The sequence below is a fragment of the Eucalyptus grandis genome, chromosome 3 (genome assembly GCF_016545825.1).
Source record: "Eucalyptus grandis isolate ANBG69807.140 chromosome 3, ASM1654582v1, whole genome shotgun sequence".
Taxonomy (NCBI): Eukaryota; Viridiplantae; Streptophyta; class Magnoliopsida; order Myrtales; family Myrtaceae; genus Eucalyptus; species Eucalyptus grandis.
This window is the reverse complement of record NC_052614.1, coordinates 55,778,002-55,882,428: the sequence shown is the minus strand read 5'-3', so window position 1 is coordinate 55,882,428 and position 104,427 is coordinate 55,778,002. Positions and strand designations below refer to the sequence as shown.

General features: G+C 39.4%; 10 protein-coding genes and 2 pseudogenes across 16 annotated transcripts; 8 read left to right on the top strand and 4 right to left on the bottom strand.

Annotated features, from left to right (window-relative positions):
- Positions 1 to 1,612: 1,612 nt before the first annotated feature.
- On the top strand, positions 1,613 to 5,802 carry LOC120291977 (annotated as a pseudogene).
- A 2,740-nt stretch (positions 5,803 to 8,542) lies between these two features.
- Positions 8,543 to 12,324, top strand: LOC104431929. The gene is made up of 12 exons (XM_039310446.1): positions 8,543 to 8,761; positions 8,870 to 8,931; positions 9,210 to 9,260; positions 9,373 to 9,399; positions 9,624 to 9,728; positions 10,134 to 10,241; positions 10,385 to 10,456; positions 10,568 to 10,618; positions 10,748 to 10,810; positions 10,916 to 11,040; positions 11,127 to 11,346; positions 11,531 to 12,324. The coding sequence occupies exons 1-12, from the start codon at positions 8,662 to 8,664 to the stop codon at positions 12,242 to 12,244; spliced, it is 1,698 nt and encodes a 565-aa protein (XP_039166380.1). The 5' UTR covers positions 8,543 to 8,661; the 3' UTR covers positions 12,245 to 12,324.
- Positions 12,325 to 20,036: 7,712 nt separating this feature from the next.
- On the top strand, positions 20,037 to 29,414 carry LOC120291976. Its single transcript, XM_039309808.1, has 5 exons — positions 20,037 to 20,174; positions 21,591 to 21,641; positions 21,800 to 21,879; positions 22,204 to 22,362; positions 29,270 to 29,414. The coding sequence occupies exons 1-5, from the start codon at positions 20,037 to 20,039 to the stop codon at positions 29,409 to 29,411; spliced, it is 570 nt and encodes a 189-aa protein (XP_039165742.1). The 3' UTR covers positions 29,412 to 29,414.
- Positions 29,415 to 32,271: 2,857 nt separating this feature from the next.
- On the top strand, positions 32,272 to 33,559 carry LOC120291975 (annotated as a pseudogene).
- A 16,456-nt stretch (positions 33,560 to 50,015) lies between these two features.
- Positions 50,016 to 52,574, top strand: LOC104437857. Of its 3 annotated transcripts, none has more exons than XR_005549749.1 (3): positions 50,016 to 50,654; positions 51,100 to 51,412; positions 52,178 to 52,574. XR_005549749.1 is itself a non-coding variant. In XM_010050908.3 (2 exons), the coding sequence occupies exons 1-2, from the start codon at positions 50,305 to 50,307 to the stop codon at positions 51,119 to 51,121; spliced, it is 372 nt and encodes a 123-aa protein (XP_010049210.1). In that variant the 5' UTR covers positions 50,016 to 50,304; the 3' UTR covers positions 51,122 to 51,440. The 3 variants fall into 3 exon arrangements, 1 of the variants encoding a protein (XP_010049210.1); XR_005549750.1 differs by having other exon boundaries at positions 52,175 to 52,574; XM_010050908.3 differs by lacking the exon at positions 52,178 to 52,574 and having other exon boundaries at positions 51,100 to 51,440.
- A 2,243-nt stretch (positions 52,575 to 54,817) lies between these two features.
- On the top strand, positions 54,818 to 59,538 carry LOC104437854 (probable magnesium transporter NIPA9). Its single transcript, XM_010050904.3, has 9 exons — positions 54,818 to 55,124; positions 55,623 to 55,721; positions 55,972 to 56,101; positions 56,596 to 56,684; positions 57,334 to 57,390; positions 57,499 to 57,557; positions 57,995 to 58,115; positions 58,429 to 58,577; positions 59,030 to 59,538. Exons 1-9 carry the CDS (start codon positions 55,014 to 55,016, stop codon positions 59,247 to 59,249), a joined length of 1,035 nt encoding a protein of 344 aa, XP_010049206.2. The 5' UTR covers positions 54,818 to 55,013; the 3' UTR covers positions 59,250 to 59,538.
- Positions 59,539 to 63,267: 3,729 nt separating this feature from the next.
- LOC104437855 (protein IQ-DOMAIN 1) lies at positions 63,268 to 66,239 on the top strand. Its single transcript, XM_010050905.3, has 5 exons — positions 63,268 to 63,800; positions 63,927 to 64,178; positions 64,703 to 64,930; positions 65,048 to 65,161; positions 65,271 to 66,239. The coding sequence occupies exons 1-5, from the start codon at positions 63,735 to 63,737 to the stop codon at positions 65,973 to 65,975; spliced, it is 1,365 nt and encodes a 454-aa protein (XP_010049207.2). The 5' UTR covers positions 63,268 to 63,734; the 3' UTR covers positions 65,976 to 66,239.
- Positions 66,240 to 69,174: 2,935 nt separating this feature from the next.
- On the bottom strand, positions 69,175 to 70,823 carry LOC120291974 (heat shock factor protein HSF30-like). Its single transcript, XM_039309807.1, has 2 exons — positions 70,745 to 70,823; positions 69,175 to 70,505 (listed from the first exon to the last, which is right to left on the bottom strand). Exons 1-2 carry the CDS (start codon positions 70,821 to 70,823, stop codon positions 69,721 to 69,723), a joined length of 864 nt encoding a protein of 287 aa, XP_039165741.1. The 3' UTR covers positions 69,175 to 69,720.
- Positions 70,824 to 73,167: 2,344 nt separating this feature from the next.
- On the bottom strand, positions 73,168 to 75,643 carry LOC104437856 (heat shock factor protein HSF30). 5 transcript variants are annotated; one of them, XR_005549991.1, is made up of 4 exons: positions 74,910 to 75,643; positions 73,633 to 74,464; positions 73,430 to 73,536; positions 73,168 to 73,343 (listed from the first exon to the last, which is right to left on the bottom strand). XR_005549991.1 is itself a non-coding variant. In XM_010050907.3 (2 exons), exons 1-2 carry the CDS (start codon positions 75,237 to 75,239, stop codon positions 73,694 to 73,696), a joined length of 1,101 nt encoding a protein of 366 aa, XP_010049209.1. In that variant the 5' UTR covers positions 75,240 to 75,643; the 3' UTR covers positions 73,394 to 73,693. The 5 variants fall into 5 exon arrangements, 1 of the variants encoding a protein (XP_010049209.1); XR_724483.3 differs by lacking the exon at positions 73,430 to 73,536 and having other exon boundaries at positions 74,910 to 75,642; XR_001985984.2 differs by having other exon boundaries at positions 73,170 to 73,343; positions 73,430 to 74,464.
- An 11,844-nt stretch (positions 75,644 to 87,487) lies between these two features.
- LOC104437853 (glutaredoxin-C10) lies at positions 87,488 to 88,364 on the top strand. Its single transcript, XM_010050903.3, is given in 3 exon segments — positions 87,488 to 87,608; positions 87,610 to 87,644; positions 87,647 to 88,364. Coding segments are annotated over 3 exon segments (417 nt in total). The 5' UTR covers positions 87,488 to 87,564; the 3' UTR covers positions 87,985 to 88,364.
- Positions 88,365 to 91,898: 3,534 nt separating this feature from the next.
- Positions 91,899 to 95,185, bottom strand: LOC104437852 (beta-fructofuranosidase, insoluble isoenzyme CWINV1). Its single transcript, XM_010050901.3, has 7 exons — positions 94,792 to 95,185; positions 94,640 to 94,648; positions 93,559 to 94,409; positions 93,060 to 93,218; positions 92,724 to 92,962; positions 92,559 to 92,649; positions 91,899 to 92,316 (listed from the first exon to the last, which is right to left on the bottom strand). The coding sequence occupies exons 1-7, from the start codon at positions 94,955 to 94,957 to the stop codon at positions 92,104 to 92,106; spliced, it is 1,728 nt and encodes a 575-aa protein (XP_010049203.2). The 5' UTR covers positions 94,958 to 95,185; the 3' UTR covers positions 91,899 to 92,103.
- Positions 95,186 to 95,642: 457 nt separating this feature from the next.
- Positions 95,643 to 98,483, bottom strand: LOC104437851 (beta-fructofuranosidase, insoluble isoenzyme CWINV6). Its single transcript, XM_010050900.3, has 7 exons — positions 98,288 to 98,483; positions 98,116 to 98,124; positions 97,051 to 97,904; positions 96,723 to 96,881; positions 96,373 to 96,611; positions 96,187 to 96,277; positions 95,643 to 96,110 (listed from the first exon to the last, which is right to left on the bottom strand). Exons 1-7 carry the CDS (start codon positions 98,451 to 98,453, stop codon positions 95,838 to 95,840), a joined length of 1,791 nt encoding a protein of 596 aa, XP_010049202.2. The 5' UTR covers positions 98,454 to 98,483; the 3' UTR covers positions 95,643 to 95,837.
- Positions 98,484 to 104,427: the final 5,944 nt, after the last annotated feature.

The window sequence follows — 104,427 nt, the reverse complement described above, 5'->3', positions numbered from 1 at the left end:
GCTTTCAAATCTTCTCTTCCTGCCTACTCATGTACCTTGTTGCTCCTCCATGTTCTTCTCCCTTTTCGGCCCTTTTGACAGGTTGGAGGTTCTTTTAGGGGGGTGAAATCGTCTCTGTAATTATATGGCATATTGCTTTCATAATTTTCAGCTTCTTTTACAATACGGGGTGAGATGGATATTTTTTCTGTACGTGTGGATTACGACTGAGCAGTATGTAAAGTACTACATTTTGATGGATGTTTTTCTGATTTATTCCAATGACTGCCGTGTTGAATGGAGAAGAAGTTGCTTCTGCGACTGGCAATCGGGCACCGAGAGATGTCAAGAAATGATGGCTAGGGAAACTCACAACGTGCATGTATTCGCGTTAACTTTGGATGACAAATTTGCTAGATATCAATTACCAAAAAGAAGTTGTAATTTCTCTTGTGCGTCACGGCGCTTTATGTGAAAGTTAAGATAGAATATATTTAAACGCGACTGGTTATATGGGTCAAAGGCGATCGTTTCGAAGTGTGAGCTGGAGTCGTTTGCTGAGGGAAGCTCCTGTTACCGACGAGTGGCTTGTCCGCACTGCACGACGTAGAGTGTCCCCTTTTCAACGAGACTTGACAATAGGGGTGAGCGTGGTTCCGGTTCTAACTGGAAACCGGAGAACCGAATCGGAGGTTGCGGTTTGGTTCCCGGTTCTAAAGGAATCGGTTCGGTTTCCGTTCCCTTTTTCTGGGAACCAGAACCGGAACCGGTTAGGGTTCCAAAGCCCCGAATCAAACCTTCAGTTCCTTTCACGCTTTCATGGTTCTCTCAGTCTCCCCCGTCCTTTGCCCCGAATCAAACCTTCAGTTGACATGACCGAGGAAGCGCAAACTGATGAGCTTCAACTTGACATGCATTGACAAGAATTTGTGACAAAAATCAATGCGTTACCACCTTCACATATACATAAATTTAAATAGGAATAAGTGCACTAAAAATTTTAAAACTTATTAGCATGTGTTATTGAGTACTAAAACTTTTAAAAGTGCAATCGGTCTAAAATTTATTTTGAAAGTATAATTTAGTCTACAACTTTAAAAGAAGTATACTTGAGTCATAACATTTCTCACAATAATGAAATTAAGTTCTACAACTTTTAAAAAGTGTAATCAACTTGAGGACTTGATTGAATTATTTCAACAAGTTTTAGGATTTAATTGCGGTTTTTTTGAAAGTTTTATAACTCAATTACACTTTTGTGATAAATTTTAGAATTTAATTGTATTTTTGAATATTTTAAGAATCAGTTATACTTTTGTAACAAAATTTAGGACTTTTAATGTATTTATCCCATTTAAATACAAGTCCAAATAAATGAGCTAGACAACTTGAACAAGAATTCCAAACCCGAAAAAAAGAAAAAACCGAACAAGAATTGACAGGCCCAACTGGGCCTATGTGTTGGGCCAAAGCCCTGATTCGACAACTTAAACAAGGATCGACAGGTCTAACTGAGCCTCCATGTTGGGCCAAAGCCCAATTTTGAGCCCACGTGAGAGTCGCCAGAAGAGGCCCATGAACTGCTCACGCGGCCCATGAACGGGAGCCCATCTCGCTCCTCCCAGCCCCAACCATGGCGACCAGAACCAGCAAGGCCACGGGACATCTCAAACCGGTTCGTCGCAGAGGAAGAAAGCTTCAGATCCGTCGTCAATGGAAGCTCGAACCTGAGCTGGTTCAGTCCACCCGCCGGATCGCCGTCCTCGCGCGCTAGATCCCCGTCGACGGAACCTCCTCGATTCCGAACCGCATCGTCCGAATCCCGATCCGCCGGAGCTCCGAGGAAAACCCGGGGCACAATGGAGCCGGACAACGGGGAGGAGGCGGAGGCGGTGGCGGGCCTCCTCCTCCCGCTCGCCCCGCTGCGCAGCAGCCGTACGTCTCCGAGCTCCTCTCCTTCACCCTCGACCGCCTCCACAAGGTGCCGTCTCGAATGATGATGATGATGATGATGATGATGATGACGATCTCCGGCCCGTTCGGCGCCGGACGCGATCGTTTTTGATCCGCGGAAGCGGCTGATTCGTCGTGTGTGTGCTCGAAACTGCAGGAACCGGAGCTGCTCGGGTGGATGCGGAGCGGATTCAGAGGCAAATGCAGGAAGTCGCGGTCGGCAATTACAGGGCCTTCATCGCGGCCGCCGACGCGTTGCTCGCGATCCGGGAAGAAGTTTCGTCTATCGACAAGCATCTCGAGTCTCTCGTAATTCTCGCTTTCTTCTGTTGATTTAGCTTCGAGTGCTGTCGAGAATTGTGCTCTATGTGCTGTGGTGACGCACGCCTGCTTCTGCACTTTCTGTTGTTTCAAATTTCAATACTTGCTCGCATCCGAAGTTTTGCATTTTTGTGGAGAAATCGAATTTTGACCAGTGTGGTGAATGGTCGTTGGGGATGATGGTGTTCTATCTGTTTGCAGATAAGTGAGATACCAAAGCTCACTTCCGGTTGCACTGAATTTGTTGAATCTGGTGAACAAATTTTGGAGAAGAGGAAGATGAATCAGACTTTGCTTGGCAATCACAGTACATTGCTTGACTTACTCGAAATTCCTCAACTCATGGACACGTATGTGTTTGCCAAATTTATAAGTCAATCATTGGTTTGATCTCATTGTGTGTGTCTCATGGGACATTTGGCGAACCGCTTAATATGTTGTCATTTAGATGGCTTGTTTGTTCTCTGGCTATGTGAGCTTTGTTAGGTTGTCATAGAGTAAAGAGTTGTCTGCATGCTGTTTCAGTTTGATCCAGTTGATTGATATGTAGATCAAAGAATTTTGAACTTATTTGTGAAGGACATGCACTATACAACCTATGGTCTTTTGTCATTTTGGTATCTGGCGATAGGCATTTGAAAAATTGAACATGATCAGTCTTATTAGAATAATTAAAGCATCTAAGTTGGAGGTCTAGAAGCTTTGACTGGAGACTACTGCATAGTAGGATGCTATCCCAGACTATTGCCGAGAGAATTGCTGGATAGCTTAGACCAACAAAGAATTCCTCATTTCTTAAAAGCAAGGAGTCTGACATCTTAACCTTTTGGAATGGGAAGTATTTGTTGGGTATTCAATAAATTTGCAATCTGAAGACAATTTAGCCTTGCCTTCTGTGATAGCATTGGAGCTCTTCCTTTGCATGGCTTCCCTTTGGAGGGTAGTAATTACAAATTTTCTGAGGAAAGTATATGCTGATATGTGAACATTAATGATATGCCGGGAAGCACCATGAGAGAAGAAAATGAAAAAAGAAAATACCCTCTATTTTAAATCTTTTTCTCCTTTCCCTTCTCACAAAAGTTTTAATTTTTTTCAAAACTTTCCACTAAAATTTTCATATCCTTCATTTTCCGCCATTTCCCAAGCAGAGAATTACTGGCCCTTGAGTGGCTTGCCCTGAGAAAATATTATACCTTGCCCCTTGACTAATTAGTCTTTGATAGCCACTGACTCTAAACATGCTGCAGATGTGTGAGGAATGGAAACTATGATGAAGCTCTTGATTTAGAAGCATTTGTCTGCAAACTTTCAACGATGCACCCCAAGTGAGTTTCTCTCATCACTTTGCTGTGAGTTATGCCTTAAGTATCACTTTTGTCTAATTAGCTTGCTGTGGCTTTGTGCTTCTGTCCAAGATTACCTGTGATTCAATCATTGGCAGCTGAGGTTAAGCAAACCACTCAGTCTCTTCTTTCACAGCTCCTACTGAAACTCAAGTCAAATATTCAGGTAACCTTGCCTATTTGGTATTGAGCATATCTTGCTTCACCTGGATATCTATGCATGGATTTAGCATTCTGAATTTGATTTTACCCATTTTCCTTGACAGTTACCTGAATGCCTCCGGTTATTGGATATCTACGCCGAATAGGAGTTTTTAGTGAATATGAAATGCGGTTGCAGGTAAAACCTGTTCTGCATTTATTACGATGGGATCATTTCATGTTGCATTTAAATTTTTCATGACGTCTAAAGTTTCACAAGGGGCATGTGAAACTCAGTAGATGAAATATAGTGGTTCTATTAATTCTGTTTTGCATGTTAGACAATTTACTTATATCTCACTTCTCTCTCTCTTCTTTCTTTCTTTCTTTCTTTCTTGTATTTCAGTTCTTACGATGTAGAGGCTTGGCTTACTGGGATTCTCGAGGACTTGGACCAGAGAAGCCCTTATGAGTACTTAAAAGGCATGATAAACTGTCATAGGATGCATCTTTTTGATGTGGTTAATCAATATCGGGCAATATTCGCTGACGATACGTCAGGAAGTGAAGAAAACTACGATGGTGGCCTCCTTTTTAACTGGGCAATGCATCAGATTACCTCGCATCTCAAAACTTTGAAAGTCATGCTACCCAAAATAACTGAAGGAGGTTCTCTATCAAATATATTGGATCAATGCATGGTGAGATATATGGTAGTTTGGTTTTATATGCATGGGCTGGCAATTCTTTATTTATTTTGTTGATAATTCTCTTACATACCTTTGTTATTTGCCTAAAAAGATAAGTAACACAAAGAACTGCTCATGAATGGTGAATTCTAGTTCTCTGCTATTCTTGATGATCTCGTGCAAATAGTCAAGTTCTATTGCATCCCAAGTTGATGATAAGTTTACTTTTGCTGCAGTACTGTGCTATGGGCCTTGGCTGGGTTGGGCTCGACTTTCGAGGCTTACTTCCATCACTGTTTGAAGAGTAAAATATATCTCATCTTTGTTTCCTGCTGCTTATTGGCTTTTCACTAGCTTCATGCAAAAGTTTGACTTTGGTCTACCATGCAGGGCGGTTCTTAATCTGTTCTCGAAAAATATGAGCACTGCAGTCGAAAATTTTCAGGTGCATGGATGAGTGTGATGTTTGCAAAACACACATTTAAATGTACTTATATGTTATTACTGGAGATATAGTGAAAGTATTAAGCGCAGTGATTCTCATCTTAGTTTTGTTGACCCAGTTGGTCCTGAATTCACATCGTTGGGTTCCTCTACCATCTGTTGGTTTTTCAGCCAACAGTGTCACAGAAGATGGTCAAGAGGATGTCACTCCTCCATCTCATCTGATGGAACATCCTCCTCTTGCTGTATTTGTCAATGGTGAGTGTATTTTTAGGATGGAAATATGTTTGAAGAATGTAAACAGATATTTGTAGAGGTATTCCGGGGTTTGTTGCCTGTGCTAACTTCTCGACTATGGTGGTTGTAGGTGTATCTGCGGCAATGAACGAACTACGCCCTTGTGCCCCGATTAGCTTGAAGCATATCATTGCTCAAGAATTAATTAAGGGATTGCGAGAAGTGGCCGAGTCTCTATTAAGATATAATGCAACTCAGATACTGAGAGAAAACGAATCTAGCCTTTTTCTTTCCCTTTGCCGAGCATTTATCGAGGTATTGACACTGGTGTTCATCCACCCCACTGTTCAAAAATTACTTTTGCACCTTTGGGATCTAATCTTCTTTCTTTTCCTTTTCAGGTTGTTTATCCTCATTGTGCCACTTGCTTCGGGCGATGTTATCCAGGGGGAGTGGCTCTTGTCATGGATGCGAAAGGATTGTGTGATGGACTCAGCCGTCTGTTAACAGTTTCTCCCGCAGTAGAAGTACCCAAAACCTCGACACCTGTTGTAGAAAGAACCACATCTGTGAATGGTGAATTACCCATTCTAGAGAATGGAGCTTCTCCACATTCCGAGGAGGCCCGGTCTAGCAACGTGACGAAACAGAAAAAACAATTTTGGAGGCTGATCCAAAAGATGAATGAATAGATTGAGATCCGAGTCTCGTAAAAAAAGGTGCCTGTTGTTTTTGCAGTTCTATATTCTTTCCATTGTTTCAATATGGGTCTCACAAGTTATATGTGGTCATAGAATTAGACTTGTCCATATGTATTCAAAGCTTCTCTTTTGCCATGATAGAAGAAATGTAGCATGAGATGAGATTGCCTTATAGTGAACATACAGCAACTTACAGGCAATTCATGGATTCCGTCTAGCCATATTCTCTCCTTTGTTAACGTCTCATTCAGTTTTGGATTGTTTACTGGACGATGCTGGTGGAAACCAGTAACCATAAATGTCTGAGGTAGCTGAAACTGAAGAAGTATTTGAAGCCTCGTATCAGATAAGCTCCGTCTGAACCGGTTTTACTAATATGACGGGAGATTGTTGAGTTTGATTTACGGACTGATCAATTGTATGCGTTTGAGAATGAAAAACCGCATGAGTTATTTTGATGCGATGAAGCAAACTGAAAGAGGGATTGCAGTGAAAAATCCTTTTGCTTTTGCTTGGTGATCATCTTAGGGTGCGTTTGGTAACGTTTCCGGTCCGGAGAATAATTTTTGAACAGAAATAATTTTTTGTGTTTCTATTCTCGAGAACCATTTCTAAGTATAAGAACACGCTTGGGGCCTGCATGGTAACTTTTTTGTTCCTCCCAATTTCTGTTCCTACCAATTTGTTCTTTTATTCCTCGGAAAAAAAAAAAAAAACAAATCTATTTGGTACGCCTAACTTTTTTTTTATTCCCCGTAATAAAAAATACCGATAAATAGATTTGGAACAAGAAAAAGCACAAAAGGTAGCTTGAAAATAAGTTAGTTTTTCTTTTCTTTTCTTTTTTTTTCTTTTGTTTTCTTTACTTGCTTTGCGGCCTTGGCTGGTTGCACAACCGCCAGCCACCTTCGGTCGTGTGGCCATATTTGGCCGACCGTCGACTAGCTTCCCGTTTGATCATTGTTCTGCCGCCCACAGCCCATTGGCCACGGCCGACCATCGACTGCCGTTGTCGTCGCCGATCGCTGACGACCACCATCGATTGCCGTTGTCGTCGCCGATCGCCGACGGCCGCCGTAGGACCGCTGGCAACCGTCGACCGTTGCTGCCACTTGACCGCCGTTGCGATCGTCAATCGCCGTTGCTCGCTGTCGTCGTAGGACTGCCGTCGCACGATCGCCACCCATAGCCCATCGGCCGTCGCCTCCTGCGGCGAAAAAGAAGGTCCAAATGAAATCCGTTGTCTCACTAATATTTTTGGGTTCCGATTTTGCCCACATGAAAACACTACCCGTTGTCTCACTTAGAACTCTAGATCTGTGCTCACCTGGTCGCCGAAGTAGAGGCCGCCTGGTTGAGGTCGAGGGTCACTGTTGTTGAGAACAGAACGAAAGCTTGTTGATTGAATATAAGGGCAAAGGATTTCGACCGCAACAAAGGAGTGAAATGAAATCCCCAAGAAACCGGAAGAGCTTAAAATTTGGAGAAATGGTGTCTTTCCTCCAAGGCTTTTAGAATCTTGGAGAGAATCGTCGAGTTCCATATGATCGATTCCGCGTTCAAAAGAAACCCCAAACCTATTCCAAGCGATTCCTCTAACATATAGATATATAAATAGGGAGATAAATGATGTACTTACTTGATTAAGATAAAGTACTTTACAAAAAATATTGCCGAAAATTCTCAAGGGTTGTCAAAAATGGAAATTGCAATCCCACTCCGCAAATCCAAAATCCCGAATCAGATTATGATCCTCTAGGGTTCGGTTGGGATTCAACCGGCCACCTATCCTAACTCTCGGTGTAGATTAACTCTAGATTTTCATAAACACGTGTCTCAAATAATCGAGTTGATTGTCTCTATGATAATTTTGTGGAAGATTATTGGAAAGATTTTGGAACAAGAAGGTCCAAATATATGAGGTCTAATTTCTCAAAGCATCTTCTCACATTATTTTCAAATTCATATTTCGAGGCACGAATGTGTGATGGTTAGGTTGACCTTGCAATAAATTTTGATAATCAAATTTTCACATACATGTTCATTTTTATATTGGCATTTTGCTAGGTCTGTCTACCTCAGTCTTGAACAATGCTAAGGGCTCGTAGGTTTTTATTAATCATTCGACTGTGCTTAGATTATCTAGAAAGTTCTTTGGTAGGTAACTTGCATGAGTGGTAACTTCCAATTGTGTTTAGATAATTGGGTTTACTCCACGCAGCATATGCATCTTTCCCTCCTTCACTAATGGGGCTCATTATATGAATTGTTGATGAACATCCCAATTATTCCTGCTCATATAGTCAAAGTTTAGGGCCATGTGTTCCTTCGTCCCCGATCAGAGAAATTTATCATAAATCACTCTTCGATTGGTGATTACAAATACGAACATTACTTATGTTTTCATTTAATTGAATTTGTATGTGAATGATATTCATACCTTGTAACTCATCAATGAAATCGGAAGTAATAAATATTAGGTTTTGGAGTTACATCAATGAAATCGGAAGTAATAAATATTAGGGTTTTGGGAGAGTTTTATAGTTTGAAATTTCCAAAGGAGTAATTTGGTCTTTTCAAAATAAGAGCTTTTGTCTTGGGTAAAAGCATTTTTTTTTTTTTTGCCGGTAGATGAAATTTGAGGCATACTTTTTTGTATTTTTTTCTTTTAGATAAAGATGAAAATTCGAACAAAAGTAAAAAAAGAAAGATGAAAAAGCTGGGACTTCTTCTGACGACTGCACAGTGCACCGAAGCCAAACCCTGCCTCCAAACCCCCACGCCCATCAGAATCCGATCCTCACCTGCGAAGAAAACAGAGCTTTGCTTCAGGCAAGTGTCTCACCAGCCATGTCATCCGATGCCCAGGCGAGTCCAGAGCAGCAAGAACCCAACGCCAAGATCCAGATATACTCCACTTCGGCCACAGGAGTTTCCCCTTTCTGGAGAGGTCTCAAACGCTCTGCCCTTCTCCTCAATCTGTGGCCTCTTTTTTTCTGATTGGAAATGGTGCTAAAAAATGCGATCTTTCTCTTCTGGGTTCCTTTTGATTCTGCAGACAAGTACGAGAGAGAGGCTAAGAAGTATTGGGATATCTTCTACAAGAGACACCAGGACAAGGTTTGCTGGCTCTGGCCATAATTCTTGTGCCTGCTTTCTGATTGAGATGGACTTTTATTTTTTATTTTTTATTGTTTTTGGTCTGGTCTGAAGTTTAGATCTTTTGGGTGATTGATTGGTCTGCAAGTAAATTGATAGGAGCATTGGTGCTGCTTGTTAAGTTATGACTTTGTTTTTTTCAAGCTGCTCAGTTCATTCTTTGTGCCCTTTGCTGCTTTAGCTATTGTTGCTTGTTTTGTTAATGTCACCTCCCTCCCTCCCTCCCTCTCTCTCCACAGTTTTTCAAAGATCGGCACTACTTGGACAAGGAATGGGGCCACTATTTCTCTGTGAGTTGAGAAAGCTTTTGCTATCTGTAATTCACTTTGCAAAGTTGGAGTTTTATTGGATGGTGGAGATTTTGTTTAGTGCTTTTGATTCAACAGATTCTTGTTTTGTCAGGGAGCAGGGAAGAGGATTATTTTGGAGGTAAGCAACTGGTGCCCTGTTTATTTTCTGCACACGGCGTTACACTTATTACATACGATAAATTTTCCAATCATAAGATTACTCCATGGTTTGTATGGATAAAATCTTTCACTCTTGTGTTGGTCTGTTATGTTGAGAACTCGTCTTCATTGCAGATAAATGGTGTTTGTCGGGTCTAAATTATTGGTTGCATTAATCAAGATTGATGCTAATGGTCTGTGCAGGTTGGTTGTGGAGCTGGAAACACTATATTTCCATTGGTCGCTACATACCCAGATGTTTTTGTTCATGCCTGCGATTTCTCACCACGTGCTGTTAATTTGGTTAAGGTTTGATTTCTTCTTCTTGTCATTATCTGCCTCTTTGTTTGCTTTAAGGTCTGATCGCTGTTTTCTGAGCTCACATGCCACCTGCTGGATTGCTGGGCCGGACAATTTTTTTTATTTTTTTTTGGAGGGGGGTGTGGGGGTGTGAGGATCAGGTTCTTGGGAAAAATTGGATGTCAGTGCCAAATTACAAATATATGATCCCTAAACCTACATTTGCTAGCTTCTTATCATCGATAATTAAGCCCTGCTAGTTGTTCCATCCAAATATGAGTTCCAGAAGGTCTGATGTACAATTTGGATGTATATGTCATTGGATGTGGTTAAAACTTGCATTTGTTAGATTGACATAGTTCAGGATACATTTGGCATTTCTTTAATGACAGGACGTTTTTTTGTTCATTACAGATGCATAAAGACTTCAAGGAAAATCAAATTAGTCCATTTGTCTGTGATTTGACCATTGATGACTTGAACCAGCAAATTCCACCATCTTCCATTGACATTGTGACCATGGTAATTAAAAGGAAGTAATGATCTTACTTAAGTACATCTTGGTAGCTTAACGAGCTGCTACTGCTATCTCATATTTTGTGCTATCAATTCAGAGTTTGCTTGGTCAGTTTGTTATGCTGTTTCACTAGCTGATTGTAAAGCAGATATTTGTGCTATCTGCAGTGTCTCCGGAGAAGATGCATCTTGTATTGCAGAATATAAGAAGGGTTCTCAAGGTACGACACCTCCCTCTTTGTAAGAATAAAACTGCTAATATGCTGATTTTAATCAGACAAAGTACTATCACTGGAGGAGATGTAACTGCAATGTACTGTTTTTGCTTCCAGCCGAAGGGCCATGTGCTGTTCCGTGATTATGCCACCGGCGATCTTGCTCAGGTTGCTCTTTCAGTATAACCTTTTATTATTTAGAAATTTCTTTTCTGCTGACAATTTATTAAGTGCAGCTGCTCACCCTTTTTTTGCTCTATCTTATGCATTTTCCTGTGTCTAACTGCTTGCTGACAGGAAAGGCTTACTTGCAAGGATCAAATGATTAGCGAGAACTTTTATGTCAGGGGTGATGGCACTGTCAGTTCCTGTGATCTGTTTGTTGATGTTATCTCTTATTTTTGTCCTCTTAATTAGCCAATCTTGATGCTCTTTTCCTTCTTTTTCTTTTTCTCCTCAACACAGCGTGCATTCTATTTCTCTAATGAATTCTTAGCAAGTTTATTCAAGGACAATGGATTTGATGTGAAGGAAATTGGTCTGTGTTGCAAACAAGTTGAGAATCGATCTAGGGAGTTGGTGATGAATCGGTATGTTTTTAATTTTAATTTGGCTTCAGAAAATTTTCCTGTTGCTTTCGTTGGTATGACTGTTATCTTGTTGCATTTGACTTCAGACGATGGGTCCAAGCCGTATTTTGTCCTTCAGATTCTGAGGACCTTTCTAGCAGCAATCATGCTAGTACTGAAGTTGACTTGCCAAGTCAAGAAAATACTGAATCCAACATATCATTGAAAGCTTCAAAGGAGCCTGTTGAGAATATTGAGGTTGATATGTCTGAGGGTGTTGCAGCTGACGTGTTTGGAATTTCATCATCTGTTGACAACGAGTTAAAGGTTTCTCTTATTGCTAATTCTATCTATATTTTCATATTATGGATCAAGAAATGAGGTATTCTGCCTCTTTTCATTGCATCTGATTTCGGGTTTTTCACCTTTGAAAGGATTTATTTGCAGACGAAGGTCTCCATATCTATTGTCTTGAACAGTGACACTAGTTTTTGTTATTATTTCCTCTCAGACAATTCAGGTCAGTCTTAATGAGGAAAACTTTAGCATAAGAGTATTGTCCGGAGAGTATCAACACACATGCAAGTCGACTGGGTTGATGCTTTGGGAATCGGCCCAAATGATGGCCTCCATTCTGGCCCAAAACCCAAACATTGTTTCAGGAAAAAAGGTTTTGGAGTTGGGCTGTGGTTGTGGAGGCATCTGCTCAATGGTGGCCGTTAGATCTGCTGACCTCGTGGTAGCAACTGATGGAGATAAAAAGACCATTGACCTGTTGATGCAAAACGTTGCTTCAAATATAGCTCCACCTTTCCTTGATAAATTGATTGTTAAGAGCCTGGAATGGGGAAATAGGGGCCATATAGAAGCAGTCAAAGAAGTGAACGACAAAGGTTTCAACATCATCATTGGCACCGACGTGACATATATTCCTGAAGCAATTTTGCCTCTTTTTGCCACTGCAAGAGAACTGATCTCAACCAACAGAGGCGATGAAGAGGACCAGGCATCGGCACTTATTCTCTGCCATGTTTTTCGCCGAGTTGATGAACCATCTATACTCTCTGCTGCTTCCCGGTATGGTTTTCAACTAGTAGAGAGGTGGCCAGTGGGAATTTCTGGTAATTCATCTCAGGGAGTTGTCGGCTCTTGGTTTGCTGAAAGTGGTATTGACAAGTATACTTTTAGTAAAGCATTAAGCATCATGTATTTTCAGATTGAGTGACAATGATCTTCAGAGTTCATATTCTGTTCTTTTTGGGTCTTGAGAAGACATTTGTTAAAGCTGGTACCGGATTTGAGCCATCTCCTTCTTTTATTGAATTTTGTTTAAATACATGGTTTTGCCACACGAAACAAAACCAAGGAAATTTCTTGTAATGAATAGAATATGTTCGGCTTCGAGAGCAAAATGATTCAGTTGCATTGATTCGTGTTGCTGGATTTTGCACACGTTTATGAAACTTATGGTGATGTGGCTGTATAAGTGCCAACATTTAAAACATGTGCTTTTTTAATTCTTGAGGGAATTACTTTATAATTTGCCTTTTCTATACAATTTGATTTGTGTTGCTGGATTTTGGACACGTTTATGAAACTTATGATGATGTGGCTGTATAAGTGCCAACATTTAAAACATGTGCTTTTTTAATTCTTGAGGGAATTACTTTATAATTTGCCTTTTCTATACAATTTGATTTGAGTTGGACTGAGGCAAGCCTAAAGTTGCAAATGCCTCGTTTTGGAATAGAGCTATAAACAAATGCAAAGAAGTTTTAAGTAAACAAAAGCTTCAAGCCAGAGTAACGAGCCTCGGATCAAAAGCTCTGGACAAAGTCATGAGAAGACCAGGCATCGATACAAGTTAAACCCTCTTCTTGCCTGAGGGCTCTGACCCGACTGGACATAATGGATAGATTCCTTCCATGAAAGCAATTCGATCATATACCAATACTAGTGGGAGTAGGACTTTCCGTACGTCTGGTCTCCAATTTGAAGTAATAGGGTCACTCACAGAAACCCCTGAAGATCTTGCGATGCATGGGCAGCTTTTCCTAGAAACATTTGAGAACATATAATGTGAAGGAAGATCATTGATTACTTATTGGTGATAGGCTTCGTTTTTTTTTTGGCTGCTAAAATGGCATGGAATATAATACAATGTTGTAAGAAATTCACGTAACAAGCCCCGCTTAAAAGGAGCTTAGTGATTACTATTATATGTAAGGTTCTTTGGTTTTTTCAATATAGATCCATCTAGAATGACATTGTAGGTCAAGTTCAGTATATCATATCATGTTCACCTTCGAATTCGGTCATGCACAAATCATCCTCATTGCGACAAAAGAGACCCAGGACGAATGTATAACTCCTCGGTTATGCTGAGTTGGAATTGAACTTGCTGCTTTATGTTTCCCAAGGCAAAATTGACTCCGTCAAGTTATCAACTCGGCTAACTCCTATCATACCATGGAGAATTGAAAAAGGTCGATCCAATTATATTGTCTTGTTCTTAGGATGGTCGAACTCTGTTTTAGCAAAACAGGTATTGCATTTCTTGATATTAGGAGCACTTTAATCTGCGGGGGGTGACTTCTAACATTAAAAAGATAAATCTGGCTACAGTCAAAAGAAACTTCTTTGGTTACAGACAATGGAAGAAATCGGCAGAAGACTTTGACAGAGATCTCAGTTCATTCTTCACTGCAAATACGCCAACTTGTGCACCCACCGAAACATAAGAAACTAAAAAACTGATCCCATGTCTTTCACTTCCACAGTTCACCAGGAGAGTTTGGCCCAAACTGTTTTGTTGCATCTGATCTGGGGATATCATCAACCTGCTTCATTTTTCAATTCAAAGATGAATTAAAAAACAAGCCCTCCGTGACTGTAAAGTACAGTTAGGTCCCGATATAATAAGTATTTTGTTAAAAAAGTTGGACATGTTAAACAGGCTTAATGTAAAACTTAAAAATATTTAATGCACTGACTATTCTGGTGAGATGCATAATTGATACTTTGAAAATTGAATGTTTCCTTATTAAACATGTTCAGTAGAAGGCCCGAGACCAGATTGTTCACAACATTCTTTCCTTGTAGCATGAGAAAAAGGACAGTATCATGAACACACACCAAACTGAGCAAAAAGAACGTTGGAAATTGTGATCCATTTTCCACAAAATCTAGAAATTACTGCTTAATCATGAAGAAAAGACTTGAGATCGTGCAAACAAGCTAGACAATTGCTTGTCAAAGTTGAAGCCAACTACATGGGCAGAAAAATTTTCTAGAAGAAAAGATGAAGAGTCCAAGTTGAACTTGAAGACTTTGTGAAAAGTACCAGAGAAAATCCTAGAACAAGCTAGAGAATCTACATGCATGCATGGGAAACACGTTTTCATTGGCAAGCAGCTGAAAGAATGAAGCAAATTTTCTTTATCAAACTCCAGCAGTCAAGAACTTATTGAAGAAGAAAAAAGGAAGTCAAAGAGAGGCTTAGGCGGTGAAGAAGAGTCAAGAGTGGTGTCCAAGTTGAATAGAAATGTCTAAAAATCTAGAATTGTGTTGGTGAAAAACATGCGAAGATTGTCCTATGTCTAATATCGGCGGATTTTCCCTATAAATAGAGCTTAGAATCATTCATGTAATGTGAGTATGAAAATCCATATCAAGATGCTCCTCCACCAACACCTGCATCAAACTATATTGTGCTGAATAAACTGTGTCCCTTCAACCATCATAACTCGGACCTTGTCCCTCCTCTACAAATCATAACCTACACACACTTGCACAAATTCAAAACACAAACAATCATCCACACATACATCCAAATTTTTAACAAAGAAAAATACAAAAGAACATTAGTAAAATAGAGATTGCTGCAGCCATTCTGAACAACCTCCTACAGATGGAATGGGATGGTGATGCAGCATGCAACACTAGTTAGTAACGGCCTGTGCAGTCCCAGAAGAGGTATCAGCAGTCAAAAGACACACATGTACAGGAAGCAGAAGACTTTTTTGGATTAAATCCAAGCGACTGATCAATTTAGACCCTCTAATTGTTTCTACTAGACCAACATATTCCCCCGGGAACCAGTAAATATTTCTGGGATTTAACTACAAACGCTTTATGCCCGATCATTCCGGATGGCCCTTTCACTCCCCATCACATGTTTACAACCTGTGCAGTCCCAGAAGAGGCATCAGTAGTCAAAAGCATACATGTACAGGAAGCAGAAGAGTTTATGATGGCCCCTTCACTCATTCCCCATCACGTGTTTACAACTTCTCTCTCTGTGAAGTGAAAGTCGGACTTCCTAATCCTAAAAGACAACCATGAAGATTAAAACGACACAGACACAGACAGACACAGACAGACAGACACACCGACACCGACACCGACACCCACACCCGTACCCGAGAGAGAGAGAGAGAGAGAGAGAGAGAGGTGGGGTGACAGATAGAGAGTGAGCACACAGAGCTTCAAGCATGACCATGCAAGAAAATACCATGTGTGCTCACTCTCTTCTGTCACCTCCCTTACCCTTCAAAGGTTCAAGAGGAACAAACGCAAGAACCATTCAACCATTGATTGCTTGCTCCCTTCCTCACTTGCACAAAGATAAAACTAAAAACCCTAATTTTGACGCTGCACTCTTAAACTCGCCCTTGTTACTGTTCCATTAGTGTACAATTAGAAGCTTTGGCTTTGTTGATGAGATGAAGAAGCTGTACACATGGGGTTTTATATAGATGGAGAAAGACGGGGAGGGAATAAATGTGGGTTCCCCTTCCCATTCTCTTCTTATTTTTTTTTTTATTATCATCGTCCATGAGAGAGAGAGAGAGAGAGAGAGAGAGAGAGAGAAGGAAGTCTTCATCTTTTCTGAATCTGATCTCTTTTCCAGAAAGATCAAACCAGACTCATTTACTCAGTTACCGTTTATCAATGCATCTTGTGATTCTAAATCTTATCTCCTCTCTCTCCAAATCCTAGCTACTACGACTGTATCCCTGCCTTGTGGTCTTCCTCTTACTTCATCACATCATCAGTTCACATGTATGTCTTTGGAAGCATATTCCATAACAATACCGAGAAAGATTAATGGTGAATTAATCTGAAGATTTATTTTGGTGGGTACATACCGATAGAACAGGAATTTTAGATTCTTTATCATATTTTACAGTCTATTCAAATTAGAAACTGGGCAAATCTATTGAGATTGCATGCATGTGGCACGAATTGCAGCATAATAATGAGATAGAAAACCTTTATACATTATAATATTTCATTAAGCCCAACAAAAAATAGAGTAAGTAGTCAATCATCATTGTAATGACCGAAAAAAATATCAAACATCATTGGACTTGTAGGATCTAGAAAGGACGATGGTCATGCATCATTTGTTGTCCACGCATTACAATAAAACACTGACCTAAGGCCAAACCATATGCCACAAGGCCGGATAATCTTTTGTATACTCCTCTTTGAAATGGTTTTCGTTTTTCTTTCCGTAGCATGACCCATAAAACTTCAGTTGCTACTGCCTTTTAATAATTATAGAGTGCTTAAAAAAGAAAACATTCTCAAATGATTATTGTAATTAGATCATTCACTTATTTCCTCTTTCCATTTCTCCCTAAAAGCATCTTTTCGAGACCATGCGCATGTACCACATCAAACGGTGAATTTTTACCGCTTGAAAGTGTGACCATCTTCAAGAATGTTGTACAACTTGATACATCTCTTAGCTATAGCGGCAATAATACCATGATTAATACTCAATCTTTCTTTTGCTTCCCCTTTAGCAAATTATAACAAAGAGAAAGGGCAGCCCATGCAGAAAGAATGAAAGCTTCCAAATCCAAGTATACAAGTTGAAAAAATCTATACTATCTAGGAAAGTTAAGTTATAGATATGTATTTATGTAAGTCATTCCACTTGGGTGATCCCAAGCTTGAATTAAGGGAGAAGGCAAGGGTTGCATTGGGTAGTTGACAATTGACACTCCTTTTTCAACGATCTAAACTCTACGAATATTATAACATAAATAATTCAATTTGTAACTAATAGGTTTGCCCAACTTAGTAAAGTATTCAAATACTAAACCACACATTTTTCTAATAATTTAAGTTTTTAAAATAATTGATAGTGGTTCACAAAAATTTTACATAATTTTGAATAAGCAGATTATGAGTTTAAATCTTTTCAAGTTCTTCCATCTCCCTTATTATAGATTTCCACACTTTAGTCATAAACTTTTAAAACAACCATCCTGTAAAATCTCCCACGGTATTACAAAATTATGATTTGTAGGTACTGCAACTATGATGCTAGGGATGCTAGCAGTGGCCCTGCTCACTAATTTTTTTAAAAAAAAAAAAAAAAATCATAAATATTAGGTAATATTTTCAAGATTTGTATACAGCCAAAAGTTTTTGTATTGCCTTGTTTTCGGTGGTTGATTTTGTTTGCTTTAAGCACTTTAAAATATGACTTTTACTTTGACATCCAACATCTAGATTTTCAGAAACATATACTTATATACAAATATGTTTCTAAAAAATGTTTCTAAAACCAAAAACTGTTCTCAGGGGTAGGCTTTACTTATAGTGGGTATCAAGAAATGTGCTTGAACTATCATACAATAAATGTGCATTGAACCTCATAGCGGGTATCAAAATGGAAAGAGACCCATCTTTGGCACTCTGGGAATCACAAGATTTTCTCATCAGAATGTCCACTATATCCTTTGAATGGCTATTGCAAGAAAGATGCAACGTAAGGAATCGGATGTTCCCTTTCTGAAGGAACAACACGAGGCTATTGGGATACGTGGGGAGCAGAAAACAATAAACCAAAACATCCCTAACGTTGATCCGTCCCCACCTTCTTCTATAAAGGGAAAAGGGTCCAATCCCTTTGTTCAAGTCGACATATATTATGCGGCGCAGAATAAAGCGGCTCGTAGTATATATGCCTTCTGATAATTAAATGATTAACTCGTTTGGGAAATATAAAGCGTAAGAATCTTTGACATTGTTCCTACCGATCACAGCCAACGCGTGGCTTTTGTGGGACGTTTTGTCTTTCCTAAATTCCCCACACATCCTGAGCATCGGTTTTGTCCTCAGGATTTTATGCTTAAAGTAGTAAAGTTAAGAATTTAGGTGATCAAACACTCACTAGGCTTTATTGCATCCTTTCTTCCATCCGACTTTGGTACAATAGATTTACCAATTAAGAGATGTTGCATCATTTTTTTCTTTTGAAATTTATTTTGTCTCACTCCAATTACCTTCAATAGTTTCATGAGCAACCGTTGGGAAAATTCAACATTTATACTTTTCAAAACAAGAGATTATGGTCATCTTTTATCTTGACCGTTTTTCCATCTAACTAGATTAAGATGGTCACTTACAAACATTGATAACAAGTATGAAACAAGTCCCTATCTGTTTTAAAAATTCATTTGAACTATCATATTCTTTTGATGATAATAAGTGGCACTAGAGTATACGACTCATCAGATTTTTGTACCATATGGCAGGAACTGATTTTTCTGCTATAATGGTGACCGCAATAAATTATTATCGATCTTCAATAAATGCTTGCGTCACTTGATAAACAGCGCTCATATAAATATACTTTACACTAATAGTTGATACGAATTGCAAATCCCCATTGAGACACACTAAAGCAACTTCCCTCTAGCAAAGTGGATAAAAGGAGATTTAGATTTCCCTTTTTATAGTGGAGAAATGATATGGAAGACCTTGCATAGCCTCAATCACATTGGGAATTTTCTTATTCTAAATAGATCCTATGCTTGCTTGCTATCACTAGAATTATTTTGTTCGAGAAGGAGCAACAACACACACTCACACAGACACTTGCTTCACCAAGAAATTTAAACTATTGATAGAGATAAGCATCTGATCTTTTGCTTCGGCCATTGCAACTCCTTTAACCCTAGTCCAACATCCGGTGTGGTGATCATGGCATCATGGGCATCTTCTTCTCTGATTCTATCCTCTCTTCTTTCTTTTCTCACTTTCGGCCACTAGCCAAGGATGGGCCTCTCTTGATGATGGCATGACCTTTGCAGAGTTAGTGTCCACGTGGCATCGTGGGGATAAGTCTCTTGTTGGCTTAACCCCAACCTTCCATTGTCTGATATAAATGAAATCATGTCTTGCAAATTCAGTTGGAATGGACATATTTAAAAATTGAGAATGTTAAATTGTATTCATTGAACTTTGTCTAGTGGCTCTTTTGTCTTTTTGGTTTGAGAGCTGCATTCGCACTAGACAAAATGTTTTCTTTAGTATTTCGGGTGGTGGCGAAGGAATGGGGGCATGCACAGACAGATCAAATATTTTGCCAGAAGGACACAGAAAAAACATTGGCCAAGGGAAAATTAACCACATAAAATACAGAAGGCCTATACAAATATGCCCATATTTATAAAGAATAACTGTGTGCGTGAGATATTATAGATGTAGGTATAAGAGAAGGGCGTCCATGTATGTGTATATATAAGAAGTATCATTATTCACCCCATTTAGTTAAGTAGTTAATTAAACCGTTCCATGTATATTATCGTTACATGTTTGGCTCTTGCTGGAATTTGTTAAGAATTTATATCCCAATTCGCGTTTGTTAACTAATAGTCAAAACTTTTGCAATTTGGCTTAAATCACTCTTTGTGAGGAAAGATCTTGTTTAAAGGATTTTCTAAGTTGACATTGGAATCAAAGTTTAGACCCAAATATAAAGAAGTTAATGATTAAAACTGGGTCATGACAAATACACTGCACCCATAGGGTCCAATTGATTGATGCCTACTAGACTCATCAATCATTAAGGCCATAACATTACAATTGACTATAGGACTCATCGATGGAGTGCCTGATGAACTTATTGATCGTGATTTTCTTACCCACGATAAATTGACTGGAAATGTAATAAAAGTTAAAGGTTAAGTAAAGGAGAGTCTGTCGACCAAGAGATGACCATGGCTGAGGATTCAGGAGAATTTACAAATCATCCCAAAAATAGTGCGCAAGGAAAGACAGTTAAAGATTCCTGCAGGGAAAGATCAGGACGCAAAATGGAATGGCTCATAAAAGAAGCAGAAGCAATCAAGGCATAAACAAGCACGAAGAATACACAACAACCAATCAACAAACAGCATCAACTGAGGCATTCACGAGCAAACAAGGCATCATATTTCAAAGATGAGAATATTATTCGTAATAGATTGATCTAGATTAGATTTTGTTTGCACTTTGAATGCAAACTTGAAATCGATTAGGTTTCTCGGTTCTGGCACTGGCCTATGTTTATAAAAGCTTTCCATTTGTAAAATTTTTACTTGCTCTATTCAGTGGATCTTCATTAAGAAGTTTATGTTTGTAGTCGTCAAGGGAGCATGGCATCCAAGAATATAAGCCATCTGTTGTAATGCAATAAAGTTTCATGCAATATGTTTATCATTTGTTCCTAATCTATTATCTTCACATTGTTTTAGTAGTTCAAATACTACAAAGTCGTTGTGACATCAATTCATTTACTTTTAATTTGAAGTCAAATTTGACAATTAAATTTTAATCATCGAAACTATTGAGTTTCTGGTGATCACGGCTTGATAAAAGCACACCTAAAACTCCCATATTGAGCATCCCTTTTATGTCGCCTTTAATCATGGCCATAATCTCCTTTGTCTCCCACAATCCCGAATTAGTTAACAAATCAAAAGATACATTAAAATTTAGACTTATGGACAACTTTATCACTGCCAGAAAAGGAGTCAATAGGGATATTTTTCAAGTGGATGTGTTTTTCGTGCATATCCCTTATCAATTTAGCGGGACGCCTTCCGAATTGTCCCAAATCCTCTCCAAGCGGTGGACCTGTTCACGACATCATACGCATGTCTTGCCATAAATGAGAGGCCAAAGGAGCAAAACTAAATTCAAAATAGATCGAGGCTCGAAAAGTTTGGCTATATTTTAATTCAAACGATGAAAATTATTAGGGATTTGTTAATAGCAGCATGAACGCTTGAGAGAAATCGAATCTTGCTTTTGTTAGATGGACGTGGTCCAGGATACATTTAGCATTGCTTTACCTTTTATTATGCTCAATACAGATGCATAAAGACTTCAAAGAAACACAAATTGGCCCGTTTGCCTGTGATTTGACCGTTGATGACTTGAGCCTGCAAATTCCACCATCTTCCGTTGACGCTGTGACATGGTAATTAGAAGGAAGTAATGACCTAACTTCAGTACGTCTTGGTAGTTTAATGAACTGCTATTGCTAGCTCATACTTAAGCCATTAATCTAGAGTTTGCTCGATCAGTTACCTAAAGCAGATATTTGTGCTATCTGCAGTGTCTCCAGGGAAAAATGCATCTAGTTTTGCAGAATATAAGAAGGGTTCCCAAGGCAGGAGACCTTCCTGTTTTTCAGAATTAAATAGGTGATAAACTGATTTCTAATCGGTCAAGTTACTATCCTGAGAGGAGATATAACTACTATGTAGTGTTGCTGCTTCCAGCCAAAGGGTCACGTTCTGTTCCATGATTATGCCACTGGTGATCTTGCTCAGGTTGTTCAACCAAAAAAAAAAATCTTGCTCCGGTTGCTCATTCAGTATGGCATTTTATTGTCTAGAAAAGAAATCTGCCGACAATTTTTTTAGTGCGGCCTCACGCTTCTTTTACTAAAACTTACACAGTTTCCTGTGTCTACCTGTTTTGCTGACAGGAAAGGTTCGCTTGCAAGGATCAAATGATTAGCGAGAACTTTTATGTCAGGGGTGATGGCATTGTCACTTCCTGCGATCTGTTTGTGGATGCTATCTTTTTCTTTTTCCTCTTAATGAGTCAATCTTGACGCTCTGTTCTTTGCTTCTTTTTCTTTTTCCTTTTTCAAAGCAGCGTGCATTCTATTCTTTAATGAGTTCTTACCAAGTCTATCTGAGGCCAACAGACAAGTTGAGAATCGATCTAGAGAGTTGGTAATAAATCGGTATGTTTTTCACTTTCAAAGTTGATTTCAGAAGTGTCCTGTTGCTTTTGTTGGTATGATTGTCGTCTTGTTGCAATTCATTTCAGATGATGGATCCAAGCTGTATTTTACCCTTCAGATGCTGAAAACTTTTCTGGCAGCAATCCAGGCAGTACTGAAGTTGACTTCCCCAGTCAAGAAAATACTGAATCCAACATGTCATTGGATGCTTCAAAGGAGCCTGTTGAGCATATTGAGGTTGATATATCTGAAGGGGTTGCAGCTGAGATGTTTGTAATTTCATCTTCTGCTGAAAGGAGGTAAAGGTTTCTCTTATTAGTAATGCTGTCTATATTTGCATATTATGGATCAAGAAATGAGGTATTCTGCCTCTTCTCATTGTATATGCTTTCAAGTTATCAATGGATTTTCACCTTTTAAATAATTTATTTGCTGACTGAGGTCTCCATGTCCGTCTTAACGGGGAAAACTTTAGCATTAGAGTATTGTCCAAAGAATCTCAACACACACGCAAGGCAACTGGGTTAATGCTTTGGGAATCAGCTCAATTGATGGCCACCGTCCAAGCTAGAAAACCAAACATTGTTTCAGGAAAAAAAGTTTTGGAGTTATAGGCTGTGGTTGTAAATGCATCTCCTCGATGGTGGCTATTAGATCTGCTGACCTCGTGGTAGCAACTGATGTAGATACAAAGCCCCTCAACCTGTTGATGCAAAACGTCACTTCAAATGTCGCTCTACCTTTCCTTATTTAATCGATTGTTAAGAGCCTAGAGTGGGGAGATAGGGGCCATAAAGAAGCAATTAAAAAAAAAAAAAAAAGTGAACGATGAAGGTTTCAACATCATCATAGGCACCGATGTCTCATATATTCCTGAAGCAATTTTGCCTCTTTTTGGCACTTTTTCTCTGCCACGTTTTGTGCCGCTGCTTCCCAGAATGGTTTTAGGCTAGTAGAGAGGTGCCCTGAGGGAATTTCAGGTGAGTCATCTCGGGGAGTTGTCGGCTCTTGATTTGCTGAAGTGTCATTGACAATTATAGTTTTAGTATGGCATTGAGCACCATGTAGTTTGAGATTGAGTGATAATGATTCTCAGGGTTCGTATTCTGTTCTCTTGTGGTCTCGACCAGATGTTTGTTAAACCTCGTCCCTGGTTTGAGGTATCTGCCTTCTTTAATTGAGTTTTATGGTTGTTGGACTGATACATGGTTTTGCCACACGGAACAAGAACTGAGGAAATTTCTTGTAGTTAGGGAATCATCTTTGGCTTCAAGAGCAAAATGATTCAGTTGCATTGATTTGTGTTGCAGGATTTCCTATATCTATGTATATAGACCGTGATTAGCTTGGTAGAGTTGGGAACTTTGTTCATGACACTTTTTCATTAATTGGTGATGTGCTGTTATAAGATGCCTACATTTAGAACATATGTTGTTTAGTGCTTGAGGGAATGCATCGTAGGTTTCTCTTTAATTTGCCTTTTCCTGTGGATTTTGGATTTGATTTGAGCTCAGGCTTTGCAAATGCCTCATTTTGGAAAAGAGCCATAAATAAATACAAAGAAATTCTGATAAATACATTTCAAACCAAATACAAAGAAGTTATGATAAACAAACACTTCTAAACAAGAATAAGGAGAAGCAGATCAAAAGCTCTTGACAAAGTGAAAAGAGAAGGCATTTATACTAGTTAAACACTCGTGTTTTGTGAGGGCTCTGACCCTAGCTGACATAATTGATAGATAGATTCATTCCATGAAAGCAATTCGATCGTAAACCGATGCTAGAGCGTCTAGGACTTGCACTACGTCTGTCACCAATTTAAAGTAATGAAGACCCCAAAGAACATAACATCAAAATCCAATTAAATTAACTTGTTCTTTAGATGTTTCAGCACTGTCTAGGCGAAATGTTTAATGAATTTATTGCTGCACTAGACTTTGAACAAGGATGAATCCGTCTACAATCGAAATAAACTGTTTTTGGTTACGGACAATCAAATTAATTGGTAGAACTTGAAAGAGAACTGGGTTCATTCTTCAGTGCAAAAACACTAACTTTTGCACTTGCCAAATTGTACAAGAAGCTTCTTCAAACAATCCAAACATCTATCCGAACATCTGAAAGCCCTCAGTTTCATTTTTCTTGTCCAGCATGTCACCATAAGACTTTGGCCCCAACTGTTTGGGTTCATCTTTCTAAAGATCATCAATCTCCACCACTTGTCAATTCCCAAACGATTATGAGAATAAGCCTTCTGTACCTAAAAAGTAAAGCACAGCCCTAAATTATAAAGATTTTGTTAAAAAAAGCGTTGCACTTGTTGAACATGCTAAGTGTGAATCGATGGTTTCCTCGTTAAGCGAGTTTAATAAAAGCACCTCACGCAGTCGTTTAACAATATTCATTAAAAAAGACAATAAATGAACACAAACCCAGTAAAGCAAAAGGAAAAAAGGAAAATTAGGATGATAGAGTTTGTGGCAGCCAGTCTGAACAACCTCCTACAGATGGAACGAGATGGTGATGCGGTATGTAACACTTGTTAGTAACAGCCTGTACACTCCCAGAAGAGGTATCAGCAGTGAAAAGACACAAGTACAGGAAGCAGAAGAAGTTTATGATGGCCCTTTCACTCCCCATCACATGTTAACAACTTCTGACTCTCTCTCTCTCTCTCTCTCTCTCTCTCTCTCTCTCTCTCCCTCTCTCCCCAACTTAATTTCTTTTGTATATGATTATGCAATTAATAGGAAACAGGTAGACAAAGATTTTCATCTCAGGGAAAAAAATAACATTCTAGGAAGGGAAAATGAAAGGCACACACCGAGAAACATAGACAAACAGACATAATGTTAGGGCTTACCCTGAAGAACACCCCATCTGACCAAGACTGAGGTCCCTAGGATTTGGGTATTGTACAATATAATATTTTTATTCTCCAGTCAAGATCTTCGCTGATCAACTTGGTGCAAGAAAACTATTGCCAATCAAAGGACTATTGCAAGTAGGAGTATGAGTCATAAAGGCCTGAAAGCTTTGTTGTATCTTGTTGAATTTTGAATTATTTTGTTGAATATAGAGAGTCGGACATCTTTAAGCATCTATTTTCTCCGGGAGATCTGTGAAATAAAAGTCCGACTTCCTAATCCTAAAAGACAACCATGAAGATTAAAGAAACGCAGACACGCGAGCAAGCCAGAGAGAGAGAGAGAGAGAGAGAGAGAGAGAGAGAGAGAGAGAGAGAGAGGTGGGGTGACAGATAGAGGGTGAGCACACAGAGCTTCAAGCATGACCATGCAAGAAAACACCATGTGTGCTCACTCTCTTCTGTCACCTCCCTTACCCTTTAAAGGTTCAAGGGGAACAAACGCAAGAACCATTCAACCATTGATTGATTGCTCCCTTCCTCACTTGCACAAACATAAAACTAAAAACCCTAATTTTGACACTGCACTCTCAAACTGAAAGCCCTTTTTACTGTTCCATTAGCGTAGAACAATTAAGAGACTTTGGCTTTGCTGATGAGATGAAGAAGCTGTACCCATGGGGCTTTATATAGATGGGGAAAGGCGGGGAGGGAATAAATGTGGGTTCCTCATCCCATTCTCTTCTTATTCTTTTCTTATTATCATCATTCATTCATTCATGAGAGAGAGAGAGAGAGAGAGAGAGAGAGAGAGAGAGAGAGAGAGAGAGAGCAAAGGAAGTCTTCATCTTTTCTGAATCTGACCACTTTTCCAGATATATCAAACCAGACTCATTTACTCAGTTACCGTTTACCAATGCATCTTGTGATTCTAAATCTTATCTGCTCTCTTTTCAAACCTTGCTACTACGACACATCTCTCTCTCTCTCTCTCTCTCTCAAAATTTGGAACACTGACTCCGACAGTGTCCTTGCCTGATGGTCTGCCTCTTTCATTCTATATTACATAATCAGTTCCACATGTATATCTTTGGAATAATTATCTTACCAATCCTGATAAAAATTAAAGGTGAAGAAAACTGAAGATTCATTCTGGTGGGGAGCGATCTATAGAACATAAATTTTAGATTCTTTTATCATATTATAGTTTAGAATTTGGATGGATGCAAACTTATATTTCTCTACCATCTCAATTTGTGTTACTTTAAAAGGAAGAATGATTAGTGTGTATGATGATTTTTAGGAGACAACAAGCAAAAAATGTATCGAGATTCTATGCATTTGGCATGAATTGAAGCATAATAGAAGATAGAAAATCTACATACACGTGACCATTCATTTAGCCAAATAAATTAGTCATTAAGTAATTATCACTGCACTTGTAGGATCAAGAGAAGACTATGGTCATGCATCATTTGTGTTGAGTAGGTCACTCTCAATTGGCCAATGCAATTATGTATACTGTAATAGAATATGTATGGTAGTGAGTGTGTAAAAAAAAAAGAATAAAAAGGAAAAAAAAAATCAAAAGAGATTGGGAGATAAATCAACGTGATCTTTCACATCTAGAAAATCAAGGGAGATTGTGAAAGAAATCAAAGTGATCCTCATATCTACACAATCACAAGAAATTAGAAGATAAATTTACGTCATTTTCATATCATACAATTCCCGTGATTTTTTTTTTTTTTTTCTTCACCTTGGACGTTTTTCACGTTAAAATTCTGGTACTATTTATTATTCATCTGCTTTCATTCAATATTTTATCTTATTAAATTTTCATAGAAATAGTAGTGGGAAAAATTATCTGGGCATCTACACATATATTCTTTTCTTTTTTCCCAACAATTTGTTGTCTACCCATCACAATAAAACACAGACCTAAGGCCATAGCATATGCAGCAAGGCCGCATAATCTTTGTATACTAGTCCTTGCAAAGAGTCTTTTTTTTTTTCTTTTTTTTTCAGTAGCATGACCCATAGTTAGGCTAACACAAATGGTCTAGCATGAATTCAAACTTCAGGTGCAACTAGTTTTTTGTAATTATAGAGTGCTCAAAACAAATGATTTTTTTTAACTTAGATTATTCACATCTTTCCTTTCTTCCGTTTCCTCTTAAAAGCATTTCTTCGAGACCTTACACATGTCCCACATCAAACAGGTGAATGTCCGCCGCTCACAAGTGTGACCATCTTCAAGAATATTGTACAATTAATCTTTTGGCTATAGAGGCAGTAAGACCATGATCAATACTCGCCCTGTCTTTTGCTCTTTCTTTTGCTAACTATAACAAAGAGAAAGAGCAGCCCATGCAGAAAAAATGAAAGATTCGAAAACCAAGAATACAAGTCTAGACTATTTAGGAAACTTAACTTATATACATTAATTCATATAAGCCATTCCACCTGGGTGATCCCAGGCTCGAATCAAAGGAGAAGGCAAGGGTTGCATTAGGTAGTCAATGACCGATACTCCTTTTTCAACCATCTAAACTCTATGAACGTTATGACATAAATCACTCAATCCATAGCTAGTAGGTTCACCTAATATAGTAATTCTTCTAGAAGTTTAAGTTTTTGAATTTATCGATACTAATCTCACAAAATTTTGCAACTTATCAATCAAGAGTTCTAAATTCAAATCTTTTCAAGTCCTATCCATCTCCCATATTTTTTTTATTTCCACACTTCAGTCATAAACTTTTAAACTAGTGATCTAGTAAAATCTCTCATATAGGACATTGCAAAAACTAATATTTGTAGGTCGATCGCAACTAAGAAGTGTTTGCGATCTCGATGGACTGAGGGGGTTAGCGGTGGCCCTTGCCGCCTACTTTAAAAAAAAATCATAAATATTAGTTAATCTTTTCAAGATGTATATACTTAAATATTTAGCTAAAAGTTTTTGGTCTCACCTTGTTTTCGGTGGTTGGTTGCATTTGCTTTAGTTATTTTAAATTTGACTTGTGCTTTGATATTGAATATCTCTATTTTCACAAACATAGAGTCGTATACATTTAACAATTTGAAAATGAATCGGAATGCTATTGCAAACCTAAAAATGATTTCCGTGTTAATCGCAAAATCCTAAGACTGTTCTTAGAGGCAGGTTTTGCTTAAGCCTCCCTAACATACTGTACAAGAAATGTACATGAACTACATATGGAGTATCGAAATGGAAAGAGACCCATCTTTAGCCTCCCCCTCTAGGAATCAAGCTTTTCTCATCAGAATGTCCCCTGTATCCTTTGAATGGCTATCACAAGAAAGATGCAACATAAATAATTTGGATTTTCCCTTCCTGAAGGAACAACGCAAAGCTATTCGGGATATGTAGGGAGCAGAAAATCAATTCGTCAAATTCCCTAACATTGAACTCTCCCCACCAGCTCGAACAAAGGGAAAAAGGGTCCCATCCCTTTGTTCAAGCAAACATAATATGATGCGGCGCTGAATAAAGCAGCTTAAAGTATATATGCTTTCTGATAAAAAATAATCTTAATCTAAATTGTGAAATTCGAAGCATAAGAATCTCTGACTTATTGTTCCTACCAATCACAGCCAACGCGTGGCTTTCGTGGGACGTTTTGCCTTTCCTAAATTCCCCACACAACATTAGCATATGTCTTGTCCTCAGGTTTTGATCCTTAAAGTCGTAAAATTTAGAATTAAGGTGATCAACCACTTGCACTACTGCAATTACTTGCATCCTTGCTTTCATCATCACGCAATCATGCGAATTTAGTATCATATATTCACCGATTAGGAGAAAATGCAAATGGTGGGAGTATGCTTCTTGCATCCTTTTATCTCATGAAATTTATTTTGTCTCGCTCCGACATCCCTCCATACCTTCATAACCACCCGTTTGGAACATCCATCGTTTATACTTTTCAAATTTTTTCACCATTTTGAACAAACAAAATAAAAGGAAATTATTTTTCCAAAAAGTATCGATAAAGCACATTTCCAAATGTGAATCAATATGGAGATCGACAAAGAACTTGCAGGGTCCTTTATTGATTTTTGGACAGGAAATCTAAATTGATGAGAAAATTAAAGATACAAAATTATGGGCTATCATGACCAATCATGTAAAGCAGTACTAGAATGTGTAGATAACAAAAAGATAAAATTAAACAACCGGTGTTCATTGATTTGTTGGCGGTAATCTGCTTGAATTACAATTCTAGTACTTATAACTACTAGCAACAGTTAATAATAGTTATAAAGAAAGCTGAAATTATCTAAAAACTGGTGTTCATTGGTTTGTTGCAGGTTTCTTGCACAGCTTGCAAACCCTCTTCCTGATGGTTATAAGAGTCCATGTTTCTCGGCCATTATCATTCATGGCTTTCGATATTTACGGCTCTGCGAACTGGTGATCATGCTGGGTTCACGTATGAACGGGCCGTTATGATTGTAGCTGCAATTATTGGCTTCATGACTTGGAACACTTATCTCGATCTTGATCCATCAATCTTCACTTCCAATTCGGTTCTTTAGTCAACTGAATTAAGTTTCACCACTTCGTGATTCAACACTCCGTAATTTTCTCTTATATCGCCTTGATCAATTACCTATAGTTGTCGACCAACAAGATTAAGCAAATTCTGCCTCAACCATGTCTTGCTCGATCTTATCCAGTTTGAGTTGACAGTCAAAGAACTGAACAATTCCCAGTGTCAACAAAAATGAAAGATTCGATTAACTCTAAAGAGATTATAACTGCTAATCTCGAGCTTTTTCCACCTAATAGATTCGGATGGTCCCTTACAAAAAATTGATAATAAGTAAGAAACAAGTCTATGGTTTTGGAATTCATTTGAATTAACATATTCTTTTGATGATAGTAAGTGGCAAGAGAGTTTATCATTCATCAGATGCTTATACCAAACGACATAAATTTATTTTTCTGCCTCACAGTAATATTGATTACAACGAACCAATTGTCAATATATGCATGGGTCACTTGATAAACATCGCATACACATGTTTTGGACCAACAGTTGGCATTAATTATATATCCCCCATCATACCAAAAGCAACTTTCCTTTTAACAAAGTGGATATGATACATGCATGTAATTCACATAATTGAAGATCGAGGTTCCCCCTTTTTGTAGTGGAGCAACGACATGGAAGACCTTGCATGGTCTCAATCACAATGGGAATTTTCTTATTCTAAATAGATGGTATGCTTGTTTGCTATCACTTTGTTTTGTTCAAAAAGGAGCAACAACACGCACACCTGCGTCACCAAGAAATCGAAATGATTGAAAGAGATAAGCATCTGATTTTTTGCTTCAGGCATTGCAACACCTTTAACCTTGGTCCAACCTTTGGTGTGGTGATCATGGCATCGTTGGCATCTTCCCTCATCATGTCCTCTTCTTTCTTCTTTCACTCTCGGCCACTAGCTAGGCATGGGCCTCTTTTGATGATGGCATGACCTTTGCACAGTTAGTGTCCACGTGGCATCGTGAAGATGAGTCTCTTGTTGGCTTAACCCCAACCATACGTTATCTGATATAAAAGAAATCAAGTCTTACCAATTTAGTTGGAATGGTCATATTCTAAAGTTAAAAATACTAGAGTGTATTGATTGAATTTTGTCCTGCGGCTCTTGTCTTTTTGTTCTGAGAGCTGCACTCGCTGTAGACAAAATGTTTTCTGTAGTATCCCTGTAAACTAAAAATCACCATATTGGTGTTGCAGGTGCTTTTAGATCTTTTCTTCTGCTCCGACGGCCACAAGATGCAAGTCGAGAGTTTACATTCGAATTCTTATATATACTCGAGAAACGGTTATAGCCCTACAACTTTAACTAGTCAATTGTGCAGGCATGATTATCTAGAGCATAGATCGGCCAAAAAATAGAGCTTTGGATATTTACAATGGTGAGATGCGATTGTGATCATGATCGGCCAAAAACAAAGCAAGAAGGGAGGCAAGATCTAGACTCCAGATGAGACCGTAATGCGACTTAGGTGAGTGACGCCTAAGTTGAGCGAGACTGAGAGCGACTAAGTCAAGGTGTAAGCATGAGCGAAGAATGAGGCGTGAAGAATGAGAATGATTAGAGTTTTGTTTCGTATTTGGGAAAGAGGCATGAAAGAGAGAGGTTTGTGAAGATATTAGGGGTTTTTTGACAGTTGTAAGAAATAAAAAGAATGTAAATTAAAAAAACGATTCAGTCTAGGTGGTCTGGATGGGCGGTTCCACACCTAAAACCAAGGATGGAACTGAAATTCACCGGTTCCAATTACATAGAACTGAGAACTGAACCATTGCCTCCAAAATTTGCCAATTTGGTCCAGAACGTTTTTTCTTGCTCACCCCTAAAGGGAAGATCAAGACGCATAAAAAATGGCTCATAAACGAAACAGAAGCAATCAAGCCACAAAGCACAGAGAATACAAAACAACCAATCAACACACAGCATCAATCGAGCATTCACAAGCAAACGAGGCATCAGATTTCGAAGATGGGAAGATCATTTGTAATAAAATCTAGATTAGATTTTGATTAAACTTTGAATGCAAACTTGAAATAGAGGTTTCCCAGTTTTAGCAGTCGTCTATATATATAAAAGCTTTCCACTTGTAAAATTTTACTTTCTCTACGCACTTCGGTGATCCACAGTAAGAAGCATATGTTTCTTAGTCATCGAAGGAGCATAAATCCAATAGTACAAGCCATCCATTGTGATCCAACAAAGTTTTATTCAATCTTCTTATTTGTTCCTAATTTACTATTTGCGCATTATTTTAGTTGTTCAAACCCGACAAAGTCCTTGAGATTTCAAGGCATATTAAAATCCATTTACTTTTGATTTGAAGTCAAATTTGATACTTAAACTTCAATCATCGAATTATTGAGTTTCTATTGATCATGACTTGACAAAATTACACGTAACACTCCCTTCTTTAGCATCCATAGTCGATAGGGAGATTTTTAGGGCAGGACATGTTTTCCGCACGTCCCTTATCGACTTAGCAGAATGCTTCCGTCCCAATTCCACTCCAGGCGGTGGATCTAGAGATCCACGACCTCATGTGCACGTCTTGCCATAAATGAGAGGCCAAAGTAGCAAAACCATATTCAAAATAGATTGTGAGACTCGCCAAGTTCAACCGTATTTCATCAAATGATCGAAATTATCAGGGACTTGTTAATAGTAACATGGACCCTTGAGAGAAAATGAATCTTGCTTTTTGTTAGATTGACAAGGTTTAGGATACATTTAGTATTGCTTTTTAATGAAATGACCTTTCAATTTCCTCATTACAGATGCATAAAAACTTCATAGAAACACGAATTAGTCCATTTGTCCATGATTTGACCGTTGATGACTTGAGCCAGCAAATTCCTCCATCTTCCGTTGACATTCTTACATGGTGATTAAAAGGAAGTAACGACCTCACTTCAATGCATCTTGGTAGTTTAATGAACTGCTACTGCTAGCTCATACTTTATGTTATTAATCTGGAGTTTGCTTGGTCAGTTGCTTGTGCAGTTTGAATCGCTGATCGAAAAGAAGATATTTGTGCCATCTGCGGTGTCTCCAGAGAAGATGCATCTAGAATTGCAGAATATAAGAAAGGTTCTCAGCAGGAGACCTCCTGTTTTTCAGAATTAAATTGGTAATATACTGATTTCTAATCAATCAAGGTACTATCGCGAGAGGAGATATTACTGCGATGTAATGTTTTTGCTTCCAGCCAAAGGGTCACGTTCTGTTCCGTGATGATGCCACCGGTGATCTTGCTCAGGTTGCTCTTTCAGATGACATTTTATTATTTAGAAAATATATCTGCCGACAAATTTTTAAGTGCTGCTGCTCAATCTTTTTTTACTATATCTTACACATCTTCCTGTGTCTCCTTGTTTTGCTGACAGGAAAGGTGTACTTTTTTTTTTTTTAGGAAAGGTGTACTTGCAAGGATCAAATAATTAGCTAGAACTTTCGAGTCAGAGGTGATGGCACTGCCTGCTCCTGTTATCCGTTTGTGGATGCAATCTTCTCCTTTTTCCTCTCAATGAGCCAATCCGGACGCCCTTTACTTTTCTTCTTTTTCTTTTTGCTTTTTCAAAACAGCGTTCATCCTATCTCTCTAATGAATTCTAACCAAGTCCATTCGAGGACAATGGATTCAACGTGAAGGAGATCGGTTTGGGTTGCAAACAAGTTGAGAATCGATCTGGAGAGTTGGTAATGAATCGGTATGTTATTCAATTTTAATGTTGATTTCAGGAAGTGTTCTGTTGCTTTTGTCAGTATGATTGTCTGCCTTGATGCATTTGATTTCAGACGATGGATCCAAGCTGTATATTGCCCTTCAGATGCTGAGAACTTTTGTAGCAGACTGAAGCTGACTTCTCCCAAAATACTGAATCCAACATGTCATCGGACGCTTCAAAGGAGCCCGTTGAGAATATTGAGGTTGATATATCCGAGGGCGTTGCAGCTGACATGTTTGGAATTTCATCTTCTTCTGACAATGAGGTAAAGGTTCCTTTCATTAGTAATGCTGTCTATATTTTCATAATATGGATCAAGAAATAAGGTATGCTGCCTCAACTCATTGCATATGCTTTCAAGTTATCAATGGATTTTCACCTTTTAAAGAATTTATCTGTAGACTGAGGTCTCCATTTAGAATGCATTTGGTTTGACTTTGGAGAAATGTTTTTGAGAAAATGCAAAAGCCTTTGAGTTAAGTACGTTTTTGGAAATACAAATAGTGTTTGTTAAAATGTATTTTAAGAACACATTAGAAAGCAGCTTTGACGTAAATGCCATTTGCTAAAAATTGTACTTTGCAATAAATTTTTGTTAATTGATAGCCGCTCACTAGTTGCTCACCAATAACTGAGGCAAAATTAAGGTTTTTGTTTCCAGGACATTTGAAAAAAATTCTATTTGCATTCCAGAATTAAACTACCTGAAAGTTAAGTTTGGAAATGAGCAATGTTGGAATGAAAAAATGAATGCTGAAACAGTCACACCATTCTATTTGCATTCCAAAAATGCTACATTTCAAAATACCTTTGCATTTGCTCAAAGATGAATGCTAAAACAATCACGGACCTACCTCGGGTCAAAGGCCTTTAGAGAGTTTTGGAAATGCAATTGCATCTCCCCAAAGCTCCCATAAAATTTTGCCGGACGGCATTGCATTTGCATTTGCTTAAAGGGCTTTATGAATGTTGAAACAATCACACCATATATTGTCTTGAACATTGACACCTCACACCATATATTGTCTTGAACATTGACACCTGTTTTTGCCAATTTTTTAGATATGCCGACCTCATGGTTTAAGTCAAATAATTCAAGTTAACGGTCTTAATATTATTCATTATTTCAATTTCATAAATTTAATTTGGTTTCAACTTCATTTTAATAATCCATAAAACTTGGAAAAAATAAAGGAAAGAAAAAGGGAAAATAATAATAGTAATAAGAATAATGCGATTATCTTATTATTTATTATTTTCTATTTCTTTTCTCTCTCTCTCTCCCTTTTTCTCTCTCTTTCTCTCTCCACGAAAACTTTAGCATTAGAGTATTGTCCAAAGAGTGTCAACACATGCAAGTTGATCGGGTTGATGCTTTTGGAATTGGCTCGATTGATGGCCTCCGTCCTAGCTAGAAACCCAAACATTGTTTCAGGAAAAAGGGTCTTGGAGTTAGGCCGTGGTTGCAGGAGGCATATGCTCGATGGTGGTGCTTAGATATGCCGACCTCATGGTAGCTTAAGTAACATCGACACGTGTCACGACCCGATATGCCGATACTTTGTTTATAAAAAAATAGAGAATTTTGATGCGTTGGGACATATCATATATTAAATGTATATTTTATATATACATGATAAATTATCATTTTTATGATTATTTTAATCAAATTAATTTTATTCAAATTAATAATAATAATAATAATAATAATAATAAAATAAATAAATAAATAAATAGTATAGAATGAATTTACACTAAAAACATTAACCCACCATTTGTTAATATTATTCATTATTTCAATTTCATAAATTCAACTCCATTTTAATAATCCATAAAACTTGGAAAAAAAAAAAACAAGTAATCCACATTTTAAACTAGTGTGTCGAACATGTTAGAAGATAAGAGGAAAAAACTTAAGGGATAAATTGTGTGTCACAGAAAGTGAGAGTTGAAAGAGAAAAAAATATTAAATTTTTCTTATTTTCCCTTTTATTTATTATTATTTATTATTTTTACATATTTATATTTTGATCCCTTATTTATTGAAGATTTTTATAATTAACTCCATGCGTGTTAGAATTACATCATCGGAATTCCGAACTCGTGTGTCGGAATTCGAACTTGCATTCGAGCGTCGAAAAATGTCGAGAGAGTTGATTAGGTATCGAATTTTTCGACACGTATTGACCGAGTGTCGAAAAGTGTTCGACAAGACACACGAAAGTTTATAGAAAATGTTAATGTTTCATAAGTGATAGCTATTGATGGAGATACAAAGACCCTCGACCTGTTGATGCAAAACGTCACTTCAAATGTCGCTCCACCTTTCCTTAATATATTCAATGTTAAAAGCCTGGAACGGGGAGATGGGGCCCGAACATAAGCAATAAAAAAGTGAACGATTAAGGCTTCAACATTACCATAGGCACCGATGTCACATATATGCCTGAAGCAATTTTGCATCTTTTAGCCATTGCAAGGGAACTGATCTCATCCGACAGGGGCAAATGAAGGGGACCAGGTAGCGGCGGTTATTCTCTGCCACATTTTGCGCCAAGTTGATTAACCATCTATACTGTCCGCTGCTTCCCTGTACGGTTTTAGACTAGTAGAGAGGTGGCTGGCAAGAATTTCTGGTAACGCACCTCAGGGAGTTGTCGGCTCTTGGTTCGCTAAAGCGGTATCGACGAGTATAGGTTAGTACGGCATTATCATCATGCGTTTTCAGATCAAGCGATAATTCTTTTCAGGGTTCGTATTCTATTCTTTTATGGTCTTGACCGGACGTTTGTTAAACCTCATCCCTGGTTTGTGCATCTGCCTTCTATCATTGATTTTTATTTGTTGCTGAACTGATACAAGGCTTTGCCACATGGAACATGGAACAAGGAAATTTCTTATCGTCATTAGAATCATCTTTGGCTTCAAGAGCAAAATGATTCAGTTGCATTGATTTGTGTTCTGACCAGTTTGGTATAGTTGGAAACATTGTCCAGGAAACTTTTTTTCATTATCATGGTGATGTGGCTGTTATAAGATGCCTCCAATTAAAACATATGCTTGTTTAATTCTTGAGGTACTGTATTGTTGGTTTCTCTTTAATTTGCCTTTACTGTGGATCTTGGATCTGATTTGAGCTATGAACTGAAGCAAGCTTAAGGTTGCGAATGCCTCGATTTTGGAAAAGAGCCAATACAAAGAAGTTTTAAGTAAACATAAACTTTTAAACCAGCATAAGGAGCAGAAGATCAAAAACTCTGGACGAAGTCATGAATAGAGGAGGCATTGATACAAGTTAAGCACTCTTGTTGTCTGAGGGCTCTGACCCTATTTGGCATAATCAATAGATAGATTCTTTCCACGAAAGCAATTCCATCATGTACCAAACTAGAGGGACAAGGACTTTCAGCTGGGTCCGGTCACCAATTTATAGTAATGGGTCAGTCACAGAAGCCCCTAAAGAAAGTTACATCTTAAAGATCCAATGAAATCAACTTGTTCTTAAGATGTTTTAGCACTGTCTTGGCGAAATATTGAATGTATTTCTTGCAATTATGAGCACGCTATGCAGGGACACAATACTTTGAACACAAAGGATAAATCCAGCTACAGTCTAAAGAAACTGTGTTTGGTTACAGACAATTAAATAAATTGGCAGAACTTTGAAAGAGATCAGGGTTCATTCTTCAATGCAAATACACTAACTTGTGCAACCGCCAAAACGTACAAGAAGCTTATTCAAACAATACAAACATCTTTATGAACATTTAAAAACCCTAGTTCTACATTTCTTATGGTTCATCTTTCTTCAGCATGTCTCCACAAGAATAAACTGTTTGGGTTCATCTTTTCTGGAGATATCATCATTCTCCATTATTCGTCAATTTTCACGAATGAATATAAGAATAAGCCCTCTGCATCTAAAAAGTAAAGTTCAGTCCCTAAATTATAAGGATTTGTTAAAAAAGCCTTGCACTTGTTAAACATGCTTAATTTGGATTGATTGTTTCCTCGTTAAGCATGTTTAATAAGAGTACCTCACGCATTCATTAGCAATATTCTTTCCCGTAGCATGAGAAAAAAGACAGTATCAGGAACACAAATTCAGTACAGCAAAAAGAAAAATCTAAAAAGAAAATTAGGATAGTAGAGTTTCTGGCAGCCAGTCTGAACAACCCCTACAGATGGAATGAGATAGTGATGCAGCAAGCAACACCTGTTAGTAACAGCCTGTGCAGTCCCAGAGGAGGTCAACAGTAAAAAGACATACATGTACAGGAAGCAGAAGAGTTTATGATGGCCCTTTCACTCCCCATCACATGTTTACAACTTCTGACTCCGTCGCTATATCTAATTTAATTTCTTTTGTATATGATTATGCAATTAATAGGGAACAGGTAGACAAAGATTATAATCTTAGGTTAAAAAAAAATGCTGGGAAGGGAAAATGAAAAACACACACGAAAAAACATAGACAAACAGACATACCGTTAGGGCTTACACTGAAGAACACCCCATCTGACGAAAACCAAGGTCCCATGGATTTGGGCACTGTTTAAAATATGCTTTCTTTCTCCAGCCAAGGTTTTTGCTGAGCTTGGTGCAAGAAAACTACTGCAAAAGAAAAACACTATTGCAAGTAGAAGTGCGAGTCATAAAGGCCTGGAAGTTTTGTTATACCTTGCTGAATTTTGAATTAATTTGTTGCAAAATCCTCAAGCATCCTTTACCAAAAAAAAAAAAAAAAAACATCCTCAAGCATCGATTTTTCGCCGTAAGATCTGTGAAATTAAAGTCCGACTTCCTAATCCTAAAAGACAACCATTTAGATTAAAGAAACACAGACACACAAGCGACCAAGCCACAGAGAGAGAGAGAGAGTGGTGGGGTGACAGATAGAGAGTGGGCACACAGAGCTTCAAGCACGACCATGCAAGAAAACACCATGTGTGCTCACTCTCTTCTGTCACCTCCCTTACCCTTCAAAGGTCAAAGAGGAACAAACACAAGAACCCTTCGACTGTTGATTGCTAGCTCCCTTCCTTACTTGCACAAAAACAAAACTAAAAGCCCTAATTTTGACACTGCACTCTCAAACTCAAAGCCCTTGTTACTGTTCCATTAGTGTAGAACAATTAGAGGCTTTGGCTTTGTTGATGTGATGAGAAGCTGTACTCATGGAGCTTTATATAGATAGAGAAAGACGGGGAGGGAATAAAGGTGGGTTCCCCTTCCTATTCTCTTCTTATTTTTTTCTTATTATCATCGTCCATGAGAGAGAGAGAGAGAGCAAAGGAAGTCTTCATCTTTTCTGAATCTGATCTCTTTTCCAGAAAGATCAAGCCAGACTCATTTACTCAGTTACTGTTTACCAATGCATCTTGTGATTCTAAATCTTATCTCTCCAAACCCTAGCTTCTATGACACATCTCTCTCTATCTCTTTCTCTAAAATATAAAGATTTGAAACTGCAACTCCAACTGTGTCCCTGCCCGGTGGTCTTCCTCTTACTTTTACATCACATTATCAGTTCCACATGTATATCTTTGGAATTATATTACCAATCCTGAGAAAGATTAATGGTGAAGACATTAAAGATTCATTTTGCTGGGTACATATCTGAACAGGAATTTACGGTTCTTTATTATATTTCAGAGTAAAATTTGGATAGAAGAAAATATTTTATTTCCTTGCCATCTCATTTCGTGTTACTTAAAAATTAAGAATGATTGGCATATATGATCATTTTTAAGAGGCAAGAATAAGCGATATATGCATCAAGATTTTACACATCTAACACGAATTGTAGCATAATAAGAAATAAAAAATCTATATACATATAATCCTTCAATTAGCCAAAAAAAAAAAAAAAAAAAACTCAGCAATTAATCATAACTGCAATTGTAGGATCTAGAAAAGAATATGGCCATGCATCATTTGTTGTCTACGCATTACAATAAAACACTGGCCTAAGGCCAGACCATATGCCACTAGGCCACATAATTGGCAAATAATTTTTTCTTCCGTAGCATGACCAATAGTTAGGCCAAGACAAACGGTCTTGTATGTTCTCAAACTTCATGTGCGAAATCTAGCTTTTCCAATTATACAGTGCACGAAAAGCAAAAAGTCATAAATTACTTAATTTCTTTTTTTTTTTTTTCTCCTTGAAAAACATCTCTTTGAGACCTTTCACATGTACTGCATCAGATGGTGAATTTCCACCACTCATCGTGACCATCTTCAAGGATGTTATACAACTTGATACATCTATTAGTTGTAGAGGCAAATAAGATCATGATCAATTCTCCATCTTTCTTTTACACTCTCTCATGCTAATTATTAGGGGTAAACTTAGAACTTGAGAATTGGACCGGTGAGAACCTATTCAACATCAGGTTCCAAGGTATATAGGGTAGATTCCACGTTCTAAATATTGAGGAACTTATCTTGACCGGTAGGCTCTAGATTCTAGGTTGATGGAACGTGGAACCTGGAATCTAGAATCTGGAATAATTTTTTGTGTTTTTCTTAATTTATGTCTTCTTGCGATCCTATGGTATTCTATGGCGTTCGACAATAAGAGTATAATTTGGAATCACTAGTCCAAGCTTCCAATTTATAACTAAGATTTTTACTTTGTTCATATTTCATATTTTTTTGCATATTTAAATATAAGTTATGATTAGTGAATTGTAATAGCAAGTAATGGTTATTAAATATAATAAGTCATTACAATCATTTAATTAATAATAAAAGTGGTACCTAGGTAGACCTTGAAACCAACCTTGGAACTTTTAATGGGATAAGTTTTAGATTCCAAAAAATGCAGGGTAGGTTCCAAATTTTAGGTGAAACCTACATAACCTAGAACTGCTCACCCCTACTAATTATAATAAAGAGAAAGAGCTGCTCATGCAAAAAGAGTGAAAGTTTCCAAAACCAAGCATACAAGTTTAAAAGACAATTTAGGAAGATTAAGTAATATTTTATGTATGTATATATTAAGTCACTCTACTTGGGTTTTTAGAAGCTTGAATAAAAGGAGAACGCAAGGGTTGCATTAGGTAGTCGACAATCAGTTTAGTAACCTAAACTTCACATATGTATTCAAATCCTATTCGTTTCACCTATTATATATTTTTACACTTTTGTCTTAGACTTTTAAACATGATGGACCAAGGCATGCGAGCAGTGGCCCCTATCCCCTAGGTGAGAAGAAAATCATAAATATTAGGTAATCTTCTCAATATTTGTATAAATAAAAATTTAGAAGTTTTGGCCACACCTTATTTTCAGCAATGAGTTATATTTATTTAAGCATGTTAAATTTCAATTCTACTTTGATATGGAACATCTCTATTTTTAGAAACATATACATAAACCATTTTTTGTAAAATAAATCTGAATGCTATGAAACGCCTAAAAATAATTTATTGTTATCATGATCATCATCATTATTATTATTATTATTATTATTATTATTATTATTATTATTATTATTATTATTATTATTATTATTATTATTATTATTATTATTATTATTATTATTATTATTATTATTATTTTCGGGAAGGGGAAAACCAAAACCTCTTTTTCAGAAGCAGGTTTTACTTAAGCCCCCAAACATAGTGCGCAAGCAATGTACATGGAATCATATAATGGGGTACCAAAATGGAAAGAGACCCAACTTTAGCACTCTGGGAATCACAAGCTTTTCTCAACAGAATGTCCCTCCTTCCTTTGAATAGCTATTACAAGAAAGATGCAACATAAGAATTTGGATTTTTTCCTCTTTTCTTAAGGAACAGAACAAAGGTATTAGATATGTTGAGAGCATCAATGAATTAATCAAATCATCCCTAATGTTGACGTGTCCCCACCTTTTCTAAAGCAAAGGGAGAAGGTTCCAATGGAACATGAACACCTAGTCCAAGCAAACGTATATAATGCGGCGCTAACTAAAGCTGCTTAAAGTATAGATGCTTGCACATGTACCGCATCAAACGGTGAATTTCCACCACTCGTCGTGACCATTTTGAAGGATGTTATACAACCTGATACATCTATTAGCTATAGAGGCAAATAAGATCATGATTAATTCTACCCCTTTATTTTACTCTCTCTTTTACTAATTATAATTGTCGAAATAAAATACGCGAAAACGACAGGATCTTGCAATTTACGTCAACGCAAATATCTAAAGAAATAAATGAGAAATAATAAGAACATTAGAAATTTACGTAATTCGATCAGAGTATCAACACCTACATTCATGAAGAGGGCCAGCAATAATCCACTATAATTGGAAAATCAAAATTTACAATTACTTACATGTTCAAGTATTTCCTACACCTAAATTTAAATTTAAACCCAAAGTGATTATAGATAAACAACTTAATTTAGATGTAAAACTCACGGCACAAAATCACTACACTTCAAGTCCGAGTAAAAGCTTTACTCGAACGACCCACAAATCAAGAGCACCTCTGCACGCGCTTGCGGCTTCTTTACGTTGTGTTCTCGTGCGGAGTTTCTTCAAGAAACCCTTTGGAGTCCACACTGCGCAGCTTTTGGAAGAGCTCTCTCTTATTTGTGTTTCTTATCCGACTTTTGTATTCACAAATAAAGAGAGGCGTCCACTTCTTGGTCAACCGGTCAAACTTAGATAAAAGAAGAAATAAATCTTGTTGACTAAATCTTGAGATTTTTTTTTTGTTAAAAAAAAATAATCTATAGAGCTTTTAGCCAACATTTACATAAGATTCGGCGCCCCAAAACTTGCATTCAGCACGACAATAAGTCAAGGCGAGTGAAAGGGTGCCGGATGTAAAAGGAACCGCAAGAGTGGGCTAAAGCAAGGAGAAGCCTAAACAATAGGCTAAGGAGAAGACCATGTAGGGCCAAAAGGACTCCAAAACTCAACTAAACCAACGAACAACAAGGTAGGAAAGAAGGAAAAGAAGACCGCCAAGTCAAGCACCTCTGTCGGAGATGACGAGCGACCAACCCAGCGAGATAGCCAAACAAAAGACCACAATCCATCCTCAAGCCGTCCAAAAAGAACTCGAAGGAATACTAGGGAACGGCATGAGTAGGAGAAAAAATACAAAGATCTATCCCCAGTCATGTTGGAGCCTTCTGTTTCTAGGATTATCTTCAACATTTCTAAATGTTAAGGCCTTATCTTTCACCACTCTGATGAGGTGATTCTTAATAGCTGCAACCGCCACTTTGTGATCTCTGAAGAGTATGTCATTCATGTACTTCCAAATAAGATGGCATAGAGCACCAAACAAAATAACAAATCCTCCATTATCCATAAATCTCCGCACAAGAAATATATAAATTGGATTAATTTGTGCGATCACACTTTGGATATTTAACCAAATTTATCCAACAAATTGAGTTTTGTAAAAATTCAAACTCAAGACATAATTTAACAATAAAAAAGAGAAAGACTAGCCCATGCAGAAAGAATGAAAGCTTCCAAAACCAAGCATGCAAGTTTAAAAGACTATTTAGGAAAATTAAGTAATATATATATGTATGTATAAAGTCACTCCACTTGGGTTTTTAGAAACTCGAATAAAAGGAGAACGCAAGGGTTGCATTAGGTAGTCAACAATCGTGTTAGCAATTTAAACTCCACAAAGGTTATAACATAAATTACTCAAACCCTAGCTAATAAACTAAGTAGCACCAACATTGATATGCGACATGACACGACACGTCAACACATCGTTTCTCAAAAAATAGAGAATTCCGACACGCTGTATATTAAATGTATATTTTTATATATACATGATAAATTAAAATTCTTATGATTATTTTAATCAAATAATTTGATTCAAATTCACAAATAAATAAATAATAAAAAAGAGCCTAGAATGAATTTACCTTAAAAATATTAATACAAAATTTGTTACTATCATTCATTGTTTTAATTTCACTCCAATAGTCCATAAAACTCGGAGGGAAAAAAAATCAAGTAATCTACATTCTAGACTTGCATGTCAAAGTGTATTGAAAGAGAAAAGAAAAAAATTGGGGGTGAATTGTGTTTCATGGGAAGTAAGAGTCAAAAAAGAAGAGATTATTAGGTTTTTCTTCTTTTCCCTTTATTATTTCTATTATTTATTATTTTTCTTATTTATTTACATTTTGACCCTTCATTAATTGAAAATTTTTAAAATTGACCCCGTGCATGTCAAAATTACATGTCGGAATTACGAACTCGAATATTAGAATTCTTGACTCTATCAAAATTCTCAACTCGCATGCGGGGAGTGTCGGAAGAGTTGAACAAGTATCAATTTTTTTGATACCTATTGACTAAGTGTCAAAGAGTGTCGAAAAATGCCAAACACATATCGGAGTATCCGACACGACACGAAAGCCCTCAGAAAGTGTCAATGCTTCGTAGCTAGTAGATTTGCTCAATATAGTGTTAAAGTATTTAAAATAAATATTCATCCGGTAGCTTAAATTTTTTGAAAATTTGATAATCCCACAAAATTTTATTTTGTTCTGCATGTCAAATTCAATTTATTTCACCTATTGTATATTTCTACACTTTAGTCTTAAACTTTTAAAGCATTTGGTGGTAGTCTTGCAAAATCTCCCATGCTGATGGTCATGATGGATTGAGGGGTGCTGACAGTGGCCCCTAAGTCCTATGTAAAAAGAAAATCATAAATATAAGGTAATCTCCTCAAATTTAAATACAAATGTAGAAGTTTTGGTCTTGCCTTGTTTTCAATGGTTGGTTATATTTATTTAAGCATTTTAAATTTCACTTCTACTTTGATATGGAATATCTCTATCCTTAGAAACATATATAAACACCTTTTTGTAAAATTATTTTTTATTTTTTTTTTTTTTGAAGGGGAATATCAAAACCTGTTTTCAGAAGTAGGCTTTACTTGAGCCCCCAAACATAGGCCACAAGTAATGTAAATGGAATCAAATAATGGGGTACCAAAATGGAAAGAGACCCATCTTTAGCACTCTGGGAATCACAAGCTTTTCTCAACAGAATGTCCCCCCTTCCTTTGAATGGCTATTACAAGGAAGATGCACCATAAAAAATTTGGATTTTTCCCCCTTTTCCGAAGGAACAGAACAAAGCTATTGGATATGTTGGAAGCATCAATCGATTAATCAAATCATCTCTAATGTTGACCCGTCCCCACCTTCTGAAGCAAAGGGAGAAGGTTCCAGTGGAAGTAATGCACGTACATGAACACTTAGTTCAAGCAAACGTATATAATGTGGCGCTAACTAAAGCTGCTTAAAGTATAGATGCTTTCTGATAATTAGACAATTAACTTAATCGTGAAAGTTGAGGCATAAGAATCTTTGACTTCTTGTTCCTACCAATCACCACCAACGCGTGGCTTTCGTCGGACGTTTTGTCTTTCCTAAATTCCCCACACAACCTGAGCATCTGTTTTGTCCTCAGGATTTGATGCTTAAATCGTAAAGTTAAGAATTAAGGAGCTCAACCACTCACACTAGGGTTTATTGCAACGAATTGCATCCTTTCTTCCATCGTCATCATGCAATCAGCCATCTTTAGTACGGTAAATCTAATGATTAAGAGAAAATGGGGAAAAACAATAAAAATGTCATAAATTTCGTCATATTACTTTAGTGCCACTTTAATTATAAAAAAACAATCGTATAAGTGTCATCTCCGATTTGGAAGGCTGAAATATGATGTGCCAATATATTTTATCATTTTTTCGGATCAACTTGGCTCATCAGAGCTCTGAGTTAGCATTAGTAGCCTTAAATGATTACTCCCCCAAATTTAAACCCTAATTCAGACAAATCAAGACATTTCCACTCTTCTTCTAATCCTAATTTGGACTACATAATTTGGGGCAAAATTAAGAGCTGAATCTCGCAATGAAGAGCATGACTAGGACAAGTAGCTCAAATTCGTTTCGGTAAGATACAAAATTTTTAAATTGAGTAACAAAGATGATCGAGTGAGATTAGGGCAAAAATTTTCATGTTGTGCAAAGTTTTCACCTCTTTCTTCTCATCTTTTACTTCAATTTCGGTGAAGAGCCTCCCCACGCCATACCTATATTAAGATCAGGGGCGTTTTGCCAATGTCTTGAACTCAAGCTCAAATCTTCCGTTTTGAGTTCGGGTTGAAGTGATAGCCCATCAATGACGAAGAATCTGCTGGTCCTATTTAATTAAAAAAGGCATGCCATGTTTTTTTCTTGCTGGATTTTGTGGTTGAAAGGCACTAAAGTGGTCATTTTTCTTTGATGTAGCACTGAAGTGATCCGTCAAAAGGTTTTGATACTAAAATGAGTGTTGTGCGAAAACTGTAGCACTTCTATTATTCTTTTCCCAGAGAAAATGCAAATAATGAGAGTTGTTTTTATTACATCATTTTCTCTCTTGAAATTTACTGCAATTACCCTCCACACTTTCATAAGCGCCCGTCAGGTTCAACATTTTTATCTTTAAAGTGAAATATTATGATTATATCTAATGATAGTAATGATAATCTCAACCATTTTCCATCTAACCAGATATAGGTGGTCACTTACACATCGTTAACGAGTACGAAACAAGTCCCTATCGGTTTTTGGAATTCATTTGAACTAATATATTCTTTTGATAATGGTAAGTGACGAGAAAGTATATTATTCGTCAGCTTTTTATATCATATTGTGGTTAAAGTGATTACTGATCCTCAATATGCGTTTGTGTCATTTAATAAATATTGCTCGCATAAACATGTTTTAAATTAATAATTGGCATTAATTGCAAATCCTCATTAAGATGCACAAAAGCAACTTTCCTTTTAGGAAAGTGGATGTGATACAAGCATGTGATTCATATAAAAGAAGATTTAGGGTTTCTCTTTTCGTAGTGGAGGAACGATATGGAAGACCTTGCATGGCCTCAATCACAATGGGACTTTTCTTATTCTAAATAGATCTTATGCTTGCTTACCGTCACTAGAATTGTTTTGTTCACAAAGGAGCAGCAACACGCACACTCTTGCGTCACCAAGAAATTGAAATGATTGATAGAGATCAGCATCTGATCTTTGCTTCGGCCATTGCAACACCTTTAACCTTAGAGTAACCTCCGGTGTGCGGATCGTGGCATGACTGGCATCTTTTTCTCTCACTCTATCCTCTTCTTTCTCCTCTCACTTTCGGCAACTTGCCGAGAATGGGCCTTTCTTGATGATGGCGTGACCTTTGTACAGTTAGTGTCCACGTGGAATCGTGGGGATGAGTCTCTTGTCGGCTTAACCCTAACCATTCGTTATCTGACTGAAAAGAAACCGTGTCTTGCCAATTTGATTGGAATGGTCATTTTCATATTTTTGAGATATTCAAGGGTATTGATTGAATTTTTGTCTTGTGGCTCCTTTGTCTTTTTGGTCCGAGAGATGCATTCGCAGTAGACAAAATGCTTTCGGTAGTATTTCGGACTGTGGTGAAGGAATGGGGGCATGTATGGAGAGATCCAAAGATGTTGGCAGAAGAACACATAAAATTCAGTGGCCAAGGAAAATAAAACCCAATAAAATACAAAATACGTTCATGAATAAGCCCACATTCATAAACAAATTGAGTGCATGACATGATAGATGAAAATTTAAAAGAAGGGCATCAATGTATGTGTATAAACAAGAAGTATCATTATTCACCCCCACTTAGTCAAGTACTTAAATAAACCATTCCATGTAAATTATTGTCACACTTTTGGCTCTTGTTGGAATTTGTTAAGAATTTCTATTCCATCTAGTGTTTGTTAATTGATAGTCAAATCTCATACAAAGTTGGCTTATGGAATTCTCTATGAGGAAAAGTTTCCTTATTTAAAGGATTTTCTTCCCCGGTTGCTCGGGGCTCAAAATCTAGATTTATATATAAAGAAGTTAATGGTCCAAAACTAGACTATGAGGAATACTTTTTTGGCCCTATGGCCCAATTGATGGAATGCCACATAAGCTCATCAATCATGAAAGCTAAATCATATGATTGACCCATAAGGCCCATAGATGGAATGCATGATGAGCTCATCGATCATGAGTATTCAATAGGTAGATTTTTGGTGAAGTACATAACACGGAGTTATGATTGATTGACTTGAAGCACACATAGAAGTTGAGATTGAGTTAAGGAAAATCCATCGAGGGATAATCACAGCTAAGGAATTAAGAAAAGTTAACAAATCATCCTTAAGTAGCACACAAGTCAAGGTAGTTAGAGACTCTTGCAAGGGAAGCTTAGGGCATGTAACAAAATGGCTCGTAAAAGATATAGGGCCAGTCAAACCATAAACAAGCACATACAATACACAACTACCAATCAACACATAGCATCAATCAAGGCATTTGATAGCAAACAAGGCATTATATTCTGAAGACAGGAAGGTCATTCATAATGGATCAATTTAGATTAGATATTGCCTAAAGCTTGAATTTTGAACTTTGAATTAGATTACATTTCCTGGTTCTAACACCTGTCTTTGTTCTTTCCAGTCATCCTTCGTAAGCCTTTTACTTTCTCTGCATACTTTAATTGTATCTATGAAGAAGTTTATGTTCAATTTTAGTCATCAAATGAGTATGGCGTCCAAGAATATACGTCATCCGTTCTGATTCAATAAACTTTCATATAATTCCCCTATTTGTTCCTGATCTACTTTAGTAGTTAGAATTCTACAGAGCCCTTGAGGTTTCATGGCATATCATAATCTATTCACTTTTGATTTGAAGTCAAATTTGATACTTTAACTATCGATTATCCTCTGTTGGACCTTAATATTTAAAACCATTGAGTTTCTGACGACCCCAATTTGTCAAAAAAAATACATGTAACACTCCCATAATGAGCGCCCGTTGCATTTCGTTTCTAATCACGACCACAGTCTCTTCTAGTCTTCCATAATATCACATTAGTTACAAATCAAGAGATAAATTGAAGTTTAGAAATATGGAGAACCCGTCACTACAAGAAAAAGAGCCAATAGGGACAATTTTTCCGAGGGGCGCATTTTCTGGATTCTTTCCAATTGTCCCAATTCCCTCCGGGCAATAGATTCAGAGATCCACAACCTCAGGTTCAAGTCTTCCCATTAAAGGAAAGGCCGAAGGGCAAAGCTGAGTTCAAAATCGATCAAGGCTCGCAAAATCTGACTACATTTCATTTCAAATGATCAATATTGTGAGGGACTTGTTAATAGTAACATGAACGCTTGCTTTTCTCCTTTCAGGTTGTGTTTGGTCGTCATGATAAAGACTTGGATAAAACAGGATAAGAGGAAACGAAGAAGATTTCCGGACTTTTTCTTTCGCTTTGACCAAGACTTAGAGTGATTTTGTTATTACACCCAGCACGCAATCCACGAAGAAGGGAGAAGGAAACCTCTGGCAGTTCGGTAACGCACGTTAACATGGGCCTTGAGGCCCACAATATCTTGGGCTTGATGATATTGGGCCAATAGTGCAAGCGTCCGGGGTTTGTCCTTGGGCCCAATTATACGCAAGGAGTTCTTTGTACCCATTCTGCTCGTACCATGCTTTCTTCCATTTTTCATGAAAGCAACCTTTGAGAATGAGTCAAGAACCGTAGTCGATTTTATTTTTTAAAGCTTACGTCCGTGATCCCAACGCCTAAATTCCACGTCAGTCAAGGTTGGAGAACTATGCTTTGCCCGTGTCACAACACGGAAATTTTTTCTCGACGATAAGATTCATCAGAAGACGTAATTGACTGAAAGTGAGAATCGCCGACTCTCAATTAATTGAACTGAAATGAGATTGGCTCAATTCGTCAAGGGAAAATATAAAAGTTTGTATCGGAACTATTCCTATAAAGTCATGGGGAAGATATTATGACTTGTCTTCATCTAAATTCGAATTAATAATTACGTGGGTAGGTAGTGTACAGTACGCAGTTAAATAATTATGAAGCACTATGTGTACAAGAGATTAGTTTTGATTGAGGTGCATTTGTAGCTGTCGTCCCTTTAGCTAATGCATTATCTCTCCTTAGTTAAACATATAGACTTGTCCCCCTTTGGTGAAGCTTGTGTTCTGTCATCTAGGCTTAGCTTGATGACAGAATATAATGTGTCTTTTAAAAAACACCGCCCATTCTGTCATCTATAGCATTTTCAATAAGCAATTTATTAAATGACAATCTTTTTTGTTTAAATATTGCGAAATATACACTTACGTATCAAACCCTTCAAGATACGTAGAGGAAAGTCTGCTCATGACAGCTATTCATCCAAAGCAGATAGAAAAGATTGTGAATTTCATCATTTTTTACTAAACCGATGCTACCGACCGCTTGATTATTAGTTTGAACATGCGGAAATATTATGCACGCCGTATCAAGAAAATATCGAAACTGCAATAAAAGAAAGCATGATATACACACAGGCATATATGTATGTACGCACCTATGTGTGTATATATACATATATATTTGATATAGTTTGCTAGATAGGTTCAGATAAATGAATCTACAGAAGAACATAAGAGTTGTAACCCCAACTTTACACCCTTCCTCTCTATTATTGACCGCATAAAATATCCCCCCGTGAAAGCCATCCGAGTATCTGTCACCAATCAGAGAAGTTTCTCTTTCCACACTTCTTTCATTTGCTTAAACGACTGCAATTGAACAAGATAGTATATTCCAGATGCCTCCTATGACTTAGTCAAAAACAAGAAACAGACTGGTGATCGGCAGGAATGGTCAGCATGTACAGATAATCAATAATTCAACAAGCCATCTCCAAAGTCTCCCAGGGGACCTCCAAGAATGTCATCTTTTTTTCTGGAGGAAAAATCCAAACCTATGGCAGCCTTGCCATACTCAGAAAGTCAATATCTTGGTTGGACACCACATTTTCTTCTATCACGGAATCATCCTCATCGCCTCCCTGTGCCTCTCCCTCTCTTCCCTTTTCCTTCTCAAACTCTGAATTTTTCAAGAAACAACCAAAGACTCAAGACCCAACACCCATCACTCATCTCCCACCCCGACCAGGGCTGCAGTCTTGTAATCCATGGCTGATTACAACTACAATCACAACAGATCAAAGTCCTATGGAGGACCCAATATGATGCAGTTGCAGCCATACTATGGACCGCCGCCGCCACAATCACACAGCGACCTCAGGTGCTACAGCGCATCATATGCACAGACAGACGTGTGGGGCGCTTACAGCAACAGCAACTTCAACAGGGATTTGAAGTTGAAGAAAGGGAAGAGCACATCCGGGTCAACCTCAAAGTCATGGAGCTTCAGCGACCCTGAGTTACAGAGGAAGAAGAGGGTGGCTAGCTACAAGATGTATGCAGTTGAAGGCAAGGTGAAAGGGTCTTTCAGGAAGAGCTTCAGGTGGCTCAAGGATAGGTACACACGGGTGTTTTATGGTTGGTGGTGAGAAATTTGATGTTGGGGGGTTTTGTCGAGTCCTTTTTTGGTCTGCAAATTTGGTTCTTTGTAATATGTTTATGATGAGTCTTTGATTTTCCAAAAGGAGGTCTCTTTCACTCTGGAAGGATGTAATCATGAGTCTACGGTGTATTGATTGGAAAATTGGCATGAATTGTAAATTAGTGGCACGGGTAGTTGTTAATCAAATCGTTTACAATCTTCTCCCAGGGCCTAAAATCTATTGGCGTGTCTTGTTTCAGTTGACTCGGTATAAGCAATCTCATTCTCCCCTTTTGATTCAACCTGTAGTTTCTGCAGAATGAGTTATTACGACTAGGTGATGTCTTTGGTTTCTTGCTAGACTTGCACTGTGGAATCGTGGTTAGGAAGTCCCTCATCTGTTCTCCATTTTCCTGTTCAGGTTCTCATTCTCGTTGAAGTAGTTTAACAACTGCTGTGACATCCTTCATTGTGAATTGGTGTACTTCTTCATGATTGATCACGGATATTGCCTATTGATGTCCATGAACACAACCTTCTCTGTCAAAGGACTGTCAAAGTGATCTTTCCTGCAGCAACTCAAGGACGAATTCTTTTGTTTTTCTTGAATTATCTGATGTTCACTATCGATTAAGTTCAGGTGGATTCATCATAAGCAAGGCCTGTCTTGTCGGAGAGTTAGCTATAACTGGGTACCCTCCTGAAAACATTGTCATCAAGTCTAGTGTATACTGGTAAATTATCACATTCCGCTCTTATTCCAGTGTACTTATTCAGTCTTTTCTCCCATTGGTGAAATTGACTTGAATCTCATGTGCCTTTTGAACTGTCACGGCTTGATGTAGTAAGTTCTGAGTGCTCCATATGGCCAGGTTTAATCTTTCTTTATTGACACCATCATCGATTGACTCAGTTGCTTGACTAGATTCATCGCAAACCCAGAATTATTCTATGCCTCCTTATATCTTGCTATCTTCTATTGAAAGGAGGCCGTCAAACAATCTGATACACCAGTTTGTGCACCATTCATGCGCTTTAAATTCCTTGTCACTTTTGCCATAGAAATCTACCAGCAAAGAGTGTTATCTTGATCTATGCTTGATATTGTTGTTGAAATGTGTTTGCTCAGTGAGACTGTGAAGTGTGAAGAAGTTAACATGGGGGGTTAATGTCTACCTGTCGAAACATTGCCCAGATAACCCTGAAGGCTCAAGAATGGAACAGTCCATGCCTGAGACATTCCATTACTATCTGAAATTGGAACAGTCAATTACCAATTCTCAGAATTAACATAGGTCGACTCTCAATTGCATCATTCCACGATACTCTGCTGTTGTCCATGAACCCTTGCCTTTTTTTCTGTACCAGTACTCTTTTGGTTAACCTGGATCACTAGATATCCCCCATAACCTTCTCGCAATCTATCAGCATGTTTCAAATACAGTTGGTCAACATTCGACCGTCACTTTTCCAATGACGCAGCTGAGTTTCTTAAGCAGGAACACGGGTTCAGCCTAGCAATAGCCATTAGCAAAATCTTTGCCAAGATCAACATGTTGAATGTCGGCAACTGTTCTAATAAGCAAAGGCGGGATATGCATATCGATTTCATCTCATTCTTCGACATCTCCAACTTCTTGGACCATAACATTGTGCTTGTGGCTCTACTGATTGGTGTAGCAGCGCGGTAAGCGATTCCAGCAATGGCTTCTGCTTCAATGCTTGCCATGCCATACATGGGATTCAAATTGCAAGCAACCTTTTCAACAGGATGGCCAAATACTTTAGTTTTTCTCCTTTGAGACCTATTTAAATTAGCAGTCGTTTGATGTGATTTAGGTTAAGGAACTCTTCTGCTCAAAATAAATGGAGGTCATGTCACCAATTTTGTTTTCATAGGTCATGTAATTATTTGACCACTACCATAAAATTCGTAAATAAATCATTTAATGGTCTAGCATCTCAAAAATTAACTAATATTCGAGGCTCACACTAGAAAGAATAGATTGAAACCAATCCTTTAAGATGTGTTAGCAACTTGGCATTTGAGGAAGATGACCAAAATATCTCATTTGATTGGGGTTTCTCTACCACATATATATATACACACACTAGGAGAAATTCTAAATAAAAACTCAAAGTGTCCTCATTTTTTTTTTCAAATAATGGCTTAAAGTGAACATTGTTTCAAATAAGAACATAAAGTGACCATATATATATATTTTTTTTTTCTAATACTCAGGAACCGCCATGGCAGTCGGTGCGCGACGTAAACCCGGGAGGGCACTAGCACGGGGACCCACCACCCACAGCACCCCACTTAAGTCACACATTGTGACGAGTTGGGGATTCGAACCCCGGCCTTGCGTGTGGCCAATTAGTCTCAAAGAATGATTTAAAGTGATTATGGCTATTTGAAATAATAGCTTAGCAACACCGACTCATCGATCGACAAAAAATTCCAACTAATGAGAGATATTTTCTTCCAAACATAATTTAAATTCACATTTAAATAAATTATATTAAAAATTTTAAATGAAAAGAAAAAAAAAAAAGCGGGAGGGAGCCATCCCTACCATGTGTGCTCTTTTTAATTTTTTTTTTCAGTTTGTTTTTTTGGAAAGAAAAAACAGAAAAAAGAAGAAAAAATGAAAAAAAAAAAAGATGACATTGTTCTTACTAAACAATGATTACAAGCTATTCCTTGATATTGATATGATAACTTCAGATCTTATTTGAAATAATGAGAACACTTTGAACTTTTATTTGAAACAATATCCATTTTAGACATTTATTTAAGAAAAAGATAACACTTCATGTCCTAATTTGGAATTTTCTCCTGTAACTATTCAATTTGAGGTGAAACTTACATATGAATTAAAGCAAATTATAGGAAATTTATGGGAATTTAGTTGTCAATTGTTATCCACTTAATAAGGTGATCAGTTAGATCATTAAGGCTTTACATAGGAAGAGAGGGTTGGCATTTAGTGATGTTTGGTCGAAAGCAACATCTATTACTTCTATGCATGACTTTCCTTTCGATTTAAATATAGAAAATTTGTTTACAGTTTTCAAGGAAATATGTAAATGGGTTATATCATCTTAGGTGTATAATCTTGGGAAAATTTTAAATAAGGGTATAAAGTGCCATCATTTTCTCAAATAAAAGTTTAAAGTGGACCTTATGTCAAATTAGTATCTAAAGTGGTTATGTTAATTTCAAATAAATGCCTTAAGTAACTATAACAATGTTAAATAAGGGTCCGACCTTGTCAATCGCCGACCAATTAAATATTCCAACTGATCAAGGGCATTTTGGTCAAAAGACACTTTAAATTAATTTTTTTTTTTATCTTCTCTCTTTTCTTTTCTTTTCTTTCCGATAAGCGTCAGCAAGGATCGCCTTGCCCAAGCTCTCACCTGTTGTAGGTGAAATGCCTCACCTAGACTTGGGAGGGTTGACTCTTGCCCAACCCTTTTTGAGTATCGCTGATGATCAGCTACCAACCATCAGCAAAGAGGAAATGGATAGCCGAAAAAAGAAAAAAAAAGAAAATAAATCAAAAAAGGTAAAAGATGAAAATACTCTTGACCAATTGGAAAGTTAAATCCTTATTTGAAATTGACATAGCTACTTTTTAAATTATTATTTGAAACAAAATTCACTTCAGATTCTTATTTTAAAAAATAAGGTCACCTTGAGCTTTTATGTGTAATTGCATCTACTTCAAGCCTTTACTTGAAAAAATGAGAATACTTCACATCCTCATTTGAAATTTTCCCCGTAATTTTTAGTACATTGAAAAGTTTCAAGAAGTTCAAATTAAATTATAATCAAATGCCCATAATTACAAGATCTGATCATCATTTTTAACATAAGAAATCTTTCCTAAACGAAAACTTCGAGTGCATCATAATGATGGTTAAAATCGATTGAAATGATCAAATACTCTTGCTAATACACAAGCAGATTGCAGATGAACAAAATTCATAGTAAAAGGACCCGATCAAAAAAATTTTAAAAAGAAAATTATCTCTTTTTTCTTTCCCTTTCTTGGGTAAAACTGAAATTGGCCGTACCATTTTAAGGCGCCTTCGCTGTGCATCAGATCAGCTGACACCGTATATAAAATCGAGAGAAAAGGAGAGAGAAAGTGTGGAGGTAACGTGAAACATCAGAACCTTCGAACGGTATATTACCGAATCCAAATCACGAAAGCACAGATCTTGCAAATCCATCTCCCTTCTCCTCCTTCTCCCCGCTTCTGGGTCGCATTTCTTTTCGAGAGAGATAGAGAGACGGAGGAGAAAGACAGAGAGAGAGAGAGAGAGATGTGGGAGTCGATCTGTCTGACGTTGGTGGCCACCGCGGGCAACAACATCGGCAAGGTTCTTCAGAAGAAGGGCACCGTCATCTTGCCCCCTCTCTCCTTCAAGCTCAAGGTCGGCCCCTCGTGTCTTCGTCCCTCGCCTTTCTCCATTCGGGGGCTTCTTGGGTCGATCGTGTTGTTGGTAAAGATTGTGTTTGGGTTCGATTGCATTGCGTATCGCGCGAGGAAAACTGGGTTGGCTGTTAGGATGGCAGTTATTGGCGTATCCATATGTGAATTCTAGCAAATGGGTTGTCGAGGTTCGATGTTTGTTTGTTGTTTCTATTGGGATTTGAGGAAATCGCGGCCCTGTTGAATTGTTATGCTAAAGTATTGCTTTTTCTCATTGGGATGCTCGATGGGGTTGGTATTTCTACATTTTAATCCACTTCCATGATTTCCCTGGAAGTTAAAGAAGTTAAGAGTATTGTATTGCCATGCCGTAGTCGATCTTTTAGTTATGGAATGCATTTCCTGTGCAATTAGCAACTTTGGGTAGGCTTTTTGACGAGGAAATTGAGTTGTTGTTAGCATTGGCTGTTGGCTGACTGAATCTGTTCCCTTTTTGTAGGTTATTAGGGCATATGCTTCCAACAGAGATTGGGCTGTTGGGTTTCTGATGGACATATTTGGAGCATTGCTGATGTTGATAGCTCTATCTCAGGCTCCAGTAAGTCCATGCTTGTGTGACGATTCCATGTGAATGTCCCTATCTTACACAAGTAATGGTCTAAGTCCATACTGGAGTCGGGGCGACTTACCTATCGACGACTCTAAAGTCAAGTTTTGTCCTGTTTTTACGTCTTAAATTTGTTTGTATCTCTGCAGTGATGTGCCTGGGCTCTGGTGCCTATGTGTGCATGTAGACACGTGAGAGAATGTTGAATATGCTCATTTTGCTAACTATATTGTGATTACAGGTATCTGTTATTCAGCCTGTTTCTGGTTGTGGACTAGCTATTCTTTCAGTGTTCTCTCATTTTTATCTGAAGGAAGTCATGAATGCAGTTGACTGGATGGGGATCACATTGGCGGGAATTGGTGCCATAGGTAACATGAGTTTATTGTCTTTCTTTTTATAATACGTATCAGAAAGAATTTCATAATTTGTTTTTGTCTCTGATACTGGTAAGATTGCTGCAAAGTGGTGGGATGCTTAGCCTCTATAGATAGATTTTTTGGATGTATGTATCCTTGGTTAAAAATATTAGTAGTAGTAACTTGCCAAATAAAATAAAAGGAGTACATTGTGGCACCACCCAAGGGCTCACCTGGCTCTTTGCCTAGATATGAGCATAGTTTTCCAACCCATTCTCAGTTTTCCCTGCCAAATCAAGAAGAGAAAAAGATATGAAAGAGAAACATAACTATATTTGTGCCCTTCTCTGATTCTTTCTTGTCCACCAAAAGTGAGTTTTCACAACATCATTCTGGACTAATTTGCAGCAGCATTGAAATTCTTTTAGATAATAAAGACATGCCTGTTTTTTCTTTGCTCTGATGACTAGCAACTATGCACTTTTCACATGGATTTCTATTTGCAGGAGTTGGGGCAGGAGGTGAGGAGCAAGTGGCTTCTGCAATATCGATTTTCCATTTGCCATGGCTAGCATTCATAGTGGCAGTCTTGTTTGTAGGTATTCTATCCTAGGCACCATTTAATTGGCTTGTCTTTTCAGTATAATTACACATTTAGGCATTTTTGGCTGTGTCAAATTTGTTACATGTTACATGATGTCGAATATGTGAACTTATTTATTACTTCAGGTCCATTATTTCGGAGTTTGGTACTTATGTCTGTTATTGAGACTTTTTCGTGTTTTGCATTTTCACACACATTAAACTGTAGAGAAGTAAGTGCAATGCATGGATCCATACAAACCTATGATTGTCGCTTTATAGATGTGCCCTGTCCATTTTGAAAGCACTTCTTGGCCTTCTCAGATCAGTTGAAGCATAAGATTAAAAAAGAAGAGGTTTGGATGTTAGTATGCTAATCTAGCATGTACTTTATTTGGCTGCTGAAGTTAGTAATTGACGTGTGTAGGATATCCTGAATATTCTGTAGTGACACCTTTCCCTACTCTTTGCCTTTATAATAAAAGGATAATATGACTCAGTTGATGCTTTTGATTGGATCTACTAGTATCACTCCTGAAAAGATACAAATTACTTCATCAATTGCCTTTTATTTTGGGCTGCCTGATTAGGCACACATCTTCTGTAAACTATATTTCGATTAATTTCCAATGTTAAAAACCTAATGGAATTATTTGGAAAAGGTACTGCTTAATGGGTGGCTTCGCATTTTTAGACGACATCGCAGGGAGCAAGAGATGGTAAGATGGGTCAACGCGAATTAAAGTATCCATGAGTGTGCTGTTTCACTGAGTGCTATATAGGCATCTGACGCTCAACATCTCTCGTGACTCTGTCTTGTGGAGCAGATGGAATATGAAGTTGTTGAAGAAATTATATTTGGCTTGGAATCTGGCATTCTGTTTGGGTACTGATCTATATTGACCTCAGCACTTATGAGTTCTGTTCCTTTTGCTTCACTAACAATTTATTCATATCTGCCATCCACCTATTGCACAAGAGATTGTGCCAAGAGTGAATCTACCATAGGTTTGCAGTTTCCCTTGTCAATGTTGTTGATATACTCACCACTGATTTGGAGACTAATCGATTTGAGTTTAATTGACTTAACACCTTCTCGTCAATGAGGTCATCTTGGAAGACTATGAGACATTGGAATGCTGCACTGTTTAAGATCAATATGGAGCTTTAATGTGTTCAAAAGCAGAATTAAGTTCAGACTTTAAACCCATTCAAAAGCAAAATAAGTTCAGAAAGTAAATTGTGCCTTATTATTTAAATTTGCTTCTCTTCTTTCTTTTTTGTTTTGGAAAACAAAATCATGAAATGAACCTCTGGTTGCAGGATGGCTTCTGTAGTATCCAAGATGGGGTTTCTTTTCATGGAGCAAGGTTTCTCTAAGATGCTAGTTCCTATATGCATTGGAATCAGCATTTCTTGCAGTGGTACAGGGTTTTTCTACCAGGTATGTGTTCAGCCTGTCAATATGGCAGTCATTTCATATGGTGTTGACATTGGATCTAAATTCTGTAGCTTTTCAAGAAGTATAATTTGCCGTTAGTCTAGTCAATATCTTAATCACACTGTATTTTTTGTACTTATTTTATGACAAAGATGAATAGTTTTTCCCTTTTTTATGCTATTATTGGACATTGGGTCAATATGAATGTCATTTTTTAGAATTTTCTGTGCTTGTACATTCTCTGTGGTGAACCTGCATAGAGTGGGTGTAATTTCATTATACTTGTCTGAATGAGTGAAACGGTGTTTTTCAATAGACTCGTGGTTTAAAGCATGGGAGAGCAATTGTCGTATCTACATGTGCTGCGGTGGCATCAATTGTGAGTGGTGTGTTAGCCGGCATGTTGGCACTGGGTGAGAAGTTGCCTTCAGCACCAGTGGCACGACTTTCACTTTTGCTTGGATGGTAAGTGGAGGCACCTCTGATTTTCAGAAGAACACATTGTACATGTAGTCTGTGTTTCAACCCTTGATCGTTTAAATTGCGTAAGCTCACCACATTTCTTTCCTTTCCTCAATATGGTAAATTGAAGTATGTGAACGTTGTAGGATTTGCTTTTTCTGAAAGCCAGTTTCAATTCAGTTAAATAACTATTGGGAGAAAGAAAAGTGTGATCTTAATTTTTGTATGCAGATGCTACATGAGGTAACATATGCATGAATAGATGATACCTCATACAAATGGTTAGGAAGAGTGTAAAACTTAGGGAGTTCAGCCATGAGCCAAGTTGATAGTCTGTGGCACGTTTGCTTTCTTTCTTTAGCAATACTTATCAGTTGGGTGGTTTGAACTGCTCATTGAAGTTACCAATGCATTGCAGTCTTGATGATGTTCCTTAAGTAAATTTCCTTGTGCAGGCTGCTCATCATTGTAGGTGTGGTTTTGCTTGTGAGCTCAGCACGGCTGGTTCGACTCCTCCCATGGAGATTACGACAACTTGTCCCAAGTGGAGTTGGTCGAAATTCTGGCCTGAGACGCTCAGGATCTGTCCATGCCAAAGATACCACCCCAAGTGCTGTCATCCATGCAGCCACATTGCACCATCTGATATCTTCACCTTCTAAAGAGAAGGCTTGAAGCTAATACGGAGTTAGCACAGTTCAACTTTATGTGTGATAAAGTCTCGCTCACATTCTTGTGCATGACCTGTTTTGCGCTTATTCTTTTGAAGGGTAGGGTGTACAGTAATAGTCCGTTGCCTATCCATTTTCAGGAGGGCATGAAATATTAGAGTTCATTCCTTCTTTTGAGAGAACTCACCTCATCTTTTCCGAAGTACCACACTTTTCTGTTCCAATTACATTTGTCAGACAATATTGACTCTGGAGATTTCTTTCGTTGAATGATATGGAAGTTTATCTTGAAACTCTTGCGCTACATTAGCTAGCAATAGCCCATCGCTATCACCCTAGACTGTATATTTAACACTGGTCGCATGGTGAACCGACAAAAGAGGTTAGTTATTTTCTTTAGCAACTCGCCCAACAAATATGTTAGCTCGATGTGGCGCTTCCTCTTAACAAAGGAGTTCCTTTTGCTGAAGAAATGTGCATTGGTGAACTCATGGGTGGACACAGGTCCAAAAATATTATGCAGTGCCCAGAGTTTCAAGTATTGCCGATTTGAATGAACACTGGACCATGCATTTAACTGATACATCCATGTCATGCTCAGAAAAGGCCATAAAGTCGCCATTTTGACTCTTTCGGAGATGCATGTGTGAAGGGGCTCCAGTTTATGAGTTGGCTGGTCTCTGTCTCCCTTTTCTTCTGTGGCTTAATGCAAGTGGAGTTGGTCCCCAAAAAGGGCATCTGTGATGTGTCATTAAGTAATTGTACCATGGATTTGATCAGCAGATTTTTTTTTTTTTGGGCTGGCGATCAGCAGATTTGAGAGCAGGTAAAATCATTGATGTTGGTATCCTTTTTCATCTATTGTACCATCATCTAGGTCGAAAATTCCGTAGTTCTGCACGGAGAATTGCTGCGACGACTAGCGTGTGCCAACGAACTTCTCAAGACTGCCCAAATCGACAAACCCTGCAGATTTCGTGACGGACATTCGGGTTTAAGAATTTGAGCATGGTAGACTTCTGTGGGATTAGATACTCGGAAAGACTACTTGAGCATGTGCTGCTGATTATGAGTGGAGTCATCACACAACAGGTGGGGCATGGGAATTTGCGAAGGCCACCTAACGTAGTTGTCTTCTTCTCGTGGTTTGAAATGTTGCTCCACGCTCTCCTTACACTTTTCACTGGTGCAGTCGATGTCGAGACACCCTCCTCCTCACATGTTGTCATCAACTGAATTTTATGAAAAGCCTATATGAAGTTGCATTTTTAGGGTTCTTGAAATTAATGCCGAATTTGATGGAATTCTTCAAACATCTCAATTGAGCATGTGAGGACCATTTCCGATATTATATCACGTTCATCCAAGGGACAGCGACAAAGCAACAGGGAGAGCAGTGAGCCCAAGACGTCAACGCCTGACACAGGTAGAAAATCCAAACCGTTTTTATTTAATCGCGAGGGACGACAACATAATTTGCACCCAGTGTTCGAAAATTTTCACCTTTTTCTTGTCCCTTTCCTCGGCGCACAGTTCCCGACAGGATGATTTGAATACGAAGTTGAATAAGGTTGAATTCCTTCATCAGAATCCTATGATTCAAGAAATTTTCATCTTCTTTTGTCGCCTCCTGCCACACATGGAGATTTAGGGCCTGCATGTTTGCAATTTGTTTCTGTTCCCAGGAACAGAAATTTCTGTTTTTTTTTTTGTTTAACAAAAGTTTCATGCAAACGTTTGGTTCGTTTTTTTCGCTCTTTTCTTTGTTCCAGGAACAAAGAAAACAAACAAGAAACACAAAAACTTCGTTTTCTTGTTTCAAACACAAATCAGAAACACTTTGTTTTTTTTTCTTTTTTTTCTTTTTTTTTGTTCTTCTTTCTTTTGGCCGGTCGCCGGCCTCGGCCATGGCCGGCGACCGGCCGACGAGGGCCGGCGGCCTCGCCCAGCCACGGCGAGGCTCGCCGGCCCCCGGCGAGGCCGACGCTCGCCGTCCCCCGGCGAGGCCGAGGCTCGCCGTAGCTGGGCGAGGGTCGGCCTCGCCATGGCTGGGCGAGCTCGAGCTCGCCCAGATCCGGCGAGGCCGACCTCGCCCAGCGGCCGGCGAGCCTCGGCCCGCCGAGCCACCGCCAGGCGACGCCGACCTGGCGGTGGCTCGGCGAGGCCGAGGCTCGCCGGCCGCTGGGCGAGGTCGGCCTCGCCGGATCTGGGCGAGCTCGAGCTCGCCCAGCCATGGCGAGGCCGACCTCGCGCCGGCCTGGGCGAGCTCGATCTCGCCCAGATCCGGCGAGGCCGAGCTCGCCCAGCGGCCGGCGAGCCTCGGCCTCGCCTGGCGGTGGCCCGGCGAGGCCTCGCCTGGCGGTGGCCCGGCGAGGCCGCGCCTCGCCCGCCGCTGGGCGAGCTCGGCCTCGCCGGATCAAGGCGAGGCCGACCTCGCGCCGGCCTGGGCGAGCTCGATCTCGCCCAGATCCGGCCTCGAGCTCGCCCAGGCCGGCGAGGCCGAGCTCGCCCAGCGGCCGGCGAGCCTCGGCCTCGCCTGGCGGTGGCCCGGCGAGGCCGCGCCTCGCCCGCCGCTGGGCGAGCTCGGCCCTCGCCGGCCGGTCGCCGGCTGGCCTGGCCGGCGACCGGCCAAAAGAAGAAAAAAATGAAAAGAAAAAAGAAAAAAAGAAATAAAAGAAAAAAATAGAAAAAATAAAAGAAATAAAAAATTATCCAAATTTACCAAACATGCTTTCGTTTATTTTTTATTCCCTAACAAAAGTTTTACCAAACGCGTATTTTGTTCAAAATTGTTCTCCCTAATGTAAATATTTTTTTCTATTTCATTCCCTAACAATTTTTAAATAAACACAAACAAACGCGCTTTCTGTTAATGACATTATGAAAATAAGAATCACCACGAGTGCTAAAACATTGTAATAGTGACAAGAAGACAGTAGTCTATGGACAACTATGTCATGAAACTCCATGCACAATCAAGAGATTATTCAGTAAATGCATCCAATCGTTCAACTAAAAGCATTTGGTAATATAAATATATATGGCAACATTAGGAAGTGTTTTCACTTATATAGATTTCACATATAGACATAGCATTAAATTGTTGATATAATAGATCCACCGTATGGTTGCCTATTAATGTTATCAAGATCTTGATGGACCTTTGGAATTATGTCTTGAAAAACCACATTCTATTAATAAATAAAAAATATAGAGTCTTTCCATCAAGTACAAACCATAATTCTAAAACTTAGGACAATTGAAAACCATACAAGAGCAACAGAGATTATGAGACCAAACGCCAACCATGGAAGTACAGTCATGAATTTGGGTATGGTGAAGATAATTTTTTACGATCGTTTCTAAGGACATTTTGTTCTGAATGTCACATGTCCTAAAACCATTGTAAACCCAAGTCATCAATAAACATAGGAGGGCATATGCATTATACATTGAATGAAGAGGACACCATTTTTCATTTCTTTGCCCACAGGAATGAAAATGGGCAAATTTACTGTCTTCATCAACAATGTGGCCCCCCAAGACCCAACTCGAATCCAAGCACATACTGTTTCTGATTACCTCGCTCAAAATTCGAAGGCGCTGCCAACGTTTTGACAAGGGCAAGAAATCGTGCGCAATCAAAGTCGTGAGGCCCCTCTCCTCTTCCCTCGTTCAAGCTAGAAAGGCCCCCGGATCTTTGACAGCACTGACTTGATTGATTTCTTGTCCCCTTCTTTTTGGTTCTCTTTTCTACTGCGCCAAAGGGGACGTGCCTTTCCATGAAGAGAAAATCACCTTTTTTCTTTATATTTTATCTTTCCCTTCCGGAGGACGTGGCACGCTGCTGAGTTTTCACATGCCGAGACGAATAGAAATAATGCAGAAGCAGAAACTATTGGCAAGGCATTGGCCAGGGATTCGAGCGGGACGATGCCTTTTTGTGTCCATTTTATTGCTTTTGAATTTCAAAACCCATGGCCACCCCCCAAACGGTTCGTTGGGTTTTGGAGCATTGGACTGGCCTGGCCTGACTACTCTCTGCACGCACCGCAAAACCAACCCACGACCGCGACCCCCGAAAGCCACCACTTCTGTAACTACACACACCCTCTCTCTCTCTCTCTCTCTCTCTGATTTTAAATGTGGCACCATCTACTCTTCTCTTCTCCCAGTACAAATTTTTGCTTTTCATGAAGCTTTATAGTTACTCAACTCTCACCCTTTATTGTTACCCATTTTCTTGTTTTCCTTTCTCTTTCTTCTGTAACCCTTTTGACTGCTTCACGCCTTCTCTGTCACTTCAGTTTCTAGTCTGAAACTGGGTTCTGGAGCTCTCTTCCAAGTCATTTTCCTGCATAGCAGAACCTCCTCTTCCTCCATGTGAGCTTTCATCTGCATTGTCAGGGTTAAAGATCGCGTTGCCAAAGAAAGTTTTGATTTTTGAAGGTGTTGCGAGCTCGCTTCTGAAGCTAGAGTATCTGCGCAAATGGGTGCTTCTGGAAAATGGGTGAAAGCTCTTATAGGTCACAAGAAGCCCGAGAAAGAAGACCATGTAAGTCTCAATCATCACGCTTATGAAAAGTTCAAAACTTTGACGTCTTTGATCTTGCTTCCAGATGTTGGTTTTGCACACTGTTTTATAGGCCTAAGCTCATCCTCTCTATCTCTTTCTCTACAGCAAAAGGGAAGCTCTAAGGGCAAGAAATGGAAGCTGTGGAGGGGCCCATCAGGAGATCTGGGGTCTTCATGGAGTGCATTTAAAGGGAAGCACTATGCAGCATCCGAGGGGTCTAACCACGGTTTATCACCACTTGCTAATGCCTTTTCTGCTGCAATGGCAACAGTGGTTCGAGCTCCTCCGAAGGACTTCAGGGTTGTGAGGCAGGAATGGGCTGCCATTAGGATACAGACCACTTTCCGTGGATTCTTGGTGAGTGGGTTGCTCATGGACTCTATTGCTGAAAGTGTTTACTCTTCTTATGATGATGCTTGATCTTGAAAAGCTGAAAAAGTGTGAAAATTGTCTGTTGACTGAGTCCCTTCACTTTAGCTGATTCAGATTTGCATTCTCTGATTGAGAAAATATTGGTTTAATCATAACATTTGTAGCTTTTCCTGAATCATTAAGCAACGGTTTTCTTTTTTTTTTTTTGCACCCACTTTATGAGATTGTGAAGGGATGTGATTTTATTTTAAAGCAGCGGGTCTTGTTGCACTTGGGTTGCCGTTGCATACTTACCCCCCTGTATAGTCCACAGAGCAGCATTACCGGCTTGCAGTTGCTGTCTCTCTGAATCCTCAGTTGATTTTTGAAACTTGAATTGAAAATTTCATATGATGTTCTAGGTAGTAATTAGATGAGCTCGGATAAGATTATGCCGGACAAACAACAATGTTTATTTATCTGGCAATGGGTGCTTTTCTCTTAGTTTTATCTGTGTATTTAAAATGCAGGCTAGAAGGGCATTGAAGGCCTTGAAAGGAATCGTGAGGCTTCAAGCTTTGGTTCGTGGGAGACAAGTGAGGAAGCAGGCGGCCGTCACACTGAGGTGCATGCAGGCTCTTGTTCGAGTCCAGGCCCGAGTGAGGGCACGCCGTGTCCGAATGTCCATCGAGGGCCAGGCAGTGCAACGGATTCTTGATGAGCATCGAAGCAAGGCCGATCTCTTAAAACAAGCTGAGGTATCAAGTATCCGAAAGCATATAAATTTACATAAGATTATCACAATTTTTCTATTATTTTGCATTTAAGAAACTTCATGAACTCAGAAGTCTAAATTATGCATCTTTACCATTCAGGAAGGGTGGTGTGATAGTAAGGGAACGCTTGAAGATGTCAAAGCAAAGTTACAAATGAGGCAAGAAGGAGCTTTCAAAAGAGATAGAGCAATTGCATACGCCCTTACTCAAAAGGTAACTAGATTAACATCTGATGACATTCTAGTCTCATATTACATTGCAACCTAATCTCTGGCATAAGCATGCTGAGTAATTTCTTGGATAATGCTTGCATTTGTGGCAGTGGAAATCAAATGGTGATGCAAATTCCAGACCACTTGGGTCAGTGCCTGCTCTCAAGTCATATGAGTTTGACAAAAATAGCTGGAATTGGAGTTGGTTAGAACGGTGGATGTCGGCCAAGCCATGGGAGACCAGACTGATGGAAGAATCCCACTCTGATCTGTTGGAAACAACTGCCGCTTCGAAGACTTTCTCAGACTCTCCTCTAGTTGCACAATCGAAATCTTCTGAACCACCTTCTGTTAAAGTTCGGAGGAATAACATGACCACTAGAATTTCTGCGAAGCCTCCCCTAGCTGGACGTGCCACTCGGTCATCCTCAAGCCCGAGTTCTGACTACCTCTGTGATGAGAGCTCGCCTTCATCTTCATTCTGTACATCTATGACCCCAGCCTCAGGAAACAATGGCGTGACATCGGAGAAAATGAATGGTGGTAGCCATGGGAAGCCAAGTTATATGAACTTGACCGAATCTACTAAGGCAAAGCAGAAGACTGGAAGTCATCTGTCAAGGAGGGTACAGAGACAATCCATGGATGAGTTTCAGTTTCTCGCACTTTCAGCTGGGTTATGTGGCAATGGGGATTTGAAAAGTGGTGCCGGTTGCGAGCCCTCGATGATGAATTTCTCAAGGCCGCTTAATCAGATGACCAGGTTGGACAGGAATTTGAAGGTGATGGAGAGGGAGAATTGCTTGTATTTTTAGAGATTCACGTAGTTGTCCTTTTTGGGGCTTTTGGTTTTTATTTGTGGGTAATGTAAGTTCAACAACTTGTTGGTTTCGAAGAATTCGGTGCATTTGACCTGTAAACAGTTCTTTCTGTAGTTTTTCGCGTTCGAAGATGTAGCAGAGTCAACTGAAATTCTTAAGAGGTGGGAGGATTGGATTTGGGGCGATGCTTATGACTTAAGGGACTGTCCCACAGGTTCATATTTCAAAATCATCTAACTTGAGCATCCTAAAACCAAACACGCATTGGATTATTCACTCAGGTATTCTTAAAATGACAATGTAGCCGATTGTGCTGTACAGAGTGGATGCAATTATCTAAGGTTCTTTTTGTGAAGCTTATGTTCTTGTTAACGACGATGATGGAGCACATGTTGCTGCGTGCTAGGATGTTCAAAACTGTGTTCTATATTCTTTTACCAGAAAAAAAAAATAAAAATAGAAGGTTTAGGTTCATTCAGAAGGTGCAGGGAAGCTTTGAGGTCCTGAGTTGCTCCAGTTTCAATGGTCTTGCAGAATCGCAAATAGGCGTTTGATTTCCTTCTCAGGCCATGGCTTTCTTCGAGACCTTGCTGATAATCCAGCCAAAAATGGTGAAACTGTGCAGTCGAGTTCAGTCTCGGCTGGGCCCATGCCTTAACCAGACGGGAATCCATGCCATTGGCTACGATTCCGTTTAATGGGACATCTGATCGTGCAGATGACATTGAAAGCAATCGAATGCAGCAAAACTCTTTGTTTTTCCTACCCACAGTTCATCATGAAATGCACTCATCGGTTCCGATGCACAAGGGGTTAGAACACAAGGACAGAACCGAGTTAGATATAGACCAAATACAAAAGTGATTACAGAATCCTAGATGCGGTGCTTGCAGGGTAAGATGCTGACTTTGCCGGCTATTTCCGATATGGCTAATTCCTATTAGAATATGCCAACACAAGCATAAGACAGCAAAGTAAAGACACAAAAACCTGAAATTGATCTCCTTGAATCAGGATCTCCGCCCCAGTCAGCATTTGAGTAATGGAAAAGTCTCACAGGATGGGTGGGGGGGCATCTCCAGTCCAGAATAAGACTCGAAAAGCTGTTCTCCTCCTCCACTCATACCAAAAAGCTCTGTTCGCTCAAGCTTTTTCACAGGACGAATTCTCACCCCAGCGCTGCCTTTTCTTCGCATCCTTCATCACCTTCGCGTAGAGGAAAACTCATTCGTGACGGCCCTCACCATCACATTTCTCCTTTAGCAGACGGCACAGCCACTCTGTCGCGATGTTTTGCGCTTCGTCAAATGAAAGAACATGAAGAAGCCCACTTATCCCACATCGGAAAGTCGAATGCATAAAACACAGTTAATAAGCTCCGTGCACGTGAGATTTGTTCGCCGAGCTCAGTAACGAGGGCTTGTGACCCGAGTGGGGGCATCAAAGTGGTGGAACATGGGCTCGGATCCACTGAACCGGGTCTGATGTTGGCAATTTGCTGGCCCGCCCGTTCCAAGCCGAGAGTTGAACCATGCGGTTCGGGCGAAGGCCTGGGCAACGTGGGTCCTAAAGTGGAGGGGTCCGCGTCAGGCTGGCTTCACAGAGCAGCGAAGACCTCCCGCTCTCGACAGTGGAAGGATTACGGGCTGGTGCCACCCAGGCCCACCACGGTCTAATGGGCTGAGTCCTACTGAACCACCACTTTTTTTTTCCAAGACCTTGCCTAGGGTTGGGTGAGCGTCATCGGCCCCAAGTAAAGGCTATCATGGCCCCTTCCAGATTTGGGCAGTCAGTCCCTTTGCTAGGTTTGTCATGGCCTCATCCAGCATTGGCGACCTCACCAGCCATTGGTGAGGCCCAGGCGATCTTTATTGGTCATTTCTAACAATGGGCAGCCATAATAGCCAGTCAAGGCATCATATTATCTTCCTTTTTTAAAGTTAGTGTTTTTTTTTAATTAGCTGTTTCATTTTTTTTGCGACCTCACCAGCCATTGGTGAGGCCCAGGCGATCTTTATTGGTCATTTCTAACAATGGGCAGCCATAATAGCCGGTTAAGGCATCACATACAATAGCCAGTTAAGGCATCACATTATCTTCCTTTTTTAAAGTTTGTGTTTTTTTTTTTATTAGCTGTTTCATTTTTTTATATCTAATTTAGTCTATTATTCTTTTTAATTTTTTTGCATATTTTTTTGATGTGGCACTTAGTGGGTGCCACATCATCACCACGTGTCCTGAGAAAATTTTTTAAATGCCACGTCATTATCTTCTATTAGCCTAATTGAATAAAATTAACAGAAGGATTTGATTAAATCAACTTAACAAGTTTTCAGATTTGAATACACTTTTGAAAAGTTTTAATATTTAATTGCATTTTTATGATAAATTTTAAGATTTTCATTGCATTTACCCTTTTTAAAAAATTGGCCTCTTAATTAATCAAAGAAGATGAAAGCACCCAAGAGTATCACCTAGTTAAAGACTCTAGCGACCTGAACAAGCAGCAACGATCGGGCCCTTTCCATCTAGTTTTGCATTTAATGAAGAATCAACTAAACCATTATTACCAAAATTCAATATGTGCTTGTTCATAAATTATATTATTAGTATTTTTTTTTCCCCATAGAATATTATAACTATACTTTCCATATAAAGAAAAAAAAAAGTTGAAAACTTTCTTCATCCTTTATTTAGATGCACTTTCCTTAATTTGGTATAAACCGGATGAGAAGGTCATTTGGTTTGTTAGAAACAACTTGGTGGTCCAACGTGTCCTGTCACTTTGCCGAGAGCAACAGGATAGTTGCTTGAACTGAACCAAGGGTATTAAACAAGTCAGTCGATTCAGTGACTTATCTACCCTTACTCACCTCAGGCATTGGAGACTATTATATCTACCTACCCAGCAATAATCAGAATCGAAGTCCTGATGTGATATCTACCTTCACCACCATGAAACCCCATAATTCCCTATCTATTTTTGTCTTCCTGACAGAGAAGAAATACGAGGATGACATTGCGAAATCTCTCACCTTAGAGCAATTCTCCCACCTGTTTCATCCCCTTGTACTCTTTATCCTATCAAGAGCTCTTTTCTTTTGGATCAACAATCTCTTCTCCATCTTCCCATTTTTACCTAATTTCCACATTAATTGCAGTATGTATTCCCACAGAAAGCTACAAAGAGATAGGCCAGAAATTCAAATTAATATATATATAGAACGGCCACTTTTTTAACATGAATCTACTGGTTCAATCAACCAAAATTTACATGAACAAACAAATCTATACATCTAAGATTTGGTGGGATGAATGAAACAAATTGGAGGGACCATGATCTGGGCGTGTAAATTTGGTGGCTTCAACGAGTCTTTTAACTGAGTTCGCCTGCAAAAATGAATCGAAAGAAGAAGAAAATCAAAAGCAGCAAGAACAAATTCAGAAGTAACCCACCTAAAGCAAGTACCATTTACCATCAGAATGCTAGACAAATCAAAAAATTATCAAGGATACAGAGAAACCAGCAAAGCATTCAAGCAACATTTGATTTGGCCCCTCTGCAACTTCAACCATTCCCTCCTGCTCAACACTCTCCTATTAGATGACAAGCCAGACTAGCACGCACACACATATTTAATAACACACTTATAAAGGACATGGATTTATTTGACCTACCACAAATCTTCATTATAGTCAGGAATGGTGTTGCAGAGGAGGACTAGTTCAGTGACATCGATCATGGCTTCGATCTGAGATAACCTATTTGGTCCGCCAGCTCATTCAAGTCCTCTCCCCAATCCGGAGGGTTCTCGACCAAATCCTCCACATCCACCTCGAAATCCGATTCGTCGCCGAGTGGCCACTCTTCCTCCGGAATTGCGTCCTCATTCAATAGTTCCTCCCAGATCGTCTCGTTCACAGAATCCAGCTCATCACCGTTGGTCCCTGGCATCGAACTTCCAAGTGGGTCTTCAATGTCGATGCTTGATTCATTCTCCAAGGCACCATAGAGAAGTGTCTCCATATCGGATTCAATCGGCCCCAGCTCTTCTAGATCTTGGTCTGCTTGCAAATTCTCCAAGCTCGGGCTAGCAGTCAATCTCCGCTTCTTTCCGATGCCGAGACTTTGCAATTCCTTTCTTTGTGCCAAGTTCTGAACGAAAGATGGGTTACTGAGCCCTTTGGCGAGGAAAGTCAGCATCTGCTGCTGCTTATTCTCTGTTCTCTGCAACCTATCTTCCATTGCTGCAATCAGCTCCCTCGAGTGCTGTTGCTGCTGCTTCAGCTTCGCGATTTCAGACATCAACAAGTTGCGGTCCCGTGTCAACCTCTCGAGCTCGCCTTCCAATCCAAACTGTCCCAATTCGACGCAGGCCGTGGCTCCATGCTGCTGCTGCTGATTCTGCGGGACGTTCCTCCTCCTCTTGATGGTCTTGAGCAGATGCTTCTGCCCTCCCAAGAAACCTTCATTCGCGAATTCCCATCTGTCTGGATCCACCTTCCTAAATCCTAGATGCGGTGCTTACCGGGTAAGATGCTGACTTTGCCGGCTATTTCCAATACGGCTAATTCCTATTAGAATATGCCAACACAAGCATAAGACAGCAGAGAAGACACAAAAACCTGAAATTGATCTCCTTAATCAGGATCTCCTCCCCAGTCAGCATTTGAGTAATGGAAAAGTCTCACAGGATGGGTAGGGGGGGCATCTCCAGTCCAGAATAAGACTTGAATAGCTGCTCTCCTCCTCCACTCATTACCAAAAAGCTCTCTTTGCTCAAAGCTTCTTTCACGGGACGAATTCTCACCCCAGCACTGCCTTTTCTTCGCATCCTTCATCACGTTCGCGTAGAGGAAAACTCATTCGTGACGGCCCTCACCGTCACATTTCTCCTTTAGCCGACCGCACAGCCACTCTGTCGCGATGTTTTGCGCTTCGTGAAATGAAAGAACATGAAGAAGCCCACTTATCCCACATCGGAAATTGGAAAGCATAAAACACACTTAATAAGCTCCGCGCACGTCAACTAGGAACGCCGAGCTCTGTAACGGGAGCTTGTGACCCGAGTGGGGGCATTAATGTGGTGGAACGTGGATTCCCGTTGGGCCGGGTCTGAAGTGGCTCACTTGCTGGCCCGCCCGTTCCGAAAGAAGGTGGACCACTTTCGTCCTAAAGTGCGGTAGAGGTCCGTGTCGGGCTTCGAAAAAGCCGCGGAGACCTCCCGCTCTCAACCGCTGGAAGGTTGACGGGCCGTTGTCACCCAGGGCACGGTCTGATGGGCTGAGTCCTACTGAACCACCACTTTTTTCAAATTTTTTTTTTTTCGTTTTTCGACATATTTATTTGATCTTCTTAATTTGCATGACTCGAATTTTACATAAAATTGTCTTGTAAATCTAGTTCTTTCTTCGACATAATCTATTGTTGCAAGCTATTAGATTCTTGACATTTAATCTCGCTAAATTTTAAAATAATCTAGTGTACTAGAAGTACTAAAACTTATTATGAAAATACAATGGAGTATTATAACTTTCAAAACAAAAAGTGTAATTAAGTCATAATTTATCGAGTTAGTTTGATCAATTTTATCCGTTAATTCTGTTTAACTAGGTTAGTGAAAAATTCTAACGTGACAGGAACAACAGCTTGCTAGTAGCTATCGTCGTCCATTGTTGGGAAAGGCCAGTGGAAGTCGCTTAGGCCTTGCCTATCTCTGGCAAGGCCTCAATGCCCCCCGGAGGGCCTAGCGCTGGACAATGGTCATCGGCCTCGTAGCAAGACCTTGTCTAGGGTCGGGTGAGCGTTGTCGGCCCCAAGTGAAGGCTACATGACTGTCGCTCAAATCTAGGGTGAGGGTCAAGCCCCCTTCTAGATTTGGGCAGCCAGTCCCTCGCTAGGCTTGTCATGGCCTCATCTAGGGTTGGCAACCTCACCAGCCATTGGTGAGGCCTGGGCGACCTTTATTGGCATTTCCGACAATAGGCAGCCACAATAGCTAATTAGCTGTTTCAAGGCCTCACATTGTCTTCCTTTTTTAAAGTTTGTGTTTTTTTTTTTAATTAGTTGGTTCATTTTTTATCTAATTTAGTCTATATTTCTTTTTAATTTTGTATATTTTTTTGATGTGGCACTTACTAAGTGCCACATCATCACCACGTGTCCAGAGAAAATTTAAAATGCCACGTCATTATCTTCCATTAGCCTAATTGAATAAAATTAACGGAAGGACTTTATTAAATCAACTTGACAAGTTTTCAGATTTGAATACACTTTTTAAAAATTTTAAGATATAATTGTATCTTCATGATAAATTTTAGGACTTACCGTGCATTTACCCTTTTAAAAAAATTCACCTCTTAATTAATCAAAGAAGATGAAAGTACCCAGGAGTATCACCTAGTTAAAGACTCTAGCGACTTGAACAAGCAACAACGATCGGGTCCTTTCCATCTAGTTTTGCATTTAATGAAGAATCAGTTGAACCATTATTATCGAAATTCAATCTGTGCTTATTCATAGATTATATTATTAATTTTTTTTTTGCAAAAATATTATAACCATACTTTCTATATAAAAAAAAAAAAAAAAAAAAAGAGTTGAAAACTTTCTTCATCCCTTATTTAGATGCACTTTCCTTAATTTGGTATAAACCGGATGAGGAGGTCATCCGGTTTATTAGAAACAACTTGGTGGTCCAACGTGTCCTGTCACTTTGCCGAGAGCGACGGGACAGTTGCCTGAACTGAACCGAGGGTATCAAACAAGTCAGTCGGTTTAGTGACTATGCCGTTAGGCATGCTTGTCTGACAGTGAGCCTTTAATTTACCCTTATTCACCTCAGACGCAGGAGGTTATTATACCTACTTATCCAGCGATAATCAGAATCGAAATCCTGACGTGGTGTGTACCTTCACCAGCGTGAGGCCCCATAATTTCCTATCTATTTTTGTCTTCCCGACAGAGAATGAATACGGGGTGATATTGCGAGATCTCTCACCCCAGAGCAATTCTCCCACCTGTTCCATCCCCATGTACTCTTTATCCTATCAATAGCTCTTTCTTTTGGATCAAGAATCTCTTCTCCATCTTCCCATTTTTACCTAATTTCCACATTAATTGCAGTATGTATTCCCACAGAAAGCTACAAAAAGATAGGCCAGAAATTCAAATTTAATATATATATATATATAGAACGGCCACTTTTTTAATATGAATCTGCTGGTTCAATTAACCAAAATTTACATGAACAAACAAATCTGTACATCTAAGATTTGGTGGGATGAATGAAACAAATTGGAGGGACCATGATCTGGGCGTGTAAATTTGGTGGCTTCAACGAGTCTTTTAACTGAGTTCGCCTGCAAAAATGAATCGAAAAAAGAAGAAAATCAACGCCAGCAAGAACAAATTCAGAAGTAACCCACCTAAAGCAAGTACCATTTACCATCAGAATGCTAGACAAATCAAAAAATTATCAAGGATACAGAGAAACCAGCAAAGCATTCAAGCAACATTTGATTTGGCCCCCTCTGCAACTTCAACCATTCCCTCCTGCTCAACACTCTCCTATTAGATGACAAGCCAGACTAGCACGCACACACATATTTAATAACACACTTATAAAGGACATGGATTTATTTGACCTACCACAAATCTTCATTATAGTCAGGAATGGTGTTGCAGAGGAGGACTAGTTCAGTGACATCGATCATGGCTTCGATCTGAGATAACCTATTTGGTCCGCCAGCTCATTCAAGTCCTCTCCCCAATCCGGAGGGTTCTCGACCAAATCCTCCACATCCACCTCGAAATCCGATTCGTCGCCGAGTGGCCACTCTTCCTCCGGAATTGCGTCCTCATTCAATAGTTCCTCCCAGATCGTCTCGTTCACAGAATCCAGCTCATCACCGTTGGTCCCTGGCATCGAACTTCCAAGTGGGTCTTCAATGTCGATGCTTGATTCATTCTCCAAGGCACCATAGAGAAGTGTCTCCATATCGGATTCAATCGGCCCCAGCTCTTCTAGATCTTGGTCTGCTTGCAAATTCTCCAAGCTCGGGCTAGCAGTCAATCTCCGCTTCTTTCCGATGCCGAGACTTTGCAATTCCTTTCTTTGTGCCAAGTTCTGAACGAAAGATGGGTTACTGAGCGCTTTGGCGAGGAAAGTCAGCATCTGCTGCTGCTTATTCTCTGTTCTCTGCAACCTATCTTCCATTGCTGCAATCAGCTCCATCGAGTGCTGTTGCTGCTGCTTCAGCTTCGCGATTTCAGACATCAACAAGTTGCGGTCTCGTGTCAACCTCTCGAGCTCGCCTTCCAATCCGAACTGTCCCAGTTCGACGCAGGCCGTGGCTCCATGCTGCTGCTGATTCTGCGGGACGTTCCTCCTCCTCTTGATGGTCTTGAGCAGATGCTTCTGCCCTCCCAAGAAACCTTCATTCGCGAATTCCCATCTGTCTGGATCCACCTTCCTAAATCCCTGCATAAATTTTCATACGTCAGCGAAACTTCATAGGCGATTGATTTCCCCTGCTTTATTTGTGAGGAAATGTTAAAGTTTTGGCAGTTTCGTCATCTGAGCAGAACAACTCAAGCTACAGTACAATTCAAACAAACAGATCATCTCAACCACACCAAATTAGGCGATGGATGCTTCATAAAGAGAGCAAAGCAAATCAAATTAATTGGAAAATTCTAGTAAAACTTTCATCCAGTGAAATTCCTGTTCTCGATCTTAATGCAGTTCGGTTGCTAAATCAACTCTAGCAGACTCCAAAACCAGAAGCTTCATTTGTCCTAAAAGGCTAAAACAAACTCAAGAGCATGAACACGTCGAAAAAATCAGTACCGGATTCCCCGAAATCGAGGAACTAAAGACACAAATCAAAGGCGGGTGCGACTGGAGAATTTGATCAAACACTTACGTAAGTGTTGAGCTGCCGGATGAAGCTGGAGAAGTTGCCGTGCTTGAAGTACTTGGGGAGCAGGGTGGAGGCGAACCGGTGGGAGTCCCACACGATGAAGCTGTTCTTCGCCCCGCTCCACGACACCACCGCGTCCGTCGACGGGTCCTCCACCATCTCGAACGTCTTCATCAGGAACGGCGGCGGGCCTACCTCGTGGAGCCCCTCCATCGGCCTCGGAGCAGCAGCAGCGGCCGAGCCCGACGACGACGACGACCCAGTCGAGCACACGATCACATCTTCGCGTTCTTGGTCTCGGTCTTCTTCTTTGATCACGATCACCCTCTCCATCGGCGGCGGCGGCGGCGTTTCTTGGGTTTCTTTCCTCTTCCGGTCGGCTATGCGATTCTTGATCTTGGTACCATTGTCGGCGTGGGTGGTGAGCACTGTTAGAGAGAGAGAGACAGAGAGAGAAAGCGCGGTGGCGACTCTGGTAAGTGGCAGTGCGGGGGAGAAGACGGAGGAGAACGAGATTGTTGGGGGCGAAGAGAGAGAAAGCGAGGTGGTATATAAGAACGGGAGAGGAGAATTCTAGAGAGAGACACGGCGGCGTTGGGTGGCAGCTTTTTTGTGTCGGAGAGAGTGTGAGAAACTTCCGGCGGATGGTAGCGCTTGTTCTGGTCAAAGGTTTTGACTCGGGGAGTGAAAATTCTAGAAATTTCGCGAGATGTCGGGCTGTGCCGAGACGAGGGGAGGATTTTTTTTTTTAGGGCTTCATCTTTAATTTGGGGAAGTTGAAATTGGATCTGTGGGGCCCGGGAAATCCCTCTCTCTTCTGTCGGGGGACGACGGTACTTTGTGGATAAACCCAGTGGAAAATTCAGAGCCGTGAAAATTATATTTATGGGGTCCCACAATCTCTCTCTCTCTCTCCTGTCATGGGATGGCAATCTTTTTTGGTGGAGTGACAAGGTGAAAAATTATGGCACTAAGTAATTCCTTACATAGTTTTTTTTTTTTTCGAACAACAATTCCTTACATAGTTAAAAGTGGTAGCTGTGGCATTCCAAGTTCAACATGGACTGGGAAAGATCTTGTTGGATGGTCATAAGTCAGATTTTTGCCCTTGAATGGTGATTTTCTTGTCTAATTACTTAGAGTGCTGGTTTCGAGACTTGGCCCATATTAAATGAACCGCGTCATTACAGATGTTATCTGAACCGAATTTCTTTTTCGATGAATGTATGGTTTGATGGACGAATTAGGCCCATACCTGATTCGATGAGGGGTGAGAACTGATTGTCCAAGCGAAATTGTTTGAATAAGATGCGACTCTCAGCAAACTTTTAAATTGACGAAATGGGCAAGAATGTACTGAATCTCACGTCAAATAGGAGAAATGTTGTAAGAATACAAGTCAACACTACCAATCAAATCAATTTTTTACATGGGATATTTTATGACATCCTAACTCCCTAATTGGTTGGGGGAGGTCCTGCTCCGTGACTTATGAGTCGAGACCCACCCTCAAAACATCACATCATTTTAGATGGCAACAGCGCAAGATCCCTAGTAGATGTGTAGCTTTTGAATTGATTAGGCTCATGCCCAATCCAATCAAGGTAGAGAGCAATTGTCAAGGCAAAAGGGCTCGGATAAGGTACGGCTCCTTATCGACTTTTAGGATAGTAAATGGGGATAGGAAAGGACCATGCCCCACATCAAATAAAGGGAGTATCGTCGGGCGATACCTGCCGACGCTGGCAAAACTATCACTCCAAAAGGCCAAGTGGGCTCTACGCTTCATGAAAAAAATTTGAGTTGGGCTTGGCAACAAAGGAGCTAACCGATCCACTCCATCGAGAACCAAATAAAAACATTGCAAGATGGACCCAAACTTTCCACACTTGTCTATCCTAATTGGTGGGCCTAGCGAACGTCTTGCAAGCCCAAAGAGAAAATCGGCCCAAAAAAGGAGAATTAATGCTCTTTTTTTTTTTGCTATCTATGCTAACTCATACCTGAACGAGAATACACTGGCCTGGTTCTCTGGCATATATGGAAGGCAAGAAATGGATGGATTTTTCGAGCAAAAGCCCCGAACTCTGCAGATCTCCTGAGTATTGTGCAAGATCAGCACTTCAATTTCACCCGAGAACAGAAGACCCAGAAACGATTAAACCCTAATCGAAACATACCTAGTAGATGGAAACCACTGGATCGACAAGATCTGAAGTTGAACGTTGATGCTTCTTGGACTCCGGGTGAGTTTCTTTGTTTTGTTGTTGGTATCGTGCGTGATTCGTAAGGGCAGGTGCTCGAAGGCTTCGCCTGTACTTCTAGGGTTTCTTCATCGCAAGAGGCCGAAGTCGAAGCGATTTTGCATGGACTCTTTTATATTAAGGAACTTCAGATGAGGCGCATGGGAGGCTTCTAGAGTCAACCACTTTGATGGATCTGCGAAAATGACTGTTCCCCTACCGTTGAACAGATTTTGGGCCGGGCCGAAATTCAGTGGAATCTAAAAGAAATTGTTCTACGGTGCAGACATGAATTGGACCACTGCGATAATGTTAAGGTAAGTTGTTGCACCCGAAAAGAGAACTACGCCACGGATTGGATAGCATGAACCCACCGAGCAAACAAGCTTCCTCTTAATTGGTGGAATACTCCTCCTTTGCCTTTATGGAATATATTATGTTCGAACTTTAGTTCTTATTCGTCTTGTAAGACTCCTTTTAAGTAAGAATAGAATGTGCTATCTATTTCGACCAAAAAAAAAAAAACCATATGAGGATGAGATTTTCCAAAACTGTATTCGGCATTTGTGTCCCTTTGGACTTTTAGAGGGTTTTGGCATGATGGATTCGTATCGCGACTCGTCGAGGAAGATGGACCTAAACTCCTTTCTAGCGGGCTTCGTGTTAAGCAATGCCCCGATGGCGCACGACAATCTGTCATTTGCTCGTGTTCTTATAAGAACCGATCATATGCTAAGATTGTCAAGTTTGATTAGCTTCGATTTTACTCACTACGTGCCTCTTCGCCTCTAGAGACCTAAAGAAACTTAATGCCCTTTGACCTATGTTTGATATTATCGCTCGCTTGCTCGCTCCTCCTTTCATATCTTCTCTACTTCATTTAGTGGCTATTACTTTTGTGACGTTTTACAATATGGAAATTTGGGACATGATCATCATTTGACACACTAGCCAAAAAGAAAAGAAGTTCAAAATTATAAACATTACATGTCAATAGATAAGTATCATAAAAATTTTATTTTCAAAAGTGGAGATGTCAAGGAACTATTTTCTTCCACAAGGAATCGATAAAACAACAATAAATCGTTTAAAAAAAACCGGTATTGAATTATTAAATGATATGCACCTTTCTTTTTCGGTTTCCGATGAGGTCAGATAGAACATGCTCCCATAAATCCGAATATACTCCCAGAATAAAACATGACAGCAGCATATTTCGTCACTTCTGTTCCTATGTAGCAATTATGTACGCATTCATTTGTTAATAACACGCGACGGCACTTTCAATTCCTTAAAAAAAGCTAGTGTTAAATGTTTTTAGTGAAACTTGCTTGCTAGGATTATGTTCATTTTGCAAATAATGAATGGTTTAGAAAAAAAAATTTCCCAAAAAATAATCACTTGTATTGCTTACCAAAATAAATGAACAAAAAATATTTCATCATTTACAAAAATGTTTAAACAGGATTTTTTTTCGATAATGAAAATAATTTTCATGAACTAATTACTTTAAGCAATATGAATAATTATTTTTAGAAAAATATTTTCCAAATCATTTAATTCATGAGAAACAACCCAAGTCTAAGTAATATGACAAATCACATCGAACTTTTTTTTTTTTGGGTGTAAAGCATATGACCTGTAAAGTTTAAATAATTAGGGCCGACATTCTTAACAAAATAACTACGCCGAAAGGTCCGAAATTTGTTTTGCGTCACCAATATTCCAAACTTGTATCGATAATTAAAAAAAAAAAAATCTTTCGTTTTAGTTCTGTCATGTAGACAACAACAAACGAATAGAGCTGACGTGGCTTTAGTCTAGTGCAAAGTAACATAATTCTCTCCGAGATACCTAAGAAATTTCGTCATACAACCTAAAATTTGATCGCTACCTTGGACCTTTTTTCCATGTCAATAACACCATTATGCCGGTGATCTAAACTACACGCTGTTACAGCTCATCTGACGCGAATCCCAAGTGACTTTATTTAAGGAAGATGGATCAGTAGTTATCGAATATAAGGAATATCCACCACATAACGACCGATGCCATGTTAGCTATGAAGGTGACATTTGAAACTTGTGGTCGAAGGAACTAATGCTGTAAAGAGTAAATTTAAAAAAAAAATTATTTTAATCTTGTGCACACATAGTTGTCTTGTCCTAATTTCCTTTGTCATGATTGAGCTCCCACTGCCCTTCTTTTTTTTTTTTTTTAACCGGCCGAAGGAGGTGACACGGCCTGGAAGCTAAAAGCGTGCAAATTGACTAGTATTGCTATTATTATTATTATGATTATTATTATTATTATTATTTATCGGAAGCTTTTTACCTAATGTGTTATTTCGTCATCGCCTTTCTCGAACAGGAAAAAGCATAAAATTAAGGAGCATAAAGAGAAAATGGCCATTATTTTGTTGAACAGTGTGGGAGGCAGCTCGAGCTAAAGCCCACTTGCCCAAATGATGCCCACCCCACATATGACCTTTTTAATTTTTATTTGTTTTTTGTTTTGTTTTGGGCGTATATACTTGAATTATGCAAGGTTATCCCTCTAATTGCCTCCAAGAATGGCATTTCCTTTTCTTTCTTAAATTGATTTTTGGTTAATATAATATAGTTGCTTTCGTCTTCCTCTTTTCTCCAAAAAAAAAAAGCAATTTTAAATTGGTTATATTCATATAAAAGACCGATTTATTTCGAGTATTTAGATATTCTGACAAAAAATGAGTGATGTAATGAAACTTACGGTTGTAGAGACGTCTTGCATTAATCAACTGGAAAGTCGAGGAAAAGCAATTTTTGTTTTGTCTTTTTATCCTTTTTTTTTTAATCATAGACAAGTCATCCATGCGAAGATCGAAGATGGATTCGATACATTCCTAGCTTAAGAAATTCTGCTAGATGGCTCTAATTCTTTTTGAGATCTTGTTCTACACATGAATCTCCCAAAGATAAGGCAGAATCTAAAATGAGCCAAGTTGATCATGAACCCTTGCAAATGCGTCGTGAATTTGGGGGTTTGACTTTGTGTAAATTGAGATGACCAAGGCCTGCACTTTTTAGCCAAAAAATTAAATAAATGCACACACATTTATTTATTTATTTATATATTGGACACACCTTGGTCCACCCTCCATCGCATTATTTGCGATCAACATTGGTCACCATCGGTTTTTATTTCTTTTATTGTGCTTTTTACTTTCATTCCTTAACGTGTCAACTTGGGGACAACTTTAGGCCCAAAAGTCAATTTCATTTTGCAAAGGTTACTCAAATTGGCTCCTTCTCCAGCGCGCCTTAAGGCATTGACTAGACCAAAACCAAGATATGAAGGAACCACAACGATGCTATTCTTAAGAACCTTAATCTGCAATCAAGGTGTGTTTATTTTGTAAAAAATAAATGATCCAAAAGATAATTTTTCTAAAATAATGCTTATATTATTTATAAAAATGAATGAACGAAAAAAAATTACACATTTTTTAGTTCATGAACAAACAATACAAATAATGGTTTTTATTGTTTGCAAAATAAATAGAGCCTTAGCGAGCGATAATCAGTTAAATTTAACGATCGTTAGTCAGTTCGAAAGCATGTTTACGACACAAACAAGATGGGCATTATGTTCTAGTGGTGCAACATTTAAATCACGGGACCCCGGGTCATTTCGATTGAGTTTGACCATGATGGGATTTGGCAACCATCCAAAGCTCACTAAACCACTTTCAAATGCAAAGATGACTAGAATTAATTATTATGCCTACTGGACCCTAGTGATTAGAACACTATTATCCCACGTGGCAAGACCCATTCTTTTGTCCAAGAATTATTTCTCTCGAGTTAGGTGGCGAAAACCTCGAAAAATAAAGCAAGATTCCTTTTCTCCTCTCTTTCCTCGGCTCCCCTTTCTTTTGCGGGTGAAATGAAATGGAGTGACATCGGGCATGAGGGGAGTGGGGTGGGCCCTGCGGTATATATTGCGACTTTGATGATGCAACGAAATGCCTACTACTAAAACCCCTTTCTCTTTTAAAAAAAAAAAAAAAAAACCCTTTCTCTTTATTGTAACATGTGGCAGACACCGATATACATATATATCTCTTCGCAGCCACCATCAACGGCGGAGGTTGAAGGACACCAAGACCCGCCCATGATGGCCGGGGCCCGCGGTCCACAAGCCACCACCCCCCCCCTCCCCCTGGGCGATCCTGTTGGAATCTCGGAGCGTGGGGGGCGGCACGTGGCGCGCGGCGATTGGCTCGCGCCCCTTGGGTTCGAAAGCGTGAGCAGAGGAGACACACGCCGCTGTCGAGACCAAGAATCAATGGGCCATTACGTAATACTGGTGAGAGAAGCAAGGTCGGCGACATATTCCGAGATTTTTCAATTTTTAAAAATCCGAGTAACTATGTGTCATGAGATATTCCTGACCACACATGAATTGATCATTATATGCTAACTTATTAGAAACCGAGAAGACGTGTAAATTGGTGATTCGCGGAATTTAGCCATGTGATTGTGAACACTGGAGATTGAACTCACATGACTTTTAAGTGAGAAATTGAGGTTAAAAATTGCTACTTCGGGACATAACATAACTGACATGATTCACCATGATTGTTAGCGTAAGAAAATCACCAACATCATTAGGAATCGGGAGAACGTGTCGATTTATTTTTGGCAAAATGCTCCAAATCATAAAAATAGATAAGGGTAAAGGTGGATTGTGCACCTTATCATGCAAAGACATGGGATTCCAATATCTTCTAAAAAGCAACACATACACGAGCACGATGTGCTCAAAGATCACGAGGAAAGAAAAACATTAGTGATTCCCATGAATTAGTTCATCAAATCATGTATGTCTAGACCCTAGCTAACTATTTTAAAGAGAGATATCCGTTTAACATGTGGATCGAGTTATGTAAAAAATAGTCTAACCTAAATTGATCAATTTAATCCATCTTGACCCATTTTTATTTAATGCAAATCTAGCGAACTTAACCGACCTGACTTATACTACTAAAAGCTTTTTAATGTAACTCAATTTATGAAAACTTATTTCTTAAGATTAAAAAACAAAAAAAACAACTTAGTAGACAAAATATTTAATTTTATATCTTTTAACTTTCTTTATTCTTCTTCTTTTCCTTTTTTTTTCCTTATAAGTCCAGGTGAAGGTCAACATCTGATATAAATACCTTCGACTATTTATGATTAAGTTGAAACTCATATGAGATTTATTGAATTGTTGACTAATACGTTTATCGTTCACATCATTAAATACGTGTTAAAATATGAATCCGACATCTATTTCACCACTCCTAGTGCGAGACGAGAGCACCACCTCCCACCATTCTTCCCTCCCGACTAATTCGATCGGATGCTCCAATAATTCAGAATGAATCCCAAAACATCATCAACGAGATCCGAGGTGGTGCACGTTCTCCGCCGATGACGTGGCATCTACTCGAAAAGACCATCCACCCCCCCCCAGGGGCGGGTCCCACTGGCAGCCTCCCGCCGCCCCCACTCCATGCTTGAAGGAAAGAAGAGGGGGAACCGCACCCGCCACGTGTAAGCCGCAGGGGCGCCCGTGATGACGAGGAAAGTGCAGCCCCCTCGCGATACCCTGGAAGGCACAAAAGGAGAAAAAAAAAGAAAAAGGAAAAAAAAAAAAAAAAAAAAAGCGGAAGTGAGGGCGCGCCCGAGTCACGTCAGCCGCCGGGGCCCGCCCGCCCTTTCGCTCGCGACGGCTTACGTCATCGAACTTTCGAAACTGCGTGACGAGGGGGGTGTTTTGTCTGGTTTGACGGCTCGGCTCGAGCTCGGCCTCGGCTCGGCTCGCCCTTTCCTTTTTGGGCACCGGCGAGCCAGTGAAACGGCAGAAGACGAGGAGGACCCCTCGCGCCCGAAACTTTGCGGGAGAAATCAACTTTCGCCCCCTGCTTTTTCGGTGTTTTAACATTTTCATCCACCGTACATTTTTTTTTTTATAATTACCGCGATTGGTTCCCCACTCTTTCTCCCCCACAACAATGTTCCCTTTACTAAAATTGAGATTTTATATGTTCAGGAAAGTTACAAAATTATTCTTATTGTGAGGGAGATTGTTGGGGTAATATATATGGTTCATTGACTCACGATGATGCGTGCTAGCTCACGCGGTCGTGCTTTTATGTTGTTGTTAGATCTATATTGATATGCAGTAGCTACTTTTCAATTTGGTGTGATTTTTGCTTAAAAAATTTGCACCACATCTTGTCTATTGAATAGTATAAAATCTAGAATAAAAATGTAGAAAGATGGCATTACACTTGATAGATTGTGCACCCTCAATAGCTACTCTTTTTTTTATTTTTTTTTTAATATCGAGGAAGCACACTTTCGGTTACCCAAGAATCATGAAACACAACGTCAACCTCATGGACATAGTGGGACAAAACTTGGATGATTGACCATGACATTTGTTATTAGTGACACGTGAACATGATTTAAGCTCCATTTATTTTGCGAATAATATTTTTAGGAAAATAATTTTCTTATTTTTTGCCATTTAAATTGATTAGAAAAATGAGTCAATGAAAAATATTTTTTTATTTATGCTGTTTAAATTTTTTAAGAAAATGAGTCAATGAAAAATATATTCCTTCTTACCAAAGCTTGTACTTAGGATTTTTTTTTAAAATATAAATTATTTTCCAAAACTTGATTTGGTATCAGCACTTAGATCATAAACTCTATGCTTGAGTATGGGAATCCCATGCTCATTCTCGAGCCCTTGGCAACAAGGCAAGGTCCATAGTGCCTAGGCCCATGTCCATTTAGGCCGTGCTTGAGTCCATCGAGACTAGGCCTGAGACATCGCCGTCCATACATGGGACATGGGGGTTATAAAGGTCGAGCCCAGGTCCTCAAAGCTCGTGCCTAGGTTCGTTGAGGCCGGGCCTTAGACCTTGGTGCCCATATTGGGGTCCATCATGGCTAAGGCCAAGACTCCCATGCCTTTGCTCGAGTCCCTTGTGCTCATGCCTTGGTTCATTGGTGCTGGGCCTCGGCTCGAGCGTCGAGGGACCAAGGCTTGGCCTCAATGGAGTCAAGCATGTGTGCCAAGGTCCCAAGCTTGACCTCAATGGACCCAAGTTCGGGAGTAGGGGATCAGGTCTCAAGGCTTTGGGTTTGGGATTTGACCTCGATAGACCTAGGCATGGCCTCGATTGACCCTAGACCGTTAGGTGCTAGGGAGCTAAGCACGATCACTGAGTTCTTGGGTTTGGTTTTGGTGGACCCAAGACCAATGTCGTGCTTGTGCATGGAAGTTAGGGATCCGGGCTTGAGACCCTAGCACCCATGCTGGGTTTTATGACTACCCATTTGCAAGTTACTTTGTCGTTGAATAATATATATTTATTTAGAAAAACAAATACCATTTCTCTTATTAAATTATAAAAAATATTTTCCAGTTTATTTTTAGGTCTCAACAAACATCGGAATATATTGTCATTTTCTTGCTAAATAATTTTTAAAAATATTTTTAGAAATGTCATATTTTTCGCGAACAAGTGTAGTGTATTGTGTGCCTTTTCCTCACAATTGTTAGCTTTTAAAATGAAAACGTTAATGTTTAAATGGTTTTTTTTTTTTTGGGCTATAAGACCCCGAGGTTTAAATGATTGGCTGGAAGTTTGGTTTCAATGCGGTATATCCCCGGTAACAAGCGTAAGTAAATTCTTTGGCTAGGGAACATTCTCGCCACTCTATGTTTCCTTATCTGATGCCCGCAGATGAGAAAGTTTGGGTGAATTCGTGGGGTCTAATCAAGCCTAAAGGAAAAGAGATCTTCCACGATGGCTTATCTAAAACGATCTTGTTCGTGTAAAACCATACAACTTTACTAGCTACGGCCATAAAATGAGTCAGGAGGCAAGATGCCTGTGAGGAGCCCAAGCCGGATCTTTAGACTACTTTTCTATTTTTTATTATCAAAAAACAAAATTCCATTCATTTTTCAAAATAATACTCAAGAATTATGGAAGATTTTCAAGCTTAGTAAATTTCAAATAATTGCCAAACTAAATAGATGCCAAAATGCAAATAACAAAGCAAAGTCTGTGGCTAGAGGGACATTATCATCCCTCAAGAATAGATTTATCACAGTAAATGTTTAATAGTCGATCACCAAATTTAGTGATGAACACATGCTGAGATCTCTCACTTCATTTGTAAGGGCTTGCGATGTATGTTTAGGTTTAATGTCCTCATCACCATTTCCATGCAAATGCACCAATATCATGTTGAAAGATCACAAATCAAATACTTGTAAGAAACTCCTAGATCTAGACCTAAATCTAAATTGGGAGAGGAGAGCAACCTAATTTTGAAGAGGTTGTGCAACCACGTCACGGACATCATTTTTAGTATCTGTTGATTGAACTAGTCTCCATGTTCACCCAATTAGTTGCAGAAATATATTTACACACAAACTCCCAAAACAGATTGGGAGAGAAAAGAAAAGACAATCAAAACAAGAAAAAAAGAAAATAAAAAACTAAGTAGGCTCTCAGTTTTAGTTTCTAAAGCTGAGGGCCTACATGAGAGCTTCAAAAGAGGGATCAATTTTGGGAGACGAGGGACTTTGCCGACAGAGAGAGAAAAGAATCCTAATTCAAAATCACTCAATGAATATCATTAGGCTACTTGAGGTCATCATAATTATGTTGCGGGGGTTGAGGAGCTCAAGTTTTAAATCAAGTCTACATTAAGCTTACAAACACTGAGGGCTAACAACTTGATGAGTTCAGTCTTACAATTGAATCGAACCGGCTTCATTCAATTAGTTCTAGGTTGGTTCTCATTTTTTTTTTCAGAGACCTGGTAGGCTTCTGGATGAATGGGAAATCAATCTTGATCGGGAAAATTATCTATAAAGTTTTAAACCTATTGCACTTTTATCAATTTAGTCGTAAACATTTCCATCTTTTGTCAATTGAGTCTATTCAATCAATTCTAACCAAATTCACTAATGTGGATGGCCCATGCTGACATGACACTTTTTTAATTATATTATAATGACATTTTAATTTTTTTTTTTATTTTCATGATTTTTTTTTTTTTTTTTTTTTTTTTTAAGGTTTTTTTGAGAGAGGCTAGCAAGAGTGGCTAGCCTCACGGCCCTGCCAGCCAAAGCGAGGGCACATGACACCCTCACTTGATCTGGCCAGGGGGGGCTTGGTGGCCCTCGTTGGCCTTAGGGAAGGGCCAATGAGGGTACCAAGCCCTTGCCTATGGCTAGCGAGGTCGCCAACTCTTGATCTAGCCATCCTTGCTGACCCTAACTCAAAAAAAAAAAAAAAAAAGCAAAGAAAAGTAAAAAAAAAGAAAAAAGAAAAACCATTAAAATATTATTAAAAAAGTAACACATCAACAATGGTCATCCACGTCGGCAAATTTTGACTCAATCTAACCAAATAGACTCAATTGGTAAAAGATAAAAATATTTATGATTCAATTGATAAAATTAAAAAATTTGTGATTGAATTGACAAAAGTGTAAAAGATCTATGACTTTTTGGAGAATTTTCCCATCTTGAGCAATTCAATTCCCAATTTTATACCGTGATTTCAGTTCTCGAGTATGATTGGCATGTAACTTTTTTGTAAGCTTGCGTGAGAAAAGATGACCCAAATGAGTTTTTTAAACTTAGGATTAGGAAATCCATCAATGCTTTCATCATTATGCCCCAAATTATTCACGTGGTATGTTTTGGTAACATGACAACCATAGTACTTAAAATTTGTTCAAAATTTGAAAAAAGAAAAAGAAAATGTAGGCCAAGTTCTCCTGTCAACTTTGGATCTACCTAAGACTAGCCTCTTCAATTTTAGTTGATTCCTAAGAAAACTGATTTCGACATGTAAACTCTATATTCTTAATTTAGAATATACCCACTCTAAAATCGACCGTCCCTGTTGAACGCTCTACTTGTTCACAAAATACGCTAGATGATGAAAAACTTGAGAATCTAACTCGCGAAAAATTATGACCCAAAAAAACAGTAGTGAAAAATAATCCACAAAAAAAAGAAAAGAGAGAGAGAGAGAGAGAAGTTGAGTTTGACCGTATGACTCATCGATTAGACTTCAAATGCAAACTGTACACTACAATATGAGGTGGAAAAGAAAATAAAATAAAATAAAATAAAAAAGGAAAAAAAGAAGAAAATACCATCACCAGTACACAGTAGTCCCAACTTCGTGACGTCATCAGCAACCTTCCATTCTCTCTCTCTTTCTCTCTCTTATATAAAATTCACCAGAAATCCCACTCTTCCACTCGCCCTCTCTCCGTTGACAATCCCTCTCCCTCTCCCTCCCTCCCTCTCTACTCTCCGGCGACGCGTCGTCCGCTATTATGCAAGGACTCTGCTCCGACGACGTCGTGCGCCTCGACCTCGCCACCCCCACCGCCGCCGCCGCAGCCGCCGCCGCCGCCGCGTCCGCCTCCGCCTCCGCCTCCTCCCTCTCCATCGACATGGACGAGTCGGCGGAGACCCGGATCCAGCGCCTCATATCGGAGCACCCGGTCATCATCTTCAGCCGCTCCTCCTGCTGCATGTGCCACGTCATGAGGAAGCTCCTCGCCTCCATCGGCGTCAACCCCACCGTCATCGAGCTCGACGACGACGAGATCGCCGCCATCCCCACCGCCGGCCCCAACCCCCCGCCCGCCGTCTTCATCGGGGGAACCTGCGTCGGCGGCCTCGAGGCCCTCGTCGCCCTCCACCTCAGCGGCCACCTCGTGCCCAAGCTCGCCGAGGTCGGCGTCCTCTAGCCTGTGACCTCGGGAAACGCGGGGCTTGGATTCCGACCCGGTACGAGATTCCATCTATTAGATTGAAGTTGATATTCATATGTAGGATGCAAGAAAGGGGATGATATGATTTCCATTATTAGGTCAAAAGCAGAATATTTGTATTGGTTGTAGCTTGCCGTAGCTTGATTCGATGGTCAAAACTGTAAGTTGCAGTAGAAATAGTAGCAGAAGAAGAAGAAGAACAAGAAGAAGAAGAATCATCTGAACACACGTGTACGGTGGCACGTGTATGAGATATTGTCTTTTATCACCAATGAATTCTTATTTATTGTCTAGTGATAAATTTTGTGTATTTGATTTTTGATTGGACCGATATGCAAATCTTTCTCAATTCTCGAGCATGTGATTTCGAATTTTAATTGTGGTGCTGTTGCAAGTCGATTGGGATTGATAGTTGATAAAAGAACCATAGAATTCCCTCCTAATTATAAATTCGATATACTAATTAGTGATTAATATAGCATACTCTCATTATTGAACTCATTAATCGAATTCAAATGTTCTTTTTTTCCACCTCACAGGTCATGAGCTATATTAATTTATAGATCGGTCAACATTCCAAGTATCACTCTTATAAAAGTGATAAAGATAATTTTTTTTTTCTCTTTCTTCATGAAAAACTAGAACATACACCACCTGTTTAAAGAAAAAATTACCCGAGCGATCTTATTCACCATTGATTTGAGAATTTTAATCCTAGTCTCTCACCGATCATCAGGTTAATGATAGATGTCGTTTGTGGAAAACTTTTTCACATCGCTAATGTATGTTATAATTTCTTTTTGTTCGTGACCTAAGTATGATCATATATATCTCGTAGACAATACCAATTATAGGTCATTTTATCAAAAGATATTTATTATTTGTGAACATTACATAGCAACTAAAATTCTGCCTTATTTGCTTTAGCATGTGTTGGACAAGATTCTGTGGGTCGTATGGCTAACGTGAGATAATCTCGGAGGCACCGAGGATTGGTTTGGAATACTCCGTGACCACGACAAAGTAGAATGATACCCCATCAACATATTAAGAAAAAGTTCGTCCAATAATTGCAAAAATCTCCAAACCCTAAAAGGGTCACTTTGCTTTCTCTTAAATAGATCCAGTTTACGGTTTATATGGGAATCCAAAGCGTGTAATATACAATATGGTGACAATTATTGTGAAGCTCATTATTGTTGTATTTATATAGACATACACTTTTAATTTTACAACGCGTGAATAAAATTTAAACTTGGCCAAGGACGCTTACGTATGACTTACTCTATATACGTGTTCCTACACTGCACATGTTGTGAAAACTGGTGACATTTTACTTTAAAAAAGAATACAGTGACGTCAACGGTGGATCTGATATAAAAATTAGAGGAAAGCAGTAATACATCTTGCGAGACTAAGAAATGGTATCTTTCTCTTTTAAAGGTGAGGTCTTAGATTCGTCTAGTCCTAAAGGGTGGAACCCATGATTAGGGTTTCAAGATTCTTGAAGTAAACAAACTAAATAAAGATGAATAAAGAGAATGTGTTTTGAAGTTGGCAATCAAGTAACCACAGCATAGCTTTTTTCTCCTTTTCTGCAGATTTTTCTTTTGGCTTCCTTCTAGCCATTAAAAGTTGCTTTGTATGTCACGCTTATGAGGTATATATATGCCCCCACTGAGCTCCAAAATCTGCCATACTTTGACTAATAAGTTCTCGAATCTATTCCCCAGCAGAAAAAAGGGTTTTTTCTAGACCTAGAATGCCAGATACTTTGCTGTTTTCTCATGCAAGAAAGAAAGATTTTTTGTGTTTCCTATGCATTACGATGCCACGCTCCAATAGTCATGTGAATTTTGACGTGAACTTAAGCAGAAAGAGAAAATGAAAAGGAAAAAGAAAAGAAAAGAGAAATATCGTGTGATATGAGTTAAGAAAATAAATTAAATTTTCATTTGCTCGTGAGCACTCTACGTATAATTAATTACTATTTAAGAAAAACGTGTTATGTGAAACTTGAATCCTATTAGTAAAAAAAGAAAAGGAAAGTCGGTTTAAGAAAGATTTTTTTTTTTTGGTCAAAAGTTTAATAAAGATTTAAGGACGCTGAATACTTCTCTCGAACCGAACAAAAAAAAAATTAAAAAGAATACTTCTCTCGAGAACATGACAAACAAAAAACTACCTAAACCTAGGGCAAGTTTAACCCAGTTTTGTCACCAAACCACCAGACAATATTCTGCAGTGCGTCATGGACCATAATTCTTTTGTCATTTTTCCCCTTTTAAGGAAAATAAAGTATTATGACATAAAAAAAAATGCGAATAAAACAAACTTTTGGCAATATTGTAGTGTTCTATATTGATGCTTTTAGCATGTGGTGGTACTGCCAACAGTGAATGTATCTGAGATTTTATAGTGTTGGACAGGTGATGAAGTATATCGGAATTCTCGTTTATTTATTTGTGAAAATGATGACAAACTTTCTAAATCTTTTTTACGTTTTACATCTGCTATGACATAGCCATGAGTCGTCCAAATAAATATATATTAGAAATAATAGAGAAAAATCCAATAAAAGGCTATAACCACATCACTCGCAGAGGATTCCCAAATTTCTAACAAAAGGAGGATTACAAATTTTACTTTGAGAAACCATAGTGATTAGATTAAAAAGATTTCGGAAATCAGTTTTTACATCACCTCGGCTCCGCCGAATTCTAACTTTAGAAATTTTGTCGAACGCTCGAATAAAGTCGCGATAACTTTTGGAAAGCAGAAAGGCGTGCACCGTGCCCCGTAAAAACTATTCTAAGTCCATATGCACACTCCTCCACATAGGTTTTTTCTTTTATGTAGTTGTATATTGATACCCATGAATTCTTCTTTAAGGATGTCTTTTTTCCCTTTTATGGCAAAAGGAGGGAGGGATGCGAGAGGTGTCAAATTAGGTTACGGCTTAACCTCACGCCAACATCGGTTGGGCCCCCAGGCTCCCCCCCCTTTGGTTCGGGAAAAGACGCTACGTGACAGCAACCTCTGCAGAAACACCCTCAGGGGGGAAGAAGAGGCCAAGCAAAAACCCCCTGCGCACCCAGCAAATTTTAAAAAGAGTCCTCAGTTGCAGCTGCTGACTCCAATTTGCTGCTGGCTCCAGACGTGGAAGCCATGCATTGGCCGCGGTGCGGCACGACCCTCCTGGACACTCAAGAGGTTGGAATCTTCTTCACAACCCTAAAACTTGCAAGAAGAATCTAGTGATGGATTCTCTCTCTCTAGAGAGAGAGAGAGAGAGAGAGAGAGAGAGGGGAGGGAACAGTGGAGAGCACACAGACACACGCAGGCACAGACACACACTCATCAACTATGCAGAGAAAGTATAAAACAATTTGTATTGGTGTTGTTCTTGTCCTTTCTTATTCTTTTCAAAGGGAGGAAAAGATGATGTCCCCAACCCCACCCAAAGTTTGTTAATGGTGGGGCTTGGCCTTCCACTTAGCCTAAGAAAACGGTTCCAAAAGCCTCTTTCGAGCACTTTAGCACTTGAAGCGGTTGTATTTTTACACCCCCTTCCACTTTTCGAAGGAGGTGAGGTCATGGCTTTGCTTTGGCTCCTTTTTCTTGGGGACCCAGTTTCATATATTGATTTTGTTTCAATTCTTGTTTTCGCCATGCGCCCTCCGATTTTCTCCTTCTGGTAATGGACAAAGGAATTTGGTTGAGGCCCATTTCGCCTTAGCTTTCAAATTCTAGTGCGTTCAGTTGACACCTCCCCTAGCTGGATTCTAGAACATCTTCAAAAAGCATGGCTTCAATCAGCCGAAATCACTGCTTTACGTGTTAGCATAGATCACTTCGTTTGAGAGAGAGAGAGAGAGAGAGAGAGAGAGTTCCAAATAAAAAGGAAACGATGTGCTGTTAACGTTTGATGGAACAGGATGCATACGTGGTGTCTGCAATGAGCAGTGAAGTGTGACCTCAAGAACGGTTAGATGAGAAGCAAGCAAAACATGTACTTGGTTCTTGTCCTTATTTCAATTACAATTTGGGTTGTGAAACAGCAGTGGAGGCGAGAGAGTGGCATCGATTTTTTAGTTAACTGGTTTTTCGCTTTCTTCTTTTGCTGATTGGAGCAATCCGAGCATTTTTCATGCTCCAGGCACTGAGTCTTGAGATCTTGACACCGACTGTTCCATTGTTGAACACATATAGGTGAGCTTTATTGCCGATGGCCAAGCTCGGATAAACCCTCGCAGTGATGCAAGTCTTCCCTTTGCCACTGAAGCTCTCGACAATCGAGTGATCAATCTGTGTGTCGAAAATTCAAGAAATGAGTAATTGCACTAGGGGAGTGTCACAGAAAAAGAGACGAATGGAAATGCCCAAGAATATCGCATTGATTGAGTCCTACTTTTGTCATTGTCTAAGGCATATGAGATGTCATTAACATAGGACCATCGACTGTGATAGAGGAAGATTCTTCCTTGACCTATGAAGTGCGCTAAAGTAGCAAGATTGATGAAAAATAAATGAATGGAAAGTGGGAGTACCAAGCTTCTGAGAGATATTTTCTCATGACGGGGGTCTATGTCAACAAATCCTCCGTAAGTGGTCTTGTCAAGGCCTCCCATTAATGACGACCTGTTAACCTCAAGATCGGATCAGAGAATATATGCAGAAACGCGCAGAGAATTGAACCTGAACCGTAAACCTACCTGCTCTGGTCGCTGCACATCAGCACAACGAATTTTCCATTCTTCTTCAGAACATGAAAATAGATTGCTGTTTGTTCTTTCAGGTCCTCAGAAGCTAGAGCCAACAAACCAAACGGGCCGAGTTTGCCTCTAACAGATGCTGTTTTGCTAGAACAGAGCAGTTGCGGATCGACCGAATTGTGATCTATGGTCTCAGCCTTGGCTAAATCGGTGGTCTCGAATGAAACTTCGATATCAGCCTTTATTATAACAAGATAAGCAGTAAGTTTAATACTTCTGATTACTATGAGCGAATGTAAATAATTACACATTATCTCAATGTATTGAACTAATCACCTGCGCAGCTGTAATGCCTAAAACTTCGACTGCCGATCCACCCTTGAGATCCTTACTCAAAGCAGTCACCTCCTTAGCACGGAGTTTCTCTGTTTCTTTAATAGGCCATTGCACTAATTGCTTTCCCGATTTACTAAGAAGGACGTTCCGAGGAATCGACTAGGAAACAGAAAGAAAGCGATTTGATAAGCTTCCATAAATGGAGAACTAGTTTCAACTATAAAAACACTAGATAGAATGTTGCAACTAACCTGGTCTATAATACAAATATAGATCAGAAATCATCAGTCTGTCCACAAATTCAATCTATCTATGACAAGACCACTTAATCGAACTACTTATGACAAGTACAATAAATGTACTTTCCTACTGGCTCAAGGTGAAGCGGGAAAAACTGCTTTTTTGCCAACCAATTAATCACTGATAATGATTGCAGGAACATAGCTTAAATAGATCCTTAGGTCAAGTTCATTTCTGAACTAAGGAAAATCAGAAGTACCTGAAGTCCTGACCATCCCTTCTTAATGTCAGATGACTTGCTATCGGACTCATTTATCCAGCCCCACAGAATACGCCTCTCTTTTGCGCTGTCATAGAACGTCTTCGAAGCATAGAATTTCCCATAGTCATACCGCAAGCCCGAACTTGAAACGGTGAAGTCATTCTCAACAGAGAATCTGTCTGTTTTCATATCGTAGTTCCCGAGTATGTAATAGTCGTGAGAGTTGAAACTTGCCTTGAGCACATGCTTGGTCCACTCCCCTTGCTCTGAGGTTTCCACCGCATTCATGCTATTAATACCAACAGGATAAAAATCCGGGCATTCCCACATGTCGGTCTCGGCCAACGAATTAAACAGGCTCCCTATCATACTCCAGCTGACAAAGTCTTTGCTTTTGTAAAGAATCGCGGTCCCTCGACCTTTAATCTGGCTTCCAACTAGAAGGCGCCATGCCTTGTCTTCGCCTTGCCAGGCGGTTGTTGGGTCTCTGAAGAAATTAGGATCAGTTCCATATGGTGGAGTGATTAACGGGTTATGAGTTGATTTGACCCACTCGCGGAGCAATGGATCGGATGTGTTTTTGGGCATTGCCAAGTTTTGGACCTGACGGTTCTTCACGTCGCTCCCTGTGTAAAATATGGCAGGTTTGCCCCCAGGAAGAAGGGTTGCCGAACCAGACCAGCATCCATTAACATCAAAAGGCCCTGTCGGATAAATTGCATCCTCCAGGTTCACCCAGTTGATCAGATCGTAAGATACTGAATGAGCCCACACTATGTTACCCCACACAGCACCGTATGGATTATACTGGTAGAACAGATGGTAGACTCCATTGTGATAGATTGGTCCTGTGATGTACAAAGAAATTTCATAAAGCCAACACAGCAGTTAACTTCTATCTGTATACATTGAATGTCAACCTTTCTTGTAGAAAGACATGATTTTACTTGTAAAAAAAATAAAAATTACGCTTTACAAAGTTACTGATTTATTTGTAAAGGCCTCTGTCTTGTCTTTCTTCACACATTCAATGCCACTTTTAACACCAATGAGATGCTAAAAGATTGGAAGAACTCACCATTTGGATCTGCAGTGTCATGTCATTGTTCATCAAAATATGGAGTTGCGCCGGATAGCACAAAGCCAGGAACAGAGTCAAATCAAGAATCAACAACTCATTGGCCTTAAAACAGAAAAGAAGTTCCAAGAGAAGGGTATATATTAAAGCACCGTTCATCCAGTTTCTCGGAGGTTGGAAGTGGTATCCAGTTCTGTAAGGCTGATCTGTAGAATCGGATTGAAGATTTCTTTGAACATGATCAAAGTCTCCAACTTCAGCTCCATATCCAACTCCTGCACAGAATAATCCTACAACATATATCAGGAACAATTTCATTTCTGGAACAACTGCCAATAATCTCCAGGTTAGCAAGTTTTTCTCAGTCTACATTTAAGCATTTTTCTGTTTACATCAAAGGGTGTTCGGAGAAATAGATCTGACAACAACTTGCATATAAAAAACCACATTTCTTGGACCAGTTATGCAACATGTATTTCTTAATTCTTAGAATATTATCAGGACAATTTTCTAATACTTAGGGCAGTGTGACTTCAATGCCAACTTGGGAATAATGCACATGGAGATCCGCTTGTATTTTCTGGGAGAGACCAAAGACTATCAATCAAGCAAGCAATTAAAAAACGGTCTACGAATAGATTACTGAAGCCAGTCTCTACCTGACAAAGTCCAAGTTTAAGGGATGCTTTTCGGATAGCAAAGTTTAAGTTCATCTCGTTTGTTGTTTTGCTAAGCATTTTTTAAACTCTTATATTATGAATCATAATGAGGCTCGTGATTGATTGGACAAAGATATGTGTTAAGATTGGAGACTCACAAGAGCATTGCGACCCATAGCAGCTCAAGGGTCGACAGTGATTCAGAGAAATTATTTTTATACTGCTTCTCCTGGTGCTCACCGGGGGTATCACCCATCCAACTAGTAAGGTTCTTTTCCCAGGCAAAAATAAAGAAGGAGCAGAGGACTATTTTGCAGAAGCATACCATCCATATTGATTCTGTATTACAAAAAACTTAAAATAGCACAACTTTTTATTTATTTACGATTGCTGCGTGGTCAGGAAATAATGCAGCGAATCTGCTGATACATCTCAAGGCACTTCATAACGCATGGTGGGAAAACATGGATTAAAACACTAAAATCAGTCTCGCTTTGGGCATTTCAAATTTTGGAAGCGGATTCCTCATGATGTAACGGCTACACTGCACAGGATTGACCCTCCTCAGATCCGGCAGATGAGATATTCTCGCACCGAAATGCCGATGGTTCTCCATAGCTCAAACTTTCTCCATGACCAATACGGGCTTTCCTCATGCTCCACGCATCCAGTTGCTCGACTCGTACACTAAGAGTTCCATAATTGAAAGTATACAAGCGAGCCGCTTCATCAATAGCCAGCACTGGATACACCCTGCTGGTGATGCAGACTTTTCCAGCCCCACCAAAGCTCTCAATAATCGAGTGATCTATCTGCAAAATTGTTCAGAAGTAATCATCAGACGACAAAGCTGACGGCCAGAGGCCATAAAATTGCGGACAAACGTACCAAGGTTCTCAAGGAAATCTTCTCGACTTGGGGATCTATGTCGAGGAAAGCTCCATATGTGGTCTTATCAACCTCGTTCCTCAACGAAGACCTGTTATAGCCAATCTTTTACAATGAACTCGCAGTACAAGGAAATTTTTCAGAAGACAAAGGCAAGAGCTCGCAAAAAGCCATTCCGCATTTTACCTGCTTTGATCATTACACATCAGGACTACGTATCTGTTTTGGCCTCTGAATACTCTGAAGAATATTGCCGTCTGTTCTCTCAAATCCTCCGTCGCCAAAGCTAACAAACCAAACGGTCCATACTTGCCACTAACTGATGCATTCTTTTCGCTGCACAGAATTTGGGGGTCGATCCAGTTTGGATCCATGGGCTCAGCTTCTTCCAATCTGGGCAATTCAAAGGCAACTTCAACGTCCACCTTTTGATTTACGTTGAAAAACAGAGAGAAGTAAATTTAGAGCAAGGGCGTCATATATATGAAATAAACAAGTCGAGATGACTATAAGATGCAATAGGTCCATTCAGGCACCTGTGAAGCAGTGATATCTGAAACTTCATAAGTTGAACCGCCGTCGAGTCCCAGAGACTTAACACCAACATTTTTGTCACGCAGAGTTTCGATTTCCTCCACAGGCCGCTGTATCAGTTGCTTTCCACTTCTGTCTAGCCAAATTTCTCTTGGAAATGCCTGCAAAACAAATGAAATTTGGTTCGTAAGCTGACTTTTCTACACATGAGCCTGCCAAATAAAATTTCAAACATGTCTAGTTGCGGGCTACGCATGAATATGGATATATTCATTCGTATTAGCATTCAACCAGATTAAATCGCAATTTCCGTTATGCAACTCAACTCACCTGAAGTCCAGACCAACCCTTTGCTATGTCATCCTCTGTACTATCTGACTCGTTAACCCATCCAAACAGTAGTCTCCGGTTCTTCGCACTGTCAAAGAACGATTTGGAAGCATAATACTTCCCGTAGTCCAATCTTAAGTCCATACTAGATCCCGCAAGGTCATCATCTGGTAAAAACCTTTCCAGCTCAAGTTTGTAAGTGCCTAGCACATAGTAATCGTGACTATTGAAACTTGCCTTCATCACGTGCTTAGTGCTTGCGTTCAGGATCGATGTGTCCACGCCATTCGTGCTTTCTGTGGATACTGGAAAAAAGTCCGGGCACTCCCACATGCCGGTTTTGCTTGATGTGAAAAGAGGTTGCTCGGATTTAGACCAGTGGAAGAAGTCATCACTTTGATAAAGAATTGCCATTCCTTTATCATTCTTCCAGCTTCCAACTATGATCCTCCATTTACCATCTGGACCCTGCCACGCGGTCGTCGGGTCTCGGAAATTGTCCGGTTCAATTCCTTCGGGGGGAACAATAATCGGATTCAGAGAGAACTTGACCCATTCTTGTAGGAAGGGATCAGACTCATTCTTTGGAATCGCCAAGTTTTGCACTTGACTATAATTTGCGTCTATGCCTGTATACAAAATGACTGGTCTGTTCCCTGAAAGGATAGTAGCAGAACCTGACCAGCAACTGATGATGTCGAAAGGTTCGCTTGGCTCGAGGGCGTGATTAAGGTGAACCCAGTTAACTAGATCATACGAAACCGAATGCGCCCATACTATACCGTCACCAAAGAGCGCGCTGTGAGGATTGTACTGGTAGAACAAGTGGTAAACCCCTTTGTAATACATAAGACCTGATTAGATCAATCAAAGTCAGGATATGATTGGAACATTCAAGAATTCTTCAAACTCTATTTTGCCACTAATTCTTTTAATTCTTTTGTAATTCGTTTCTGGTGGGCAGTGAACGCGTCGTTTGAACATGCTGTGGTTAAGCTCTAGTGATCAGTAGGCACTAAAAGAAGGAACGGAACAACGATATTGCTCAAAATCAGCAAGGCTTACCATTAGGATCTGCAGGACAAAAAAGCACCCATTTGCGCTCTCCACGATCAGATTCAGGACGTGTCTCGTAATAGCATCAGCACAAAAAAGGAAAACAGAGGGGAAAAGAGAAGGTTCGATTAAACATCAATAAAGAATGAACAGATTAGAGGCGATATGATAAACCTCATACCGTTTAACCAATTCCGAGGAGATTGGAAATGATAGGAGGTTCTGTAAGGTTGCTCTCTTGAATTTGTAAAAGATCTGCTCTGTGATGCCTCGAGTTCAGCTCCGATTCCATTGCTCAACAGAGCACAACACAAGCAGCCAATGGCCAGAAAAAGTGTGGTGGCCATGTTCTCCAAAGCAGGACAGGAGTAGGGTCCTCCCTCGAACCATTATATGCAAAAAGACGTCAAGCATTTAGGCTTTTCTTTTTGCCTCCTTGTCCATTAGTTTAATGATACGACATTAAAGAATTCGCCTTCTCCTAGGATTGGAGACAAGAGAGACGGTCACGCGTGCCATCTTTTCAAATATTGGACGTCTCTCAATAAAAATCAATCCACGTTCTTGCGAGGTCAGCATTATGGAATTATTGGCATAAATTGTTTCATAGACTATTAAATATCACACACGCGTTCGGTAGGTGTTTACTAACTGAATTATTCTATGAAAGCTGGGCAATCAACGGACCTTAAACAGACAATCTATCTTTTCTAAAAACAGGTCGAATGCTTTGTGACGGAAGCCCATGCTTTCGTGAACATCTACATTCTACAACGAGGGGGGCAATCAGATTCAGAGGCGACCGTGATCTGCCGAGACATCGCTCTCAGCATGGTCACGCCACCGCCGCAAGAGGACTGAGTAGCATTTCCCGGAAGTTGCTGCTCGCGAAGTTCAACCTTTACATGGACCTGGCGTGTCACGGAAGCCCGTTTCTGGAGAAGACAAGGTGACTTCTGGAGATAGCATGGATCTCGGTGGGCCAATTATTTCTCCAGGTCGATGGTTATGAAGCTCGGCATGAGCGATGACGTCGGGGCTTGTAAGCCACAATTACGACGACGATGGGAAGAGCATCAGCACCAAGTCCTGGTTGTTGGAAAATAATCCAAAAATAAAACACAAACTGTTTGTTGCAATTAGAACATGAAATTGGAGGTGAGGTACGGATATCCGAATCTCCTTAAGGCAATTAGTTCCTGCCAATGGTGCTCCGCAGATTCACGAACTATGCCTCCCAAGATACAACACCTCGAACCTGTTTAGATTAGCACTATGCAAACAGGACTCAGTCGAACCGTTCAATTGAACCAGCACACTCAGAAAATTCAGAAGAGTAGAAAAGTGTATCGGAGCCTTTTTGGAATCGAGTCGGAAAAACCAAAAATCATTATGAAGCTCTATGCTCCCATCTATTTATAGATATTTTTAGTTCATGTACAGAAGAGATACATGAATTAAATAGACGCATGTATCCACGAAATTCATGAATCAAGAGATACATGAATTCAAGAGATTCACGAATCCAGAGATACGTGAATTCAAGAGATTCACGAATCCAGAGATACGTGAATTCAAGAGATTCACGAATCCAGAGATACGTGAATTCAAGAGATTCGTGAACTCAATAAATACATAAATTAAAAGATACATGGATCTAGGAAATTCATGAATTCAATAGATACGTGAACAAAAAAGTTTAAGGAATTCATGAATCCAAAAAGAGATACGTGAATAAAAAAGACGTATCTTAATTTATTGGCATTCGTTGATCCATTAACCATAATTACAACAATCCCCCACATTAATGGATCAACAAAACATTTTTGACTCGAAGGAATCTGAGCATGCCTGTTGAAATAAACCGCATCAAGATAGGTAGCTTTCGCTTTGAACCTTCTTTAGTGAAAGCTTATCGGACTTACTTAACTAGTCGATGGATTAAGCCTTGAATCGCCAGTTGTTTGTGTAAGCCTAGACAATAAACCTCACACGGAGTATTTCCAATTCAAGATTGGTTCTCGATTGTGTTCGTTCTTTCGGCCCTGAACCTCTCGGGATTCATGCATGCTTTAGAAAATCTAGCCTTTAAAGATTTTCATAGAGTCGGCCAGCTCCACGCATATAGGTGCATTCCTATTAAAGATATCCTACCATATCTTACTTAGACGTTATTTTCCAAGTTATAGGAATCATTAAACGCATAACGTACCCTTAATAACGCTGTAGGAAAGCACTGTTGCATCATAGGAATAGGAGACAGTGCTTACACTAGAGTTTCCAAAATTTGCGTTGTCCTATTGAACCTAGTCCATGGGATCTCCAATCGCATAGGTTAGGTTTCCACCCTGGAATCTCTTTATTGGGTTAAGGCTCTTAAACCCATTCCCCTCGATGCGCAGTTTATATGCTCTTTCGACAAACCTTTTGTCAACGGATCCGCAATATTTTCCTTTGACTTTACAAAGTCTAAAGAAATTATTCCATTTGAGAGCAACTGCCTTACGGTGTTATGTCTACGACGAATATGTCTAGACTTACCGTTATAAATCACATTATGTGCCCTTGCAATTGCCGCTTGATTGTCACAGTGTATGCAAATTGCAGGCATAGGTTTTGGCCACATTGGAACATCTTCTAAAAAATGTCGAAGCCATTATGCTTCTTCGCAGCTTTATCCAAAGCAACAAACTCGATTCCATTGTAGAGCGTGTTATTATAGTTTGTTTAGAGGATTTCCATGACACTGCAGCACCTCCTAGCGTGAACACATATCCGCTAGTCGATTTCGATTCATCAGAATCTGAAATCCAGTTTGCATCACAATAACCTTCCAAAATAGCTAGATATTTGCCATATTGTAGAATATAGTCTTTTGTCCTTTTCAAATATCCTAATACTCTCATCAAAGCATTCCAATGCTCATGACCTGGGTTATTGGTATATCTACTCAGTTTGCTTACTGAGTACGCAATATCAGGTCTAGTGCAATTCATGAGATACATGATGCTGCCGATTACTTGAGAGTATTCTAGCTGTCTAACACTATTTCCAGTGTTCTTTCTTAAAGTTAGGTGTGGAAGAAAAGGATTGTTTGCATCTTTAATGCCGAATCCTTTAAATCTCTCAAATACCTTTTCAATGTAATGAGATTGTGTTAAACCTAAGCCATCGAATTCCTTAGAATTGTGATGCCGAGTATAACATCTGCAACACCTAAATCTTTCATCTCAAAGTTCTTCTTGAGAATGTTCTTGGTGATTTTGATGACCTCAATGTTATCTCCAAAAATTAACAAGTCATCAACATATAGACAAATAAGTACATATCCAACTGTAGTGGATTTAGTGTACACACATTTGTCACACTCATTGATTCTATACCCATTTTGTATCATTACCCGGTCAAATTTCTCATGCCATTGCTTAGGAGCTTGTTTAAGTCCATACAATGATTTGACAAGTCTACACACTTTGTGTTCTTGTCCTTTGACCTTGAACCCTTCAGGTTGTTCCATATAAATCTCCTCGTCGAGATCACCATTTAAGAATGCAGTTTTCACATCCATTTGATGTATTTGCAAATTGTATAGCGAAGCTATAGCAATCAACATCCTTACTGATGTTATTCTTATGACAGGTGAATAAGTATCAAAGTAGTCAAGACCCTATTTTTATCTAAACCCTTTGGCTATAAGCCGAGCTTTGTACTTATCAATGGAACCATCGGCTTTTAGTTTTTTCTTGAAAATCCATTTACATCCAATTGGTTTATTTCCAGGTGGAAGATCAACCAATTCCCAAGTATGGTTACTTAGGATAGAATGGATTTCATTGTCAACACTTCTTTCTAGAAAGGAGCATCCGGAGATGACATTGCCTCTTTATATGTTTGGGGCTCACCTTCTAACATGTATGTTAGAAAATCAGGTCCGAAAGATTTTTCGATTCAAGACCTTTTACTCCTTCGAAGTTCGGCTTTTTTGGCCACAACTTCATCATTCTCAGATTCTGATTCTCTAAGCCTTTTCTGAGAAAGTTCTCCTTGATTTCTTTTTGCATAATATATATCCTCAAAAAATTCAGCATCCCTTGATTCTAGGATTGTATTAACATGAATTTCCGCATTTTCAGATTTATGAACCAAAAATCTATATGCGCTACTATTTTGAGCATAACTGATGAATATGCAATCCACCGTTTTAGGTCCCAACCGAGTTTGTTTCGGAGGAGGAATCGCCACCTTGGCCAAGCACCCCCACACTTTTAGAAAATTGTAGGATGGCAACTTTCCATTCCATAACTCATATGGAGTTTTACCTGTCTTTTTGTGGGGTATTTTATTAAGAATATAATTTGCAGTTAAAACTGCTTCCCCCCACAAGTTCTGAGGTAAACCTGAACTCAAAAGCATGGCGTTAGCCATCTCCTTTAGTGTCCTGTTCAATCGTTCAGCAACTCCATTTTGTTGTGGAGTATAAGGTGAAGTCGTTTGGAGAATTATTCCATGACTAGCACAAAACTCTTTCAAATTGATTGAACTGTATTCTCCTCCTCTATCAGACCTAAGCACTTTGATTTGTTTATCAAGTTGATTTTCAACTTCAGTTTTATACTTGACAAACATGCTCATAGTCTCATCTTTGCTAGTTAGTAAATAAACATAGCAAAATCTAATACAATCATCCACAAATGTGATGAAGTACTTCTTTCCACCTCTACTTTCTACAAACTTTAAATCACATAGATCACTATGGATTAATTGTAGAGGTTCACTTGTTCTTTCAATGGATTTGAAAGGTTTCTTGGCAAACTTGGCCTCAACACAAGTCTCACACTTGTAACGGGCATCCAACTCAAATCTTGGAATTAACCCCAAGTTTGTTATTCTCTTCATTGTACCATAGTTTACATGTCCTAATCTACCATGCCATAGATAAGGAGACACAACAAAGGTAAACGAAGACTTTTCTTTATTAATAGTCTTTGGGTACATATACTTTGAGTTTACATCAATGACAGCCACATTGGCCTTAAACAGGTCATTACATAAGTACCCTTTCCCCACATACATCCCTCCTTTTGAAAGTACAAACTTGTCAGATTCAAATACAACTTTGAAACCCTTCTTGACAAGTATAGGGCCAGAAATTAGATTTTTCGAATATCTGGTACATGCAGCACATTCAGCGGGGCGACCTCCTTGCCGATGTAAACTTCAGGATCACCTTTCCTCTTCCTCTTCATCTCTTTGCTGATGCGAGTTAGCCATATAAAGCTTCTCATCTTCTTCAGCCTTCTCATAAGATGAGAACATGTGTTTATCTGCACAGATGTGATTTGTGGCACCCGTGTCTAGCCACCAGCCATTAGTGTTCGACACCAGAGATGCTTCAGACATTACCACAGCAGACAGTCTCTCAATATTGTCATGCTCTGTCAAATTCAGTTGCTGGGTTGCACCTTCGTTCTTGCCTTTTTTTTCGGGCGCTTCTTGCAATCCTTAGCACGATAGCCAGGCTTGTTGCATATAAAACATGTCCCTTGGAATTTCTGGAACTACTCTTTCTGCTTGCCTTTTCCTTGAAAAGACATCTTCCTTTTTCTATCTTGCTTGGATTTGGAAGACTCCACAACGTTGGCCTTTGGCTCATAAGAAGGATTCGCACTCCTTCTATTGTCCTCCTCGATTCTGAGGCGTAGAATGAGATCTTCAATCATCTCCTTCCGTTTGTGATTCAAATAATTTTTGAAGTCTGACCAGCCTAGAGATAGTTTCTCAATCATGGCTGCCACTTGGAATGATTCACTAAGTATCATTCCCTCAGCCGAGATGTCACTCAGAATTAATTGCAATTCTTGAACCTGACTCATGACAGATTTAGAATCCACTATCTTGTAGTCCAAGAATTTGGCAACTACAAATTTCTTGGTGTCAGCATCCTCAGTTTTGTATTTTTTTCTCTAAGGACTCCCATAACTGTTTAGCAGATTCAATATTACAATAAACATTATAAAGAGAACTCACTAAACAGTTAAGGATATAATTTCGGCATAAGAAGTCCCCATGCTTCCAAGCCTCCAACGCACCGAGCGTCGTGACATCTTGCTCATTTGGACTAATTATCGAGCACACCTCCGATAAATATTTCGTCAGATTGAGCATGGTCAGATAGAAGAACATCTTCTACTGCCACTGTTTAAAGCCCACTCCGGTGAATTTCTCCGGTTTCTCATTAGCTGTAACCGGAGGCGTTGCCATCACTGTAGGCAAGGTTCGTTGAACCATCCCTCCAGAAATAGAGCCAAAAGCCATTTGGCC

Excerpts from the sequence above, each read along its gene's own strand:
- LOC104431929 (XM_039310446.1), top strand. The coding sequence starts at position 8,662 with ATGTCATCCGATGCCCAGGCGAGTCCAGAGCAGCAAGAACCCAACGCC. Across the intron at positions 10,619-10,747 it reads CCACCGGCGATCTTGCTCAG|GAAAGGCTTACTTGCAAGGA; the intron begins GTTGCTCTTTCA and ends GCTTGCTGACAG. Across the intron at positions 11,041-11,126 it reads AGGGAGTTGGTGATGAATCG|ACGATGGGTCCAAGCCGTAT; the intron begins GTATGTTTTTAA and ends ATTTGACTTCAG.
- LOC120291976 (XM_039309808.1), top strand. The coding sequence starts at position 20,037 with ATGACCATGGCTGAGGATTCAGGAGAATTTACAAATCATCCCAAAAAT. Across the intron at positions 21,880-22,203 it reads ATTGTCACTTCCTGCGATCT|CAATCCAGGCAGTACTGAAG; the intron begins GTTTGTGGATGC and ends CTTTTCTGGCAG. Across the intron at positions 22,363-29,269 it reads TCATCTTCTGCTGAAAGGAG|GTTTCTTGCACAGCTTGCAA; the intron begins GTAAAGGTTTCT and ends GGTTTGTTGCAG.
- LOC104437857 (XM_010050908.3), top strand. The coding sequence starts at position 50,305 with ATGGCTGATTACAACTACAATCACAACAGATCAAAGTCCTATGGAGGA. Across the intron at positions 50,655-51,099 it reads TTCAGGTGGCTCAAGGATAG|GTTCTCATTCTCGTTGAAGT; the intron begins GTACACACGGGT and ends TTTCCTGTTCAG.
- LOC104437854 (XM_010050904.3), top strand. The coding sequence starts at position 55,014 with ATGTGGGAGTCGATCTGTCTGACGTTGGTGGCCACCGCGGGCAACAAC. Across the intron at positions 56,102-56,595 it reads GGCGGGAATTGGTGCCATAG|GAGTTGGGGCAGGAGGTGAG; the intron begins GTAACATGAGTT and ends TTCTATTTGCAG. Across the intron at positions 58,578-59,029 it reads CTTTCACTTTTGCTTGGATG|GCTGCTCATCATTGTAGGTG; the intron begins GTAAGTGGAGGC and ends TTCCTTGTGCAG.
- LOC104437855 (XM_010050905.3), top strand. The coding sequence starts at position 63,735 with ATGGGTGCTTCTGGAAAATGGGTGAAAGCTCTTATAGGTCACAAGAAG. Across the intron at positions 64,179-64,702 it reads CCACTTTCCGTGGATTCTTG|GCTAGAAGGGCATTGAAGGC; the intron begins GTGAGTGGGTTG and ends TTTAAAATGCAG. Across the intron at positions 65,162-65,270 it reads CATACGCCCTTACTCAAAAG|TGGAAATCAAATGGTGATGC; the intron begins GTAACTAGATTA and ends CATTTGTGGCAG.
- LOC120291974 (XM_039309807.1), bottom strand. The coding sequence starts at position 70,823 with ATGAAGGATGCGAAGAAAAGGCAGTGCTGGGGTGAGAATTCGTCCCGT. Across the intron at positions 70,506-70,744 it reads TGAGCAAAGAGAGCTTTTTG|CACCGCATCTAGGATTTAGG; the intron begins GTAATGAGTGGA and ends TTACCCGGTAAG.
- LOC104437856 (XM_010050907.3), bottom strand. The coding sequence starts at position 75,239 with ATGGAGAGGGTGATCGTGATCAAAGAAGAAGACCGAGACCAAGAACGC. Across the intron at positions 74,465-74,909 it reads TCCGGCAGCTCAACACTTAC|GGATTTAGGAAGGTGGATCC; the intron begins GTAAGTGTTTGA and ends AAATTTATGCAG.
- LOC104437852 (XM_010050901.3), bottom strand. The coding sequence starts at position 94,957 with ATGAAATTGTTCCTGATATATGTTGTAGGATTATTCTGTGCAGGAGTT. Across the intron at positions 92,963-93,059 it reads TAGGCATTACAGCTGCGCAG|GCTGATATCGAAGTTTCATT; the intron begins GTGATTAGTTCA and ends GTTATAATAAAG. Across the intron at positions 92,650-92,723 it reads ATGTGCAGCGACCAGAGCAG|GTCGTCATTAATGGGAGGCC; the intron begins GTAGGTTTACGG and ends TGAGGTTAACAG.
- LOC104437851 (XM_010050900.3), bottom strand. The coding sequence starts at position 98,453 with ATGGCCACCACACTTTTTCTGGCCATTGGCTGCTTGTGTTGTGCTCTG. Across the intron at positions 96,882-97,050 it reads AGGGTTGGTCTGGACTTCAG|GCATTTCCAAGAGAAATTTG; the intron begins GTGAGTTGAGTT and ends TTTGTTTTGCAG. Across the intron at positions 96,278-96,372 it reads ATGTGTAATGATCAAAGCAG|GTCTTCGTTGAGGAACGAGG; the intron begins GTAAAATGCGGA and ends TGGCTATAACAG.